The following is a 144,179-nucleotide window of genomic DNA, read 5'->3' on the forward strand; positions in this document are numbered from 1 at the left end:
AGGATGGATGATGCCAATAGAAGTCAGTGGCTCCCCTTTCCCCACCCTTGTGGGCTTCCAAATGGGCAGGGGAAACATGTATAGATACCATACCATCTGCAGTACTACTGTGTAGCGTATTACTAAATGTAATGCAACCTGCTCTTACAGAACCAGACACACAGCCAATTAATAGGTACCCTTTCCTCAGAGTAAGATACAGTACAACGCAGTACAATCCCCAAATCTTTGTTCTAGTCTATGCATCCCCATAACATAAAATCACTACTAAATCAGCAACTCAGAAATGCATTCATAATCAAATTGTACAATAGCTGCGCTTTGTTGATGACAACTGAGAAGCGAAATAACTAAAACTGCATTACTCCAATAAGCCTACCATTGGTATTATATACCGAATCCATAAAACCACAAATATTGCAGTGGAGACAGGAGGCAAAAACAAAGGTTGGAACATGTCAAGGAAAGAGAAAGCAAGAAAAAGGGGAATCTGAGGAGTTTTTTAGTGATTTATGGAAAGATGTCTGCATGCATCGTTTGCATCGGAGGACCACTCACGGGGACATACTGTACGAGCAGCAAAGTGATGTATTGCCTTTCCTGGTTATTAGATGGGAACTGTGATACACCAATTCTTGCTTTGTAGTACCTACAGATTAAACATGATATAGTCTTAAAGGAGGTCTGGGTAAGGCCAAAATGTACTTTCAGTTACAAATGTAAAATATATGTCAACAATCCTTCCTCCAAAGGACCCTTCCTTCTATGGATTACATTTTGTGAAAATGTTTTGTGTTCTAGTTTCATGAGGAACCGTGTGTATTGGGACCCACAGCTCCACTGTTGCTTTAATTTGACAGGTTAGCTTTTTAGAGAGGCGTTAATAATCCACAGCTTTTAATTTTCCCCTTAAGTCAGTGGAAACCAAAGGCGGACAGCGGGAAATGGAGGACGTGAGTCTTGTAGATAATGTTGACACAACAGAGCACAGTGGGGCCAAAACATTAATCTCATCACCAAACAATAAAGGCTCCCACGAGCATGTTCAAAGTAGTGATATGGCTCCGTCGGGGAATACAGTCAGGCACAGGTGAGTTTACTAGGTCTCAAGTATTTACTCATAAGGCTCTGGGGAGAGGAGAGGAACCAGGAAGAATAAACAGCTTCACAAGTGTTTTTGTTAGCTCAATAGAGACCTATAATACATGTACGTACAGATGGCTAATGCTTTCGCCTTGAAAATGGAGCTAAAATATACTTTTTTTTATCACAATCGTATAAAAAACCCAATTCAATGCAACCATTAGGACTTGTGAGACTACATGAGACTTATAGCTCTGCCTGAAGTGGTTGGGAGTCCATTATGTGTAGTCAGATATCCGTTTAATTTAAAGGCTCAACTCAACAGTCACAAACCAATGTAAGGTTTGTACATAACTAATATTAATTTACAAGACTCGATAAATTGCAAAAACAAACCCTTCTGACACACCAAACTCTTAATAGCTCCGTAGTCATACAACTGACAGAGAGTTTTGCTTTCTCTATAGAGGTTACTGAAATGGTCACAGGAATAGATGGAATTATTAGGATGAGGATAATAAATTCAGAGCGCGGGTCTCTATCTCCTGCAGGGGCTTCAGTATGTTGATCATATAAATGGAAAAGTCCCCTGAAAACAGGAAAAAGGTCAACCTGGCGGGGCACTGTCTGCAAAATATGAAAATATGAAAATCTGTGATTACAATCACAACGCACAACGTCTTCTTCACATCTCCCACTGCCTGTGTCCAATTATCACCTGTAGATGTAGGAAGGCCTTTGTGAGGAAAGGTTTGTAAATGCCGTCATCACAACGCATGATGCACTGTCAAAAACATTTATAATCTATGCCTTTTGCAATGCTTATGGAAGACATCATTGTGTTTGTTGTCGCTGCGTGTGGTTGAATATGTTATAAGATTTGTGATGATAGGAAATTACATTTTATTCTATTGGCATAGTGTGTTGTTGTTGTGTGTTTTAAATCTCAATGGCCTGTGACATGTCCGCATGCATACATCAACAAACTTGCTCATGGTTTTATTGTACTGATTTACTGAAATCAGTCTATTGGGCAATCAGCATCACTCTTGTCAATATCTGTGTGTGTTTTCTGCGGTGAATATGCCCACAAACACTTAAACAGCACTTTAACACAATAATGTCCATGATACAACTACAGAAGACAAAAAAAAAACAACGAACTCCCTTCCATGCATCCACCAAAGTGATCTACAAACGTAGGTTCCCTTCATTGTTTTAACCTCACTTGACTCTTTTGTTCACGAAGAGCAAAGGTCACAATGAGCAAAACTGTCAGGAAAGACTTTAGCTAATAGCAACCCGAATCTGCTCTCCCGGGGTAGATAGAGGCTATGACTTAAATATTAAACTCTTAGCTAGCTTTGCTCTTACTTAGCCCTCTGGTGTGATAGCGGGCGAGTAAGTAGTTTATACTGCTGGGTGACCCGAGCCGCCCTGGAAGTTCTGAGAACATGTCCGCTAGAGTCAAACGTTCAAAAACAGAATAGCCAATAACGGTAGTGCTACGCTTTGTGTGTTTTTCGAGATGGAACTGATGCACTTCCACTGCTATGTCCAGTGTAACCTATTGAGCAGTTTCGACCAATCAAAATTAACCTAAAATCTCAACCTGTTGAATGAGGCCAAACCCATCATAAAGCACTCACTGTTGTTTGACTGTGCAGTTATTTATTCAGAAACAGAACACTTAGCTGAGCCAATGAGGAGAACTAATGTAGGTCCTACAGAGTGTAGAGGTGAGAAGATCGGGACTGGGATGATCTGGACTGGTCTCCTGGGCAATGTTGTCTTTAGGATCGCTCCTAGACCAGTGTTATTAGACTCCAAACACGGTAATCCAGGCATTGAGAAGCAGTGGGGTGAGATGAGGTAATCACAGACCTCTGTGGGTGGAGGGGATCCATGATGATGAGGAGGAGAACCAGGAAATGCCCTGGAGATGGACCGAAATAGAGAAATACATTAGGCCCCCCCATCTCAGCTGTTCTCCAGTCAGTCTGGGCCTGCTCTCTCTTTCTCTCTACCCCCACTCTCTCTTTTCTTTCTTTCTTTCTCTCTCTCTCTTTCTCTCTATCTATACTTTATTTCTCTCTCTTTCTCTTTCTCTCTACTCTCTAACTCCCCTTGCTCTCACTCTCTTTCATTGTGAAATAAGGATAGCCTTCCTTCCTGCTTTACTGCAGCTCACCGATAACTATTTTAATATAAACTCAGGACCCTGTCTTTCAAAGATCATTCGTAAAAATCCAAATAACTTCACAGATCTTCATTGTAAACAATGTTTCCCATGCTTGTTCAATGAACCATAAACAATTAATGAACATGCACCTGTGGAACGGTCGTTAAGACACTAACAGCTTACAGATGGTAGGCAATTAAGGTCACAGTTATGAAAACTTAGGACACTAAAAAAGGCCTTGCTACTGACTCTGAAAAACACCAAAAGAAAGATGCACAGGGTCCCTGCTCATCTGCGTGAACGTGCCTTAGGCATGCTGCAAGGAGGCATGAGGACTGCAGATGTGGCCAGGGCAATAAATTGCAATGTCCGTACTGTGAGACACCTAAGACAGCAATGCAGGGAGACAGGATGGACAGCTGATTGTCCTCGCAGTGGCAGACCACGTGTAACAACACCTGCACAGGATCGGTACATCCGAACATCACACCTGTGGGACAGGTACAGGATGGCAACGACAACTGCCCGAGTTACACCAGGAACGCACAATCCCTCCATCAGTTCTCAGACTGTCTGCAATAGGCTGAGAGAGGCTGGACTGAGGGCTTGTAGGCCTGCTGTCACCGGCAACAACGTCGCTTATAGGCACAAACCCACCGTCGCTGGACCAGACAGGACTGGCAAAAAGTGTTCTTCACTGACGAGTCGTGGTTTTGTCTCATCAGGGGTGATGATCGGATTCGCGTTTGTAATGCTCATTCGAAGGAATGAGCATTACACCGAGCCCGCATCTCAATCCCATTTCCCCCCAGAAATGTCCGGGAACTTGCAGATGCCTTGGAGGAAGAGTGGGGTAACATCTCACAGCAAGAACTTTCAAATCTGGTGCAGTCCATGAGGATGAGATGCACTGCAGTACTTAATGCAGCCGGTGGCCACACCAGATACTGACTGTTACTTTTGATTTTGACCCAGATACTGACTGTTACTTTTGATTTTGACAGTCAGTGTACTGTACATATCAATAATCACTAACATCATGTTTGATAAGGAGAAATGATGCCTTGGTCCCTAGTGCAGATAGGGTGTGATAAAACTATAGTGATAAAACTATTTTAACACTGGACCAGTTTCGAGTTTTACTACTGCATCCGTTCTGCATCTATGAATGTTCTCCTGTATACTGCAAAATAAGCTTGGAAGCCCTATTTGAAGGAGATGGAATCAGTTAACAAAGGGAAGAAAATGCAGAGAATCCTACACGTCCAAATGGACTAACAGATGTACTGTATATCTTACCATGCTATACTGAAATATAGCAAATTATTCATAAATGTTTGACCAATATTGTGAGAGCACATTCATAATACTATGTTATTCCTGGAGTCTATGTTCAGTGTTGGAGCGTATGTGGGCATCTGATCTAAGTTTGGGGATTTCAAGCTCTTGAGAAGCAGCATTGCAACCAAAGCATTTGCCACTGAAAAGGTCATTCAGAGAGAGAGAGAGGGAGAGAGAGAGAGAGGCGCGTATACCTACACAACACGGTAGTAGCAGTTATTTCACAGTGTTGTCCATGGCACTTAGTAAAGTCCTGTACTTGCATGATATTAATGCTGCTCTTTTGTTTGCACAAAAAGAGAAGACAGTTCATGCCAACATTATACAGTTTAGGACCAAGAGGTTTCAAAAACCCATAATGACTTCTCTTAGTATTATTATGTCAATAGTGAGTCATTTGTTCACATGATGACTTCTCTTAGTATTATTATGTCAATAGTGAGTCATTTGTTCACATAATGACTTCTCTTAGTATTATTATGTCAATAGTGAGTCATTTGTTCATATGATGACTTCTCTTAGTATTATTATGTCAATAGTGAGTAATTTGTTCACATAATGACTTCTCTTAGTATTATTATGTCAATAGTGAGTCATTTGTTCACATGATGACTTCTCTTAGTATTATTATGTCAATAGTGAGTCATTTGTTCACATGATGACTTCTCTTAGTATTACTATATCAATAGTGAGTCATTTGTTCACACAATGACTTCTCTTAGTATTATTATGTCAATTGTGAGTAATTTGTTCACATGATGACTTCTCTTAGTATTATTATGTCAATAGTGAGTCATTTGTTCACATGATGACTTCTCTTAGTATTATTATATCAATTGTGAGTCATTTGTTCACATGTAACTTGTTCTAATTGGACTGTAATCCTTAACAATGAATCGTAAGGTTTAGGTGTGAAAAGGAGTCTTTAACATGCCTAGTTATGAGCTATATATATCTACAGTACAGGACAAAATGCATATTTGTATTTTTCAAAAGGTAGTACAATGTATCCTTTAACTTTGACACAGTACACAGATGTGCTCAGTGGTTCCAATGCAGAACATGGGAATATGGGAAACTTAATCCTCAGCCTGAGGAATCCCCATTTGCGCCTGCTATTAACTAGCTTTTTGGGTGCCACAGACTGGTAGGACACTTCAAGAGGGCAGTCATGTGTGCTAGCAAGGCAGAGTTCCTGGGTTCAAGCCTGGGTGTGAGCCAAATCAGTAGCAAGTGGTACTCGCTAAGCAACAGTGTGACATTCTTAACACCAGAAGCTATGGTTGGTGATGTGTAACCTGCCCGGCTTGGCCCTATAGTATGAATCAAGCTTGAAATTGGCAAATTATTTGCTTAACCTGACATTATTGCTTAAACTGAAAAGGCCATGGCGGTGCACCTCATCGTCGCTCTCGTTCTCCCTCGGACCCCACGGCATCTCACAGCTCTCCCCGGTGACAGACGTCCATTAGTCAATCGCTCCAAAATGTTTTGTCACTTGCAGATTGGACTGTAAATAATTGAAGACAGCAATCTGTCGAAATACATCAGTGTTGACTCAAATGGCTTGATAGAAGCAATAAACCATATTCTCTTGTGACAGTCCTTTGTGGATTAGCTAGCTAGTTTAGGGCTGTTTGATCCATATAGCCTAGATTAGAAACCAAGTGGCTCTGCACTCAATCACATGCAAACGTAGGGCTAAGAAATATATTAATTGGAGTGAAGACTCAGGTTTCTATTCAATCACAACTTTCCCCTGATTTACATTGAGTTTCACTTTGCTTGACACTTTAAATATTATTTTGCCGATTTTGATGATTCTAATTGTGTGTACTCTTGATGAGACATGACAAATATTGTTATTGACTTATTCTAGAAACCCAGGAGTCATTTGTATCGAGAGCAACATACAGTAATGAGTGCATACATGTTCATACTTTTTAAAATCTCCATACTGGGTCCCCGTAGGAATCAAACCCACAACCCTGGAATTGAAAGCACCATGCACTACCAACTGAGCCACATGGGACTGAGCCATAGCCATAACTTTGTTTATACAGGTCAATGACCACATATTCTTTGATATTCACGGATTGAGGCTAGGCCTAAACCAGTCTCAGTCATCCCTGCACCTTTCCCATGCAGGGTTTGAGCTTTGAGCAACAGGGGATTCTCACCATGCACAACAGAACCCTGGCCATCATAGCCAACAGTCAAAAGTGGACAGAGTATACACCGAGACAAGCTGCAAACTAATCAACTCTGACTGGAGTGTCTGGGCTGGCAGTGGAACCTCCTTTGACGGGCACAGGTTGCAGCGGGTGCTTTATCTTGCCGCACTAAAGCATCTCGCTGGCAGCTGTTGGCATGTGCTATCCACCTCATTGATCCAAGTGTCTGTGTGGGGCTGCATAATTCTGTTTAATGTATGAGGAGCGAGGGGCTCAGAGATTGTCAGAGGGAGTAGAAACTGATCTGCCCTGCCTCATACTAATGCCGTGTGGCAGCCCTCCCTGAGGGGACCGGGGGGAGAGGAAACCAGGGCAGGCAGCGGGAGGACTCACTCTGCCCATGCACATTCATCAAAGAGGGGCTGGAGAGAGGGATTACGCCCTGGTGGTGGAAGACCATGTCTCCAGGTGATACCCAATTTACAAAGGCCTTTTTAAATATGAAAGTAAAGTCAGACCTTTGTGTGTGTCAGGTGAGCAGTTGAAGTGGTTGACTGTTTGGTCAATCCAGAATCCAGAATAATATTAAAAGTATGAATGAAATGGAAATGTTGTTTGCACAACCAGTAGCACACTTAATTTTCTTAAAACAAACATGGGTAGAGCCAAGCTAGTATTAACTGTACTATTAACAGCTGACTGCTTTAGCAGTTTTTTTGTTTAAAGGCAGAGAAAAAGCAAATTATATTTGTGTCTATCACATTCTCTTAGAGGGATACTTCGGGATTTTGGCAATGATGCCCTTTATCTACTTCCCTAGAGTCAGATGAACTCGTGGAAATTTTATTGTATTTAAAAAATGTTGTGTCCAGTATGAAGGAAGTTAGAGGTACAGTAGGTTTGTGACCCAATGCTAACTAGCATTAGCACAATGACTGGAAGTCTATGGGTATCTACTAGCATGCTACCAGATACCCATAGACTTCCAGACATTGCGCTAACGCTAGTTAGCATTTGCGTTAGCGGTAGTTACCAACTTCCTTCAAACTGCACGCAGAAACATGGTATCCACTAATTCATCTGACTCTGGGGATGTACTGAAGATAAAGAGCTTCATTGCCAAAATCCTGATGTATCCCTTTAACCCATAAACTACTGTTTATTGATTATTAAGGCATTCTGTACTCAGGGAATACTTTAATAAAATGTGAAAGTACTGTAAATAAACTGATAATACAGGTAAAAACCCTAACGTAAAAACAACAGTCTAATATTAATGATTTACTGTTTTCCGGGCACTACATTTAAGCAATAAGGCCAGAGGGGGTGTGATATATGGCCAATAGCCCTTAGCCGTGGTATATTGGCCATATATCACAAACCCCAGAGGTGCCTTATTGCTATTATAAACTATTTACCAACGTAATTAGAGCAGTAAAAATACATGTGGTATACGGTCTGATATACCACGGCTTTCAGCCAATCAGCATTCAGGTCTCGAACCACCCAGTTTATAATATCCAATAAGTCATTTTACATTAGGGATGTTGAATATATTTCATATGTAGAGTTATAGAAATAATCTGATCAGTTATACTGTATGTACGTGTGATTGAATTAGACAGACAGACAGATGCAGGCAGGCAGGCAGGCAGGAAGAGCAAACTTCAGGGTAAGTTGGTAGACTGACAACCCCCCTGGGTGCTTTACATAGACGGGTTTGGTTTGAGAGAGATCTGGGAGGAAATTAGCTTATGAGGTTTATGAGGCAATGAGGCTCTTTATCTACAGTACCTCTCCACAGTGGGTACTACTCCCCAGCTAGCACAGTGGATCTGGGCCGATTCCGACTGAGAGTTGGGGCACTCGGCTGAGAGTCAGACTCGGCCAACGTCATGTGGGCCGGCTTCAGCAGTATTACTTATGGCTAGGATGTTGGGATTGAGCTCGGGCTGATTCCGGTGTGAGTTATCTGCCCCAAATGTATTACTTGAGGCTCGGACCGATTGGGGCTACTCTCTGACATATTATATACACTACCGTTCAGAAGTTTGGGGTCACTTAGAAATGTCCTTGTTTTTGAAAGAACTCATTTTATGTCCATTAAAATAACATACAATTTATCAGAAATACAGTGTAGACATTGTTAATGTTGTAAATGACTATTGTAGCTGGAAACAGCTAATTTTTTAATGGAATATATACATAGACTGATGAGTTTCAGAAGAAGGTTCATTGTTTCTGGCCATTTTGAGCCCATAATCAAACCCACAAATGCTGATGCTTCAGATACTCAAATAGTCTAAAGGCCAGTTTTATTGCTTCTTTAATTAGAACACCAGTTTTCAGCTGTGCTAACATAATTGCAAAAGGGTTTTCCCTTTTTTTTTTCAATTAGCCATTAAAATGAAAAACTTGGATTAGCTAACACAACGTGCCATTGGAACACAGGCTTGATGGTTCCTGATATTGCGCCTCTGTATGCCTACTGTATGTAGATATTCCATAAAAAAATCTGCCGTTTCCAGCTACAATAGTCACTTACAACATTAACAATGTCTACACTGTATTTCTGATTAATTTGATGTCATTTTAATGGACCAAAACTTTGTTTTTGAACGGTAGTGTAATTAACATTTCATTATTTATTTTTCCATATTTTCTCATTGTTTCTGTGATAAAAATTTTAAAAAATTACATTTAAATTAAATTCTTTAAGAATTCTGCGTAGTATTTTAGTGCTTTCATACTTGTGCAAAGCAATTGATGAGCATTAAAAACGTTGTGGATGAAGCCTCCTGAGTGGCACAGTGGTCTAAGACACTGCGTCACAGTGCAAACTGCATTGCTACAGATGCTGGTTTGAGACCCGTGCCGGCCGCCACCGGGAGACCCACGAGGCGACGCACAATTGGCCTGAGTTAGGGGAAGGTTTGGCCGGCCGGGGCTGGCTTTATCCCATCGTGCTGTGGCGGGCCAGGCGCATGCATGCTGACACGGTCACCAGGTGTATAGTGTTTCCTCTGACACAAGATGTTTTTTTTGTGGATGGCTATAATTTGTATAAAATTTTAATATTTAAAATGACTAAATCGGGTAATTTTGTATACATTTATTTTATTTGCATCGGGCAGCTTCTTGGGGGATTCTGGTAAAATGCCAGCAATGTCGGCTGAATTCCGGTAGACCCGACGGAAATGGCCGATGTACTTGGACCGATTCTGGGCAGTTTTGATTCCGGGCCGAGTGACAACCGATTCCGGGCCGATTCAATCCGTTCCGGCCCCCCGGAAGAGGGACGCTTCTGGGCGGATTCCTCATTGTTAGCTGGGTCATATTCAAATTGTTAATTTGTTAATTTGTGTTGTTTCCCTAAATCCACACCTATAATTATTAGACAAACTCCCCAGCATGACTTTAGGCAGACAGTCTGTTGTGTTTGAAATTTTATTAATAGCAACATCAGAGTACTAAATGTACAGAGGACGAATCCAATGAGAATCGCATTTACAGTGCTTGCAAATACAGAGCTTAGAAGTACAAGAGTAACCAAATCAAGATCACCTGGAAATTCAAACGTTACCAATACCTACAAAAAGAAGAGAGATGTGATCCATAAGACACAAAATAAAAGTATACAACATTTAGCTGACACAGAAACTTACTGTTTATAGTACAGTCCTTCTGTGTGCGTATGTGTGTATGTGTGTAGTATATTCATAGATCTTATACAAAATTAACATAGGTACTCATTGATATATTAAACACAAATATAAAAGTTTAAGAGTCACAAAGTACAAATTTTCAGTTGTTATGGCAACAAGACTTCAGTCAGTTCTGTGTAGTTGTAGTAGTAGTATGGATTCTTGTGATTGTTTCTCTGAACAAATTGTTGTTGTGTGGCGCCGTGTGAAAAAAAAACACCAGAAAGAAAAATATGTCGTCTCGGTCAGGTGTATGTGTGTGTGTCTATCGTTTAGCTTTGTGAATGATTTCAATACCTGAAGAAACCTCTTCCCAATATCTCCCAGACATATATCGGCTTGGCTTCGTCTTCTCTGAGAGAGTGGCAAGGCAATGCTGAGGCAATGCCTCACTGTCAGGGCTGACTCTGTTCCATTCTGACGACCTGTCCAGTGATAACCATGTATCGATTGAGTCGTGCTATCTCAAATATCAACGTTAAACCAGTTCAGATCAATATACACTCCATTTTCAAGGCGTCATACTGAATGTCAGTCCGAGGCCCTTTTTTGTGCAGTGGCATATAGCTATGCTCATAGGCAGATGCGTTTCATGTAACCAGACTCCGCTTGACCCAAAATGGCCGTATAGGAAACGGTGACGTCATTAAATGATAGTTCAAGTCATTGACACTATTGATAAGCACTGGTGATCATGTCAGTAGAATAGCTCTTATGAATAGAAAAATAAAAACATGATCTGGGAGGAGAATCGGAGCCCTCCGCTTTAGATACAGTTTAAGCGCACAATACGTGAAGTCATAATAACATGACGAGGGAAGCAGTGTGTGAACGAATGACCCTATGTAATGCAAAAATATGCACCCAAAAACAACCCAGACACCGTATTTATTCCCTTTCTTTCAGAACAACTAGGGGTGTCCGTAACATCCCTGTGCCGAAACTAGCCTGTGGCCAGAAGAATTCTAATGATATCAATCAGTCACAATGTTCATTATCATAACATGTCCTCCCCCATCAGTATAGTGCCATATTGAAATACTTTAAGTCTGAACCCCCTGGCCTGTGATTAGACTGAGAAACAAGACAGATTGATTATTTTAGTTCTGGAGTGTTCATCATATCTCATAGATAGAAAAGGCCTCATGGGCCATTGAGACGTCAGGCATACGTCAGGCATACAACTAATATTCAATACGATATTGACATGAAGCGAAATACTGCCCAATATGTGTGTGACATCTGCTTTCCTCTTGCTGATGGCACTGACTGACTGCATCCTTTTGTTAATTGACAGTTTGTTTGTCATAGGTGACACATTGGGGACATTCTGTACCGTTAGTGTCAGGGATCACTGAAGAGACAGCTAGAGCAGATATGTCTCTTATGTAGACATTTGTTTGTTCACAAAAGGTGTTCAGTCTTTGGTGTCGACTTCATATTTCTCTGATCTTACTCCCCCTCCCATTCAGAGTATACACAAGTCATCTTCACAGTCAAGTGGGCTAACTGTGAAATCAACAATGACATAAAATAGTCATGTTAATGTATGTCCAAGTTGCCTAAAATGATAACTTAGTGTTACACATTGTGAAAAATAAATAGGTTTTGCATGAGCTAGGTATGTTCTTTCGTGTTTCCTGATTTTGACCTGCCACAAGAATTGATAACCTCAAACAACTTTCTTGAAACACCGATACAAGGTATCAGGTCAAATGTGGAGGAAGGATGAGTGTACCGTGAACACGTTAGTGAACTACAGCACAGGTCTGGTTCAGTGCATCATATTCTTCATAACAGATTGAGCAGAGAATCATGGTTATTGTAGTTGGCATTGATATTTCACACTGAGGGAAGAACTGAAATCCTGTAAGTGGCTTATGTCAAGTTACATTTTCTTTGCCATTCCAGTGCTAGTTTAGGTACTCAAGTGACGACCCTAAAGAAAGGTATGTACACACTACATTTTGAAGTCCTATGGGCGTATTACCATTCATATTTCAAGACACTTGAGAGAGTTATGATATTAATGTTGCAAGGTGCAAGGCTTTCACATGTAACAATTTCACAGTATATCAGGAATTTAAGAAATGTGCATTCAGGACAATGTAATATCACGTTTTGATAATTGATTGAGAGCATATACGAACATCTGAGGCTCGTAGACAGCACTCGAGGAACCTTTCACATGAAAGGAATTGTGCCACTGATATTCCTATGATGTCTCAAACTTCCTTTAGAATATTGAGGCAAAAATATCCAAAGGTGTTCATGAGAGGGGAGAATTTTGTGGAAAACAATTAGCGGTATTTCAGTCATCATCATATGAAAGATAGACATAATTACATACCCAATACATTTCAGTACAAGCATAAAATAATGTACTTGTTCTCTGCATATGCATCGGCAGGTGTCCTTTTTTTCAATCTTGCCAGTGTTACCATTGCATCAATGAGTGGTTTACCATGAAAGGGGAGTGAAATATTTACACTAAAAACCCATTGAACCCTTAATCTTTTGTTTTCTTTACTACTCTATTTCTTTCTGATAATGTACCTAGAACTTCAACTCATGCTTAATAATATTGGGGTCATAGGTCTAATAGTTTCCCCTGCCTTTAAAGAGAAAAATAACACGTCTAGATCTCTAGAGTAGTTACATGTAGTAAATATTACAACGCAAATTCTTTAAAAAGAAACTCAGTTTCAGTGTCTGACTTTCTCTCATTCCAATTATTATTGGGTTAACATTACTTCCCTTTTCACCATGACTAATCATATTTCCAGAAGCAAATAGAATTCCTATGAAAATGGTGTGTCAGCATTTGATAATTGCACATTGTTTACCAACCAAACCCAAGGCAGCAGCATTCTGATCTCTGCCTAGTATACAATCAAAATAACTTCTCACGTCTGTGTAGATTCTCATGGACGGTAGCTCTGTAACCTTTCACAACCCAAATCCTTGATCAGTATTTAAAATATTGCAGCTTCTATTTAAGTATTGTATTAGTTAGCTAAATATATAATACAAGTACTGCTTGAAAGTGCAGGTAGGAAGCTTGGCACAATGTTAGTTTGTGTTGTGAAAGAAATACTGTAGTTACACATGTAAACAAAGACACTATCCCCGACCTAGCTGAACCTTACCCAAAAAGGGACAGGTCTTTAAAAATAGAACACACCTGTACACAAATAGAAGCAAATATATATAAAATACATTTACACATGTATAATATACAGTAATTTAGTAACCCTCTGACTATCAGGATAACACTCTTCATTCCAAAAATATATGTTGACGTAACTCAACCTCAACGTACATGTTGGGCCAAATTGGCATTGTCATTCATGGTGTTTTGGTGTGTGAGGGGAGAGAATAGTGTACATGGAGTCAATATTGCACCGCAGCCTCTGATCCAAGGTCAGTTCTTTACCCCTCCAGGTGCATAAACATATGATTTAGTGATTTAGGCTAACTCATCTCGGACCTATACTAAAGGTCTACTTCTGCCTTGAGCTCAGGGAACAGAATAGCAGAAGCCTGAATCTTGTTTGTCTCCTTGAGTAAGTGCAGATCTCAACCCAGGACAGAATCCAGTCCATCTTTACATCTGTACATATTGCGTTCCACACAAAATAATTGCAATCGAGTGTTGTTGTTTTTTGTGCTTTCTACCAACCCACTAGTGTAATGAAAGATTTTTTGCATTGTCCAAGTGTCCTGACTTACCAAATATGGAATTGAATTAACTGATCAATTAATTAATGTATTACATGTGGCCCAGACTTATTGTTTTTGATTGGCTGCTCCCAATCCCCCTGGTTCTGCATCTCATTGATGATGCTGGAGGTTTTGACGAGGCAAACACACTGATATTCCACAAGCACACATCCATGAGCAACCCCCACGCACCAGGAAAGTACATTCCTGTACAGCACTTGGCATGAAAGAGCTGAGATTGTATTCCTTCATACAGTAGAGGTGAGCTTTAGGGAGGAACATTATTATACATGGTTGTGACTGCATTCACAGTGCAAGATATACAGCTAATTTGGACCTAATTTGAAGGGATACCTTTTTTTTTTTAATTGCTGGAGGGGGATGTGCAGATATCAATTTCTTGATTGCATGCATTTCTGACATTATGGTATAGAAAAGACTACTTCCAATTGTAAATACGTCACACACCTTTATAAATCTCCTGTGTGAGGAGATGTTAATATGATCATTCCAATTATAATTTCAATTAGCATGTGCTTGATAAATACAACACAAAAAAAGTATTACAATTCCCCAAAAATACACACAATAGTGGCCTTAGAAGCACTGTTTGAAGAATCTGAACCTTAGTTATTTTAATATATAATCCCTGAATAATTAGGTACAGCACATTCACTTTTTCTACATTTTGTTACTTTACAGCCTTATTCTAAAATTAATTTAAAAAATCTCAAATCTAAACATAATACCCTATAATGACAAGAGAAAGTTTTTTAAATACATTTTTGCAAATGTATTAAGTATTCAGACCCTTTGCTAAAATACTCAAAATTGAGCTCAGGTGCATCCTGTTAACATTGATCATCCTTGAGATGTTTCTACAACTTGAGCACCAGTGGAGATGGGAGAGCCTTATAGAAGGACAACCATCTCTGCAGCACTCCACAGTCAGGCCTTTATGGTAGAGTGGCCAGACGGATGCCACTCCTCAGTAAAAGGCACATGACAGCCCGCTTGGAGTTTGCCAAAAGGCACCTAAAGGACTCTCAGACCATGAGAAACAAGATTCTCTGGTCTGATGAAACCAAGATTGAACTCTTTGGCCTGAATCCCAAGCATCACTTCTGGAGTAGATCTGGCACAATTCCTACGGTGAAGCATGGTGGTGGCAGCATTATGCTGTGGGGATGTTTTTCAGAGGCAGGGACTGGGAGACTAGCCAGGATCGAGGGAAAGATGAATGGAGCAAAGTACAGAGAGATCAATGTTGAAAACCTGCTCCAGAGCGCTCAGAACCTCAGACTGGGGTGAAGGTTCACCTTCCAACAGGACAACGACCCTAAGCTCACAGCCAAGACAGCACTGGAGTGGCTTTGGGACAAGTCTCTGAATGTCCTTGAGTGGCCTAGCCAGAGCCCGGACTTGAACCCAAACATCTCTGGAGAGACCTAAATATAGGTGTGCAGCAACACTCCCCATCCAACCTGACAGAGCTTGAGAGGATCTGCAGAGAAGAATCTGAGAAACTCCCCAATACAGGTGTGCCAAGCTTGTAGCGTCATACCCAAGAAGACTTGAGACTGTAATCGCTGTCAAAGGTGCTTCAACAAAGTACTGAGTAAAGGGTCTGAATACTTATGGAAATGTCATTTCAGTTGTTTATTTTAATACATTTGCGAAAATGTCCAAAAACCTGTTTTTGCTTTGTCATAATGGGGTCTTGTGTGTAGATTGAGGAGGGGGAAAAAATATCAATTTTAGAATAAGGCTGTAACATAACAAAATGTGGAAAAAGTGAAGGGGTCTGAATACTTTCCGAATGCACTGTAGTTGAGAGGAGATATTCAATATTTCTCACTAACCGTAATTGTAGAGTTAGAATAATTATATTCTTACAAGTTAATTCTAAATTGACACCCTTGTGCAGTACTGCTCATATCCTACCACCACTCATATAGTAACTTATCATGTCTTATCACTTGTGAATAATGCTTGGGATGGAAGATGAAATGAAGACTTATATATTAGACATGACCTGAGTCAGTACATATGTAAACATACTGCTAATTCTCTCTATTTGCCTTAGCTATCTGGATAACCATTCAGATTGAACTGACCACAACAGGATATAGGGTATGTACTGTTCGACAGCCATCGAGACAGAAGTTTTGAAGAAATGTAGTAAGCACAATCAAAAACCACTGGGAAATAGGTCATACCGAATGGGGAATTAATCTGGGCTTGGATTCGATACGTGTTTTGAAATCGTCCCCTTTGCTTTAATATCTGATTGGACAGCGGGACGTCATTAACAGTCCAAACATTGTGTGGCATGGGAACTGCACTGCTTGGGTTGTGACTGACCTCTTTTTTATGTATAAAAATAGACAGACTATTCTGGTTTTAAAATGGGACCTTAAACAATGCCTTAAATGTAAGTGTTGGATAAAGCATTTAACATTATTCTTTTTTTTCTTCTTGGCCTCAATGAATAGTGCTTCATATAATAAACATTTTTGGGACTTTGCAACACAATTCTTAAAACTACATCAGAAAAGATATTCAAATACTTATAACATTTTTTTTCTTCACTTTTCTTTAAAAAAAGATGGAGTTGGGTTGATACAGAGTTAATATAGCAATATTTTAGTTGTCCATAAATTGTTGTCGAAAGTTCCTTCTGTACAGATTGTGGCACATAGTGGCATTATTGGCACATTGTTCAGTAATACAGCTCAGTTTCTTCCACTGTGAGCAGCGTCTCAGAGTCTCCTAGCTCTCCAAGGCAGCTAGTCTTCTTCAAGGTGTCGCTGACGTCAATGGTCTTCCCCTACACATCCAGTAATATAGCTACACATTAACTCTAACTACATATCTAAACTACCACAGGTCTCTGGATAATAATATGAAGTGGCAGCGGTATGGCTGCTCGGTTTGTCATCATTTTTAGAAAAATAAATATCTTCATCAGTGTCCAGAGAGAGAGAGTTCCCACTATCTTACAAAATTGGCCATTGTTTGAGTCACTTCTTTCTCATGGTTGGAAAAGTTTACCAAAGTGTCCTGTGGAGAAAAATCATGACATACTTCATTAAAATTGTCAAAATATCTGTAGAAAATCAATAGGTTTGAAGCAGTAGTTGGAGCAAAATAAGCATTTATGTGTCAAACTCATCATAGATCACATCAAATAGCCTACAGCATGTGCCATAACTCCCAGTTGTAAGTACCATGTCACAATGCACCCACACTGCAATACATAGTATATGCTCATCGAACTACCATGGCGCTCCACGTCTTTTAAGACTGCCGTGCTGGAAGGAAGAACTGGGGCGTTTGGGTTCTCTCTCTAAGATCAATGTTTGTATAGATACAATGGTTTTGGGCCTCTTCCTTATTCTATGGTACCTGCAGGCTTTCTATTCCTTTCTGAATCTGGGTCAATAACAGACGTGTGGCCCCCTGGTATTTCAGCCACACTCTGGGCCGGAGCATGTGTTTAACTTTCCCGCTTTGAATTTCAAATGGAGGCAGTCCAGCCTATCGTGATGCATAAAAAAATGCAGGAAAGTCAAGTGAAAGTGCCCCTTTCCCATAACAAAACATTCAAACAATATTGCACTGACCACATGAATGAGGGCTGCAACTTCATAAATGCTTAATATGTTTCATAAAGGCAAATAAAGACACACTAGGTTGTCGAAGGGAATGAAGCAAACATAATCAAGCCTAAACTTCTAATAAACATTTTGAATTATAATAGCTAATGAATGACCTTTGGTGATCTTGCCATTTAAATTGCATTTAGCAAGGCAGTTTATGAAAAATCATCAACGAAATAACAACCATATGCCAAGTTCCCTTCTATTCCCAAACTGGGACAAAAATCACCCAGGGACCAAGGGGGAAAAGTGGTACTCACCAGAGCATAAATACAGGAAGTCTATTCCACCCACGTGACGTAAAAAAGACTTCAACTGGTCAGCAGGAGATCTCAAACCACTTCTCTGACACAAAGGCCACAGGAATCAGCTGCCTTTCAGTGGGAGAAGGTCTGTAGGACAAAGGATTGAGACAAAAAGACAGTGAGAACCTGATAGTTACTCATCAACTAAGTCCAGGACACACTCTTATAGAGGTACTTTGGAAAGGAAACCATACCAGTTACATTTGACCCTCTCACCAGGCTCGAATTTGACTCTCACGATATTACCTTACTTAGAATATCTCAACAGCATGGGATATTAGGTGAGAAGGACATGTCCAATAAGAATCCCTATTGTAAAATATCTAGGGTGATGACAACTAGGGTATTAACTTCAGATAGAATGATTATAGATTTTTGTTATTATATAAGGACATGCTTACCCATGCATTACATGAAACCGAAACAGTAAATGACTCCACCAATGCAACAGACATACATTTCAAGATCTGTATTATCACATTTTCAATGTAGCACATCAAAATAAATAAAAAATAATAAACCCCAATGAGTCGTGCACAACCCATGTCCAAATTACTTGCAAGCTTGCTTAAACCCGTTGGCACGCGTTGGAGCTCAACAGAAATGAAGACAGACAAAGTCCCGAAGCACCCCACCGTTGTGGTTACTCACTACTCCTAGATATTTCCTCAGTGAAGTATGGCAGTATGGCACCGAACAGGTGTCCTCACAATATCCCCAGCAAGCACAGCTATCAATGCACACAGTGCTCCTTAGCAGCAACAGATATCCCATGGAAACATGAACTCGTTAATCTTCCACAAGCAATTCTCTCCAGGTCTCGCACGTTGCTAGGCTAACCACGAGGCTGTCAAATACCTCCACGATGAGACGGTAGCTTCAGTCTCTACTAAGTTTTTCTTAACAAAATAATAATACTCTTATAAAATAAAAATTTCCCTTCAAAACTCAGTAGGTATGGGGTTTGTTCTATTTTATCGTCTTCTTTCTAGTTTTTCTTCACCAGCACTGATAATGTCTCTCCATCTTTCTTTCTTTCCAACCCCTCTCTTTCTTCCCCAGGCCTCCTGTTAACCAGGTCAACTCTCCCATTGGCTCCCTTAGTGGTCAAAACTTAAACCTTAAAGTAAACCAACCTATTCACTTGTACATTAAATAAATATTTATTCAAAAGAAATGCATTAACAGCATTGCAATTCAATCCCCTTTTAAATGTAATACCAATTATTTATAACACTATACTTGGTTTTAACAAGGGTATTACATACAAGAGGGATTTACACCACTTCCCAAAGATAGGGCCAGGACTTTTTCCCAAATATGTGATTTTACCAGGAAAAACTCAACAGTGAGAGGGAAGCACTTAAACTGACCCAGAAACCTAAAGCCAAGAGCAATTTAAAGCCGACATACCTATTTCCATTGTAGGTGGTCTTGTATATAGGGGTCTGTTGGATCATCTCGTCCGTGTAGACGGGCACGGCGGTGCGCACACACTCGTGCGAGCACTGCAGGCTGTCGTTGTAGGCGGTGAAGATGTCCACCTTGCTGGGCACGCGGGCAGGGGTGAAGTCGGTCAGGTTCTGACAGCTCTCCTCCTGCTGATGGATCTTCCGCTGATGGCTACTGTGACGGCCATTCCCCGACTGTGCACAGCTACAAAAACACGTACCAAAGACAAAAAACAAACATAAAATCATACCTTGTACCACTGGATGAGTGGCTCTGGTAAGAGCTTCATTGGCATTTCAAAAGTGGTGTATTGTGTGTCGGGAAGTAGTTGCAAAGTAAAGGAATCTTTCCTACCAGTTTTTAAGGACAAGTGTAGTTATCAAGGCTGCGATGACCATAATGAGAGACACAGTGATTGTAATAATCTGGTGAACTGCCAGACCTGCAAAGAGACAAAGACACAAAACACACAGAAACGCTTAGTTCCGAAGGGAACTGTTTTAAAGGCAGGTGGTGATTTGCAATGTTATAGAAAACTATATAGTGATATTTTAAAGATGTTTTTGAATGAGGATATGTGCTCCACATTGCACCTAGGGTGACCACATGTCCCGGATTGTGTGGGACAGTTACGCATTTTGTCCCGCGTCCTGCAACCAAACCATCATGTCCCCCATTTTATCAACAAATTCAAACACCACTCATTTAGAAAAAAAGGTTGATTTGTCCTCTATTTCAGTCAAAATTTCCAACCTGTCTCTTGAAGTCATGTTGCGCTTATGAAAAGATACACACTTAGTATACCAAACATTAAGAACACCTGTTCTTTCCATGATTTAGACTGATCAGGTGAATCCAGGTGAAAGCTATGATCCCTTATTGATGTCACTTGTTAAATCCACTTCAATCAGTGGAGATGAAGGGGAGGCGACAGGTTAAAGAAGTATTTTCAAGTCTTGAAATAATTGAGATATGGATTGTGTTTGTGTGCCATTCAGAGGGTGAATGGTCAAGCCAAAAGGATTTGAACGGGGTATGGTAGTAGGTGCCAGGTACAACGGTTTGTGTCACGAACTGCAACGCTGCTGCTGCGTTTTTCAAGCATAACCATTTTCCGTGTATCAAGAATGGTCCACCACTCAAAGAACATCCAGCCATCTTGACAACTGTGTGAAGCATTGGAGTCAACACGGGCCAGCATCCCTGTGGGACACTTTGGAAACCTTGTAGAGTTCATACCTCGATGAATTGAGGATGTGCTGAGGGAAAAAAGGGGGGTGGGGGGTTCAACTCAATATTAGGAAGGTGTTCCTAATGTTTGGTATACTCAGTGTCAGGGGTGCAACTTTGGTTTTAGAAGTGGGGGGGCATATTATTATTATTTGTATTTATTTTTATCAGCCGGATAAACACTCCAAACATCCTACCCGGCCGCTCGGAGGCGTCAGCAGGGTCCTAAAGCACACCGTTGCCTCGTTTTGTATCACATTCCAATTATTCAACTGGGGGGATTTCAGAATGTGGACATGTGGACATGTCCCCCCGTACCCAGTGAAAGTTGCGCACCTTCTCAGTGTATGGATGTGGTAGCCTAAATCTACTGATAATGTTAAACACTCGTTGTTGACTTCTAAAATTCTGCACCGTGCTAAGATGAGACGTAGGCCTACCTTCAACTAATCGTATTTATAAAATACTTTCGAGCTAAATTCCACCTAAACTTGGAAAGTACAGTTAGGCTTAACACAAAAAGTAAGTAAATAGCCATATTAGACTGACTGATATGAGGTAATTTAGTCAAACTTGTGAGGCTCTCCATGCTCATTAGTTGCTCTCCATGCTCATTAGTTGCTCATTCAACATATTTTCTGCAACCTTTTCATAAAACACTCACGTGGTCTCTCATTTCTGCATCCCCAACTTTTCCGGGAGGTAAAAGAGTAGGCTAGGTGCGCTTCATTTGCTCATTCCGTGCAACAGACTGCAGGGGTGTAGTGCTGCCAAAGCATTGGTGACTCTACCACTTCTCCAAATGGTGCTTGTTTAGTAAAGTTACATCAAAGCTGAATCAATGTCTCGGAAGTTCACACAATGATTCATTAGTATTCTACATAATATAACCAAATGTAATAGCATAGTATAACATTACTGGCTAGGTTTCCATCCAATTTGCGACAGATTTTCATGCGAATATTCTAAAATCTGCATAAAACAATATGCAAATATTTCCACCAGAGATGTGTTTCCATCACACTGAAATGTTGCAGTTAGTGATGACATAGTTCACATAATAACTTTTGCCATTAAATTAAATTCTCATGTACCAAATGAAAAATACAAGTTAAGTGATTTCCAGAGCATTTTCAACTCTACTGATGGTTTCCTCACAAAAACTGTTGCATTATACAGCAAACATGCCCACTCTGGTCTTGGCACAGGTGCTCTAGCCAACAGCTGGCAGATACAGTGCAGGTAGGCTACTTACATTATGAGATTATTATGGAGAAGAGCCATATTATTTATATTTGTCAAGCATCGTTATCCATGTCACCAGAATAAGACTCTCATTATTTATTGGTAAGGAGCATCAAATCAAATTAAATCACATCAAATTTTATTAGTCAAATGCACCGAACACAACAGGTGTAGATCTTACTGAAATTCTTACTTACGAGCCCCTAACCAACAGCGCAGTTTTAAAAAATACGGATAAGAATAAGAAATAAAAGTAACAAGTAATTAAAGAGCAGCAGTAAAATAACAATAGCGAGACTATATACAGGGGTGTACCGGTACAGAGTCAATGTGCAGGGGCACCGGTTAGTCGAGGTAAAATGTACATATTGCACATTCACCACCCTGTGAAGTTCATCATAACTTATTTCATCTGTAGATAAATTAGTATTCTTTTTATTTAACTAGGCAAGTCAGTTAAGAATAAATTCTTATTTACAATGACGGCCTAGGAACAGTGGGTTAACTGCCTTGTTCAGGGACAGAACAACAGCTTTTTACCTTGTCAGCTCGGAGATTCAATTTAGCAACCTTTCGCTTACTGGCCCAACACTCTAACCACTAGGCTACCTGCCGCCCCTAGGCTACCTGCCGCCCCTAGTCTACCTGCCGCCCCTAGACTACCTGCCTCCCCAATAAAAAACTGCATGCTTTCCCGAATCATAGGGGGAGGACCACACAACATATCATTGCATGACTCCAAGTTTACTTCAATATGATGGTTATTATTTCAATATTTGCGCATAAAGGAGTTTCGAACGACATTTCTCGCATAATTAATTTTACAGATACAAAAATATCCAACTATGTCGTAGAAACAAATTGTCTGTCTGCATTTATAAAATTGCAGTGGCATTTCATGTTTCCATTAGTCCGGTCGTGACTTTTTTCATGACTCAGGTAATTCATCTGCATGGAATGCTTGGATGGAAACGTGGTTACTGTTACAAAAAAAAACACATTTCGTATGAGATTTTAGGATGGTTAGCTAGTCAGAACAAATTATCCTGTGGCCAAAACTCAACAGGGAGTGCAACTAGGCAGAATGTGCTTTGGTGCTGCCAAATGTGTTTATTAATGTAGGCTACACTGTCCCGCAAATGTCCCGCAAAATCAACCTGTTGTCCTGCATTTGCGTATTTTATATGTGGTCACCCTAATTGCACCAAGGGCAATCAACTCAAAGTCAGAGGAAGATATCTGTGGTGAGTTTTACTTTAGGTATTGATAAAGATATGATTATTCTCTTTATTAAATAACAGAACATTAAAATATTCAAATGAAGCCACGCACCCACATGTTCGATTAGAGTTATTTTATAACTTTTACAACTTCTCTTGAACTGGTGGACACCTTTAAACTTCCTTTGAGTTTCTTAACACTTTCCTGATTCCCTATTAGTGAATTCAAAGCCCTAATGCTTGTCACTTGTCAAGGTTTGTCAGTTTACCTCAAAAATACCTCTAATTCAGTTGAAATACAAATATACATGTTTTTTTATCTTTGCCCAAGCTTTTTTTGATGGACCCATACAGTTTTTAAGTTCATATTTCGAGTTAGCTATGTTTCAACAGCCTCTGGCATGGCTTGCATTAGCCTCATTGGACCAAAATTAATTAAACCAATGGGGAATGTTACATTTTGTTTTCCTCACCACACATCTAAATTATAATGTTTTGAATATTGAAGTCTGTGTACTTTGAATCAATTCAATTTGTGTGTAACAACCAATTATTTATATATACACTAGATGACTGATAAGTGTCGCTGTGTTGAAGCAACCGTGCCTCCATCTTGGCACTGCCCCACCATTGGCAGCAGCATACCACCCTGCATCCTACTACTGGCTTGTCTCTGAAGCCAAGTAGGGTTGGTCCTGGTCGGTCCCTGAATGGGAAGCCAGAAGCTACTGGAAGTGGTGTAGAGGGCCAGTAGGGGGCTCTCTGGTCTAAGGAGATATTACCCTGCGTAGGGTGCCGTCAGTCCACATTTTGTAATGTTACAGACAGAATTCAAAATGAATTGAACGTCAGTTACAACCCCAAAAATCTAATAAACACAGAAACTGATTGGATTTACAAAAAGTCATTAAAAGGAAGGTAATTTATATCTTTAAATCCAATAACATGGTGAAATGTTTTGTTGATTTCATGTTCAATTCACATTAGTTGACAACTCAACCAAATGCAAATCAAAACTAGATGTTTAACTGACATCTGTGCCCAGTGGGAAGACTGTAATGAGAACAAAAAATAAACATTTGCACATTTCTACAGGGCAAATTACATTGTCCAGTGTTGCCCCCTTTCTGAGTTTTGGGTCACAACCCTCCATCCCTAAATCTCCCTCCACCAATCGCAGCCTTGCTGTTGCACAACGGCAATTCACAATAATTCACCAGTAGTGGGCCACATGCAGCAGAACGCAAAGCCCTTCATGATGAAAATGTCCTCATGGGCCCATACATCCAGACCCTCTCATCAGCCAATTGTCTGCTGATCCAGGCCAATTTGTCTTAGGAATATCTCAAAAGGAGCTGCCACTCCTCACGGACCTGCCAACGCTCCTGGTGTCTGCTAGCTGGCTCGTGGTACTCTAGCTCCCTCATTGTGCTGCATATGCACTTGGATAGCAAACTTCTGTGGGCAGGGCACAAAGCAGCCAGGTCAACCTTGGACGACTGATATCTCTGGCTGGCTCAGGAAAGCCTCCTTTCCTTCGCTGCAATCACAGTCCCTCTGCAGCAAAGGCACTTTCACTTATCTGGCATTTGCATTTCTCGCTCTCGCTCTGCTCGCTCCTCTCCCTCCCGTCCTGTCTGACATCAAGGCTGAAGTTGAAAGTGTGGAGTAATAAATGAACAGCTGTCCAAGTTCATGGATAATATAGCTTGCCCTTGAACTTCATCAATAGTCTACGTCTCCATAGAGAATTGTTTCGTTTTACATTTGTGTCAGCGTGAAAGGCTTTTCTGGCAGAGATTTCCGGCTTAATAATCAATATCAGGCTGAAGCCCTGGCCATACAAACCCAGTCTTAGGTCTCATTTTGACCTAATTTCAGGGCAGTGCATTAAGCAGAAAAGATTAAGTCAGATAATGACTCCACTGACACAACCGAGAGTCAGTCCAGACTATTCTCTATTCCCGTCCAGACCTGCCAGCTGAAGGGAGAAATATTTGGCCCTGCTAGCTCAAACTCATTGTGCTCTGGCAGCGAGGCTTAAAAATCACCTTTGGCAGTCACCTTGCTTTAGAGGTGCTGGGTTAGGTTTTATTTGGATGAATCAGTGCCAGACAAGAGAGGGGGAGAAAAGAGAGAGAGGAATAGAGAGAGCTACACCAATGCTCTCAGAGAGAACAAAATGAGGTTTTCACCTTTGTGGTCTTGACAGTTTGATGAACATGCCATTGACAAGCACTGTGTTTTAATCAAATCGCCCCCACTACCTGGCTTTATTAAAAGAATAGCTGGTGCAGCCCACGTTTGTTGCTGATATCATATTCTATCAAACACATTCAGCTTAACATAAATATATACCTATGTCTATGCACATCCAGTTCATTAAATAGTAGTGGATACAAGCCAAGGCCAGCATCCCAGAGTCGCCTCTTCACTGTTGACATTGAGACTGGTGTTTTGCGGGTACTATTTAATGAAGCTGCCAGTTGAGGAATTGTGAGGCGTCTGTTTCTCAAACTAGACAATCTACTGTACTTGTCCTCTTGCTCAGTTGTGCACCGGGGCCTCCCACTCCTCTTTCTATTCTGGTTAGAATCAGTTTGTGCTGTTCTGGGAAGGGAGTAGTACACAGCGTTGTATGAGATCTCCAGTTTATTGGCAATTTCTCACATGGAATAGCCTTCATTTCTCAGAAGAAGAATAGACTGAAGAGTTTCGGAAGAAAGTTAATTATTTCTGGCCATTTTGAGCCTGTAATCAAACCCACAAACGCTGATGCTCCAGATACTCAACTAGTCTAAAGAAAGCCAGTTGTATTGCTTCTTTAATCTGAACAAAAGTTTTCAGATGTACTAACATAGATCAATTAGCCTTTTAAAATGAAAAACGTGCCATTGGCTAACAAAGCTAACAAAACGTGCCATTGGAACACAGGAGTGATGGTTGCTGATAATGGGCCTCTGTACGCCTATGTAGATATTCCATAAAAAATAATCTAAAATAGTTTCCAGCTAGAATAGTCATTTACAACATTATCAATGTCTACACTGTGTTTCTGATAAATTGTATGTTATTTTAATGGACAAAAAATTAGTTTTTCTTTCAAAAACAAGGACCTTTCTAGGTGACCCCAAACTTTTGAACGGAGTGTATATCTGTGGCAAAATACCACAGCCAGTTGATAAAAAGCTAGCAACACTATAGTTCTTAACTCAGCCTGGTCTCTTGACATAGCATAGACTAGACGTAGCATAGTAAATGTAAATCTGAATATGATATGTTATGTTTGGTATGGTTACATAAGACAGAAGGTTACTTAAGGCAAAAAATAAAAGTAAGGTGTTTGGTTGGGTTGGATGGATGGATGGATGGATATATGATATGACTGTCTAGCAACCCAAAGGTTTGGTGTTCAAATCTCATCATGGACAACTTTAGCAACTACTTATTACTTTTGAGCTACTTTGCAACTACTTAGTATTGTAGGAAACACTTACCCTAACCCTAACCTTAACCTTTTAACCTAACTCCTAACCCTAACCTTAACCCTGACCTTAATCCTAACCTAGCTAACGTTAGTGTTAGCCACCTAGCCAATGGTAGCCACAACAAATTGCAATTAGTAACATATTATACCATTTGTTATTCATAACATATCATACAAAACGGATGATGGACATCCACAAAGTAAACTATACTATGCGAAACGTAACATATACTGATGGAAGTGGGCTGGATTTACATTTACTATGTTACATCTACCCCTGAGTCCAGGCTGCTTAACTGGCCAAAATAAGAACCATATTCTAGCCAACCTCGATAACGAAACGGGACACTGATATTGAGCTGAAAACTCTTACCTGTTAAGTCAATGGTACCAGAAGCAAACAGTGTATTTAGTAAAGAAACCATCCACTCTGTGCTCTCCATAGAGATAGAGAGGACTCATCTTCGTCTCTGTGCCATTTTAGTGTCTGTGACAGCATACAGTAGGCAGTCCCATTCAGGCAATTTCCATTTGAAGTAGTCAATTTTCTTCTTCATGATTGGCTGATCCCTCCTGATGACCCAGTTGACTACATTAAAATAGTGGAAGCACTCATTGACGCTGCTCATGTTACAATGGCTTTTTGGCCACTAAAGGTCTCTATCATTCTCTATGATGCTCCTCAATAACTGAACATTGGCTTTGCTTCACATTACAGCGGTTTACCCTCTCTAACATCTGTGTTCCCGATAGCAGAGCCTGTCAATTTTACAGCCTGGCTATTTGAATTGCTTGTGGGCAGCGATTTGGTACTCTTATAATACCATTTGTACACAGACCGCCTTCGAGCGGTTTGTCCTCCCAAAATTGCCTCAATAACGAATGCATAGTTAAGGCATAGTTAAGTACTAATGCCACCGTACGGCTGCATCCGCTAGCAGCTTAAAAGCTCATGAAAAATGTAAATGGAGCCGTTGTGCAGATCGAGCCAGCCAACGCACTCCCTCCCACCCACCCACTGCAAATGTCCGGAATCTGCCTCTCATTTATAATGCATTAAACTTCCTGGAGAGTGTGAGGGGTGACATGTAGTAGAACCCACCTATCCCGTCCGTTCTCCTCCGTGGCCCCTCTCCAATCCATCCTCCCATGCGTGGTACTTGAGGGAAGGGAGGGATGGGGCGGGGGAAACCTTCTATCGAAGCCTGCTGATGGCTCGCAATGGCCAATTAACACTGATGTCAAATTGTCAATCTGGCCTGATTTCCACTGAGTCACCGAGCAATCTAAAATACTTACAGAAGAAGAGAGGATGCTTTTGAAGAGAGAAAGTGGAGAGAAAGAGAGCGACAGAGAGAGAGAGAGAGAAGAGAGAGAAAGATCAGAGCCAATTATTCCAAACTCCTTTTCTCCCAATGTCAAAGGCAACACTGCATAATTCAATCACTCCGGATAGCAAACTTTGACAGGAGAGGAGAGGTGGTCGGATTCGTGCTCATGTTCCGCTCATTTTATTACTGACCAGGAAATGCAGTTGTCCTTCATGCTTGTACTTTATTTGGGGAAATGTAGCTATAAAAGACTGGCCTGCTCATCTTCTAGTTAACTACACTGAGGCTGTCACCACCGATAAATCCACGATCATTGAGAATTTCAAAAAACATTTTTCTACGGCTGGCCATGCTTTCCACCTGGCTACCCCTACCCCGGTCAACAGCCCTGCACCCCCCACAGCAACTTGCCCAAGCCTCCCCCATTTCTCCTTCACCCAAATCCAGATAGTTGATGTTCTGAAAGAGTTGCAAAATCTGGACCCCTACAAATCAGCTGGGCTAGACAATCTGGACCCTCTCTTTCTAAAATGATCCGCCGCAATTGTTGCAACCCCTATTACTAGGCTGTTCAACTTCTCTTTCGTATAGTCTGAGATCCCCAAAGATCGGAAAGCTGCCGCGGTAATCCCCCTCTTCAAAGGGGGAGACACTCTAGACCCAAACTGTTACAGACCTATATCTATCCTACCATGCCTTTCTAAGGTCTTCGAAAGCCAAGTTAACAAACAGATCACCGACCATTTCGAATCCCGCCGTACCTTCTTCGCTACGCAATCCGGTTTCCGAGCTGGTCATGGGTGCACCTCAGCCACGCTCAAGGTCCTAAACGATATCATAACTGCCATCAATAAGAGACAATACTGTGCAGCTGTCTTCATCGACCTGGCCAAGGCTTTCGACTCTGTCAATCACCACATTCTTATCGGCAGACTCAACAGCCTTGGTTTCTCAAATGACTGCCTCGCCTGGTTCACCAACTACTTCTCAGACAGAGTTCAGTGTGTCAAATCGGAGGGCCTGTTGTCCGGACTTCTGGCAGTCTCTATGGGGGTGCCACAGGGTTCAATTCTTGGGCCGACTCTTTTCTCTGTATACATCAATGATGTCGCTCTTGCTGCTGGTGATTCTCTGATCCACCTCTACGCAAACGACACCATTCTGTATACCTCTCGCCCTTCTTTGGACACTGTGTTAACTAACCTGGAGAAGAGCTTCAATGCCATACAACTCTCCTTCTGTGGCCTCCAACTGCTCTTAAATGCAAGTCAAACTAAATGCATGTTCTTCAACCGATCGCTGCCCGCACCTGCCCACCCGTCAAGCATCTCTACTCTGGACGGTTCTGACTTAGAATATGTGGACAACTACAAATACCTAGGTGTCTGGTTAGACTGTAAACTCTCCTTCCAGACTCACATTAAGCATCTCCAATCCAAAATTAAATCTAAAATCGGCTTCCTATTTCACAACAAAGCATCCTTCACTCATGCTGCCAAACATACCCTCGTAAAACTGACAATCCTACCGATCCTTGACTTCAGCGATGTCATTTACAAAATAGCCTCCAACACTCTACTCAGCAAATTTGATGCAGTCTATCACAGTGCCATCCGTTTTGTCACCAAAGCCCCATATACTACCCACCACTGCGACCTGTATGCTCTCGTTGGCAGGCCCTCGCTTGATATTCGTTGCCAAACACACTGGCTCCATGTCATCTATAAGTCTTTGCTAGGTAAAGCCCCGCCTTATCTCAGCTCACTGGTCACCATAACAGCACCCACCCATAGCACACGCTCAAGCAGGTATATATCACTGGTCACCCCCAAAGCCAATTCCTCCGTTGGCCACCTTTCCTTACAGTTCTCTGCTGCCAATGACTGGAACGAATTGCAAAAATCACTGAAGCTGGAGACTCATATCTCCCTCACTAACTTTAAGCATCAGCTGTCAGAGCAGCTCACATATCATTGCACCTGTACATAGCCCATCTGTAAATAGCCCATCCAACTACCTCATCCACATATTGTTTTTTTGTTTGTTTTGCTCCTTTGCACCCCAGTATCTCGACTTGCACATTCATCTTCTGCACACCTATCACTCCAGTGTTAATTGCTAAATTGTAATTACTTTGCCACTACGGCCTATTTATTGCCTTACCTCCCTAATCTTACCTCATTTGTACACACTGTATATAGATTTTTTCTATTGTGTTATTGACTGTTTGTTTATTCCATGTGTAACTGTGTTGTTGTTTGTGTCGCACTGCTTTGCTTTATCTTGGCCATGTCGCAGTTGTAAATGAGAACTTGTTCTCAACTGGCCTACCTGGTTAAATAAAGGTGAAAGAAATCAAAAAAATTAACAGAAAGTGGATTGCCACCAATAAGTGGGACTTTAGAAGAGAGAGTTCTATGGGTGGATGTATTCAAACGAAATACCTCACATATCCTCCCCACTCAATTATCTGGCTTGATATTGATGTTTCTTCACACTGAAATTTGAATTTCTTATGACGGACACAGTGAATACTTGCTGTTAGAAATTACCAAAAGAAATAAAAAATATTTATTGTCAACAGTGGGTAAAGGAACAATTTGCTAGCTTTTTAAATGGTTGCTTGCCAGTAGTGCACCTTTTCTTCCCAGAGAAAATGTCAGACATGAAAGAGCTGAGCATTAGAAACATAAAGTAAAGCAGCATCTGTTCATTCTGGCTACTCTTCATCTCCTCTTGGCTGAGTTTCTGTAAATCAGGAGGATTGACTGTGCATGGCTGTCACCAGGCATCAGCACTTAAGTCCATATTTAACACTCGGGAAGAAGATTCATTTTTACCCAGTTTATTGAGAGTCAATATAGAGTAATGGCGAGATAATTAGATTGCCATGGTAACCAGTGGGGAAAGTGTTTCTCTCTTTTCTCTCTCATTTTCTCTCTCTCTTTTCTCTCGCTCTTTCTATCTGTGCCTGAAGGGCCTCTCTCTCTACAGAAGCCTACGCCTCTACAAGTCCCACCGAGGTCACAATGTAGCATTAGTGGCGTGGCATTTGCCACATTTGCACACCTCTTTAAATATAGATACAAAACTGAAGCACTCGAGCACTTAACATACATTTTTATATGTGTTCACTTTGCTTTGGCTGGATTCTACCCTTACTTATTTACTGTTTGTTTAACCTCGTCTCTTCAGAATGTAATAACAAAACATAGCAGCAGGTTCTATACATTTCTGTTGCGTCCATCACATTTTTGGCAGGATTTCACATTTACTTATTGACTCCATTGCCTTGTTTAACCTATGCAATAACAAGAGCTGAGCGATCAGCCAGCAAGATGGACGGTAGTTTTAATCATCTCATATCCATAATGAAGCTGACAGCTCCATCTGTGCGGCTTTGAGAGAGCAGAGTGGAGTTAGCACAATATCATCGGGAACAATCAGCCAGCATCTGGAGGCTCCACAGCTGTACATCTGCTTCACATGGTGGGCCACAGGACCACTAAAGCATAATGATCTACAGCACACCCTGTCCTCCATCATCCTAACTGTACTGTATGGTATTGTCTTCCACGTCATGCTATGTGCGTGCTAGCCACCCCCGATGGCTCTGTCTTAACTCTCTGAGTCACAATGAAGTATGACCACAGTGTGGATGTGAATTTACATAGCGGCACACTTATCTGAAATCTTCAGTCTTTATTGAAGATGACATATTGATTTGTGATGCATGTGCAGTGCATTCAAAATAACTTGTATAAGGATGGGATTATGCCTCTTCCTCCACATATTTTTCCCCATTCTTTTGAATGCACTGATAGCTGATATCAACTGTTTCCACTTTCACTGCTAAATGCTCAAAATTATGCTAGCAACATAACCAGCTAACAAACTTTAAAAATTGTTTACAAACATCGGCATAAAACAAGCTTAGATTTTGGGTTGTGATGGGGTACGACAGTTGAAGTAAGCTCTTAAGGCATTTCTAATTTATATTCTTCAAAAAGCAATGGGTACACACTTAGTTTATTAGGTACACCCATCTAGTACCGGATCAAACCTCGCTTTGCCCCCAGAATAGCCTGAATTCTTTGTGCATGGAAACGTTGCTTAATTGGTATCAAGAGACCTAACATGTGCCATTAAAAAATTCCGCACACCCTTACAACACCCCCATCAGCCTGTACCGTTGACACCAGGCAGGATGGGCTCATGGACTCATGCTGCTTACACCAAATCCTGACTCTGTCATCAGCATGACACAAAAGGAACCGGGATTCATCATCCCAGGCAATGTTTTTCCACTCCTCAATTGTCCAGTGTTGGTGATTGCGCCCACTGGAGTTGCTTTCATCTTGTTTTAGCTGATAGGAGTGGAAACTGGTATGGTCGTCTGTTGCAATAGCCAATCCGTAACAAGGACCGACAAGTTGTGCATTCCGAGATGCCGTTTTGCACACTACTGTTGTACTAAGCCATGTTTGTGGCCTGCCTGCTAACTTGCACAATTATTGTCATTCTCCATCAACCTCTCATCAACAAGTTGTTTTTGCACACAGGATTGCCGCTGACTGGATGTTTTTTGTTTGTCACACTATTCTCGGTCCTGGACTTCCTGATGGGCCAACCCCAGGGGGTAAAGGTAGGCAACACCTCCACTACGATGATCCTCAACACGGGGGTCCCACAAGGCTGCGTGCTCAGCCCCTTCCTGTACTCCCTGTTTACCCATGGCTGAGTGGCCACGTACGTCTCTAACTCAATCATCAAATTTGCAGATGTCACAACAGTGGTAGGCCTGATTACCAAAAATGATGAGACAGCCTACAGGGAGGAGATGAGGGCCCTAGGGGAGTGGTGTCAGGAAAATAACCTCTCCCTCAACAAAATGAAGGAGCTAATCATGGACTTCAGGAGACAGCAGAAGGAGCATGCCCCCATCCACATCGTCGGGCCGCAATGGAGAGGGTGAAAAGCTTCAAATTCCTGCCAGGCAGTGTGCCTACAGTGATGCTTTAACCTGACCACACCACACTCTGGATAGCCTTGCGGTTGCGGACAGTGCAGTTGCCGTACCAGGTGGTGATATGGCCAAACAGGATGCTTCATTGGTGCATCTGTAGAAGTTTCAGGGGGTTTTAGGGTCCAAGTCGAATTTCTTCAGCCTCCTGAGGTTGAAGACATTGTCAGTGATGTGCACGCGGAACTTGAAGCTTTTCACACATTCTACTGAGGTCCTGTCGATGTGGATGGGGGCATGCTCTCTCTGCTGTCTCCTGTAGTCCACGATCAACTTCTTCATTTTGTTGACGTTGAGGGAGAGGTTATTATATTGGCACCTATTTGAATCATGATGGTATTCATTATTCTATGACATATCAAATCAAATATATATACATATATACTACATGACCAAAACTACATGCTCGTCGAACATCCCATTCCAAAATCATGGGCATTATTATGGAGTTGGTCCCCCCTTTGCTGCTATATCAGCCTCCACTCTTCTGGGAATGCTTTGTGCAGGCCAGTTAAGTTCTTCCACACTGATCTCAACAGACCATTTCTGTATGGACCTCACTTTGTGCATGTGGGCATTGTCAAGCTGAAACATGAAATGGCCTTCCCCAAACTGTTGCCACAAAGTTGGAAGCACACACTCATTTAGAATGTCATTGTATGCTGTAGAGTTATGATTTCCCTTCACTGGAACTAAGGAGCCTGAACCATAAAAAACAGCCTCAGACCATTATTCCTCCTCGACCAAACTCTAGAGTTGGCACTATACATTGGGGGCAAGTAGCGTTCTCTTAGCATCTGCCAAACCCAGACTCATCCGTCAGACTGCCAGATGGTGAAGTGTGATTCATCACTCCAGAGAACGCGTTTCAACTGCTCCAGAGTCCAATGGAGGTGAGCTTTACACCAATCCAGCCAATGCTTGGGATTGTGCATAGTGATCTTAGGCTTGTGTGCGGCTGCTCGGCCATGGAAACCCATTTCATGAAGCTCCTGATAAAATCAAAAATCGAATTAAATTAAATTTGTCACATGCGCCGTGTACAACAGGTGTAGACCTGAAATACTTACTCACTTATCTACAAAATAGATAAGTAAAAAATGGAAAATAAAATAAGTTATAAATATTTAAACAGCAGCAGTAAAATAACAATAGCGAGGCTATATACAAGGGGTACCGATAAAGAGTCAATGTGCGGGGGCACCGGTTAGTTGAGGTAATTGAGGTAATATGTACATGTAGGTAGAGTTAAAGTGACTATGCATAGATAATAAACAGAGAGTAGCAGCAGCGTAAAAGAGGGGTCTGGGTATCCCTTTGATTAGCTGTTCAGGAGTCTTATGGCTTGGGCGTAGAAGCTGTTAAGAAGCCTTTTGGACCTACTGTAGACTTGGCGCTCCGGTACAGCTTGCCGTGCGGTAGCAGAGAGAACAGTTTATGACTAGGGTGGCTGGAGTCTTTGACAATTTTCAGGGCAGCCTTCCTCTGACACCGCCTGATATAGAGGTCTTGGATGTACTGATGTACTGGGCCTTACGCACTACCCTCTGTAGTGCCTTACGGTCGAATGCCAAGCAGTTGCCATACCAGGCAGTGATGCAACCAGTCAGGATGTTCTTGATGGTGCAGCTGTAGAACCATCTGAGGATCTAAGGACCCATGCCAAATCTTTTCAGTCTCATGAGGGGGAATAGGCTTTGTCGTGCCCTCACTAACCCTCTTAGTGTGTTTGGACCATGATAGTTTGTTGGTGATGTGGACACCAAGGAACTTGAAGCTCTCAACCTGCTCCACTGCAGCCACGTCGATGAGAATAGGGGTGTGCTCGGTCCTCCGTTTCCTGTTGTCCACAATCATCTCTTTTGTCTTCATGTCGTTGAGAGAGGATGAACAGTTCTTGTGCTGATGTTGCTTCCATAGGCAGTTTGGAACTCGGTAGTGAGTGTTGCATCCGAGGACAGGCAATTTTTATGCACTACGCACTTCAGCACTCAGCGGTCCCATTCTGTGAGCTTGTGTCGCCTACCAGCGCTGAGCCGTTGTTGCATCTAGACGTTTCACCTTCACAATAACAGCACTTACAGTTGACCGGGCAAGGTCTAGCAGGGCAAAAATTTGCTGAACTGACTTGTTGGAAAGGTGGCACCCTATGACAGTGCCACATTGAAAGTCACTGAGCTCTTCAGTAAGGCCATTCTACTTCCAATGTTTGTCTATGGAGATTGCATGGCTGTGTGCTCAATTTAATACAGGTGTAGCTGAATCCACTCATTTTAAGGGAGTCCACATACTTTTGTATATATAGTGTATATTTCATCATACCACGGTACCACAACCATGCTGTAAGAACATTTTAACAATGCTCTACCTGCAAATCACATTGGCGTATAAACTAATGGGCCTATCTACAGAGGTACAAATATGGCAGAAGCCTATTCTGAAACCGCAAAATGTTGAATGAAACAAGACAGTTTGCTCTGAATCACAGCTCCTATCAGTTCACGGGAAAGCTTCGCTAAAATATTAATTGGCCGATGGTTAGGGAGGATGTACTTTGAATAGTTGAATAATTTTGAGGGGCACAGTCCTATCAATACCCTAGATAAGTCCAAAGGAGTAATCTTTCATCGCTGAATGATATTTCACTTTTTTTACACACATATTCACCACACTCTTACTTAGTGTCTTCAAGAACTATTCACACCCCTTGACTTTTTCCACATGTTGTTGTGTTACAAAGTGGGATTAAAATTGATTTAATTGTAATTGTTGTGCCTTAATGCTATTATAAACTGATTACCAATGTAATTAGAAGAGTACAAATCTGTTTTGTCATATCTGTGGTATACCACAGATTTCAGCTAATCAGCATTCAGGGCTCAAAACACCCAATTTATAATAGAAAATAAAATACTAATATGCAGTATGTTGATCAGATAAGTATTCAACCCCCTAAGTTAGAATCACCTTTGGCAGTGATTACAGCTGTAAGTCTTTCTGGGTAAGTCTCTAAGAGCTTTGCACACCTCGATTGTACAACATGTGCCCATTATTCTTTTAAATTATTCAAGCTCTGTCAAGTTGGTTGTTGACCATTGCTAGACAACCATTTTCATGTCTTGCCATAGATTTTCAAGCCGATTTAAATCAAAACTATAACTTGGCCACTTAGAAACATTCAATGTCATCTTGATAAGCAACTCCAGTGTGTATTTGGCATTGTGTTTTAGGTAAAAGTCCTGCTGAAAAGTGAATATGTCAGTGTCTTTTGGATGCAGACTTAACCAAGTTTTCCTCTAGGGTTTTACCTGTGCCTATCTCTATTCTGTTTATTATTATTATTATTTCTAAACTCCCTTGTCCTTGTCGATGACAAGCATACCCGTAACATGATGCAGCCACCACCATGCATGCAAATATAAATTGGTACTAAGTGATATGTCGTGTTGGATTTGCCCCAAACATTGCTTTGTATTCAGGACAAAAAGTACATTTCTTTGCCACAATTTTTGAATGTAAAAGCACCACTGGAGATACACCTCACCACTTGAACTGGGCCTCTGTTGCCTCCCTGTTGTGCAGTCTGTCTCTGCAACTTCTCTGCTGTCCCTCTGTCTGTCTCTCAATTTGTCTCTCTGTCTGTCCTGCCATTCGTCTGTCACTCTGTCTGTCTGTGATTCTCCTTTTGCTCCTCTGTTGTTGCTTTGTCTGTCTGTCCGTCTTTCTTTCTGTCTGTCTGTCATTCTGTCTATCACTCCTAAATGTTAATTGCTATAACATATAGAGCCAACATATAAAGGAACTTGCAATACATCGGTGTCTCTCGGTTTTCTTCCTACTTCTACTGCACTCACCTCTGAGCTCAAATCAAATCAAATTGTATTGGTCACATACACATGGAAAGCAGATGTTAATGTGAGTGTAGCAAAATGCTTCTAGTTTCGACTAGAACTAATCTAACTAATTCACAACAACTACCTTATACACAAAAATACACACAAATATAAAGCAATGAATAAGAATATGTACATATAAATATATGGATGAGCGATGGCCGTGCGGCATTGTCAAGATGCAATAGATGGTATAGAATACAGTATATACATATGAGATGAGTAATGTAGGATATGTAAACATTATTAAAGTGCCGTTATTTAAAGAGACTAGTGATACATTAATTAAGTCCATTTATTTAAGTGTCCAGAGATTTGAGTCTGTATGTTGGCAGAAGCCTCTCTATGTTAGTGATGGCTGTTTAACAGTCTGATGGCCTTGAGATATAGAAGCTGTTTTTCAGTCTCTCGGTCCAAGATTTGATGCACCTATACTGACCTCGCCTTCTGGATGATAGCAGGGTTGAACAGGCTCGGTGGTTGTTGTCCTTGATGATCTTTTTGGCCTTCCTGTGACAACGTGAGAGGAGAGGCTTGCGGTTGAGGGCGGTGCAATTGCCGTATCTGGCGGTGATACAGCCCGACAGGATGCTCTCGATTGTGCATCTGTAAAAGTTTGTGAGTGTTTTAGATGACAAGTCAAATTTCTTCAGCCTCTTGAGGTTGAAGAGGCACTGTTGTGCCTTCTTCACCACGCTGTCTGTGTGGGTGGACCATTTCAGTTTGTTCGTGATGTGTACGCCGAGGAACTTAAAACTTTCCACCTTCTCCACTACTGTCCAGTCGGTGTGGATGGGGGGGGTGCTCCCTCTGCTGTTTCCTGAAGTCCACGATCATCTCCTTTGTTTTGTTGACATTGTGTGAGAGGTTATTTTCCTGATACCACACTCCGAGGGCCCTCACCTCCTCCCTGTAGGCCGTCTCGTGGTTGTTGGTAATCAGGCCTACCACTGTAGTGTCGTCTCCAAACTTGATGATTGAGTTGGAGGCGTGCATGGCCACGCAGTCATGGGTGAACAAGGAGTACAGGAGAGGGCTTAGAACGCACTCTTGTGGGGCCCTAGTGTTGAGGATCAGCGGGGTGGAGATGTTGTTTCCTACCTTCACCACCTGGGGGCTGCCCGTCAGAAATTTCCAGACCCAGTTGCACAGGGCGGGGCCGAGACCCAGGGTCTCGAGCTTAATGACGAGTTTGGAGGGTAATATGGTGTTAATTGCTGAGCTTAGTCAATGAACAGCATTCTTACATAGGTATTCCTCTTGTCCAGATGGGATAGGGCAGTGTGCAGTGTGATGGCGATTGCATCGTCAGTGGACCTATTGGGGCGGTAAGCAAATTGGAGTGGGTCTAGGTTATCAGGTAGGGTGAAGGTGATATCCTTAACTAGTCTCTCAAAGCACTTCATGATGACAGAGTGCAATGGGGCGATAGTCATTTAGTTCAGTTACCTTAGCTTTCTTGGTAACAGGAACAATAGTGGCCATCTTGAAGCATGTGGGGACAACAGACTGGGATAGGGATTGGTTGAATATGTCCGTAAACACACCAGCCAGCTGGTCTGCACGTGCTCTGAGGACACGGCTAGGGATGCTGCCTGGGCCGGCAGCCTTGCGAGGGTTAACACGTTTAAATGTTTTACTCACGTTGACCACAGAGAAGGAGAGCCCACAGGCTTTGGCAGAGGGCCGTGTCAGTGGCACTGTATTGTCCTCAAAGCGAGCAAAGAAGTTGTTTAATTTATCTGGGAGCAAGACGTCGATGTCCGCGACGGGGCGGGTTTTCTTTTTGTAATCTGTGATTGACTGTAGACCCTGCCATGTGTTTGAGCCGTTGAATTGCGACTCTACTTTGTTTCTATACTGATGCTTTGCTTGTTTGTTTGCCTTGTGCAGGGAATTGCTGCACTGTTTGTATTCGGTCATGTTTCCGGTCGCCTTGCAATTTTTTTTTTTTTATTTTTTTATTTTACCTTTATTTAACCAGGCAAGTCAGTTAAGAACACATTCTTATTTTCAATGACGGCCTGGGAACAGTGGGTTAACTGCCTGTTCAGGGGCAGAACGACAGATTTGTACCTTGTCAGCTCGGGGGTTTGAACTCGCAACCTTCCGGTTACTAGTCCAACGCTCTAACCACTAGGCTACCCTGCCGCCCCTATGATTAATAGTGGTAGTTCGCACTTTCAGTTTTGTGCAAATGCTGCCATCAATCCACGGTTTCTGGTTAGGGAAGGTTTTATTAGTCACAGAGGGTAGTCACCAATGCACTTGCTAATAAACTCATTCACCGAGTCAGAGTATACATCAATGTTGTTGTCTGAGGCTATCCAGAACATATCTCAGTCCACGTGATCGAATCAATCTTGAAGCGTGGAATCCGATTAGTCAGACCAGCATTCTATTGACCTGAGCACGGGCGTTTCCTGTTTTAGTTTCTGTCTATAGGCTGGGAGCAACAAAATGGAGTCATGGTCAGACTTGCCGAAGGCAGGTCGGGGGAGGGCTTTGTATGTATCGCGGAAGTTTGAGTAGCAATTATCCAGAATACTATAATAAATGCAGCCTCAGGATGTATGGTTTCCAGTTTAAATAGAGTCCAGTGAAGTTCTTTCGGGGCTGGAAGATAATGCAGTCGACATTTGATTGTAAGGAATTCTAGGTCAGGTGAACAAAAGGACTTGAGTTCCTGTATGTTGTTGTGATTACACCATGAGTCGTTAATCATAAGGCATACACCCCCGCCCTTCTTACCAGGGAGCTGTTTGTTTCTGTCAGCGCAATGCGTGAAGAAACCGGGTGGCTGTACCGACTCTGACAACATATCCCGAGTGAGCCATGTTTCCATGAAACAGAGAACGTTACAATCTCTGACGTCTCTCTGGAAGGCAACCCGTGCCCTAATGTCAACCTTGTTATTTATAGATTGGACATTGCGAGTAATATGCTCGGAAGCGGTGGATGATGTGCTCGCCTTCTGAGTCTGACCAGTAGGCCGCACCGTCAGCCTCTCCTGCGTCGAACACATTGTTTTGGGTCGGCCTCTGGGATAAGATTGCATGTCCAGGATGGAGAAAGGATCCGCATCGGGAAAGACATATTCCTGGTCGTAATGATGGTAAGTTGACATCGCTTTTATATACAATAGTTCTTCCTGGCTGTATGTAATAACACTTGAGATTTTCTGGGCTAACAATGTAAGAAATAATACATAAAAAACAAATAACTGCATAAGGAACTGAAGCGAGGCGACCATCCTGTTGGCGCTATCTCTGTCGGCACTGTCTCTGCTAAGCTTAGCATCCTTTCCCACATCACTGGTACCAGAAGACCAGGGGACAACACTGCATTCTAGTTGTGAATGAATAAACACATGTATTAGATGAAGAAGAAAGATTACTGAATAAATGCCTAATAGATCATTGGTTCATAATACCTGAAAGCCTTATGACCCCCCCCCCCCCCCCCCCCAAGTTCCAAAGGCTGGGCCTTAAATAGTGTATATGGGGTCATACAATACGATTTGTAGTGATTCCTATGTTGAATATGTAAATAATATTTGCTGGTGTGTGGTATGTAATGAGGAGCAACAGGCTCTGCACTTGACACATTTATGAAATAGCTTATTCCAGATACTAATAAGCATGCACCCATTAAGAATATTACTGTAAAAATGGTTTAATCCCCAAGGATTGATGAGGAATTGAAAAATTGTATGGTCAAGAGGAATGAGGCGAAAGGAATGGCAAATAAGTCTAGCTGCACATGTGATTGGCAAACATACTGTTAATTAAGAAATCGCATGACTAATAAAAGTAGGAAATTGTACTATGAAACAAAGATGAATGATATAAAGAATGATAGTAAAAAGCTTTGGAGCACCTAAAATGAAATGTTGGCAAAATGGCGAACTCGGCTCCATCATTCATTGAATCAGATGGCTCATTCATCACAAAACCCACTGATATTGCCAACTTCTTTAATGATTTTTTAATTGGCAAGATTAGCAAATTTAGGCATGGCAACAAAATATTCTGAACTCTCACAGCCATGCATAACTGCACCAAATTATGAAAGACATGCATTGTAATTTTGAATTCTGTAAAGTCAGTGTGGAAGAGGTGAAACAATTATTGTTGCTTATCAACAATGACAAGGCACCTGGGTCTGACAGCTTGAATGGAAAATTACTGAGGATGATAGCAGACCATATTGGCACTCCTATTTGCCATCTATTCAATCTAAGCCTACAGGAAAGTGTGTGCCCTCAGGCCTGGAGGGAAGTAAAAGTAATTCCGTTACGCAAGAATAGCAAAGTATCCTTTTCTGGCTCAAACAGCCGACTAATCAGCCTGTTACCAAGCTTTAGTAAACTCTGGGAAAAATTGTGTTTGACCAGATACAATACTATTTCACAGTAAACAAATGAACAACAAACACACTTATAGGAAAGGGCATTCAACATGTACTGTACAGCACTTACACAAATGACTGATGATTGCCTGAGAGAATGTTCGAATAAACAGATTGTGGGAGATGTTTTGACGTCAGTGCAGCTATTGATATTATCGATGATAATCTGCTGCTTGAAAAACGTATGTGTTAAGGCTTTAAATCCCCTTCTATATTGTGGATTGAGAGTTACCTGTCTAACAGCACACAGAGGGTGGTCTTTAATGGAAGCCTCTCCAACATAATCCAGGAAGAGTCAGACATTCCCCAAGGCAGCTGTCTAGGCCCCTTACTTTTTTCAATCTTTACTAATGACCTGCCACTGGTTCTAAGTCTGTGTGTCTATCTGTGTCTATCTGTGTATGTGGATGACTCAACACTGTACACGTCAGCTACCACAGCAAGTGAAATCACTGCAACACTTACCACAGAGCTGCAGTCATTTTCAGAATGGGTGGCACAGTGTAGTCCTAAATATTTTAAAAACTAAAAGCATTGTATTTGGGACAAATTATTCACTAAACACTAAATCTCAACTCAATCCTGTAATAAATAATGTGGAAATTGAGCAACTCTCGTAGTCAAAACATATTGATGCAACAGTAGCTAAAATGGGGAGAGGTCTGTGCATAATAAAGCGCTACTCTACTTTGTCATGACGTTGGCCTGGGGGTATGTTTATGACAGTCATAAATACATCTCCCCCCTTTTTCCTCTCTCTACCCTACTGATATGACATTTAAAAATAATTTGGTTAACACAGAGATTCTGGGAACATCAGAAGGTGGGGGGAAATGAACCATATTCTGGTAATCCAACCACTTGAACCTATGCGTTTGTACTTAATGAATATGATGTCAGTTCGGTTGTCATCTGAGACATTCTCATCAATGATAGGATGACATAAACTCTACAGTGGAAAGTCTGCACATTGTAGTTATCGGATTCACATGGAATTGTTGTTCAATTTAAAAGTTTGAATATAAAATTATTGGTGAAGAGATTAAATGTAATTTTAGCTTCCAAATGAGAGATTTGGGTTTTCATAAGGTTAGGGCTCTTCTCAATCAGTGGCCCGCCCCTATGAAGAGACATGGGTTATAAAACTGTGAAAACACACCCTTCTCCCTCCACTATATAAAGCCATGATGAAAATGTAACCTCCAGTTCCGAGGATGTGAGGATGACGGTCTGATGTCAGAATGGTTCAGATAATAACTACAGAACGAAGCCAACCTCAGCGTGAGCTTTGGTTGCGAATGGTATGACCTTTGAACTCTTATTCACTACAGAAGTGATACCTCCTAGCTGTTGAGTTAGCAACAGCAGCTGCAAACGTGGGCTAGGAAAGAACAGACAGAGTATCCCGTCTACCACACAACGAAGTTACTACAACGTATCTAATTTACCAGCAGAGACATTCTTCAAAGGACAAAGGACTCTGTTGGGCAACACGGCCTTCCATCTACCACCAACCTACCGAAGCGCAGCTCAGAGTAAATATTTATTGCATTTTCCTTTTCCAAATGGGCGGTAATTTAGAATGCATAAGATACTGTATTTACGATAGAGACATCGCTTCTCCCTTTGTTCCTCAGTCTTCCCGCTCTTTCACTCAAACCAATCCCCCTTTTCTTTGTGTAACCAACTGTCATATATGTTCCTTCCGCTAGGAACGTTTTCCTTTATGATGTAATTTGTAATCAAGGTATGATTCATTCTGTGTATATGTAAATCTGTGTGATTAGTTAGGATTTTTATAAATATATAATTAAATCCAATTTTGTATTGCTGATTCAACTTGTTAGCCAGTGTTTGTGAAGATAACCAAGAATTTACAACTTTCAGATGAGACTGAAATAAGGTGACGATTAATATTGACTGCTATTGATGTAAAATATTACTAGGTCTTTAAGAGTTTATTCGGAAGATAACTGCTCTATAAATACTATTTTGTGGTGCCCGGACTTTCTAGTTAATTACATTTACATGATTAGCTCAATCAGGTAATATTAACTACAGAGAAAGGATTTTATAGAATAGCATGTCATGTCACTTAATCCGGCATAGCCAAAGACACAACAACTTTCTTAACATCGCTATCAACAAGGCAGGTCCTACAGGCCCTAGTTTTGTCACATCTGGACTACTGTCCAGTTGTGTGATCAGGTGTCACAATGAGGGACTTAGGAAAATTACAATTGGCCAAGAAAAGGGCAGCATCGCTGGGCCTTAAATGTACACAGAGAGCTAACATTAATAATATGGATGTCAATCTCTCCTGGCTCAAAGTGGAGATGAGATTGACTTCATCACTACTTGTATATGTTGAATGCACTGAGCTGTCTGTTTAAACTACTAGCACACAGCTCCGACACCCATGCATATCCCACAAGACATGTCATCAGACCCCAAGTCTAGATCAGACTTGGGAGGCGCACAGACCTACATAGAGCCATGACACAATGGAACTGTATTCCACATCAAGTAACTCATGCTAGAAGTAACGATGAAGTAAGCAATGTTAAGAAGGTTGTCGTGTCTTTGGCTATGCCGGATTAAGTGACATGACATGCTATTCTATAAAATCCTTTCTCTGTAGTTAATATTACCTGATTGAGCTAATCATGTAAATGTAATTAACTAGAAAGTCCGGGCACCACAAGGTTAAACAAACAGATAACAAAGACAACTTATGTCAGATAACAAAGACAACTTAACTTAACTTATGCGGATCCTGGCAGACTGGCGGCTCTGACGGATCCTGGCAGACTAGCGGATCCTGGCAGACTGGCGGATCTGGCGGATCCTTGCTGACTGGCGGCTCTGGCTGCTCCATGCTGACTGGCGGCTCTGGCTGCTCCATGCTGACTGGCGGCTCTCGCTGCTCCATGCTGACTGGCGGCTCTGGCTGCTCCATGCTGACTGGCGGCTCTCGCTGCTCCATGCTGACTGGCGGCTCTGACGGATCCTGGCAGACTGGCAGCTCTGGCGGATCCTGGCAGACTAGCGGATCCTGGCTGACTGGCGGCTCTGGCTGCTCCATGCTGACTGGCGGCTCTGGCTGCTCCATGCTGACTGGCAGCTCTGGCTGCTCCATGCTGACTGGCGGCTCTGGCTGCTCCATGCTGACTGGTGGCTCTGGCTGCTCCATGCTGACTGGCGGCTCTGGCTGCTCCATGCTGACTGGCGGCTCTGGCTGCTCCATGCAGACTGGCAGCTCTGGCGGCTCCTTGCAGACTGGCAGCTCTGGGAGCGCTGGACAGGCGGGAGACTCTGGCAGCGCTGAACAGGCGGGAGACTCCGGCAGCGCTGAACAGGCGGGAGACTCCGGCAGCGCTGTAGAGGAGGAAGGCTCTGACAGTGCTGGACAGGCGGGAGACTCCGGCAGCGCTGTAGAGGAGGAAGGCTCTGACAGCGCTGGACAGGCTGGAGACTCCGACAGCGCTGGAGAGGAGGAAGGCTCTGGCAGCGCTGGACAGGCGAAGCGCACTGTAGGCCTGGTGCGTGGTGCTGGCACTGGTGGTACTGGGCCGAGGACACGCAATAGGAAGCCTGGTGCGGGGAGCTGCCACTGGAGGGCTGGTGTGTGGAGGTGGCACTGGATGGACCGGACCGTGAAGGCGTACTGGAGATCTTGAGAGCAGGGCTGGCACCAACCGCCCTGGCTGGATCTTCACCCTAGCCTGGCAGATGTGAGGAGCTGAGATGTAGCGTACCGGGCTAAGCACGCGTACTGGGGACACCGTGCGTTCCACCGCATAACACGGTGCCTGACCAGTACCACGCCCGCCACAGTTGGCACTGCTAGGCGCACTGTAGCGCTGAGCTGGCACAGGACGTGCAAGGCTAGGGAGGTGCACAGGAGGCTTGGTGCGTGAGGCTTGGACAATCTTCACCAGCCGACTAGCACGCACCTCAGGACGAGTATGGAGAGCTGACCCAGGTGCCATCAAATCCCCGACACGCTCTGTCGGGCGAATTCCGTGCCTAATGCACCAACACAGCAACTCCCTCATAACTCTCTCCTCCAATTTCTCCATTAACTCCTTCACAGTCTCAGCTTCGCTCACCTCCAACACCGGCTCTGGTTCTGGTTTCCTCCGTGGCTCCTTACGATAAACAGGGGGAGTTGGCTCAGGTCTGACTCCTGACTCTGCCACACTCTCCCTGTGCCCCCCCCCAATAAATTTTGGGGGCTGACTCTCGGGCTTCCATCCGCGTCGTCGTGCTGCCACCTCATACCAGCGCCTCTCCGCCTTCGCCACCTCCAGCTCTTCTTTGGGGCGGCGATATTCTCCAGGCTGAGCCCAGGGTCCTTTACCTTCCAAGATTTCCTCCCATGTCCAGAAATCTGGATTTCGCTGCTCCTGCTGCCGCTGCCTGTCACCACGCCACTTGGTCCTGTTGTGGTGCGTGATTCTGTTAGGGATTTCCTCCTCTTCTTCCGAAGAGGAGAGGCGAAAAGGATCGGAGGACCAATATGCGGCATGGTAAGTGTCCATGGTTCTTTTAATACGAAATAGTACACATGAACAACTGAATGCAAAAAACAATAAACGTGGAAAACCTAAACAGCCTTATCTGGTGCAAACAAACACAGAGACAGGAACAATCACCCACGAAACACTCAAAGAATATGGTTGCCTAGAGTGGTTCTCAATCAGAAGCAGGTGTTTATCGTTGTCTCTGATTGGGAACCATATTTAGGCAGCCATATTCTTTGAGTGTTTTGTGGGTGATTGTTCCTGTCTCTGTGTTTGTTTGCACCAGACAAGGCTGTTTAGGTTTTCCACGTTTATTGTTTTTTGTATTCAGTTGTTCATGTGTACTATTTCGTATTAAAAGAACCATGGACACTTACCACGCCGCATATTGGTCCTCCGATCCTTTTCGCCTCTCCTCTTCGGAATCACATGACCTAAACCCAATTGAGATGGTTTGGGATGAGTTGTACAGCAGAGTGAAGGAAAAGTAGCAACTGCTCAGCATATGTGGGAACTCCTTCAAGACTTTGAGAAAATCATTCCAGGTGAAACTGGTTGAGAGAATGCCAAGAATGTGCAAAGCTGTCATCGAGGGTGGCTACTTTGAAGAATCTCAAATATAAAATATATTTTGATTTGTTTAACACTTTTTTGGTTACTACATGATTCCATATGTGTTATTTCATAGTTATGATGTCTTCAATATTAATTTACAATGTAGAAAATAGTAAAAAAATAAGAAAAATCCATGAATGAGTAGGTGTGTCCAAACGTTTGATATATATATATATATATACAGTTGTTTACATAAATCTAGGTTGGAGTCATTAAAACTTGTTTTTCAACCACTCCACAAATGTCCTGTTAACAAACTATAGTTTTGGCAAGTCGGTTGGGATATCTACTTTGAGATATCCCAATGACAAAAGTAATTTTTCCAACAATTGTTTACAGACATATTATTTCACTTATATCTCACTGTTTCACAATTCCAGTGGGTCAGAAGTTAAAATACACAAAGTTGACTGTGACTTTAAAATTCACGTAAATTATGTCATGGCTTTAGAAGATTCTGCTGGGCTAATTTACATAATTTGAGTCAATTGGAGGTGTACCTTTGGATGTATTTCAAAGCCTACCTTCAAACTCAGTGCCTCTTTGCTTGACATCATGATCAAAAGAAATCAGCCAAGACCTCCACATGTCTGGTTCATCTTTGGAGCAATTTCCAAACGCCTGAAGGTACCACGTTCATCTGTACAAACAATAGCACGCAAGTACAAACACCATGGGACCACGCAGCCGTCATACCGTCAGGAAGGATATGCATTCTGTCTCCTACAGATTGGACTTTGGTGCGAGAAGTGCAAATCAATCCCAGAAAAACAGCAAAGGACCTTGTGAAAATGCTGTAGGAAACAGGTACAAACGTATCTATATCTACAGTAAAACAAGTCCTGTATCAACATAACCTGAAAGGCCGCTCAGCAAAGAAGAAGCCACTGCTCCAAAACCACCATAAAAAAGCCAGACTACTGTTTGCAACTGCACATGGGGACAAAAATCATACATTTTGGAGAAATGTCCTCTGGTCTGGTGAGACAAAAATAGAACTGTTTGGCCATAATGACCATCGTTATGTTTGGAGGAAAAAGTGGGGGCTTGCAAGCCGAAGAACACCATCCCAACCGTGAAGCACGGGGGTGGCAGCATCATGTTGTGGGGGTGAATTGCTGCAAGAGGATCTGGTGCACTTCACAAAATAGATGGAATCCTGAGGCAGGAAAATTATGTGGATATATTGAAGCAACATCTCAAGACATCAGTCAGGAAGTTAAAGCTTGGTCTTCCAAATGGACAATGACCCCTAGCATACCTCCAAAGTTGTGGCACAATGGCTTAAGGACAACAAAATCTATGTATTGGAGTGGCCATCACAAAGCCCTGACCTCAAACCTATAGAAAGTTTGTGGGCAGAACTGAAAAAGCGTGTGTAAGCAAGGAGGCCTTCAAACCTGACTCAGTTAAAACAGTACAGTGAGGAGGAATGGGCCAAAATTCACCCAACTTATTGTGGAAATGTCGTGGAAGGCTACCCGCAACCTTTGAACCAAGTTAAACAATTTAAAGGCAATGCTACCAAATACTAATTGAGTGTATGTAAACTTCTGACCCACTGGGAATGTGATGAAAGAAATACAAGCTAAAATAAATAATTCTCTCTGCTATTATTCTGACATTTCCCACTCTTAAAATAAAATGGTGATCCTAACTGACCTAAAACAGGGAATTATTACTAGGATTAAATGTCAGAAATTGTGAGTAAATGTATTTAGCTAAGGTGTATGTAAACCTCTGACTTCAACTGTATATAAATGCACACACTACCGTTCAAAAGTTTGGGGTCACTTAGAAATGTCCTTCTTTTTGACAGAAAAGCTATTTTTTTGTCCATTAAAATAACATCAAATTGATCAGAAATACAGTGTAGACATTGTTAATTTTGTAAATGACTATTGTAGCTGGAAACGGCTGATTTGTTATGGAATATCTACATAGGCTGCAGAGGCCCATTATCAGCAACCGTCACTCCTGTGTTTCAATGTCACGTTGTGTTAGCTAATCCAAGTTTATCATTTTAAAAGGCTATTTGATCATTAGAAAACCCTTTTGCAATTATGTTAGCACAGCTGAAAACTGTTGGTCTGATTAAAGAAGCAATAAAACTGGCCTTCTTTAGCCTAGTTGTGTATCTGGAGCATCAGCATTTGTGGGTTCGATTACGGGCTCAAATTGGCCAGACACAAGAACCTTTCTTCTGAAACTCGTCAGTCTATTCTTTTTCTGAGAAATGACGGCTATTCCATGCAAGAAATTGTCAAGAAACTGAAGATCTCGTACAACGCTGGGTACTGCTCCCTTCAGAGAACAACGCAAACTGGCTCTAACTAGAATAGAAAGAGGAGTGGGATGCCCCGGTGCACAACTGAGTAAGAGGACAAGTACATTAGAGTGTCTAGTTTGAGAAACAGACGCCTCCCAAGTCCTCAACTGGCAGCTTCATTAAATGTACCTGCAAAACATCAGTCTCAATGTAAACAGTGAAGAGGCGACTCTGGGATGCTGGCCTTCTAGGCAGAGTTCCGATGTCCAGTGTCTGTGTTCTTTAGCCCATCTTAGTCTTTTATTTTTATTGGCCAGTCTGAGATATGGCTTTTTCTTTGAAACTCTGCCTAGAACGCCAGCATCCAGGATGTAGCAACTACAGATTGCCCCTTTAAATCTATCAAAGCGTGCATGTTTGGGCATGTGTCCATTAGGACTATGGATTTTTATGCAGCTGTTGCAAGAGCACTTTTTCACTGGCTGTCCACAAAAAGAATGATAGGCAGCTTAAACTTCTTGAATTCAACCATTATTGGATTCAAATACACATTTAGATTTGTGAACAGCCATTCACAACAACCACAGTCCATACGGCGCAAATAGCTAAATGAGAGAGCAGCAGTGTGATTCACATCAATGCTATGTAGATACCAATAATAAGTGAGATCTGTAACGCCGTAGACTTCACCACTGCTGTCATCCTTACCTCCAAGAGTTTATTCAAGGTGGATAATCTTTGGATGCCGACAGCAGTCGCACCATTGAATGACATAGCTTGGACTGTAGCCTACAAAACTCTATTCCTGCCCTTTTCCCTCGATCCATCAAACACATTTGGTGTGTCATCATAGTGGTCTCTGACTTGTGGTCAGACTTTCTCAGGTGGAACAAACTTAAACTTGCGCCTTTTTCATTGCTAATTTGAATGTTATTGAGAAAACAGAGAAGTGTCAAAGATTTTTTTTTTGCAAACATCCTTTCTGAATTTGAAAGTAATCGTCGAAGTAATCATCTAGTTTTTCTAAAGTATCTGTAATCTGATTACAATATTTTTGCTGGTCATGTAACGGATTACAGTTACCATTTTTTTTGTAATCCCTCTTTATAGATGACCATTGGTTTATATAATACCTTATAACAGCCTAACTACATTCCTTAATGTTTTGGCTGTAGCCAATGGCTACATTAAGGAACTGACAGTCTCACTCTCTCCCTCGCTCTCTGTTTTCTTCTATTGAATTCAATATACAAGCTTCTGTGTTTGTCAAAGAACGATGCTGGGACTAGTTTATGTGGATGCGGATAGAGTTCCAAAGTTGTGATTTGTTTGACGGTGCCACACGCATATGCGTATCTTTCTGCCAAGAAGTGACAGGGTTTTTTTGCGAATGAAATAAGCAGGACTTTCCAGCCTTCAGTGCAGTGTCTATGAAATGTAATCCGCCACCAGAGTCACTTGTTACTACAATTTATAAACTCACCCGCTGGGCTGAAGAGGTTGAGATTCAGAAGTAAATGAAACAATTACAATACACTGACAGTCCCGGATTGACATTTATTGTAATACTTGATGATGTTTAGTAAAAAGCACAGTATAAATGTCTAGAAGATGGCTATTGGCTTACCTACCGTATGTTATAAAAGATAATCTAATGACTTGTTAGGCTATATTGCAAGTAGCCTACTGTCTACAGCGCATTGGAAAGTATTCAGGCCCCTTTCCACATTTTGTTACGTTACAGTCTTATTCTAAAATTGAATAAATTGTTTTTTTCCCCTCATCAATCTACACCCAATACCCCATAATGACAAAGCAAAAATAGTTTTTTATACATTTTTGCAAATGTATTGCAAATAACATTTACACAAGTATTCAGACCCTTTATTCAGTACTTTGTTGAAGCAATTCTGGCAGCGATTACAATCTTGAGTCTTCTCGGATATGACGCAACAACCCTGGCACACCTGTATTTGGAGAGTTTCTCCCATTCTTCTCTGCAGATCCTCTTAAACTCTATCAGGCTGGATTGGGAGCGTCACTGCACAGCTATTTTCAGGTCTCTCCAGAGATGTTCAATCAGGTTCAAGTCCGGGCTCTGGCTGGGCCACTCAAGGACATTCAGAGAGTTGTCCCGAAGCCACTTCTGTGTTGTCTTGGCTGTGTGCATAGGGTCGTTGTCCTGTTGGAAGGTGAACCTTCGCCCCAGTCTGAGCTCCTAAGTGCTCTGGAGTAGGCTTTCATCAAGGATCTCTCTGTACCTTGATCTGTTCATCTTTCCCTCGATCCTGACTAGTCTCCCAGTCCCTGCCACTTAAAAACATCCCTACAGTATGATGCTGCCACCACCATGCTTCACCATAGGGATGGTGCCAGGTTTCCTCCAGACGTGACACTTGGCATTCAGGCCAAAGAGTTCAATCTTGGTTTCATCAGACCAGAGAATCTTGTTTCTCATTATCTGAGAGTCCTTAAGGTGCCTTTTGGCAAACTCCAAGTGGGCTGTCATGTGCCTTTTACTGAGGAGTGGCTTCCGTCTGGCCACTTTACCATAAAGGTCTGATTGGTGGAGTGCAGCAGAGATGGTTGTCCTTCTGGAAGGTTCTCCCATCTCTACAGAGGAACTCTGGAGCTCTGTTAGAGTGACCAATTGCTTGGGCAGCTAGCTCTAGAAAGAGCCTTGGTGGTTCCAAACTTCTTCCATTAAAGAATGATGGAGGCCACTGTGTTCTTGGACACCCTCAATGCTGCAGACATTACTTATACCCTTCACAAGATCTGTGCCTCGGAGCTCTACAGACACTTCCTTCAACCTCATGGCTTGGTTTTTGCTCTGACATGCAGTGTCAACTGTGGGACTTTATATAGACAGGTGGGTGCCTTTCCAAATCATGTACAATCAATTTATAAAAACATCTCAAGGATGATCAATGGAAACAGGATGCACCTGAGCTCAATTTCGAGTCTCATAGCAAAGGGTCTGAATACTTATGTAAATAAGATATTTCTGTTTTTATTTTTAATAAATTAGCACAAATTCTACAAACCTGTTTTTGATGTGTCATTATGGGGTATCGTGTGTAGATTGATGAGGAACAATTTTTTATAAGAAGGCTGTAACATCACAAAATGTGTTAAGAGTCAAGGGTCTGAATACTTTTCGAATGCAATGGATATATATCACTGTATATACAGTGATGCACATATATTTATTTATTTTTGTTAATTTCAACCATAAAATATGGTCTTCGTAGTGACTGGGTGTATTGGTACACCATCCAAAGGGTAATTAATAACTGCACCATGCTCGAAGTGATATCACCCCCCCCCCCCCCCCCCTCCCCCAATGAATCGATAGGTGGCTTTCCTTGCGAACCTCCCTGGTTTTTGTGGTTAAATCTGTGTTTGAAATGTACTGCTCAATTGAGTAACCTTACAGATCAGTGTATATGTTGGGTACATAGATGTGTGGGGTATAGAAATCATGTTAAACACTATTATTGCACACAGAGTGATTAATTTTTACTCCTGAACTTATTTAGACGTGCCATAACAACATCGTTGAATACTTATTGATTCACATTCAAGAAATGTCAGCTTTTCATTTTGTATTAATTTGTAAACATTTCTAAAAATCATAGTTCCACCTTGACATTATGGGATATTGTGTTTAGATCAGTGACACCAAATCTAAATGTAATCCATTTAAAATTCAGGCTGTAACACAACAAAATGTGAAACATTAAAGAGGTGTGAATACTTTCTGAAGGCACTGTATCTGTCCCAGACAACAGCACTTCATGCCATAATGTTGCTTCTCGCAGTTAGAAATAGGGTTGTTCCACAAAACGATATTGATATTTTAAGTAAAAATTGTGCACTAGTTATTTTGTTACATTGACAAAGTAATTTCTGAATATTATAATTTTTATTCATGTGATTAGTGATTAATTTACGTCTGTCCCTCATTTTAAGGTCAACCCTGTTACGGGAACTGAACTCTCATTTTATTATGGTGAAACTATTCCTTTTTAAATATTATTTTCTTTCAAAATAAACATTAAACATCTAATAGTGAAATGATAGTGTAAAAGCAGGTGAGGTTGTTCAACACTTAGAAAGAGAAGTTCCAAAACGGTTCTTTAGCTGTCCTCATAGGATAACCCTTTTTGTTTCCAGGTAGAACCCTTTTTGGTTTCAGGTAGAACCCTTCTCACAGAGGGTTGTATATGTACATTGAACTCAAAAGGGTTTTACCTGGAATCAAAAGGGTTCTACTTTGAACCCAAAAAATTGTTCTTCAAATGGTTGTCTTTTGCGGACTAATGAAAAACCTTTTTAGAGTTTAGATATCAACTTTTCTCAAAGAGTGTACTCTTATTGGCCATTTTCTGGTGTTTTGTGGTGGAAATTTGAGCATAACAAGTCACAAAGCTTGCATTCAATTGCTACCGCCTGTTGCACACAACAAGCTTCCATTCCCCCTGTTACAAGGAGATTTATGGCTGATTTAAGATGAAATTGTCAACCCTGTTACTTTATTTGGCACTGAATAGGCACTTTCTTTAGTCATTATTTTATTTAAACCTCCTGAAACAGAATGCTAGAATTCGTTTTTTTTACCAAGTTACACATCTCAAAAGGCACTGAATTGGTGGATCGACCCAATAACGTCCTACTCTCCTACTGTCTTTCTGACTATTCTAGCCTTGACAAGCCAAATCCAACTCCACTCCTTCAAGTAGGACTATTATTCACTTAACAGTGGAATGCTTAACAGGATAGGAACACAAATGAAAAAGTTTTAAAATAGCATGATCATAAACAGAGGAGAGAAGTTTTACCTGACGTATCTCCATATGGCTTTGGTGGTTTGACAGTCTCCCCTAGACTGACGCTGGCCTTGGTGGTGCTCAGCCTTCTGGGGTGAGGGGTGGTCACCACTGCGAACGTCCTCTGGGGGCTCTTGGTAGTGGTGGTGGTGGTGGTGGCCATGGCAGTGGTCAAGGCCTTGGTGGACAGCGTGGAGTTGGCCGCCGTTTTACCCTCACCGTTCTCAAAGTTGTCCTCTGTCCCCGTGGGTCCCCAGTCGATATATCCAGCCACCGTCGTGGTCCTGCCGTCCTGCGATTTGTCATCGCTGTCCCATTTCAGCTGCCTCCTCGCCCTCAGTAACAACCTCACCACGTCTGTTTTGTGCCCCATGGGAAGATCTAGCACCGCTGCTAAATCCCCCACCTCGGTGGATGTGTATTTCAACCAGCACTCCTTACATGGCTGTCCTTTATGTGCCAGTCTCCTGTGCTTTTGACCCCTGAACTTTGGCCCTGGCCCTCCCATATTGGCTGGCGGTGGGACGGGGTTGAGGAGCCGGCGCGCCAGCGGCCTCACTGTCCTCCAATGGAGCATGTTGGGAGTATCCCAGAGGGGCGCCGAGCGGGGCCGGGGACGAGGCACAGGTTTGGGGATGAGCTTGATTCCTAGGCCCTGACTGAGGGGGCTACACAGGGAAAAATCCAGGGTGAGGTGGGTCATGGCCAGGAGGATCCACACCCGAAGCCCTACACAGCTCCCCGGCCGTAAAGCCGACATCTGACTGGGGAAAAAAGGACAGAGGAAATTTTAGATTTCGCATTGGTTCACATTTAAAACCAAAAGGGAAAGTAGTAGTTTTGTAGATGAAGGGTTGGTTTCCCAAACATGGATTCAGCCTAGTCCTGGACTGAAAAGCACTTTCAATGGATTGAACATGTTTTTTAGTTCAGGACTAGACCTAATCTACATTTGAAAACCATCCCAAAGTGCTTTTTAACTGTGAGATTGACACCACTGAAGTTATGTTGATGGAAATCTAATTACCTAGACGATGAAACTGTTCTGAAATGTATGTTGATGTAACATTGTGTAGGTCTGCATCTGTATTCCGCACTGACCTGCTTCTCAGGCAACTTTCTGCTCTCTGACTAAGTCAACTCTGGCAAATTGAACTCCGATAATAATTTGTTTAGCGGAGCACCTGACATTACAAAGGTCAAACACAAAATAAATGGTGTAATTCATTTTCAAAGATTACGGCTTTAACCTCTATTGCTATGTCCTGTCAAACGCAGCAAGGATTTATCCTTGATTTTAGAGGTTTACTTTTTCAATCCCGCCATGATTAACTGTCAAAGGACAAGGTCAGCCCTATTTTAGCTGATCATAATATTCAGCATAATCATGTAGTATAGAATGTCATCTTGATTCCCAAAGGGCAATTTGATTATGCTGCGAGAGCACTGAAAGATGTCATATAATATAAAGTCAGAGTTAGACATGGCTTGATGTGAATATGATATTGAATATGAAAACGTAAAGCATACACAGCGAGGCGACTTTGTACTTATAAAATATCAACAACAGACTTCAAATCTCTTCCTTATATGGGTATGTCTCAAGGGAGGGCATGGTGGTCGTATTGGCAGATTTTAACATTTTGTTTTTGTTGTTATTGATTTCTGTAAACAGGACACCGCCTCACTACTACCTTTTACATTAAAATGAATACATTTTGTATCACTTTAGTCATCAACGTCATTAAAACTGCATTCATACTAGTATTGTCTCAACAAAAAGAGTCATTTAAAACCTTTACATTTTAACAACTGTGAAATTGTACCCTGTTCACAAACCTTCGCTTATTTCACAATCCTGACTAGAACATAAAGAAGAATTGATCTGCTGAGTGCAACCTTCTATGACCACCATGTGACAAGGCAAAACTGGATTCCAGAGGGAACAACCTCATCATGAGGTATCTCTAATCGTTATTGTCCTTGGTCAATTTATGTCAGCACCAAGGCGTTGCTGAACAAAGCGGGTATTGTAGCGAATAGGTACACTGTCGTAAGGGGACATTACATTTTCAAGACAATCAACAACTTACAACAACTCATTTCGTATCATGACTTCAAAAAAATGTTTCAGTACTTTAGGGTTAATTGCTTTAACCTTTCCATCTTTCCATGGACCACCTTTTTAAGGAGCATAAGGAAATGTACAGTTGAATTGCACAACTAAACCAGGACCACTGTAAACAAAGTCACGTTAAAAGAGGCAACCACCCACCCACTGAATCATGAGACTGTAAACATAGTGAAAGTAGAATGAGACTCTGCACACTAACCAGCAGTTGTTTTCCATGCCAGTTTTTAGAATCACAGTCATCATCAAACATCAAAAAAGCAAAAATGCACAGTGGAGGAAAAATAACTGTAATTCATTGTGTGGGGTCCTTTTGAAGTTCTGAGAGAATTCATCAAGTTTGTCATCGGAAGTCCCATATGGCGGCGCACAATGGGCCCAGCATCATCCGGATTAGGGGAGAGTTTAGCCGTCATTGTAAATAAGAATTTGTTCTTAATTGACTTGCCTAGTTAAATAAAGGTTAAATAAAAAATAAATGGTAATGTCTGGTGACTTGGATTGGTCCTGCTCTCAAGCCAAATTGTGTTAACTTCCTAAAAAATACACTTGAAGTGAATCCATTCTCACCTAAGACTATTGACTGAGGGCTCGGGAATGAGTATAATCTCCAATAAGGGAAGCAGTTGTTTCCCGTCCAGAGTAATATCGATTCTAGCAGGGGATGGGAATGTTTAAGGACCACCTTGGTTCAGCATGTACCCCACTGCTCTACTGGGTTCCAACACAGCCACAGGGAAGAGTGTTCTGTTACAGCCCTATCTCAGTGTGAGTTAATTTGAGTATTAAAGGGAAAGGGTTGTTGTACAGATGTAGGATCTTAATTTGCAGGAATGCACGACATTTAGAACATGTTGTGTATTTGACGTTTAAAAATGATTCTGAGGTTTGTAATTTCCACTTTGACATTTTTGACAGATTTTCCTTTATGAAAAATGCATCAAACCCCTACAAAAATGTCCATGAATTATACACATAATAATTCACATTTTGTGTTGCTGCAGGATTATTTTCCTGCTGCAGCAAACTGGCTCAGATTAAGATCCTACATCTGTAGGTCTAATGGTTGCCATATCTAGCCACATTCCCTGTTACAGTCGGTCATATTGATCACCTACTGTGCCGTAATCAGGAATGTGCTGCTCTGTGAAAGCAGTAAGGTCATTGTAATTGGGGATTGTAAACAGGATGACATATGAAGCTTGATAGATACCTCTGCATCATTAGCATTAGCATCTGATTCGCCGCCATCAAGGAAAGGGAGCATGGCTATTGGCAGAAAGAACTCTGTGGGCTTAAATTACGATTTCCCAGGATTTGAATTTGTTTTATATTACAGTAATCTAAAAATATATTCTATAGGTGATGATGTTGGTGATAGCGAAAGCCATCAAAGGAGAGGATAGCCCTCTAGCTTATAAGTATCATGATCAGCTGACATTAACATTCAGCTTGACACTTGTGACCAGATTTCTCTATGGGAGTACAAACTCACAGAATGGGAAAGTTATTCTGCTTTGAAAGTTGATACATTTGTTATCCCAGGAAACAAGTAGGAGAAAGGGCCCTTTGAAAGATTTGTATGAGATTTTCACACTTTCAAGAGACACTTTCTTGTCTTTGTTTATGCCCATTCAGAAGGTAACAGGTTGCCTAGAGAGTAGAGGTCGACCAATTAATCAGAATGGCCGATTAATTAGGGCCGATTTCAAATCGGAAATCGATAATTTTGGCCACCGATTTTGCAGATTTTTTTTTTTACACCTTTATTTCATCTTTATTTAACTAGGCAAGTCAGTTAAGAACACATTCTTATTTTCAATGACACCCTAGGAACGGTAGGTTAACTGCCTCATTCAGGGGCAGAATGACAGATTTTCACCTTGTCAGCTCGGGGGACCTAATCTTGCAACCTTACAGTTAACTTGTCCAACGCTATAACAACCTGCCCCTCTCTCGTTGCACTCCACAAGGAGACTACCTGTTACGCAAATGCAGTAAGCTAAGGTAAGTTGCTAGCTAGCATTAAACTTATCTTACAAAAAACAATCACAATCACTAGTTAACTACACATGGTCGATGATATTACTAGATATTATCTAGCGTGTCCTGTGTTGCATATAATCTGACTGAGCATACAAGCATACAAGTATCTAAGTATCTGACTGAGCGGTGGAAGGCAGAAGCAGGCGCGTAAACATTCATTCAAACAGCACTTTCGTGCGTTTTGGCAGCAGCTCTTCGTTGTGCCTCAAGCATTGCGCTGTTTATGACTTCAAGCCTATCAACTCCCAAGATGAGGCTGGTGTAACCGATGTGAAATGGCCGGCTAGTTAGCGTGCGCTAATAGCGTTTCAAAAATCACTCGCTCTGAGCCTTGGAGTGGTTGTTTCCCTTGCTCTGCATGGGTAACGCTGCTGCTTCGAGGGTGGCTGTTGTCGTTGTGTTCCTGGTTCGAGGCCAGGGAGGAGCGAGGAGAGGGACGGAAGCTATACTGTTACACTGGCAATACTAAAGTGCCTATAAGAACAACAGTCAAAGTTTAATGAAATACAAATGGTATAGAGGGAACTAGTCCTATAATTCCTATAATAACTACAACCTAAAACGTACTACCTGGGAATATTGAAGACTCATGTTAAAAGGAACCACCAGCTTTCATATGTTCTCCTGTTCTGAGCAAGGAACTTAACTTAATGTTAGCTTTCTTACATAGCACATATTGCACTTTTACTTTCTTCTCCAATACTTTGTTTTTGCATTATTTAAACCAAATTGAACGTTTCATTATTTTTTTGAGGCTAAATTGATTTTATTGATGTATTATATTAAGTTAAAATAAGTGTTCATTCAGTATTGTTGTAATTGTCATTATTACAAATAAATAAAAGTAAAAAAATAGTCTGATTAATCGGTATCGGCTTTTTTGGTCGTCCAATAATCGGTATCGGTATCGGCATTGAAAAATCATAATCGGTCGACCTCTACTAGAGAGGGCTTAAGAGGGTTGGGCCAGTAACCAGAAGTCGCTGGTCCGAATCGCGAGCCGCCTAGGTAGAAAAATCTGCCGTTCTGCTTTTGAGAAAGGCAGTTAACCCCCAACAACTGCTGACGTGGATGTCGACTAAGGCAGCCCCCCACCTCTCTGATTCAGAGGGGTTGGGTTAAATGCAGAAGACACATTTCGGTTGAATGCATTCAGTTGCAACTGATTTGGTATCCCCCTCCCCACCCCCTTCCTTAAATCTAGATGTGCCGAAAGTGTCATTTTAAACCAAAATGAATTTACATTTTTAATTACTCTGCCATTTTTAAAATCATATCCCCGTCCTTGACTTTTCCTAAATAAGTATACAGTATATAACACACTGTTGTTGTTAGAATCTTAATATTATAAGCATAAATTGTGTTATAAGCTGTTATAAGAGGACATAGAACGCCAGTCATCGAAACTACACCTAAACTATATTGAAACTAATTTCAGACACATAATAATAGAGTTATCTTAAAGACAAGATTAAATTGACAATAGTCTAATGGGTGACAACATTATAAATTGTTACATTTTATAAGAAAAATCTGATTAACAGCGCAGCTTGGAATTGACACAGAGGCAGGGAAACAGAGTTTCCAAAAATGTACTTTTTCAAGTCCTCCTACAGAGTTACAAGCAGGTAAGACGTTTTGATGTCTATATAGTTTCAGAAAGAGCAGATTTAGCAGTTTCCAAATCACCTATCCTTGCCAAACAACTCTTAAAAATGCTGTGATTCCATGCGCTCCACACGTGCACTCGGAACACTCAAAACATAGTAGTCTTTGTGACTAGTTTCAGGAAACTAGGTGTATGTAGCACTTCACTACTTTAGAGGAGGCATTTGAAAGTAAACATACATTTTCGATAAAAATGAGTTTTTTTGGCAGAAATACCTTCTGGAGCATGTGAACTGCCATGTGCCTTAATAATAAATGTGAATGCCATCTGTAAATATGAATAAAAAAAATAAAAATAAAAGTTTTGAAATCAGTGGAATGCCCGGTGGAAGCTGAGTATGATAGCTAAGGAGATGCCGAAAATTCTGCTGTTTGATTGCAAATATGTGGATGGAGTTGAAAAGAGAACCCACAGAAGGCTGTTGTATAAATCAAATCAAATCAAAAAGTATTTGTCACATCCGCCGAATACAACAATACAAGCCCTTAACCAACAATGAGATTTTAAGAAAGATACATGTTAAAGTATTTACCAAAATGAACTGAAGTAAAAAAGAAATACATTAAAAATCTAAATAAATTAAAGAGCAACAATAAAATAACAGTAGCGAGGCTACGGTTGAAGTCGGAAGTTTACATACACTTAGGTTGGAGTCATTGAAATTCGTTTTTCAACCACTCCACAAATTTCTAGTTAACAAACTATAGTTTTGGCAAGTCGGTTAGAACAGTTAGAACAGTTATTTTTCCAACAATTGTTTACAGACATATTATTTCACTTATCACTGTATCACAATTCCAGTGGGTCAGGAGTTTACATACACTAAGTTGACTGTGCCTTTAAACAGCTTTGAAAATTCCAGAAAATTATGTCATGGCTTTAGAAGTTTCTGATAGGCTAATTGACATCATTTGAGTCCATTTGAGGCCTGCCTTCAAACCCAGTGCCTCTTTGCTTGACATCATGGAAAAAATCTAAAGAAATCAGCCAAGAAAAACAATTGTAGACCTCCACAAGTCTGGTTGATCCTTGGGAGCAATCTGTACAAACAATAGCACTCAAATATAAACACCATGGGACAACGCAGCCATCATACCGCTCAGGAAGGAGATGCATTCTGTCTCCTAGAGATGACCGTACTTTGGTGCGAAAAGTGCAAATCAATCCCAGAAAAACAGCAAAGGACCTTGTGAAGACGCTGGAGGAAACAGATGCAAAAGTATCTACATCCACTGTAAAATGAGTCCTACGTATATCGACAACCTGAAAGAACGCTCAGCAAGGAAGAAGCCACTGCTCCAAAACCACCATAAAAAATCAGTTTGCAACTGCACATGGGGACAAAGATCGCACTTTTTGGAGAAATGTCCTCTGGTCTGATGAAACAGATAGAACTGTTTGAACACAATGACCATCGTTATGTTTAGAGGAAAAAGGAGGATGCTTGCAAGTTGAAGAACACCATCACCATCATGTTGTGGGGGTGTTTTGCTACAGGAGGGACTGGTGCACTTCACAAAATAGATGGCATCATGAGGAAGGAAAATGATGTGGATATATTGAAGCAACATCTCAAGACATCAGTTAAAGCTTGGTCGCAAATGGGTCTTCCAAATGGACAATGACCCCAAGCATACTTCCAATGCTGTGGCAAAATTGCTTAAGGATAAGGTATTGGAGTGGCCATCACAAAGCCCATACCTTAATCCCATAGAAAATGTGTGGGCAGAACTGAAAAAGCATGTGTGAGCAAGGAGGCCTACAAACCTGACTTGGTTACACCAGCTCTGTCAGGAGGAATGGATCAAAATTCACCCAACTTATTGTGGGAAGCTTGTGGAAGGCTACCCAAATGTTTGACCCAAGTTAAACAGTTTGAAGGTAATGCTACCAAATACTAATTGAGTGTGTGTAAACTTCAGACCCACTGGGAATGTGATGAAAGAAATAAAAACTGAAATAAATCATTCTCTCTACTATTATTCTGACATTTCACATTCTTAAAATAAAGTGGTGATCTTAACTGACCTAAGACAGGGAATTTTTACCGGGATTAAATGTCAAGAATTGTGAAAAACTGAGTTTAAATGCATTTGGCTAAGGTGTTACGGTGCGTGAATGAGGACCCAAAAGCGAATTAACTTAGACAGAGCTTCTTTAATTACCAAACATAGGTAGGCTCAGACGGACCGGCAGATTCCGACAGGACAAGACAAGGTTACAGCAAACATGACGACAGTCTGGTTCAGGCATGAAACACAACAAACAAGAATCCGACAAGGACAGGAACAAAAACAGAGAGAGATATAGGGGACTAATCAGAGGGAAAAAGGGAACAGGTGGGAAAAGGGGTGACGAGGTGGTTAGGAGGAGACAAGGCACAGCTGGGGGAAAGAGGGGGAGAAAAGGTAACCTAACAACGACCAGCAGAGGGAGACAGGGTGAAGGGAAAGGACAGAGACAAGACACAACATGACAGTACATGACATAAGGTGTATGTAAACGTCCGACTTCAACTATATATATAGGGGGTACAGGTACAGAGTCAATGTGCGGGGGCACAGGTTAGTCAAGGTAATTAAGGTAATATGTACATGTAGTTAGAGGTAAAGTGACTATGCATAGATAATAAACAGATAGTAGCAGCAGCGTAAAAACGGGGATGGGGGGGGGGGAAATGCAAATAGCCCGGTGTAGCCATTTGACAAGCTGTTCAGGAGTCTTACGGCTTAGGGGAAGAAGCTGTTAAGAAGCCTTTTGGACCTAGACTTGGCGCTCTGGTACCACTTTCTGTGCAGTAGCAGAGAGAAAGGTCTATGACTAGGGTGGCTGAAGTCTTTGGTAATTTTTAAGGCTTTCCTTTGACACCGCCTGGTATAGAGGTCCTGGATGACAGTAAGCTTGGCCCCAGAGATGTACTGTGCCGTACGCAATACCCTCTGTAGTGCCTGGCGGTTGGAGGCAGAGCAGTTGCCAACCCAGGCGGTGATGGTGCAGCTGTAGAACTTTTTGGGGATCTGAGGACCCACGTCAATTCTTTTCAGTCTCCGAGGGGGAATATGCATTGTCGTCTCTCTTCACGACTGTCTTGGTGTGTTTGGACCATGATAGTTTGGTTGGTGATGTGGATACCAAGGAACTTGAAGCTCTCATCCTGCTCCACTACAGCGCTGTCGATGAGAATGGGGGTGTGCTCAGTCCCCCTTTTTCTGTAGTCCACAATCATCTCCTTTGTCTTGATCACGTTGAGGTAGAGGTTGTATATCCTAGCCCCACACGGCCAGGTCTCTGTCCTCCTCCCTATAGTTTGTCTCATTGTTGTCGTTGATCAAACCTACTAGCCTGTGTCGTTGGCAAACTTAATGATGGTGTTGGAGTCGTGCTTGGCCATGCAGTCATGGGTGAATAGGGAGTACAGGAGGGGACTAAGCATGCACCCCTGAGGGGCCACTGTGGTGAGTATCGGCGCGGCAGATGTATACATCCATGTATACTGGTAAGAGCCTAGCTAGCTACATTATCAGATATTATACGTTTCAAATTTTGTCAGAAAGTTGTTTTCATTGCAAGTTAAAGCGTACTGTTAGCTAGCTAGCTAATATTAGCTGGCTGGCTCACTAGCTAAAGTTATGTGCATGATCTGTGTAGTAAGATTATTAATTTCTCAGAAAACCATTTGCATTGCTAGTTATAGCCTAATAATGTTAGATAGCTGGCTAATATTGAACCTAGTTGGTAAACTTTAGCTACCTGCAGATTCATGCATGGTGGCTAGCTATGACAATCAGTTTGTATTGCTAATAGTATCAATTGGGATTATTGCCGTATTCAAAACAACTGGAAACTGGGAACTCGGAAAGGTCTGACTTCCGACTTCAGTGCGTTCAAGACAACTGGGAACTCAGAAAAAAAATTACTACAACTGGGAAAAATCATTTTCAACGGTCATCCAACTCTGAATTCTCTCTTGGAAACTCGGCTTCCTTCTAGAGCGCTGCATTTCCTACCTGAAGCTCACTGATGTTAGAATTTGACCTCATATTTTTGCAAGTTCCCAGTTGTCTTGAAAGCACCATTACGTTCATTGTTTATCCAGCTAGCTAACTAGCTACATGTCTAAACAATGATGATTACATGACCAAGTTAGCCAGGTTTGTCTATTGAATTTACATTTTGATATTGCTACTATGCAAATAACCATTTCACTGTACCGTTTACAACTTCTGTATCCTGTACATGTTATAAATAAACTTTTATTTTATTTGATATAGACTAATGTGAAGAACAACATGCCCTGCACCAAAGTCAGATTAGGATGTAGGCCAAGGACTAGATAAAGTGCATTTTTGCTAATACTTTCACCACTTTTAGTCTTGAAACATTTGGTTGTTTACTACACTACCTTACTCTGTTTAGCACATGGCCTCACATGTGAATCCTTAAAGAGATGAGTGGGGCTAAGGCTTAAGACGGTGTGAACAATGCTGATTGGGTGTAGACAAAGAAAAGCTCTCCAGTAGGTGTACCAAAAATATTCAAGGGCCATTTTTTTGAAGCAGAATTACTTTCCCACTGTTCCTCAACTGCAGTGGATGAATAACCATTTTCTAGCTCCGAGTCTCTACGTTTATCCAACGTAAAAAACACAATTTCAAAGTTTGCTACATTGTGCCAAATTGAGCCAGTTAGTCATTTAAACTCAAAATATAGTATTCTGTTCTTTTGAAATGCATTTTCTTAGACCTGCGTATAAATAATTAAAAATGAATGATCTTTGCGATGGTGTTCATAGACAGAGCTATGGATGCAAGGACTAACCATCCATGATATCAACAGGGAGGATATATATATATATATAGTGTTTGCTTACATTTACTTTGTTTACAAACATTGGAGTAAAACAAGCTTATATTTTGTGTTCGGGTGGGGTACAAAAGTTTAACTAAGCTCATGAGGCATTTATAAGTTATATTCTTCAAGAATCAGTGCGTGCAGCAACTCCTGATTGCCCCTTTAAGTGTTAAGCCTTAGCCCCACCCATCTCTTTAAGAATTCACATGTAAATGCATGGACAACTGTCAGCATGGTCAACCCCTATTATCTCAGCCAATTACATCATGGCTATATAAAGTGCATTCGGAAAGTATTCAGACCCCTTTCACTTTTTCCACATTTTGTTACGTTACAGCCCTATTCTAAAAGTGATTACATTTTTATTTTTCCCTCATCAATCGACACACAATACCCCATAATGACAAAGCAAAAACCGTTTTAGACATTTTTGCAAATTAATTACAATAAAAACTGAAATATCACTTTTACATACATATTCAGACCTACTCAGTACTTTGTTGAAGCACCTTTGGCAGCGATTACAGCCTCAAGTCTTCTTGGGTATGACTCTACAAGCTTGGCACACCTGTATTTTGGGAGTTTCTCCCATTTTTCTCAGCAGATCCTCTCAAACTCTGTCAGGTTGGATGGGGAGCGTCGCTGCACAGCTATTTTCAAGTTCGGGCTCTGGCTGGGCCACTCAAGGACATTCAGAGACCTGTCAAGAAGCCACTTCTGCGTTGTCTTGGCTGTGTGCTTAGGGTTGTTGTCCTGTTGGAAGGTGAACCCTCACCCCAGTCTGAGCTCCTGAGCACTCTGGAGTAGGCTTTTATCAAGGATCGCTCTGTACTTTGCTCCGTTCATCTTTCCCTCGATCCTGACTAGTCTCCCAGTCCCTGCCTCTGAAAAACATTCCCACAGCATGACGCTGCCACCACCATGCTTAACCGTAGGGATGGTATTGGCCAAGTGATGGCATTCAGGCCAAAGCATTTAATCTTGGTTTCATCAGACCAGAGAATTTGTTTCTCCTTTAGGTGCCTTTTGGCAAACTTCATGTGGGCTGTCATGTGCCTTTTACTGAGGAGTGGCTTCCGTTTGGCCACTCTACCATAAAGGCTTGATTGGTGGAGGACTGCAGAGATGGTTGTCCTTCTGGAAGGTTCTCCCATCTCCACAGAGTAACTCTGGAGCTCTGTCAGAGTGACCATTGGGTTCTTGGTCACCTCCGCCTTTCTGCCCCCTTTGCTCAGTTTGGCCGGGCGGCCAGCTCTATGATGAGTCTTGGTGGTTTCAAACGTTTTCCATTTAAGAATGATGGTGGCGACTGTGTTCTTGGGGACCTTCAATGCTGCAGACATTTTTTTGGTACACTTCCCCAGATCTGTGTCTCGACACAATTCTGTCTCAGAGGAGACAGGATTAGCAAAAATGTGTAGATTGATCAGGGAAAACAATTATTTAATCCATTTTAGCTGTAACATACAGTGCCTTGCGAAAGTATTCGGCCCCCTTGAACTTTGCGACCTTTTGCCACATTTCAGGCTTCAAACATAAAGATATAAAACTGTATTTTTTTGTGAAGAATCAACAACAAGTGGGACACAATCATGAAGTGGAACGACATTTATTGGATATTTCAAACTTTTTTAACAAATCAAAAACTGAAAAATTGGGCGTGCAAAATTATTCAGCCCCCTTAAGTTAATACTTTGTAGCGCCACCTTTTGCTGCGATTACAGCTGTAAGTCGCTTGGGGTATGTCTCTATCAGTTTTGCACATCGCGAGACTGACATTTTTTCCCATTCCTCCTTGCAAAACAGCTCGAGCTCAGTGAGGTTGGATGGAGAGCATTTGTGAACAGCAGTTTTCAGTTCTTTCCACAGATTCTCGATTGGATTCAGGTCTGGACTTTGACTTGGCCATTCTAACACCTGGATATGTTTATTTTTGAACCATTCCATTGTAGATTTTGCTTTATGTTTTGGATCATTGTCTTGTTGGAAGACAAATCTCCGTCCCAGTCTCAGGTCTTTTGCAGACTCCATCAGGTTTTCTTCCAGAATGGTCCTGTATTTGGCTCCATCCATCTTCCCATCAATTTTAACCATCTTCCCTGTCCCTGCTGAAGAAAAGCAGGCCCAAACCATGATGCTGCCACCACCATGTTTGACAGTGGGGATGGTGTGTTCAGCTGTGTTGCTTTTACGCCAAACATAACGTTTTGCATTGTTGCCAAAAAGTTCAATTTTGGTTTCATCTGACCAGAGCACCTTCTTCCACATGTTTGGTGTGTCTCCCAGGTGGCTTGTGGCAAACTTTAAACGACACTTTTTATGGATATCTTTAAGAAATGGCTTTCTTCTTGCCACTCTTCCATAAAGGCCAGATTTGTGCAATATACGACTTGATTGTTGTCCTATGGACAGAGTCTCCCACCTTAGCTGTAGATCTCTGCAGTTCATCTAGAGTGATCATGGGCCTCTTGGCTGCATCTCTGATCAGTCTTCTCCTTGTATGAGCTGAAAGTTTAGAGGGACGGCCAGGTCTTGGTAGATTTGCAGTGGTCTGATACTCCTTCCATTTCAATATTATCGCTTGCACAGTGCTCCTTGGGATGTTTAAAGCTTGGGAAATCTTTTTGTATCCAAATCCGGCTTTAAACTTCTTCACAACAGTATCTCGGACCTGCCTGGTGTGTTCCTTGTTCTTCATGATGCTCTCTGCGCTATTAACGGACCTCTGAGACTATCACAGTGCAGCTGCATTTATACGGAGACTTGATTACACACAGGTGGATTGTATTTATCATCATTAGTCATTTAGGTCAATATTGGATCATTCAGAGATCCTCACTGAACTTCTGGAGAGAGTTTGCTGCACTGAAAGTAAAGGGGCTGAATAATTTTGCACGTCCAATTTTTCAGTTTTTGATTTGTTAAAAAAGTTTGAAATATCCAATAAATGTCGTTCCACTTCATGATTGTGTCCCACTTGTTGTTGATTGTTCACAAAAAAATACAGTTTTATATCTTTATGTTTGAAGCCTGAAATGTGGCAAAAGGTCGTAAAGTTCAAGGGGGCCGAATACTTTCGCAAGGCTCTGTAACAAAATGTGGAAAAAGTGAAGGGGTCTGAATACTTTCCTAATGCACTGTATACTGTGGATATATTGCCTCCTAATATTGTACAATCTGTGTTGCTTCATTGGCCTGGGCCAGTGTTTGTTTGAATTCAAGACCAGATTGATCTCAGTGTCAGAGTAGCCACTGATTTTGGTCAATTGTGTGGTATTAAAAAAAATTCAGCTAATGTTTTCTGCCATGTAAATGATGAACTGCATGAAATTAGTTTTTAAAAGGCCAATTTTTTTCCTCAGACCCTGCTAAAAACGCCTCTGCTCAACTGTAGCGTATGCCACATGGCAAACGTTATTATGGCTTTATTATAAAGGGGCTTTTTCTTCAACAGTAAAGGTAGCACGTATCGAATTGCATCTTGATGCACAGATTTGTTTACAGAAAATGATGGCGTGCCGGGAAGGGGGGCCTATTTTTGTATTTTTTTTAAACAAAGCTCCGGGGCCTTTGATTTCTGAATCCGGAACTGGATCCCATACAAGTTTCTAATTAAGGCGCATGAAAGTTCACATGTTCAAGAAGGCATTTCTGCAACCCCCCCAAAAATATTGAAAGGACCTACTGTGAAGTTGGAACTAGCATCAAACGCCCCCGATCCTGTAACCAGTCACATTTAACCCAACCACCACAACTCCCACCCCCTACCACCGCTCTTGCAATTACCATAATACACTCAGATGGTACTGTGGGATCATGGTAGTGGGAGTCATTGTGGATGGTACAGCCTCATTGATCTTCATACCCAGTAAAACAGCAGGAAGAACAATTACTCAGAGAGAGAGCCCACATATCCACATTCATATGCACTTCTTAGTGCCGAGAGACTGGCAAAGGGCAAGTTGATTGTAAACAATATGCATTATTCAGGCTCTCTTTAGACATCCGGCAGATAGCATGCACACACAGGCACACACACAAGCGAAGGTACACACACACACACACACACACACACACACACACACACACACACACACACACACACACACACACACACACACACACACACACACTATTTTTATCCACAACAAAGATTAATTTAGTTTTCTTTCAAGACGAAAACATTGTCTAATTTAATGTTAATTACCGGTTAGTACTTCAAATGTGTTTTTGTATGAGGCAGGGACAATATTATTTGTGTGGGTGTAAGAGAATAAAAACACAGCGGAGATGAATGGCTCAAAGCAGCGGGTGGCCGCAGTGTGTTAGCGATTACCTGCAAGGTGGTGATGAACAGTGGTGATTCAACATGTAGAATTGTCTGGAAATTAACAGAAATTGGTGGCAGATATTCTGATCAAAGGTGAAAGGAAGGCAACCCACTCGGCCGACGTACGTTGCTCTGGTGTGCTTTCCTCTCTAAAGCACTGAGGTTATCATTGAATTCTAGCCTTTTGAATTCAACAGTTTTGATTGCCAATAACATTGGCCATTTGTTTTTTTTTGCATTTTGGATAAAACAACACTTGAATCTGCTGAAGGAATGTTCTCAGTTAATATTCCACCTACAGAGCCAGCCTTAGCCTGTCAGTATAGAGTAAATCCACTGTAACATTATTTTGCAGCTCTATATAAATTCCATTGTCAAGGGGGTTAGGATTAGGCCTAGACAGGCATTCTAAATTAAGCACATGAGCCTCATGCTAGATGAACGTCAATCTGCAACACATTCATAGGTTTTCATTTTAGTAAAAAATATAATTGGCATATGACTCAAAACATGGATTATACTGTTAGGGTAAGTTATAAATAAGTTATAAATAATACTCTGTGACTATGTTTAAAACATGCCTGTGGAAAAAAAAAAACGCTTTCTCTTGAACCGACTCTTGAATATCAGGCCGTGTTAACAAACTGGCACCTTGGAGATTTGACAAACAAGATTCAAGTATATACTCTGAAAATGCATTCAACTGAAAATGTATAATAAATGATGTAGGACATGCTATGAGCAAGAATTACCCCCTTATAATGTCTTCTATCATCTAATAATGATCTATTTTGAGTCCGTTGAAATGTTAATAGATAAAGAAACAACATTTTATACGCCTGATTGTAAGACATTATAAAGGCTCGGGCAGCGTTATACCTGCAGGCTTTATGTAAAGTGTTACCAAACTTTAAATTCCAGCGTACAAGAAACTGTGACCCATAGAAAAGAAATGCATATTCTACTTAATTACCTGCACTTGAAACTTGAGTGTTCCATCAGTCAACACAAAACTATCCAAAAGCTAAATGAGCATAGAGTATCATGACCTTCTTTGATGTCAGTTCGCAAAAAGATTTGGGAAATAATCCTTATTCGAATGTTTGGAGGATAAAAAAAAGGATTCATTCAATGTGTTTATGGAATTACAGCTCAGAGCATACTGTGCAAAGAGGATGTGGCCTATATTATGATATTATCAACTCATTGACATTGTGAAGTAGTGAACTGGGCTGCATGTTTGCTGCGATTTAAGCCTGAGCTCTCTGTGATCTATGGATTCTGAGAGAGCGCAAAGAGGGTTCAATGGTCCTCATGCTCAATGGCAGGATGACTAAGACACTTGTGACAGAGAACCAGTGACATTTGACTCCCCCTTCTTCACTGTTTGTAGTTCAGACTGTCTCAGTCTTGGCCTTCAGGGCTTTACTCAGGAGCCACTGACGAACGCACAATGGACTACTTTAGTTTAGAGTAATCAAACGTGGCTGGCTAAAAGAGCTGGTTAACATTTCCTGAAAGGTTGAGAGGAACGCAACTGGAAGACAGGGAGAGACATACATCACTGGTGTAATCAGAGAGTAATTGAATGGATGGTTAGGTAGCAATTCCCTGTTTGGGAATGGATTTATGAGAGCTTGTGCCTGGGGTTCAGATCTCAGGTGTGTAATGAGGTCAGGCTGGATAACGTTCTGTGGTTATGAAAAAACAAAGGGCAGAGACAAGGCACACCATCCAGGACAAGGCACACAGGTACACGCAGTTTCGTGAAATTCCATCACAGCTGAGATGTATTAGTTTCAAGGTAAATAATGCCACGTAACTGGTTGTGCACATCACTCCAGCAACTAAGGGAAAAAACAATTTAAGCCATGCAAGATACAGACAACACAAAGGATCAAGGGCAGTTGCTTGCAATATGCACGTTACTATACACAAGGTCTGAACATAGTGCTCTCCTGTCAGTTCGCTCTCCTGTCAGTTTGCAAGTGATTGAATGTGGTCTAGAAAATAATTATGCAGTACTAAAGGTTTGTTCTTTAGAGGCATTGTATCTCCAGCATACTCTAAGTCGCCGACCCAGTGATGTAGAAAAATATGCAGTCAGCAGTCACCTACTCAGTGACGTAGAAAAATATTCCATTGGCAGTCACCTACCCAGTGTCGTAGAAACACACAATATGCACAATATGCATAAAAACTAAATACACCATTTTTCTTTTTTTTCCCATCTTTATTTAACCAGGTAGGCAAGTGGAGAACACGTTTCTCATTTACAACTGCGACCTGGCCAAGATAAAGCCAAGCGGTGCGACAAAAACAACAACACAGAGTTACACATGGGATAAACAAACATAAAGCCAATAACACAATAGAAAATCTGTATACAGTGTGCAAATGAAGTAAGGAGGTAAGGCAATAAATAGGCCATAGTGGCGAAGTAATTACAATTTAGCAATTAACACTGGAGTTATAGATGTGCAGATGAGGCTCTGCAAGTATAAATACTGGTGTGCAAAAGAGCAGAACAAAAATAAAAATAAATATGGGGATGAGGTAGGTAGTTGGTTGGATGGGCTATTTATAGATGGGCTGTGTACAGTTGCAGAGATCGGTAAGCTGCTCTGACAGCCGATGCTTGAAGTTAATAAGGGAGATATAAGTCTTCAATTTCAGTGATTTTTGCAATTTGTTCCAGTCATTGGCAGCAGAGAACTGGAAGGGAGGGTGGCCAAATGAGGTATTGACTTTGAGGATGACCAGTGAAATATACCTGCTGGGTATGGGCGGGTGTTGCTATGGTGACCAGTGAGCTGAGATAAGGCGGAGCTTTACCTAGCAAAGACTTATAGATGACCTGGAGCCAGTGGGTTTGGTGACTAATATGTAGCGAGGACCAGCCAACAAGAGCATACATGTCACACTGGTGGGTAGTATATGGGGCTTTGGTGACAAAATGGATGGCACTGTGATAGAATCCATCCAATTTGCTGAGTAGAGTGTTGAGGCTATTTTGTAACTGACATCGCCGAAGTCAAGGATCGGCAGGATAATCCGTTTTACGAAGGGTATGTTTGGCAGCATGAGTGAAGGAGGCTTTGTTGCAAAATAGGAAGCTGATTCAAGATTTAACTTTGGATTGGAGATGCTTAATGTGAGTCTGGAAGGAGAGATAGCAGTCTAGCCAGACACCTAGGTATTTATAGTTGTCCACATATAGTTGTCCACACAAGTCAGAACTGTCCAGAGTAGTGACGCTAGGCGGGCGGGCGCGGGCACACATCGGTTGGAGAGCATGCATTTAGTTTTACTAGCGTTTAAGAGAAGTTGGAGGCCACGGAAGGAGAGTTGTATGGCATTGAAGCTTTTTTGGAGGTTTGTTAACACAGTGTCCAAAGAAGGGCCAGAAGAATACAGAATGGTGTCGTCTGCATAGAGGTGGATCAAAGAATCACCCGCAGCAAGAGCGACATCATTGATGTTTACAGAGAAAAGAGTCGGCACGACAATTGAACTCTGTGGCACCCCCATAGAGACTGCCAGAGGTCCGGACAACAGGCCCTCCGATTTGACACACTGAACTCTGTCTGAGAAGTAGTTAATGAACCAGGCGAAGCAGTCATTAGAGAAACCAAGGGTCTAGGGTGTCTCCCCCTTTAATTAAAGATGGGGATGACCGCGGCCGCTTTCCAATCTTTAGGAATCTCAGACAATACAAAAGAGAGGTTGAACAGACTAGTAATAGTGGTTGTGACAATAGCGGTGGATAATTTTAGGAAGAGAGGGCCTAGATTGTCTGGCAAAGCTGATTTGAAGGGATTCAGATTCTGCAGCTCTTTCAGGACATCAGCTGTCTGGATTTGGGCGAAGGAGGGGGAGGCTTGGGCCAGTTGCTGCAGGGGGTGCAGAGTTGTTGGCCGGGGTTGGGGTAGAAAGCGTGGCCAGCCGTAGAGAAATGCTTATTGAAATGATCGATTATCGTGGATTTATCGGTGGTGACAGTGTTTCCTGGCCTCAGTGCAGTGTGCAGCTGAGAGGAGGTGCTCTTATTCTCCATGGACTTTAGAGTGTCCCAAAACTTTTTGGAGTTAGTGCTGCAGGATGCACATTTCTGTTTGAAAAAGCTAGCCTTTGCTTTCCTAACTGACTGTGTATATTGGTTCCTGACATCTCTGAAAAGTTGCATATCGCGAGGACTATTCGAAGCTAGTGCAGTGCGCCACAGGATGTTTTTGTGCTGGTCAAGGGCAGTCAAGTTTGGAGTGAGCCAAGGGCTATATCTGTTCTTAGTTCAAAAATTTTTGAAAGGGGCATGCTTATTTAAGATGGTGAGGAAGGCACTTTTGACGGGATAAGGTCAATATCCTTCCAGGATACCCGGGCCAGGTCGATTAGAAAGGCCTGCTCACAGAAGTGTTTTAGGGAGCGTTTGACAGTGATAAGGGGTGGTCGTTTGACCGCGGACCCATAACGGACGTGGGTGTATTTAGAGGGCAAGTTGGTCAGGATGATATAAATGAGGGTGCCCATGTTTACCGATTTGGGGTTGTACCTGGTAGGTTCCTTGATAATTTGTGTGAGATTGAGGACATCTAGCTTAGAATGTTGGACGGACGGGGGGTTAAGGCTATCCCAGTTTAGGTCACTTAACATTACAAACTCTGAAGATAAATTGGGGGCAATCAATTCACATATGGTATCTAGGGCACAGCTGGGAGCTGAGGGGGGTCTATAACAAGCGGAAACAGTGAGAGACTTATTTCTGGAGAGATGGATTTTTAAAAGTAGAAGCTTGAACTGTTTGGGCATAGACGTGGGTAGTAGGACAGAACTCTGCAGGCTATCTCTACAGTAGATTACAACTACTTTTAGCATTTCTATCTAGGCGGAAAATTTTGTGTTTGTTTTCCGGTTACAGAAGTCAACAAATGAGAGCGCCTGGGGACACACAGGGCCTGGGTTAACATCTACATCACCAGAGGAACAGAGGAGTAGGATAAGGATACGGCCAAAGGCTATCAGAACTGGTCGTCTAGTGCGTTCGGAACAGAGAGTAAAAGGAGCAGACTTCTGGGCGTGGTAGGATATATTCAGGGCATAATGCACAGACAATTGCATGGTAGGGTGCGAGTACAGTGGAGTACAGTGGAGGTAAACCTAGGCATTGAGTGACGATGAGAGAGGCTGCATCTCTGGAAGCGATAGTTAAGCTAGGTGCAGTCTCTGCATGTGTGGGGGGTTGGGCAAGGGAGCTAACCAAGTCATGTAGAGCAGGACTAGGGGCACCGCAGTAAAACAAAACAATGAGAGCTACCCTAAACAACAGTATACAAGGCATATTGACATTAGAGGGAGGCATAAAGCAATCACAGGTGTTGATTGGTAGGGCTAAGACAACAACGGGTAAACAGTTAAGACAACAACAACGGGTAAATGGCATTGAATGGGCAGAGAGGGTCAGTTAGCTACACACAGGGCCTGAGTTCGAGGCTGGGGCTGACAGATAAACAAAATGAAGTACCGTGTTAATGAACAGTCCAGTAGGCATCAGCTGTGTAGCCAATTGATCATAGGGTCCAATAAGCAGAAATGGATGAAACAGGGAGCCGCTCAGCAGTTGTCACAACACTAGACGAGCGAGAGACACGGCGCTCAGAGAGTTAGCGGGCCGGGGCTGGTAGCTGGGTCCAAAACCGATATCAACAAAGCAGAGGCCGGTTGAGAGAACATCGGCCGAAATACGTCAGTAGACCAGTCGTGATGGATCGGCGGGGCTTCGTGTCGACAAAGGAGTCCAGGCCAATTGGCAAGAGAGGTATTGTAGTTGGTGTACTTAATTTGCTAGCCGGGGGAATGGGCCTAGCTCGGGGATAACTGGTGCTTGCTTCTGGACAAGGGCGTTAGCGACAATAGTAACTCGGTAGCAGATAGCTAGCTGCGATGATCCAGTGTAATGATCCAGAGCTTTCGGCAGGAATCCGGTGATGTAGTGGGGGAAAAAAGCAGTCCGATATGCTCAGGGCTGATATCGCGCTGTGCAGACTGGCAGATATTATCTGGGCTATCCGAGCTAAAGCGGATGGTGTCTGTGCTAAAGGTAAAGACTGCTAGCAGTGGCTAACAATGACCAAATAGCTAGTAGCTAATTAGCTGGGTATCTTCTGAAGGCTAGCTTCTGATGGATGTTCCAGTTATAAAGTCTAAAAAAAATTGCAGATCCGTACCATGTTGGGTGAGGCGGGTTGCAGGAAGGTATATTTAAATGGAAAAAGAGAAAAAAAGAAAAAAAAGGAAAAAGCTGAAAATTTACACGGGACAAAAACAAACACATCTTGCTGCTACTCCATCTTGGGTGTGAATGCTGTACTATACAAAGTGCTAAAGAAAAACATTGCCTATGAAGCTAATCAGTTATTCCACTATAATTTTTGTCTTCTGGCTGGGAAAGTGGAGGTCTGCCATGCTCACAGTATAGTAATGCTGTGTGTAATATAGGTTGTAATTAGAACTCTTCCTGGGAGTCAGGTAGCAGCAGAAACAAGGCCTTTGGCAGATCCAGGTTCTTCACCAGAGGGAGGTGAGAAAGGCAGGCCTTTAAATAATCTAGTTCACCCCCCCCCCACCAGCCCCTCCACTCAGCTCCCCACCACTCAGCTCCCCATTGCTCGACATCGCCATCAATAGACATTATATCAGCATTGCCCTCGACAACCCTTGCACTGAGTACACATAATTTCCCTTCCCAACACAGCCATTGAAAGGTGCTTTGGTGAAAGCACCTTCCCTCTGCTTGGCTGAAAGAGCTACAGTAGGTGCGATGGCAGGTAGGCGGGTTCCCACTGAATCAGTGTTTCGTATTTTCTACGTGATTTATAGCCCTAGAGGCATTGTCTCGTGGTTTAAGCTGTTGACATTTTCAGAGCCTATACAGTAACTGAGGCTTTTTGTTAGGAGGTGTGTAGCAATTGATGGTGTATTTATGCCAGCTATTGTTGTATCATGCTCTCTCTCCCACACAAAGTAAAAAAAAATGGCCTTGAGGTCAAATCAATGGGCAACGATATGCAAGCTTCAGAGAGCATGGGGATGAAACTCAAAATCAGTTTTCCTGTCATTTTCAACAGAAATCCATTCCGTTTCCCACCCTAAGATGGTGGTGGTGCCCTGTTGCAGTCCCTAATCTCACCTCTGCTTCCAACATCATGTCATAGGAGCAGGGGCATTGGTGCAACTCGTTGTCAATAATATTTCAATAACCTTGAGATTGTTATACAAGACCAAAGGACATTACAGCTGCCAAAATGGAAAAATTGTCTCAAGTCTTCATCAATCATGTCAGCTGCAACACTGTAAAAATAGTTTAATATCGTCCAGAGTGCACCACTAGGTGGAAGGGTTTAAATTGAGTTTCTAATTCACCCTTCCTTAAGCTCCACCCCCTTGGTTACTGTTGCTACCTATTTATTCAACCTGGACTCAGGGTTAGATGTAACATAGTAAATATAAATCCGCGACACTCCATTTAGCATATTGTATGCATTAGTATGTGGATTTCCATCATCCATGTATGATATGTTATGAAATACAATTTGTACAATATGTTACGAATGGCAATTTGTGCAATATGTTACGAATTTCAATCCGTATAATATGTTACGAATTCTGATTTGTTGTGGCTAATGTTAGCTAGGAGGTTTTGCTTCTAACGCTAAGGTTATCTAGGTGGCAAACGTTAGCTAGGCTAGGGGTTAGGGTTTAAGGTTAGGGTTAAGGTTAGGGTTAGAGGAAGTGTTAGCTAACATGCTAAGTAGTTGCAAAGTTGCTAATTAGCTAAAATGCTATAGTTGTCCGTGATGATTCGAAAACGCAACCTTTGGATCGCTAGATGGGTGGGTGTATATAACGTTCACTTTATGCACCCACCCATCCACACTGACCACTCTGCTTTTGCTTTTGGCTTAAGTAACGTTCTATCCTATGTAACCATACAAAATGTAAAATATCATACTCAATTCAGTGTCACAGATTTGTGTTTACTATAGTACGTCTAGTGTATGAGGCGAGGTAGATTCAGGTTTTGCTATTGCCTTCATTGGATTCCGCACATTTAAAATGGGAGCCTGTCCAAGGCATCAGACTCGAGCTAGGTTGCTATCCACAAGAGTGCAGCGGCCATTTAATCATCTAGGTGTAAGACCCTTGACAGGAAAACATCTACAGTTACGTTTTTTTTCAGTCTCAGCAGCTACTCCAAAAGTGCTGTGCAAAGTCAGTACAACATTTAACTGGTGACATGTATTTTGGAGACCTTACACTTAAGGACCACACACACCAAACTGAATGTTGATCTGCTGTTCATCTGCGATTTGACGGTGTGCTGGCAAATTGTTCACCATTTTCATAAATGCCTGCATTCATAAAGCCATTATAACACCTACATAAGATATTATAACATCATACACAGTGATAAACTGTAAGTATCTCTTTGTGTCACGCCTGCTCCCACTGTCCCTCATTACGCACACCTGTCACACCTAATGCACTACAGAGTGTAGTGTGTATGGCCCAGTACATGGGGCCAAGCTTCCTGACATCCAGGACCTACAGTATATCCAAGGCGGTGTCAGAGGAAGGCAAGCAGTACAGGAGAGCCAAGTCTAGGACTAAAAGGCTCCTTAACAGCTTCTACCCCCAAGCCATAAGTCTGCTGAACAATTAATAAAATGGCCACCCGGACTTTTTACGTTACACCCCCCCCTTTGTTTTTACACTGCTGCTACTCACTGTTTATTATCTATGCATAGTGACTTTACAAATTACCTTGACTAACCTGTACCCCTGCACATTGACTCAGTACTGTTACCCCCTCTATATAGCCTCGTTATTGTTATGTAATTTAATTGTGTTACTTGTTTATTTTTTTAAAAATCACTTTCGTTTATTTAATAAATATTTTCTTACCTCTATTTCTTGAACTGCAATGTTGGTTAAGGACTTGTAAATAAGCATTTCAAGGTCTACACATGTTGTATTTGGCGCATGTGACAAATTATTTGATTTGATTCGAGCGGCCAGACGGAAGTCAATTCTCAGTTAAGGGCACATGACAGCACAATTGTACCTGAAGATTCTCAGACCATAAGAAACAAGATTCTCTGGTCTGATGTAGCCAAGATTGAACTCTTTGGCCAAGCGTCACGTCTGGAGGAAACCTGGCACCCTCTCTACGGTGAAGCATGGTGGTGCATGTTTTTCAGCGGCAGGGACTGGAAGACTAGTCAGGATCGAGGCAAAGATGAACGGAGCAAAGTACAGACAGATCCTTGATGGAAATCTGCTCCAGAGCGCTCAGGACTTCAGACTGGGGCGATGGTTCACCTTCCAACAGGACAACGACCCTAAGCACACAGCCAAGACAACGCAGGAGTGGCTTCAGGACAAGTCTCTGGATGTCCTTGAGTGGCCCAGCTAGAGCCCTGGCTTGAACCTGATCGAACATCTCTGGAGACCTTGAAAATAGCTATGCAGCAAAGCTCCCCATCCAACCTGACAGAGTTGGAGAGGATCTGCAAAGAAAAATGGGAGAAACTCCACAAATACAGGTGTGCCAAGCTTGTAGTGGCATACCCAAGAAGACTCAAGGCTGTAATCGCTGCCAAAGGTGCTTCAACAAAGTACTGAGTAAGGATCTGAATACGTATGTAAATGTGATATTTCCGTTTTTAGATTTTTTTTAATAAAGTTTTTGCTAGCAAAAAAAAACTTTCAAACTGTTTTTTGCTTTGTCATTATGGGGTATTGTGTGTAGATTGATCAATGTGGAAAAAGTCAAGGGGTCTGAATACTTTCCGAAGGCACTGTATATATATTTCCTTAGTTTTCTTATATCTCCTAGATTTAGGACAGACACTTCAGAACCTTGTTTTTTATTATAGATTTTTGCCTTTTTTCCATTTTTTCCGTTTATGAATGTGTTATTCAATTACGTTCTATGGGCTACAGTAGTACAGTTCAAAATCAATTATTGATCAAATAATTTTGTAATATTTTTGGGTATACCTCAAGGGGTCCTAAAATTCCAAATCAAATAGCTAAATTATCCATAGTATCCATCTTAAAACAATTCCATTTGTCATCTTAGCGTCGCCCATCCCCACAAGGTTTTAGACTCTAAAGAATTAACAGGTGGCATCAATAAGGGATCATAGCTTTCACCTGGTCAATCTGTCATGGAAAGAGCAGGTGTTCCTAATGTTTTGTACACTCCGTGTATATTACAAAGCTTGTTGTAATTACATATTTCACAACTCTGGAAGAGTATAGTGATTTACGTAACAGGATCAATTTCCAGTTGACTGTGAGAGAACGGCCTCTGTCATTTTATGCCTGTGTGTATTCTGACATAAGACCAAGTTAGCCAAGTTGTCTGAAAAGGCTGCTTTTCATTCCTTATTTTTCATTGCAAAGACACAGCATTGCCAAGGCCTTCCATCACCTTTAGGGTACGCGGGGGTAAGGAACGACATTCTGAAAACCACACAGTTTTAGTCGTGGCACTAAGAACCAGGTTCATCTCTGCATGAAGAGCATTGAAAGGGCATTGAAAGGCATCTGACACTCAAGCAAAATATCAGCAGTAGCTAATACAATGGGAATCCATTCATTCTACCTCTCCTCTCCTGAAACTGGCAGCCTCGAGCACCTGCCCACATGAGGGTTATGATACTTAAAATAGAAGAGTGGGGGAAATGGGAGGGGGGGGGGGGGTAGCATTTGCTTTACCTTGAGAGGAACTCCTGAACAGTTGCAGAGTAGTGTAACGGGGGGAAACTGTGTGATCACATACAGCATATGGAACAAGGAAGGATCCCTTTCATCTGACTCACGGGGGCAGTGCAGGCAGAAACAGCATTTGGGAGCCCACTGGCAGCAGGACAGATTTGACTGCTTCATCAAATTACAACAATGGCCCCACGAGTGTAGTTAAGAGGAGAGCAGAAGAGAACCGAGGCCCTGGGTTCTATGAATAGCTTCAAGCATGCAAGGAGAGGGACCGGGGCTCTGCTATTGTTTTTGGTGCAGCAGCAGATTGTGGTATTACAAGCTGACATCATGTTGATGCATTCCCCAAACAACCATGTGTCAATGCACCATCGACAGTGAGTCTGGATGGAAAATAGCACAGTAATCTTGTTCCAATGAATGATGCTATAGCTACATCTTAAAAGGATTCGTCGACAGAAACGAATGAACATTATTAGGATTAGGACAATGTAGTTGACCTTGATTGGAATTGGAAAACATGTTTTTCATATTGGCAGATTAGACTGAGCATTTCACATTACTATCATGGTTAACATCAGAAGTGTGTGCGCACCAACATGGGTTTGGAAATTACAGTAAACCCCCCAAAGTCTAAATTGGCACACAAAACACACACATGCACCATAGGATGGCAATTACCCCATAATTAATTACATCTGTAATTAAGTGTAAATTAACCAAAATATCCACAGTGGGTGGTTGTATCGCCGCGATTCATAAGCAGCCTTTTTTTTTTACATTACCCTAAGTAGATAAGGAAGAGAGCGGGTCATGAGGTTTCTTTCTCTCCTATTTTGAGGGGTACGGCAAAACAAGGGCAGCAAAACAGTCCTTCACTGCCTTCCCACTTCGATTAATACGAGCATTGCCGCTTTAAGGGAGTCTGACCCAGAATAATCACTGTTTTTAAGACGAGGTCAGTGGAGATGCACTTTAAAGCCCGAATAGCCTTAAGCAACCGTGCTCCAAATGACTGAAATAAACGACTGACCACTATGAAAAAAATATAGAGAAAAACAAGGAAATTACAGAGAGATTACAAAAAGTCAAATTTCTGTTCCCCTATGACGTCTTTGCACATTGCACCGACATCAACCCCCACTGCAATGTAGTGAAGTGAATGAGTCTATCAGAACCTCTATCAGAACCTTGAAACAGCCAAGTGATTAATAACTTTCTCAAAAAAGCCTGTGCTTTCATACTGTTTTGAGTTTCTTTGAAGGGCTGGTGCTCAAGATGTAGGTTTAGGAATGGAGTGGGGTGGCAGATGATGTGATCCTTCCTTGCCAAGAACTCACATCAACAAATGAGATACAATCTCCAACATCTCCACTTTAGAACACAGGTATCATTAGGAAAATGAGAGCTATATTACAGCGCTTAAGACTGGGGCTTGGAGATGGTTAGGATGGAATTATTAGAGCACTTATGAAGATCTACTGCACCATTCTCCTCTTAATTACTTTCTTATTCTCAGTCACCCTGGTCAGGGATGGTTAACATGACATTCAAGGGAAATGCTGATTCTGCAGATGATCAATGAATCACTGGTAAATTGTTATTCTACAGATAGTTAGAGTGAGACTAACAGTTAGCTCACTGGAGAGAATGATGGGGAGAACGTTAATTGGCAATGGCATCTTCTTCCCCTGAATTAAGCTTGATGGAACGACGCTATAGTACACTGTAATGCAAGTGTCTCTCAAGAGCTGAATTGATGTTAATCTCCAATGTTACTTAGAAAGGAACGCGTACAATTAAGTTAATCATCCGTGATGTTGGTAAAACACCAGCTATCATTTTCCGGAGATATATAGACATTTACAATAGCCGGACTTCACAGAAAATGTTGTTATTGAAATGAAAAATATGGCAGCCCTTCTTTCAGTCCAAGAAACTCAATGAATTACTAACGATAAGGCAAATTGAATATGTCAGGGTGTATACAAAATACTGACAGGGATTTGGAGGGACCCTGATGAATGCTGCCGCATTGGGAATTCATGAATGATGAGGATACATGGCTGCTTCTTTTATTACATTAACCACTCCCCCAGTTTATCTAGCTACAGCACTACAGTCCTCCAGACAAAATCTCTTCCTTCATTGAATGTGCCATATTCTGACACGAGTAGAAGAGAAAAAACGTGTTATTCTTTCATACAGTCATCACAAAAAAAGGTTAGGCCTATTTTATCACACTGTCAGATATTGCACAGTCACAGACAATAAGTAAATGCGGTGCCAGTAGTCTCGGGATACAGAATTAGGAAATACAAGATATAAAGTGCCTCATTCCATATTAGCTTGCATTCTATCCAATACTACCATTGGCACTGAATCTATTATCAAAGCCTGGAAAACATTAGTGTTCTTTTGAGACATCAATGCATTACTTATCTCCTACATATAATCCCCTGAATAAATGTCACATTGTGGCAGTGCTTCAAATTAGGGCCATTAGCAAATTTGTCTATAGTTATTTTAATACTTTATTGCCTATGTTGTTTCCCTTTTTTCCAATAACTGTCTTAGCGTCTGGACCAGAGATAGAACGGGCTCAGCCTTGGCCCCCGTTAAGAGTAGCAGTGTTGTGGAGGGGGGATTCAGGGGGAAGGTGGGCGATTGGGGGTGTTCTGGAGAAGAGAAAAGCATCATCTTCTGTCAGGCTTTAGATAAGTGGCTAAATGGTTGCGATAATCATAAGATAATTGTTGAAAATGTTTGGAAGTGTGTGTAGAATTTTTAGAATTTTAGAATTGATAGTATTCTCTAAGCTTCTGTTTAAAACATTTAAGAGTTTATATGCAAAACTTAAACCATGGAGATTAGATTGAGCATACTGGTGATATTGACATACAGGAGATATTGTTCATTTAAGTCTAATATTTAAGTCTTGTCTGTTTTTGTTCTCCCTTACATTGTTTTTTTGTGTTTTTATTTTACCCCTTTTTCTCCCAATTTCGTGGTATCCAAATGTCTATCTTGTCTCATCGCTACAACTCCCGTACGGGCTCGGGAGAGACAAAGGTCAAGTCATGCGTCTTCCGATACACAAACCAACCAAGCCGCACTGCTTCTTAACACAGCACCATCCAACCCGGAAGCCAGCCGCACCAATGTGTCGGAGGAAACACCATGCACCTGGCAACCTTGGTTAGTGCGCTCTGTGCCCGGCCCGCCACAGGAGTCGCTGGTGCGCGATGAGACAAGGATTTCCCTACTGGCCAAACCCTCCCTAACCCGGACAACGTTAGGCCAATTGTGCGTCACCCCATGCACCTCCCGGTCGCGGCCGGTTACGACAGAGCCTGGGCGCGAACCCAGAGTCTCTGGTGGCACAGCTGGAGCTGCAGTACAGCGCACTTAACCACTACGCCACCCAGGAGGCCAGTACTACATTGTTATTGATTACTGCATTGTTGGGTTTAGAGCTTGCAAAAAAGGAATGTCACTGTACTTGTGCATGTGACATTAAAGAACTTGTCTGAGGATGGTCCTCTACCATCTGACATGAAAAGAAAAGGGGACAGTTTGATAAAAAGCTTTAAATAAAGGTTAACTAAAACACAGGGCCCTAGTTCATGACACTTGGAACACTTTTGTGACACTTTTGTCACTTGTTCATCAACAGAAAAGTAATAGCAAAATACTGTTTTTTGGTAGGCCTAGTGGCTTATACTTGCTCAAGAAATCCAATTTTGTGAATATTGTTAGCTGTCTGTGTGGTTTTGATAAGTCTGTTTAAAACGGCAAGTCTTAGGAAAGGCTGAGAGCCCATTGAGCCTCCATTTGGAGCCTGTTGGGAGGCCTGTGTGCTCAACCTCTTAGAGTAAGCGTTAGAGCAAACACCATCCAGCATGTTCTCGCATACACACACACTACAGTATACAATGAGTTAGCGTGACTAACAAAATCAATGGGGGACCCCTGAACGTCAGAACACTTGGAGGTCAGGACCCCTGGAGGTCAGGGCCCCTGGGCACGTGCCCCAAGTGCCCTGGTCGGTAATTTTGCCATGATTACTACAACTTTACTGTAAATAGCTGACTAGACTAACTAGACTAAGGGCACTTTCACATATCCTCTTATGATCCGGATCCTGGAGAGCTTGGCACCCTGATCCACGTTATAAAGCATGTGTGAAACGCAAACAAACCCTGGCTGAAACTAATCCTGGACCTGCGTGAGTAGTGGGTCCAAGATCTAGGACCATAGTACCAGGTATTGTGACGCAGCAACGTGAGTCGTGTGGAACTTTTTTTGCCCATTGTAAAAAAGATAGCTCGCTAACGTCATGTAAAATGTGTCTTGCTAATCATACCCTGAAACTGTTATTTTCAGATCTTGCAAAACGTATTTTGTAGAATTATCACAAACACTACCGGATGACACTGTGATAGACTGCATACAATTTGCTGAGTAGAGTGTTGGAGGCTATTTTGTAAATGACATCACCGAAGTCAAGGATCGGTAGGATAGTCAGTTTTACGAGGGTATGTTTGGCAGCATGAGTGAAGGATGCTTTGTTGCGAAATAGGAAGCCGATTCTAGATTTAATTTTGGATTGGAGATGCTTGATGTGAGTCTGGAAGGAGAGTTTACAGTCTAAACAGACACCTAGGTATTTGTAGTTGTCCACATATTCTAAGTGAGAACCGTCCAGAGTAGTGATGCTAGACAGGCAGGTGGGTGCAGGCATCAATCAGATGAAGAGCATGCATTTAGTTTGACTTGCATTTAAGAACAGTTGGAGGCCACAGAAAGAGAGTTATATGCTCGCCTGTAGGTTTGTTAACACAGTGTCCAAAGAAGGGCCAGAAGAATACAGAATGGTGTCGTCTGCGTAGAGGTGGATCAAAGAATCACCAGCAGCAAGGGCGACATCATTGATGTATACAGAGAAAAGAGTCGGCCTTAGAATTGAACCCTGTGGCACCCCCATAGAGATTGCCAGAAGTCCGGACAACAGGCCCTCCGATTTGACACACTGAACTCTGTCTGAGAAGTAGTTGGTGAACCAGGCGAGGTAGTCATTTGAGAAACCAAGGCTGTTGAGTCTGCCAATGAGAATGCAGTGATTGACAGAGTCGAAAGCTTTGGCCAGGTCGATGAATACGGCTGCAATGTATTGTCTTTTATCGATGGCGGATATGATATCGTTTAGGACCTTGAGCGTGGCTGTGCACCCATGACCAGCTCGGAAACCAGATTGCATAGCGGAGAAGGTACGGTGAGATTCGAAATGGTCGGTGTTCTGATTGTTAACTTGGCTGTCGAAGACTTTAGAAAGGCAGGGTAGGATATATATAGGTCTATAACAGTTTGGGTCTAGGGTGTCTCCCCCTTTGAAGAGGGGGATGATCGCGAAGCTTTCCAATCTTTTGGAACCTCAGCCGATACGAAAGAGAGGTTGAACAGGCTAGTAATAGGTGTTGCAACAATTGTGACAGATCATTTTAGAAAGAGAGGGTCCAGATTGTCTAGCCCAGCTGATTTGTAGTGGGCCAGATTTTGCAGCTCTTTTGGAACTTCAGCTATCTGGATTTGGGTGAAGGAGAAAAGGGGGAGGCTTGGGCAAGTTGCTGTGGGGGGTGCAGAGCTGTTGACTGGGGTAGGGGTAGCCAGTTGGAAAGCATGGCCAGCCGTAGAAAAATGCTTATTGAAATTCTCGATTATCGTAGATTTATCAGTGGTGACAGTGGTGATAGCCTTAGTGCAGTTGGCAGCTGGGAGGAGGAGCTCTTATTCCCCATGGATGTTACAGTGTCCCAGAACTTTTTGGAGTTTATGCTACAGGATGCAAATTTCTGCTTGAAAAAGCTGGCCTTTGCTTTCCTAACTTCACTGAAAAGTTGCATATCGTAGGGGCTATTTGATGCGAACGCAGTACTCCACAGGATTTTTTTGTGCTGGTCAAGGGCAGTCAGGTCTGGAGTCCAGAAGGCGAGGTCAGTACAGGTGCATCAAAGCTGGGACCGAGATACTGAAAAACAGCTTCTATCTCAAGGCCGTCAGACTGTTAAAACATCACTAGCCGGCTACCAACTAGTTAGTCAACCCTACACCTCAGAGGCTGCTGCCCTGTGTACATAGACATGGAATCACTGGTCACCTTAATAATGGAACACGAGTCACTTGAATAATGTGCACATACTGCTTTACTCATTTCATATTGCTCGTCCTAATATTTATATATTTCTTAATTCCATTATTTTACTTGTATATGTGTTTGCATTGTTGTGAATTGTTAGATACTACTGCACTGTTGGAACTAGGAACACAAGCATTTCTCAAAATAGATTTGAGTTACTAGTTTCATTTGCTAGCTTGCTTGCTACAGGGTCTCCTTCCACATAAAGCAGGAAAAGTGCAACATTGTATCGCTCATCTGAGCCTGCAGAGACACAGACGTGGCTGTTTTGCATTTTCTGTGCAATATATACAGTGGGGAGAACAAGTATTTGATACACTGCCGATTTTGCAGGTTTTCCTACTTACAAAGCATGTAGAGGTCTGTAATTTTTATAGACCTTACCATGAAATTCTTACTTACAAGCCCTTAACCAACAAAGCAGTTTTAAGAAAAATAAGAGTTAAGAAAAGATTTACTAAATCAACTAAAGTAAAAAATTGTAAGAGCAACAATAAAATAACGAGGCTATATACAGGGGGAACCGATACAGAGTAAATGTGTGGGTGTACAGGATAGTCAAGGTAATTTAGGTAATATGTACATGTAGGTAGGGGTAAAGTGATAATAAACAGCAAGTAGCAGCAACATCAAAAAGAGACGGGGGGGGTCAATGCAAATAGTCTGGGTAGCCATTTGATTAGCTGTTCAGCATTCTTATGGCTTGAGGGTAGAAGCTGTTAAGAATCACTTTGGACTGGGTACTGTTGCCGGACGCTCTGGACTGGGTACTGTTGCCGGACGCTCTGGACTGGGTACTGTTGCCGGACGCTCTGGACTGGGTTCTGTTGCCGGACGCTCTGGACTGGGTACTGTTGCCGGACGCTCTGGACTGGGTTCTGTTGCCGGACGCTCTGGACTGGGTACTGTTGCCGGACGCTCTGGACTGGGTACTGTTGCCGGACGCTCTGGACTGGGTACTGTTGCCGGACGCTCTGGACTGGGTACTGTTGCCGGACGCTCTGGACTGGGTTCTGTTGCCGGACGCTCTGGACTGGGTACTGTTGCCGGACGCTCTGGACTGGGTACTGTTGCCGGACGCTCTGGACTGGGTACTGTTGCCGGACGTTCTGGACTGGCGAGGACACGCACCTCACGGCGAGTGCGGGGGTGAGGAACAGGGCGTACTGGACTGCCGCGGCGCACTATAGGCCTGGTGCATGGTGCCGGCACTGGTGGTACCAGTCTGGGGACACGCACCTAGGGCGAGTCCGAGGAGCAGGAACAGGGAGTACTGGACCCTGGAGGCGCACGGGTGGCCTGGTGCGTGGTGCCGGCACTGGTGGTACTGGGCGGATGACACGCACCTCAGGGCGAGTGCGGGGAGGAGGAACAGGGCGTACTGGACTGCCGAGGCGCACTATAGGCCTGGTGCATGGTGCCGGCACTGGTGGTACCAGTCTGGGGACACGCACCTCAGGGCGAGTGCGAGGAGCAGGAACAGGGAATACTGAACCCTGGAGGCGCACTGGTGGCCTGGTGCGTGGTGCCGGCACTGGTGGTTCCGGGCTGGGGACACGCACCTCAGGGCTAGTGCAAGGAGCAGGAACAGGGAGTACTGGACCCTGGAGGCGCACTGGTGGCCTGGTGCGTGGTGTTGGCACTGGTGGTACTGGATAGACCGGACCGTGAAGATGCACTGGAAGTCTCGAGCTAATGGCCTGCACAACCTGTCCTGGCTGGATGGTGACTCTAGCCCGGCACGTGCGGGGCGCAGGCACAGGACGCACTGGGCTGTGGAGACATTCGGGAGACACAGTGCGCAACACCGGCGCAGGATATCCTGACCCGAGGAGACCCACTGGCTATCTGAAGAGCAGGGCTGGCACCATCTGCCCTGGCTGGATCCTCACCCTAGCCCGGCAGATGCGGGGAGCTGGGATGTAGCGCACCGGGCTAAGCATGCGTACTGGAGACACCATGCGTTCTACCGCATAACACGGTACCTGACCAGTACGACGCTCTCTCTCTCCACAGTAAGTACGGGGAGTTGGCTCAGGTCTCCTACCTGACTTAGCCACACTCCCCGTGTGACCCCCCCAAAAATATTTTTGGGGCTGCCTCTCGTGCTTCCAGCCGTGCTGCCATGCTGCTTCTTCATACCGCCACCTCTCCGCTTTGGCTGCCTCCAGCTCTGCCTTGGGGCGGTGATATTCCCCCGGCTGCGTCCAGGGTCCTTCTCCATCCAGTATCTCCTCCCAAGTCCAATAGTCCTGATTGCGCTGCTCCTCCTGCTGCAGCCCGTGACCACGCTGCTTGGTCTTTTGGTGGTGGGTGATTCTGTAACGATTGTCTTCGGGTGAAAGAGAGGAGGACCAAGATGGAACTAAGGTCAGGGTGTGACATGAACGCTGCGCTTTAGTCAATGACTAGAATTCCCACGTCGGTACAGTTGAAGTCAGAAGTTTACATAAACCTTAGCTAAATACATTTAAACTCAGTTTTTCACAATTCCTGACATTTAATCCTAGTAAAAATGCCCTGTCTTAGGTCAGTTAGGATCACCACTTTATTTTAAGATTGTGAAATGTCAGAATAATAGTAGAGAGAATGATTTATTTCAGCTTTTATTTATTTCATCACATTCCCAGTAGATCAGAAGTTTACATACACTCAATTAGTATTTGGTAGCATTGCCTTGAAATTGTTTAACTTGGGTCAAATGTTTCAGGTAGCCTTCCACAAGCTTCCCACAATAAATTGTGTGAATTTTGCCCATTCCACCTGACAGAGTTGGTGTAACTGAGTCAGGTTTGTAGGCCTCCTTGCTCGCATATGCTTTTTCAGTTCTACCTAAAAATGTTTTTTGAGGTCAGGGCTTTGTGATGGCCACTCCAATACCTTGACTTTTTTGTCCTTAAACCATTTTGCCACAACTTTGGAAGTATTCTTGGGGTCATTGTCCATTTGGAAGACCCATTTGCAACCACGGTTGGGATGGTGTTCTTCGGCTTGCAAGTCTCCCTCTTTTTCCTCCAAACATAACAATGGCCATTATGGCCAAACAGTTCTATTTTTGTTTCATCAGACCAGAGGACATTTCTCCAAAAAGTACGATCTTTGTCCCCATGTGCAGCTGCAAACCGTAGTCTGGCTTTTTTACGGCGTTTTTGGAGCAGTGGCTTCTTCTTTGCTGAGTGGCCTTTCAGGTTATGTTGATATAGGACTCGTTTTACTGTGGATATAGATACTTTTGTACCTGTTTCCTCCAGCATCTTCACAAGGTCCTTTGTTGTTGTTCTGGGATTGATTTGCACTTTTCGCACCAAAGTACGTTCATCTCCAGGAGACAGAATGCATCTCCTTCCTGAGCTGTATGACGGCTGAGTGGTCCCATGGTGTTTATACTTACGTACTATTGTTTGTACAGATGAACGTGGTACGTTCAGGCGTTTGGAAATTGCTCCAAAGGATGAACCAGACTTGTGGAGGTCTACACTTTTTCCTGGGGTCTTGGCTGATTTCTTATGATTTTTCCATGATGTCAAGCAAAGAGGCACTGGGTTTGAAGGTAGGCCTTGAAATACATCCACAGGCTTACCTCCAATGGACTCAAATGATGTCAATTAGCCTATCAGAAACTTCTAAAGCCATGACGTAATTTTCTGGAATTTTCCAAGCTGTTTAAAGGCACAGGAAACTCAGTGTACGTAAACGTCTGACCCACTGGAATTGTGATACAGTGAATTATAAGTGAAATTATCTGTCTGTAAACAATATTTGGAAAAATTACTTGTGTCATGCACAAAGTAGATGTCCTAACCGACTTGCCAAAACTATAGTTTGTTAACTAGAAATGTGTAAAGTGGTTGAAAAATGAGTTTTAATGACTCTAACCTAAGTGTAGGTAAATTTCCGACAACTGTAGCTACGAACCTGGGAACTAGCCCAGCGTCATGGTTTCTCAGTAGAAATCCACTATTTCAGAGTAAATTGCTCTAGCGAAGGTTCTGCTGATTTATGGATTGCCGAAATATATCAAGTGTTTCAATACAATGCTTGAGGATCTCACATGAAAAGCTGTAAAAAGTCAACCCTGCCATAGACACACACACACACACACACACACACACACACACACACACACACACACACACACACACACACACACACACACACACACACACACACACACACACACACCATGCCTGTAAGGCAGAGCAGGCAGCAGCTGCTACCACGGGCGGATGAAGTAATGTTGCTTCTCCGCTAGCTGTGGGAACCTACGCCTGGAAAGACAAAAAATGTGGAGGATCCAAGATGCAACAGCCAAGGGCGCTTTGACGTTCCATTAATTAATCCCCCAGCACAACGTCCTCCACTACTGTGTACATGACCCACATGCTGAAAAAGATAAGCGGGGGGGATGAGGCTGCATGGCGAAAGGAGAGGGATAGGGGGAGGACCACCCCAAGCTTCCTGATTGGACTTATGGGACAATGTTAGAATCAACTCAGTTCTCATACTCAAGGTTTCCGCCTCCTATCCAGCCATCTCAATTACTGTACCGTCTGACTAGATGGAACAGGGAAAAGGGAAACCATTCCCAGAAAATCCCTGTTGTTCATTTATGAAGTGTTTTCGGAAAAGCAGGCCGCTGAGAGACGACCTCCATGCCTGCATGCAGCAGGCCAGTTAGTGGAGGTGCCCTTACGGATAAATCTGATCCTTTGTAGAGGCAGTATTGATCCAACAAAAGCTCACTACATGAATCAAGTATGAGCTCCGCTGCTTCCTCTCCCAGGCTCGGTTCAGTGCGATGGATGTGCTTCAGTGAAATAATAGCGCATATCCTCCATCACATGCTCACACACTGGCAACTGTGGCAAGGCTTGGTTACAGCAGTGGTCATTAAAACCACTCACAAATTCGCTATAAACCTCTTCTCTGCAGTTAGCATATTGTGGTTGGAATAGAGTATGTTTCAGTTGCATGGAATGGAGCTAGGCCTATATTTCGGATAAGATTGAGAATATTTGTAGTTGACATGCATGGTCTGAAATATTCATTTTGATTCTAACTCTTCTTAGTAAACCTTTGTCATGCACATAACATGTGTAATTCCTGCAGATGTTAGGCATATTTTCCCATGACACAACAATTTAACAACATAACCTGACTAATGTCTCAAAGTCTTGTTCTGTTGTGGTGGTATTTCAATTCCCTTAAAGAAAGGCGAGGCAACTTCCTGCCTACAGAAACCGACAACAACAAAATTCAAATCTGCCAAGACTGCCACTATTGGCTCTTCCCAACATGGGCATGCCTCAAGGTAGGGCCAAATTAGTGTCAGTCTTGAATCCTGGTGTTGTTGTTTCTGTAGGCAGGAAGTAACCCCACTGTGAATGCTGATGTCATTATGCTGAGTCTAACTTTAACACCATTCAGGGAATCACAATTCTGACTTAGGTGCCTCACATTAACAGCCAGTGCTGTGCTACAATAAGAGGTCTGATCAACTCCACTATATGTTGTGGCAATTCTTAAGCTATACGTCAGGTGTTAATAGCATGGTCCAAGTTGGCGGTTTGTGTTTTGCTGTCACTGCTGTGTGTCACAGGGACCAGCTCTCCTCCCCCTCCTGGGTTTAGCAGACTGCTGAGTACAGGGTGTTTGTAAGCACGCACACGCACGCACGCAAGCACGCACGCACGCACGCAAGCAAGCAAGCACGCACACACACACATACACACACACACAAACACACACACACACACACACACACACACACACACTTCTCCAGAGATGGGAAGCTCAGAGACGCAACACAGCCTCACACGACTCGTCTGAAGGTCCCTGGTACCAGTTGAAAAAATATATGGAAGTATATGTAGAGACTGTCAGTGCCAAAAATAAGGGGTTAAATACATGTAAAATAAATAAATAAAGACAAATGTTTCCTGATCTTTCATATATCTCTCAGATATAGGACAGACACTTCAGAACAAACTTCCTTTTCATTTTTTGGGGGGACTAACTGTTGTTTCATGTAGTATATCTATTATTCATGTGTTTGTATGGACTAATAGCAGTAAGGCCCAAAATATTATAATATAATATAATATAATATAATAATATATTTTTCCCCTTTCTATCCTTCAAGGGGTCTTAAAATGTCAAATCAAATAGCAAAATGATCCTCAGTATGACCTTCTTAAAACGATTCACTATATCTTAGTAGAACCCCCCAAATGTTTAATGTGTAGGATCCATTTATAATTTTCAGTTTCACTTTTTATTAGTCGTATGTACGAGATACATCGTCATAAAATGCTTACTTTCAGGTTCCTTCTCGAGAATTCAACAACAATTAGAAATAAATCAAGTTGATTTTAGTTCAAATGGTTATACATTCATTAACGAAGACACACACAAAAAATACCACCCTAAAACCCTCCCGAAGGATCCGGGCAGCCCTGCCAAGTCTTCCCCTCCAGCAACAGTAGCAGAGGCTGTCTGGTCTATCTAACTACTGCCAGGGCTCACCGTCGGGGACATCACATGTGTGACATCCATGAAAGGAGCTCAAGATAAGGCCCATTGATGCCAAGGAGGAGGAGAGCGGGAGGAATCCCTATTGGTTAAGATGAGCCATGCATGCTGACTGTATTATTCTATACCATCACAATGAGAGGGAGAATGAAGATTATCTTTAAATATAACAAACCATTTGGGGCCACTTTTAAAAATATGAATATCTTGGGGCACTCCCACACACTATGCATATAGGTCCCAGGAGACACCCTGGGGGTGGGGGGGGGGGGGGGGGACAAGGGAACAATGTCTACTTTGAGTTTATCTAATTTGAAACTGTTCACGATGAGTCAATCATCTATATTCCCGAAAATAAAGCATTTTTATTCATATTTAGTAGTAACTGGCTTTGGTATAATATGTACAAATAGGTGACGTGCTGTCCTACCACATTCTCGCTAGTCTGTGAAGAGGACAGATTAGATTAGAATAATGAGCAATACATTCGTGCTTGGTTAGTCAGTACTGTGTTGATTGTTTTGTCATTTCTAGACAGCCATATTTCCAGCCCAATGGAGGAACTTGTGCAGCAGGAGGTGTAGGAATTTGGTGTTACATTTGAAGAGCTTTTTATCTAAAACCCTATAAATCAATTTTCAGAAATGTTGGTCAAATAGCTTTTATTGTTTAAGGAATTTATGAAAGAGATTGGTGTGTTTTTCACTATCTAATCATGGCATGGGGTTGTTCAATGACATCCATGTATTTGCTTGAAATCTATCACTTGATGGTTTCATTTCAGAGAGAAAAAGAATTGTGTTTTCTTGCAAAATGCTATATAACCACTTCACTCTCAGATAATGTAGTACTGCTATGTTTTACACAGTCAAATGTAGCAAATAACATTTTTTTATACAGATTTGTGATACCAAATTTTTAAAAATAAATAAATGAATCAAAACAATAATATGGGATCTGTATGGAAAACATTTACATTTTAGTAATTTAGCAGATGCTCTTATCCAGAGTGACTTGCAGTTTGTGCATTCATCTTAAGATAGCCAGGTGAGACAACCACATATCACAGTCAAATATACAGGATATGCGAACATTCCATTCCAGCTAAACAATGGATGAATAGCGTTTTGCAACAACAACAAAAAAAACATTTTAATCAACACCTAAAATCTATGAATCAAAATTCTGAGAACACTAATATTTTACACACAGATGAAAGCCCCCATAAGCCACATGTGTCAAACTCAATGCACAGAGGGCCAAGTCTCTGCGGGTTCTCACTCCTCCCTTGTACTTGATTGATGAATTAAGGTCACTAATGAATAAGGAACTCCCCTCACCTGTTTGTTTAGGTCTTAATTGACAGGAAAAATCAAAGTCCTGCAGACACTCAGCCTTCCGTGGAATGAGTTTGACACATAAGCTATAATTTCTGGTGAAAAAACACAAATGTGAAATATTGGTGTATATAGTGAATTGGAAATAAGCTCTTCATTTGTAATCATCAAAGTATTATTCAATTAAACCCTGTGCTTGTATGTTCATTTTAGCCAATTAAACTGTAATTTCATTGATAAAAAAAAATGATATATACAAAAATAAGCTTCCAGTTGATGAGGTTGTTTGAACAAGGTCCAAAATGTCTCATTTCCATTCTACAAACAACAGATGTTAGCAGACACATTACTGTAGCTACTACACTATTTATGTTGCCTGTAGTATTTGACTATTACAGCAACACAAGGTGGTATTAAATCTTCATAGGTTAACATCAACAGCTTCTTATGCACTTTACTAGCCTAAACACACACACACACACACACACACACACACACACACACGGTAACACGCATAATGATATAATCACATGTTAGAATTAGGGAGACCAAATTGTTGTGGCTTTCCTCTAGGATCATGTTTCGTAAAATAACCAGAGTGATAACACTGAACAGTAATAACACAATAATAGAATCTCAATATGGAATGCTGCGTCTGAGAATTCTCAGAATTGTTTGAATAATATTTCAGCCTGATAAAACCAACTCATATATAAAGGTCATTAATGGCATTTTAAAGCAGGCCAGGAAAATGTGGTGGGTGTGTGTTGTGGGACTCGATCTCTAGCTCTCTAGCTGTGATGTCACTGACCTGACCCATCATTTTATAGGCGTTCTGCCTTTTCATTTCTAAATCTTCCAAAGCAATGATTGCTCTGTCCACAATTATTATCGTTTGACTGTGAAGTCAACCCTCAACATTATCCATAATGTCTAACTAACGTTGTTTCAGTGGGAAATAAATAAATGTCTAGTGATTAAAACCACAATTCAGCATGAAATCATATTCCAATTAACAGAGTCCCTCCCCATTCAGCGTTCAGTGAATCACCTGAAAAGCTTGTTCACTCCCATACTATTACTTTCCTAATTAAAGATTCCTTCTGAATAAAAAACGAATAAAACGCCTCTCTTCTACCTCTCACAGGGGGAACCTGTCTCAACCAACCAGCCTCATCCTATCTGAACACCACAGAAGTCAGTATACATCACTGGTTGTGTGGCTCTAATGGTGTGATGTTGAGTTCATGTAGAGTTGATGTTAAGTTGATGTTGAGTTAATGTTGAGTGTGTGAGAAGGGGTAACTAGTTCATTAGGGGCATTTAACTAGTTGTGCGTTCTGAGTAACAAGGTGTAGATGTCACTTGGTTTTTGATACTTTCCCATGTAACTGCTGTCATAAACATTAGCATACTTGGCAAGAGGGATGTGCTTACATTAGCTCTGCTCTAATGTGGGCAGCCACAGGAACAAACTTTAGAGTATCTAGTGGTGCCGGATGATGCTATCTCATAGACATATTAGCCACCTAATTCATGCAATAAATATGACTAGGCATGTAGACATTTTAATATGTATCAAAAACACAACATTGTCATATACAAGTAATGTCACCCATTTCAAGGGTTATTATGAACTGGGTGGTTCGAGCTCTGAATGCTGATTGGCTGAAAGCTGCAGTATATCAGACTGTATAACACGGGTGGAAAGCAGGTAGCCTAGCACTTAAAAGCATTGGGCCAATAACCAAAATGGTCACAGGTTTGAATCCTGAGCCAACTAGGTGAAAAATCTGATGATGTGCTCTTGACCAAGGCACTTTAACGCTAATTGCTCCGGTAAGTTGTTCTGGATAAGAGTGTCTGCTAAATGACTCAAATGTGTTTGACAAAACATTTATTTTTACTGTTCTATTTTCGTTGGTAACCAGTTTATAATATCAATGGCACCTCGGGGGTTTGTGGTATATGGCCAATATGTATTTATTTATTTTACCTTTATTTAACTAGGCAAGTCAGTTAAGAACAAATTCTTATTTACAATGATGGCCTAGGAACAGTGGGTTAACTGCCTTGTTCAGGGGCAGAACGACAGATTTGTACCTTGTCAGCTCGGGGATTCGATCTTAGCAACCTACCATGGCTAAGGGCTGTATCCAGGCACCTCGCGTTGCGTCGTGCATAAGAACAGCCATTCGTCGTGGTATATTGGACATGTATCACACCCCCTCAGGCCTTATTGCTTAATTGTAAACTGGGTATATCAGACCATATACCACGGGTATGACAAAACATGTATTTTTACTGCTCTAATTTAGTTGGTAACCAGTTTATAATATCAATAAGGCACCTCAGGGTTTGTGGTATATGGCCAATATACCACGGCTAAGGGCTGTATCCAGGCACTCCACGATGCGTCATGCGTAAGAACAGCCCTTGGCCATGGTATATTGGCCATATACCATTCCCCCTTGTGCCTTATTGCGTAATTATAGCATAGTCTCTTTGGAACAAGGTTGGCAGTTCTGGTACAACTTATGGTTTGTAATTCATACATATTGAACTTGTGTTAGGCAATGACAAAATATAGCGTGTGTGTGTGTGTGCGTGTGTGTGTCTCGACCTATTTGCCAGCTAGGGCTTGCAGTCGTGTCGTGCAACAGCATGTACGTTTGGCGACCCCCAGCGTGCGGTAAGTGAAAGTTTTGCTCAGTTTCTTCACATAGCTGGAAACCCGATTCTTCGTACGACTGATGCCCACATTCAAAATATTGAATGCACAATCTAAAAACCATTGTGACAGTAAAGACACCATAGAAATATATAAATAATATTTATGTATTGTGTGAGCCCTACAATTGATAAAGTAATATTAAATTCCAGCAGACGCTCATAACTCTTGCCATGGCGTAGTTTATAGAGAGCATTTGTCGATAGGGGCGTATGCAAATATGAAACAATAATATACTATAAATTGAAAAACACCAACAGACATGTTCCACTTACCATAAAACGTATATAATGCAAATTATATCAGGTAGAGACTAAATTATTCTTACCTGCGTGCAATACACCGTTTTATCCACATTTTCCCGACAACAATTTCGAGTCAGTTCTTCAGGTATTCTCCCATTTAGATGGCTTCCACAAAAGTCGATAGTGGCTAATACACTCAAGTGACGAACCTTACTCCAAATGTCATTAATGCAAACATTCTAAGGCTATATCCTTCAACATTGCGCATATACAATTACTCCATATATGATGTCAAGCCTGATATTACACCACCAAAGGAGAGAATAAGCAAATATCTTGGACGTTGCTTGCTTATTCTAACTTGGCAATTATCTTCCCATTAATTTGATAAGGTTGATAAGGACGCACCGAGTCCGTGGACAGGTGGTCCACTGTGCTTTTACCAAAAGGTGTCCTCTGACCACTTGTGTCGGTCAAACTTTGTCTTTATATAAATCATCGAATTTACTCCACTAGACAGTCAAAAAGCTATGAAAAAGAACACCAGAGAGGCAAGGTGATTCGTTGGCATCCTCAGTGGATTCGGCGCTGAAAATGACCACGCACTTTTCTACATTATTGAGAAGCAGAGCATAGCAAAACATCAGGAAATATACCCAGCTTGGACGGTTATAACAGTCAATCCCGAAAATATGCGCCGAAGAATTTCGAAATGCTGATAGGTCACCGTTGGCCAAAATTCCACATTTCGCACATCTCTGAATAAATGAATGTAAGTAGTAGGTTAAAATGTTTTTAAAAAGAAACAGGAGACTAGGTGAGAGAACGGGTTATTTTGGAAGAGAGTCTGTGAGCGCGTCAGCGCGAGATGTTGCGTGTGGTAAGCGGTATAGGGAAAAATAAGCACTTGTCATTTGAAGAGAGAGAGTGCAATATTATCACACCGTGCTATATCTCCGTGCCTTTCCGTTCCTCTCGCAGACTGAATAACAACCTGCCAGTCCTACTTCGGCTGACACCCATCTGACGTCATTTTAAAGTAAAATATGTGATATTGGAGACCACACTGCAAACTCAAACCGTCACTCTGGTCTTGCCCTCGGCCATCTGCACACCTGTATTACAAGATGTTGGAGGTAGGCAACCTCCCATCACATTAGACTCAACATACTGATATGACCACAGCGAGATAAGTGAAAACATTACATATGACAAGCTCAGCTCTTGCGTGATACAGAGAGAGCACGTGGTGGTCTTCTTTTGCACCTCAGGGTCAATGTGTCAAACAGGTGCAGTCAGCTGTTGAAATCACCTGTTATAGCCTATATGATTTACACAGCAAACATTGCATTACCAATTTGTTGTGTTTGAAGGTGAGCTATTAGGAATGTGAGAGTGCATGAGAGGTTGATTTCGCTCTATCGCTCTCTTGGTGGACTAACATTGACAGATAAAGACTCAAAACATTTATTTTGGTTGCCCTTAAGTTTTGCTCTATCATATTTCATTAACATTACCACAATCCTTTCATGTTTTATGGCGAAATGTAATTGTCTCTTGTAGAACTGATTTAACTCGGTGGAACTTGATGTGCACCAGATTAATTCATGTAGAATGAACTGACCAAATTTTGTTTGGACAAAGAGTTTCTATTGTTGTGGGCCAGAGGTCATTAGACTTATACCCAGCATACTTTGCAACTGTGCATTTGGACATTTACATTTACATTTTGGTCATTACATTTTGGCAGGTTAGGCAGTGAAATTAAGGTAAATAAACAACCACAAGTAAAGATGTAAAAGTTTATGTAACTGTTACTGAGAATGTGTTGTTGTTAAATTGGTCTGTGTGTTAGCTGGCAAACGCAACTGTCTCTCCAGCAGATGGAGGTTGTCATTTCTCTCTCTCTCTCTCTCTCTCTCTCTCTCTCTCTCTCTCTCTCTCTCTCTCTGTCTCTCTGTCTCTCTGTCTCTCTGTCTTTCACCACTCTAAAAAAGCTGGGTTAAAAGCAACCCAACTTGCATTATATCACTAACCCAGCGCTGGATTACTATAGCACAGTACACACATTTAGTTATTTTGACCAATCACCGCTGGGTTATGTGACTATCTCAATGGGGCTTATTTTGGATTGTTCTACTTTCTTTCTTGGTTATTGTTGTTAAAACATCTTTTGACCCAGCAGTGTGTTATTTCTTAGTTGTTTGAGCTCTGAGTCCTAACGCTGAACTCTAATCCTATGAGTAACTGGGCTATTACGCCATCACATTTCCCCCCTCTATCTCCCCTTCTCTTTCTATCTCATTCTTTCTTTTTTATTCATTTATTTTTGTGAAGTGTATTGAGATTCTAATTGATTTTGATTTTGATTTCCTCCCCTCTCTCTTTCTTTCTCACTCTCACACATATTACACACTGTGTGCTTGCATCCTTGTGTGTGTGTGTGTGTGTGTGTGTGTGTGTGTGTGTGTGTGTGTGTGTGTGTGTGTGTGTGTGTGTGTGTGTGTGTGTGTGTGTGTGTGTGTGTGTGTGTGTGTGTGTGAATCTGTCTGAGTGTATGTGTGTGAGAAAGAGAGAGTGTGTGACAGGGAGACAGAGAGAGAAAGACAGCGTTGATGAGGAGAGTGCTGTTGTTTTACCTCAGAGATAGTCACTGGTTGCTGTGCATCAGTCAGACTGTGGGTGTTATGGTTCACATGGAGGAATCATAAGCCCAAATGCTACTGGTGAAACAGCTGTTGTATAAGTCATTAGCGCCCCGCAATGAGGACTAGAATTAAAGGGAGAGGGATTTGGGCTGTGCAGCGTGTCTGCATTGCTCTTCAGTGCCTCACATTGGCATTTCTGTGTTTCTTTTGTGTAAAGTAAAAGTACTCGCAGTATTAAACAAAAACAAAAAATAAGAAATGTTTTATTGTCACATACACAAGATAGGTGCAGTGAAATGTGTTGTTTTACAGGGTCAGCAATCGTAGTACGGTACCCCTGGAGCAAATTAGAGTTAAGTGCCTTGCTCTAGGCCACCTAGAGCTTTCCCAAACAGTAGGCTGCCTTAGACTAGTGTGGATTAGAGTGGATTCCCCTGTACTGCATGCTGTGATGGAAAACAACAACTCTGAGTAAATTCCTTTACTCACAAAGAAAATTCCTTTCTATCTCTGTGAGCTTCTCAATTTCTACAAAACAAAGTGCTAATACACATGAAGAAATCTAGGAGGAGTTATTCAGAGGAACTTTATTCACAGTGTCACAATGATGGCCTTTTTGGTGTATCTACTAATTATAGGTTTTTTTATTTTCCTTTATATGGGAAGTCGTCCTAAATAATGTCCACTTATTGATTGGTGTTTTATGCCAAGGGTTGCTCATATGAAGGGAGGACAGAGAGAGCAGCAACTCTACCCTGCTATGATGAATGGTTTGTATTGAACTTGTTTATACTATACTATGGGGAAATCCTTGCGAAATCCACTCTGCACAAAAGCAAACAATGACATCAGGGATCTTGTATCGGAATATTGTTGTGAATGTTGGATGCAATGCATCTCCATTCACTCAAAATTTGGCAAGTTTGTGCACATATCAACAGACAATGTTAAGCTAAGATTGTGGGTTCATTATATGAAAGGTGTGCTGTAGTATTACCCTTTTCATGTCAGGTTAGTGCTGTCTTGAGGTAGTCATAACTGCATGTTACTTAAAATAATTGATATAATTGTGTGTACACGCACGCACGCATGCACACACACACACACACACGCACACACACACACACACACACACACACACACGAGATAGCAAACTTGTCAGAACACACTGGACCTGCTAAATGTTAAATGTCATATATTGTCAATTCAGAGACAAACACACTTTCTTCAATAGTGTTTACTGATAGACTTTCATTCCCCTAAAAATGTATAATACAGAATGGCAGTATCATCACATGTATCAAGTATTATCCTCACAAAACCGTTGTTCAGCAGCTGGACTTCTGATGATTCAATAGAAAATGTAAATGCATTAGTAGGCTAAGCTTCATGAATCATGGCATCAGTGGGAATCAATGCCTAGTGTGGGAAGACAACTCCTACTCTTTCCAAAAACACAACCGGAATTGGGATCACTTCTCAGGAGCAAGCACCAACTCAGAAAAAAATACCACAGAAGAAGCCCTGAAAACAGAAAGGTGATGCTATAACATCCATTGTGTGTGTTGTTAAAACGAAGACGTCTTGTTTAAGTGGCATATAGCTAGTAGGTGCTAACACCTATCTACCGTGCTAAAATCACTTACCGTTTGCACAAAGTCAGCAGAACTGCAGTGTGTTTGAGATATGAGGGAACCAACCATTTCTGAAAACTTTACTTCAAAAGATGTGTTCCCTTACAATACTAGAGCACCATTCTGTAAATTTGAGACTTATAACATAGCACGCTGGCCCTCGGTCAAAGCAAATACATGTTTGTTCTAGCTATTGTCTGAGATTGTTATACAAATACACACACATAAGAGTACGTACTAACACATTTCTAAATGTTTTCTGCACTCTGCGCTTAATATGTTTTAAAAGACAAGGCCAAGCGTAAACGTTCTGTTATTAAAACATTTTAAAGAATGTCTGCTAATAGTGCCTTGGGCCCCCTCAAGGTCATACCACTTATGTATATGGGAATGTCTCACCATAGACTCTAAGGGAGGTCTTGTAGTCTAATGATCAGAGATCCACCAGTTTATGATGTCATCCTGTGAGTGCCTACCTGGGAGGAGAGTGAGCGTGGGAGCACAGAAAAAGGCATTGCTATGGAAACAAGGAAACAAGGGTAACGGTCAAGGAAAAAGGCATACATAGGCCACAGCTTAAAGAGAAACTGTGCCGAGGAAGAAATCGTACCAAATAGGTTTGTCGATGGAACTGAACAAAGTACATGAATGGCATGAACTATTTTACTTGGTCGTACATCGAGACAGATACCACAGAACAACAAGCTAGCATCCATGCCTGATGAAGACCTAAGGGTAGAAACATTGTAACAATAAAATCACCCTGAAGCATGAAGAGTAGTGTACGGCATTTTCCTTTTTATTTTTCATGAGTTCACCTATAACTCCAGCAACTGCAAAATAAAAAAAATAAAGAAATTATTTATGGGTTTCACATGACTGGGTTGGACATACAACCAAATTCTCCAAATGACATTGGGGCAGCTTATAGTAGAGAAATGAACATTCCTGCCAATTGCATGCTCAATCAAAACTTGATATATCTGTGACATTGTGTTGTGTGCACATTTTAGAGTCTCCAGCACAAGGTGCACCTGTGGAATGATCATGCTGTTTAATCAGCTTCTTGATATGCCACACCTGTCAGGTTGAAAAATACTCCATAACAGGGATGTAAACATTGAGAAAAAATAAGCTTTTTGTGCATATGAATCATTTCTGTAATTTTTTATTTAAGTTCATGAAACATGGGACCAACACTTTACATGTTGTGTTTACATTTTTGCTTTACATCTAATTGTATTATATACACTATAAACTCTGGAACCTATATGATCCTGTGTTCAGAGTCAACTAGTCTCTTTCACCATGATTCCCTTTGGTTTTCTCAACATCAACAGTGATTTGAAAAGATGGTAGCGTACAGTAGGAGCACCGTTTTGCGAGTTCCAACCCAACTTGCTATTTTGTGATTCTTTTGGCGTTTATTTTTCATTCCTTAGAACCACTATAATTTCTTAGAAACTACAATAACTTTTCAACATCAGATTGGCAGTTACTTACCTCAATTCCGGCTTTAACGTTGACTCATCTATCTGCCTTTGGCTTTTTCTATAATTCTGACCAGGGTATCCAAGAAGAAATGCCGGCATTACAGAGGCAAGACCGGGGGGTCCTGGTGAGATTAAGGCGAACGGAAAACCGGGCACCTTTTCCCTCCATTCCAGTCACCAGCCACTTGATAACAAGATGGATGACCTCCGATTACGGATTTGCTACCAATGGTACTGTTGTAACTGCAATATTCTCTGCTTTTCTGAAACATGGCTTTCAGACAAGATACCCCCCATGGCTATCTCATTCGATGGATTCTCCATTCACCGAACAGACAGGCCAGTGGGTCAGGCAAATCGAGAGAGGGAGGGGTTTGCCTCTCGATTTTCCTGACTCTAATGGCCTGTCCGTTTGGTGAACAACAAATGGTCTGCTGACTCAAGCGCAGTGGAAGTCTCTATCCATTGTTTACCCGTCTTGGAATACCGGATGGTCAAATGTCGACCTTTCTACCTCCCGAGGGAGTTTTCAGGTGTTATCGTGACTGTTGTATACATTCCACCTCAGGACAAGAAAAATAATAAGCTGCACTAAACTAACTGTACCAGGCTATAAATAAGCAGGAAAATGTGCCGTTTCAGCTTTTCTTGTTGCTGGCGATTTTAAATCATTTAAACATGTGATGTCCAACTTCCATCAACACGATAGGGTCGAAAAAGTCCTAGAGCACTGTTAGTCTACCCAGAAGCAAGCATACAAGGCACTCCCTCATCCCCATTCGGCAAATCAGATCATGCCTCCGTACTCCTGCTTTCTGTTCACAAGCAGAAGCTCAAATAGTAAGTACCTTTGACTTCCATTGAGAAATGGTAATCTGAATCAGAGATTATGCTACAGAACTTCTTCGCTAACGCTGATTGGAATATGTTCTGAGACTCCACTGATAACATCAACTAGCTAATCACCTCAGTCACTTGCTTCATTAGGAAATGTATCGGCGATGTTGTCCCCACAGTGAAGGTTTGATTCCTCCCCAATCAGAAGTCCTGGATTAACACCGAGCTAAAGGACATGGCTGCTGCACACAGTGCTATTGCAAACAACCCTGAAGACAGGAACAAGTACAAGAAGTCCTGCTACTATCTCTGCAGAGTCATCAAATGAGCAAAGGGACAATATAAGAATAAGGTGGAGTCATAGTACACAGGCTCGCACGCCTGCCGTATTTGGCAGGGGTTACAGTCCATTACGGATTACGAAGGAAGACTCAGCCGTGATCTGCCCAACAATGCCTCTCTACCAGACTAACTCAATGCATTTTATGCACGCTTAGACAATAACAACACCGTGCCGTGCGTGATGGGCCCCCACTAACCCAGAGGACTGGGTGATCTCGCTCTCTGAGGCCAACGTGAGTAAGGCCAGATGGTATTCCAGGGCGTGTTCTCAAAGCTTGCGCAGAACAGCTGGCAGGCATATTCACTGTCATTTCCAACCTCTCGTGTAACCAGTCTGTAATCCCCACGTCTCAAGAAGACCACCATCATTCCTGTCACCATCATTCCTGTTCCCAAGTGTCCAAATTACTAAAGACTTAAAATGGTCCCCACACACTCGCTCCTCAGGAGCTTGAAAAAGTTTGACATGGGCCCTCAAATCCTCAAAAGGTTATAGAGTTGCGCCATTGAGAGCATCTTGACAGGCTGCATCACTGCTTGGTATGGCAACAGCACCATCCTTGATAGCATGGCTCTACAGAGGGTGATGCAGACAGCCCAGTACATCACTGGGTCTGAGCTCCCTGTCATCCAGGACATCGATATCAGGCGGTGTGAAAGGAAAAAAAAAATTGTTAAAGACTCCAGCCACAAGTCGTAGACTGTTCTCTCTGCTTCCGCACAGCAAGCGGTACAGGTGCATCAAGTCTGACACCAACAGGCTCCTGAAAAAGTGGTGGTCCAATGTTTCATGAGCTGAGATAAGATCCCAGAAATTGTCAACACATACAAAAAGCTTATTTCTCACATTTTTGGCACAAATCTTTGGCACAAGCATTCTCCTTTGCCAAGATAATCTATCCACCTGACAGGTGTGGCCTATCAAGAAGCTGATTAAACAGCATGATCATTACACAGGTGCACTTTGTGCTGGGGACAATTAAAGGCCACTCTAAAATGTGCAGTTTTGTCAAACCATACAATACCACAGATGTTCAAGTTTTGAGGGAGCTGACTGCAGGAAGGTCCACCCTAGGTGTTGCCACATAATTTAATGTTAATTTGTCCACCTTAAGCCACCTCCAACATTGTTTTAGAGAATTTAGCAGTACGTCCAACCGGCCTCACAACCGCAAACCATGTGTAACCTCGCCAGCCCTGGACCTCCACATCCAGCTTCTTCACCTGTGGGATCATCTGAGACCAGCCTCTAGGACAGCTGATGAAACTCTGGGTTTGCACACCAAAATAATTTCTGCACAAACTGTCAGAAACCGTTTCAGGGAAGCTCATCTGCGTGCTCATCGCCCTCACAAGGGTCTTGACCGGAATGCAGTTCGGCATCGTAACCAACTTCAGTTGGCTAATGCTCACCTTAGATTGAAACTGGCACGCTTGAGAAGTGTGCTCTTCACGGATGAATCCCGGTTTTAACTGTACCTGGCAGATGACAGACAGCGTGTATGGTGTCCTGTGGGCAAGTGGTTTGCTGATGTTGTGAACAGAGTGCCCCATAGTGGCAGTGGGGTTATGGTATAAGCAGGCATGCGCTATGGACAACAAACACAATTGCATTTTGTCGATGGCAATTGAATGCCAGAGATACCGTGATAAGATCCTGAGGCCCATTGTCGTGCCATTCATCCGCAGCCATCACCTCATGTTTCAGCATGATAATGCACTGCCCCATGTCGCAGGGATCTGTACACAATTCCTGGATGCTGAAAATATCCTAGTTCTTCCATTGCCTGCATACTCAGCAGGCATGTCACCCATTCAACATGTTTAGGATGCTCTGGATTGACATGTACTACAGTGTGTTCCAGTTCCTGCTAATATCCAGCAACTTTGCACAGCCATTGAAGAGGAGTGGGACAACATTTCACAGGCCACAATCAACCAACAGCCTGATCTACTGTGAAGGAGATGTGTCGAGCTTCACACCAGATACTCTACAGGTTTTCAGATCCACGCCCTTACCATTTTTCAAGGTATCTGTGACCAAAAGATGCAAATCTGTATGCCCAGTCATGTGAAATCCATAGAATAGGGCCTAATGAATATATTTCTGTTAACTTATTCCCTTATGTGAACTGTAACTCAGTAAAATCTTTGTCACATACATGTAACATGCACACACATTTATACTGACTCTACAAACACGCACACACACACACATACAATCATCATATACTGTACACTGCTGCTACTCTGTTCATCATATATCCTGATGTCTAGTCACCTTACCCTTATACGTACTGTATATACTTCTATTGGAACTGACCCTGTATATAGCTTACTTACTTTCTTTCTTATTTTTCTTTCTTTTGTTTTTGTTCTAACTTATGTTATTGGTAAATTGGAGCAATGAAATGGCAGAATAACCATAATTCCACAACTCCAAGCCGAGGAACAAAATATAGCTGGAGTGCAGTGGGACCATCAAGCTAGCGTGGCCAATATCGCACATGGTTGGCTATGGGATTAAGTACCATGAGATATCTACAGAGAATGAGTGGACAGGACAACGTCCAGCCAAAGATAACTGCAGAAGTTAGCAGCACATATAATAATTTGTTCTAGGTTACTGTGGTGAAAGTGGTAGTCACTATAAGAAAATATATGATTATTTTTCTATAAAGATATTTAAATAGGTTGTCTGCTGTATGTAAGACGTTCATCAAATGAAGACTTGAATAGGGATAGTTCACCCCAATTACAAAATGACACATTGGTTTCCTTACCCTGTAAGCAGTTAATGTACAAGGTATGACAGCAATCCATGCTTTGGTTTTATTTCTCTGACACTGTTTCCAAACGTTTTAGCATTTGTGGCACAAATCCCAGTAAATTCATGGTACTGATATTAGCATTTTTCACACATTATGCCCAAATCATCCAAAAGTATCAAATTCAAATAGATTTTAAAGCTCAACAAAGTCACTTATAGATTATTTGAACATGATGTGTGAAAAATGCTAATATCGGTACCATGACTTCAATGGGATTTGATTACTGTTTCGCGCCCTCTTTAGCCAAATATGCAGCCCCATCCATTACCCCCCCCCCCTCCCCCCTACCCACATGTGCTAAAACGTTAGCATTTGGAGACAGTGCCAGTGAAATTAACCCAAGCGTTGATTGCTGTCATACTTTGTCCATGGACTGCTTACAGGGTAAGAAAACCAATATGTCATATTGTAATTTGGGTGAACTATCCATTTCACATGGAGTTAAGGTAATAACCATATCAATTGAAGAGATTGTGGCTAAAATGTTATACTTCTATTGTTTCATGTGGGAAATGTTGTAGCGATGCTGCTGTGAGTGACGAGAGCTGTAGCCCCTGTTGTACATTGGATTAAACTCTAATCTTGTTTTAGCCTGTGAAGAATCTGATTGAGTTTATGACCCTCATTTGACAGTGGCATCCCCTTATTGGGGGTAGGGGAGGGGCGGAATGGAGGGGGCTGCATATTTGGCTAAAGAGGGCCCGAAAGAGTAATCAAATGCAGAGTAACACCAACCTCAAATGCACTTACAATCCTCATCATTTCAATATTACAAATGTACCAAAGAGATGGAAAGTATGCATAATGGTAGCTGTGGTGGAAATTATTCAGTACATTTGTAAAATATTTTTAATAGCAGATAAAAGTTTTTTTTAACTATTAATACCTCATAATACACCCTCAGCATAAGCAGCCTTATTGGACATGCCATCCTTCAACTATAACAGATGAATGGGAAGTATGGCCCGAGATACAAAGCAAAGATGATTACGAGCATTCCTTCAAGGGCCTAGTTCTTTTTAAATGTCAACCTTGTGAAGATTGTGAAGAGAAAAGAAAAGTTAATAGCTAGTGTCTTAAATCTGTTCGTTGACATTTTTTATTGCTCGGTGCCAGAGTGATTTAAGCCATCCCAGTGACATAGCCCATGGGGTAATACCCTACATTTGCACTAATTCAGTTTCACTGACAAACATCAAGCACTGGGAGCTCCCCTCCCACCAATTGACTAGTAATGGCCAGCAGAAAGAGAACATAGCTGGCTGAGAGAACAGCCATGGTCCAAATTGTTATTAATCAGAAATTACACTGGAATGTCGACGCTAGAATGCCGCACATGTAGGTCCAAAAGAGTGGTCAACTTTATGTGTGTACATCTCAAAATGGAGCACGACATCCCGATGCAGTGCTGCAACCGTAGGCGTATTTCCTTGTAAAAATGACTTTTTTTCATAGCTGCAGGGTCTAACTATCTGTAGGCGTTGAGGCATGCACTCTAATCTCTATCAATTGAGACCACACACTGTTGTGGTGGTCGTTCAACAATGCAGGACATCATGAAGTAATAAATATGGAAGTTTGTTTGTCATGTGCAGTTTGCGCATCTCTAGGTGTGAATGAAATGAAATGAAATCAAACTGTATTTGTCACAAGCACTAAAAGCACTACAACAGGTGTAGGCCTTATGGTGAAATTATTACTTACAAGCCAACAATGCAGTTATAAGAAAAACAAGTCGTAAATGATTTACTAAAATAAACTTAAGTTAAAAAAATATATATAATTATATATAAATAAGAAATAATTAAAGAGCAACAATAAAATAACAATAGCGAGGCTATATACAAGGGGTACCGGTAAAGAGTCAATGCATAGATAATAAACAAATATTAGCAGCAGCATAAAAAATCAATGCAAATTGTCTGTGTAGCCATTTGATTAGCTGTTCAGGAGTCTTATGACTTGGGGGTATAAGCTGTTAAGAATCACTTTCGACCTAGACTTGGTGCTCCGGTACCGCTTGCCGTGCGATAGCAGAGCGAACTGTCTATGACCTGGGTGGCTGGAGTCTTTGGCAAATTTTAGGGCCTTCCTCTGACACCACCTGGTATAGAGGTCCTGGATGGCAGGAAGCTTGGCCCCAGTGATGTACTGGGACGTACGTACTACCCTCTGTACCCTCTGTACCCTCTGTACCTTGTGGTCGGAGGCCGAGCAGTTGCCAGACCAGGCAGTGATGCAACCAGTCAGGATGCTCTCGATGGGGCAGCTGTATAACTTTTTGAGGATCTGAGGACCCATGCCAAATCTTTTCAGTCTCCAGAGGGGGAATAGGCATTGTGGTGCCCTCTTCACGACTGCCTTGGTGTGTTTGAACCATGATAGTTTGTTGGTGTTGTGGACACCAAGGAACTTGAAGCTCTCAACCTGCTCCACTACAGCCCCGTCAATGAGAATGGGGGCCGTGCTCGGCCCTCCTTTTCCTGTAGTCCACGATCATTTCCTTTGTCTTGATCACGTTGAGGGAGAGGTTGTTATCCTGGTACCACACTGCCAGGTCTCTGACCTCCTCCCTATAGGTTGTCTCATCGTTGGTCGGTGATCAGGCCGATAAGCACTGTTGTGTTATCGTCAAACTTAATGATGATGTTGGAGTCATGCTTGGCCATGCAGGCATGGGTGAACAGGGAGTACAGGAGGGGACTGAGCACACACCCCTGAGGGGCCCCTGTGTTGAGGATCAGCGTGGCAGATGTGTTGTTACCTACTCTTATCACATGGGGGAGCCCATCAGGAAGTCCAATTGCAGAGGGAGGTGTTTAGTCCCAGGGTCTTTGGCTTAGTGATGAGCTTTGAGGGCACTATGGTGTTGAACACTGAGCTGTAGTCAATGAATAGCATTCTCACGTAGGTTTTCCTTTTGTCCAGGTGAGAAAGGGCAGTGTGAAGTGCAATAGAGATTGTGTCATCTGTGGATCTGTATGGACAGAATGCAAATTGGAGTGGGTCTACGATTTCTAGGATAATGTGAGCCATGATTAGCCTTTCAAAGCACTTCATGGCTATAGACATCAGTGCTACAAGTTGGTTAGCAATTTAGGTGGGTTACCTTGGTGTTCTTGGGCACAGGGACCATGGTGGTCTGCTTGAAACATTATCGGTCAGGGACAGGTTGAAAATGTCAGGGAAGACACTTGCCAGTTGGTCAGCGCAAGCTCGCAGTAAATCAAATCAAATCAAATGTATTTATTTAGCCCTTCGTACATCAGCTGATATCTCAAAGTGCTGTACAGAAACCCAGCCTAAAACCCCAAACAGCAAGCAATGCAGGTGTAGAAGCACAGGTGTAGAACACTTCCTGGTAATCCGTCTGGCCCTGTGGCCTTGTGAATGTTGACCTGTTTAAAGGTCTTACTCACATTGGATACGGAGAGCGTGATCACACAGTCGTCCGAAACAGCTGGTGCTCTCATGTATGCTTCAGTGTTGTTTGCCTTGAAGCGAGCATAGAAGTAATTTAGCTTGTCTGGTAGGCTCGTGTCAATGGGCAGCTCTTTGTAGTCTGTAACAGTTTGCAAGCCCTGCCACATCCGACAAGTGTCGGAGCCGGTGTTGTACGATTCAATCTTAGTCCTGTATTGATGCTTTGCCTGTTTGATGGTTCATTGGAGTGCATTGAGGGATTTCTTATAAGCATCCGGGTTGGAGTCCAATCCTTGAAAGCGTCAGCTGTACCCTATAGCTCAGTGCAGATGTTGCCTGTATCCATGGCTTCTGGTTGGGATATGTACGTACAGTCACTGTGGGACGACGTCATTGATGCACTTATTGATGAAGCCAGTGACTGATGAGGTGTACTCCTCAATGCCATCGGAAGAATCACGGAACATATTCCGGTTTGTGCTAGCAAAACAGTCCTGTAGCTTAGCATCTTTATCATCTGTCCACTTCCGTATTGAGCAAGTCACTGGTTCTTCCTGCTTTAGTTTTTGCTTGTAAGCAGGAATCAGGTGGATAGAGTTATGGTCAGATTTGCAAAATTTGAGGGTGGGGGAGAGTTTGTACTCATCTCTGTGTTGGGAGTAAAGGTGGTCTAGAGTTTTTTTTCCCCTCTGTTTGCACATGTAACATACTGGTAGTAATTAGGTAAAACAGATTTATGTTTCCCTGCATTAAAGTCCCCGGCGACTAGGAGCGCCGCCTCTGGATGAGTATTTTCTTGTTTGCTTATGGCGTTATACAGCTGTTTGAGTGCGGTATTAGTGCCAGCATCGGTTTGTGGTGGTAAATAGACAGTGTCGTGTCTTTACTATCATTAAATTAAGACTTTTAGTTTTTATCAAAGATTCTCTGTAATTAGTATTACGCGATCAAATTGATTAATCATGTAACTGTAATTAACTAGGAAGTCGGGGCACCAAGGAAAATATTCAGATTACAAGGTTATAATTTCCTAATATAACCTTTCAGATATTTTCATAAATGATTAATGAATTATTACCTCACATTAGTCTCATTCCAAACGTTGTAAATTGTTGGTTATCTGCACAAACCCAGTCTTCACAAAAAATGTTTTTACCTTTATTTAACTAGGCGAACAAATTCTTATTTTCAATGACAGCCTAGGAACAATAGGTTAGGGGCAGAACAACAGATTTGTACCTTGTCAGCTCAGGGGTTTGAACTTGCAACCTTTCGGTTACTAGTCCAACGCTCTAACCACTAGGCTACCCTGCCGCCCCATGAGTCATCCATACATCAATTGTCTTAAATCATTTATTTATTACTAACTAAGTAATTCACAGAAATGCATAAACAAACAGTAAATATGGTTACAAGAAATGATAGGAGAATGTGCCCTAGTGGGCTAAACCGGCATGGCGGCTTGTTAGACAAAAGGGGAAGTGGGGGTCGACTAAGAAGTCACTACAGTGTGATAATTATAACAATTGAAATGTTAATCCTTCGCACATGAACGCTCACTCATTCGGGAACAATTGCAATCAATATATATATTTACGCTCAGTGTGTCGTCTTGATCGCTGGTGAAAAGTTTGTTTCTTTTGTAGAATTGTCTGTCTCTCTCCCTCTCTTTCTTGGTTGCGGTTAGAGTGGATTGTTCAGAGTGACATTCCTTAATTCGTTATAGAATGGATGTTTCAGCGGTTGTCGTTCTTCGCGTTCAATGATACCGAATTCCTAGCTGCAGACTAGTAATTCATATCAAAGACTTGTTCTTATTCTGTCGGTATCGATAGTCTAAGAGTTTAACCACGTGGTATGGTTAAAAGATTCAGCAATGGTCTACAACCTTTGTACTCCCGTGATTGAGAGAAACATGGTCTGGTGATAATTTCTTAAAGTTGGGTTTTATTCAGAATTGCAGAAAAGGGCTGTCCCAGGATGCCTGACCCTAACTGGGATCAGGGGCGGTCCTCTGATTTAGTTCAAATCAAAAGGGAATTGGATTTTCCTTCATTAAACAGTCCTTAATCATATTACACAATTTTACAAACAGTATCATACTCACTCACTCATTCATCTTATACAACAATTAGATGTAAACCTCATATCTGAGGCTATTATATAAACAGCGTGTGGCCATGTGGCAGGGTCTTCTCCTCAGGAATTTACGACCTCTCTCTGACCACAGCAGCCTAGTTGAAGGAGGCAGGGGGAGGCAGGGAGACCGAAATGGGGCTTTCTATACCCAAGGAGGGCAACGTCATGACAACAGCTATTAAAAATATAGATGAAAACTTTTGGTAAACAGCTTATCATGAGATACTCTCCCTCAGGTGAGCAAAACCTTGAGACTTCCCTAATATTAGATTTCGGACACCAGCTGTTATTTACAAATAGACACAGAACTCCATCCCTTTTCTTACCGGAGGCAGTTATTCTATCTTGCCGATGCATGGAAAACCCATTACAGATTTTAATGTCCCTTTGGTAGGTTAGTCAGAGCTCATCCGTTTTATTATCCAATGATTGCACGTTGGCTAATGGGACTTATGGTAGAGGCAGATTACCCACTCGCCATTGGATCCTTACAAGGCACCCCGACATACGTCCCCAATATCTCTGTCTTCATACGAATGACGGGGATTTGGGCCTTGTCCTGTGTCGGAAGTAAATCCTTTGTGTCCGACTCATTAAAGAAAAAATCTTCATCATTCATTCATACGAGGTGAGAAGCTCTTTTCATTCATAAGAGACGGAGGCGGAAACATTATGTACAGAATAAGTTAGAAATAACGCAAAAAAACACACACAATAGCACAATTGGTTAGGAGCCCGTAAAATGGCAGCCCCATTAGTGAATGAGGCCCATTGCCTGTAGATATTACAGTATTGTGAAAAGGATTCAAGTGTTTCACACAGTAGCGAATATTTGCACAAATACACTGAAATACTTATCTCCTTGTGATTTTGCTGACAATAGACCACAAACATTTCGAATACTCTTTATCAGACCATTTCGCGAATACCTTAGCAAGCAGGTGGAAATCTGATCAGCCCAAAAACTTGCAGACAAATTTGAGCTAGTAAATAGGCTCCCTTGTGTCCCTTGTTTCCCCTAATACAGCACATTCTCAGGGAGTGTAGTAATTTATAGAGACATTGTTCTAATCACCTTCTAATCGCACCAAAGTCAGTTCCCCTGCTCTCCTGTTCTCCCTCGCCCCGGCATTTAATTTATTCTTGATGCATCGATTTAGGATCAGAATGCAGGCCAGCCTTAATGACGCTCTCTCTATATTATTCATATGATTATTGAGAGCCCTGTAAAGTTCTCTGAGACCTGCTATTCCCCTCTCTGTGATAAATTCACCAAGGGCTTCATAGACAGGTGATTTGAATGATTTATCCCCCTCCTTATACATTGGTTTAGTTTTCTTGTTAAAGTAAAATGCTGCAGTGTGCTCCGGCACTTTGCTGATTGCGGATCCACTTCTGCAGAATACCTTGAGGAAGATTGTCCTTTTTATTTTACAATTTGCTAATTACAAACCAAGTATACTTCATGACCAAAAGTTTATGCTCGTCGAACATCTCATTCCAAAATCATGGGCAATAATATGGAGTTGGTTCCACCTTTGCTGCTATAACAGCCTCCACTCCTCTGGAAAGGGTTTCCACTAGATGTTGGAACATTGCAGCGGGGATTGGCTTCCATTCAGCCACAAGTGCATTAGTGAGGTCGGGCACTGATGTTGGGCGATTGGGCTTGCAGTCAACATTCCAATTAATCTCAAAGGTATTCGATGGGGTTGAGGTCAGGGCTCTGTGCAGGCCAGTCAAGTTCTTCCACACCGATCTCGACAAACCTTTTCTGTATGGACTTCGCTTTGTGCCCGGGGGCATTGTCATGCTGAATCAGGAAAGGGCCTTCCCCAAACTGTTGAAAGCACGTAATCTTCTAGAATGTCATTGTATGCTGTAGAATTAAGATTTCCCTTCACTGGAACTGAGGGGCCTAGCCCGAACCATAAAAGACAGCCTCAGAATATTATTCCTCCTCCTCCAAATTTTACAGTTGGCGCTATGCATTGGGGCAGGTAGCGTTCTCTTGGCATCCATCAAACCCAGATTTGTCTGTTGGACTGCCAGATGGTGAAGCGTGATTCATCACTCCAGAGAATGCATTTCCATTGCTCCAGAGTCCAATGGCGGCGAGCTTTACACCACTCCAGCCGACGCTTTGCATTGCTCATGGTGATCTTAGGCTTGTGTCTGGCTACGCGGTCATGGAAACTCATTTCATGAAGCTCTTGACGAACAGTTATTGTGATGAGGAAGCAATAACTGTTGGAACTCAGTGTTGCAAACAATGACAGACAACTTTTACGTGCTACGCTCTTCAGCACTCAGCAGTCTCGTTCTGTGAGCTTGTGTGGCCTACCAGTTTGCGGCTGAGCCGTTGTTTCTCCCAGATGTTTCCACTTCACATTTACAGCACTTACAGTTGACCGGGGCAGCTCTAGCAGGGCAGAAATGTGACCAAATGACTTGTCGGAAAGGTGGCATCCTATGCCACGTTGAAAGTCACTGAGCTTCTCAGTAAGGCCATGCTACTACCAATGTTTGTCAATGGAGATTGCATGGCTGTGTGCTCGATTTTATACACCTGTCAGCAACAGGTGTGGCTGAAGTAACCAAATCCACTAATTTTAAGGGGTGTCCATATGCTTTTGTATATATAGTGCTTTTTCTCAAACTTGATAGGTACTGTGACTTGGCTGCTTGGCTTTTGCGTGATGGTGAAATGTTCTATTGTGATTCAAAATCGTGGTGGTTTAAAAATACTTTGACATGAGCATTTTACAAGTTTCAATCTCATTTTTATCTCGAGTATCAAGACAACCGTGGCTTACAGGCAGAGTTAGCTATGTTTTTCTTCTTGTATCCCATCGCCACACATCTAAATGACCTAGTGGGGTTGTTTGTATTTGTTTCACGTAGAGTACACTTGTTGGAAGGGCAGTGAACATGAGATAATGATACCCAGACAGGGTTTGGTAAGTGGTCAGACAGCTGCTACACTAAGCAGATGGACTGATGTACCCTTTACTGAGCTGAATGTCATTCGCTGGCATTTCCTTCATGTCTGAGGGAAAGACAGCTGAGAAATGGTCTGGAGAAAGACGATCTGTCGAAAGCCAAGAGAAAAGCAGGTCAGGTTGTGATCAGGTTCTCAACAAGCGATTGCTGTAGATTCCTATAGGTTACATCAGACATTAGAGGTATTTGCGTCTCTCTTGTTCTGAACAAGGTCAATATTTTTTAATTTGTCAGAGAAGAAACAGTTCTCATTTCACATCCGGGCCAAATAGTTGGATTTACATATCTTTATGTTTGCTTATGGTCTTTGAATGTTATTAAATATTTCTGTGAATAGATGGATTGGTGTACAGTAGTACATTTCCCCCATATGTAATATAGATATAGTAATCATGGTGGGGAAGTAATTCCCTGTGATACTACCTGTCATGTCTCATAAAAGATTGCAAGCTGTCTCCAAGGGAGTTATATGTCTAGTAATGAAGTTAGATTTAAGCAATAAGGCCAGAGGGGGTGTGTTATATGGCCAATAGGCACGATGCAACGCGGAGAGCCTGGATACAGACGTTAGCTGTGGTATATTGGCCATATACCACACAATCCCGAGGTGCCTTATTGCTATTCTAAACTGGTTACCAACATAATGAGAACAGTAAAAATACATGTTTTGTCATACTCTGGGTATATGTTCTGATATACCACGGCTGTCAGCCAAACAGCTTTCAGGGCTCGAAGCACCTATAATTTCTGTTATATCCTCCAGCCTCTTATTCTTAACCAGCCCAGTCTTATTGCCCCACTTGAACCTTCCAGGTTCTTGTCCTTAAAGTAATTATTCTGGTGAGCTAATGTTACATTCTGGGGCGGGGTTCCAAGTCATAATTTGCTGTACCAAAATCTGGTATTGACGTGTTGGGATCATTCCCACATTGTCTCTCCATATTAATAACCGTGGACCAGCATCGTATCTAAAGACAACAACGTTGTTTTTATGAGGAAGTATAATTTTTTTTGTAGCAATGAGTTCCGACAAAGTAGAGATGGGAATAGGAGCAATGATAAGGTTTAAGTGTTTTTCCCCTCCTTTAATTTGGAGACTGCCATCGGCGGTAGTAATAACTGTAGATTAGCACTAGGGGGATTTCTCATGGGAAAGGGGCTACATGGAGAAAGCCTTCCATGCCTGATACCTTTTGGCAAATGTTTTTCTTTCCAAAGGCCAGATTTCTCTTCTTCTTTGTCCTTCGCAGACCCCATATTTTCCCCTTTTACTGCTCTTCTGTGGGACAATTTGTGTGTCGGCTGTAGTTTTATTTGTTGGTGCTCGGTGGAGGGTAAGTGAGAGCATCAAATGAAAGCCATTCATCACCTCACAGGCTGTAAGAGATAATTGTGAAGGGAGAGAGGAAGAGGTAAGGGAGAAGAGCCCAGGGAGGGAAAACAAAATAAATCAGGAAGTGTAGTTTGGGGACTCTTACAAGTGCCATATAACAACCATGCCTTCAATTTTTTCCCATCTCTTTTCAGCATGAGTATGAGAGAGGTGTGATGGAGTGCTGGGAAAAGTTCAATATCTGCAAAAATAGATCACTTTTCAGGGCGTGTTGCTTCGTTGATGGCCCAATATGTTTGATTATGACATGGATGTAAACTCACAGAGGTACAGTGCCTTCATAAAGTATTCACACCCCTTTTTCCACATTTTGTTGTGTTACAGCCTAAATTTAAAATTGATTAAATTTAGATTTTTTGGCTTACTTGCCTTCACACAATACCCCATAATGTCAGTGGTATTATGTTTTACAAATTAATAAAAAATGAAAAGGTGAAATGTCTTGAGACAATAATCCCCAAATTTTGTGTTAAACGCTCTACAACAAAGCTTTCTTAGTGCCCAACAAGCTTTCTCTGCCCTTAATAACCTTGTTCTGATCACCTCCAAAACAAAGGTCATGTGGTTTGGTAAGAAGAATGCCCCTCTCCCCACAGGTGTGCTTACTACCTCTGAGGGTTTAGAGTTTGAGGTAGCCACCTCATACAAGTACTTGGGATTGTGGCTAGACGGTACACTGTCCTCTCACTACATATCAAAGCTACAGGCTAAAGTAAAATCTAGACTTGGTTTCCTCTATCGTAATCGCTCCTCTTTCACCCCAGCTGCCAAACTAACCCTGATTCAGATGACCATCCCACCCATGCTAGATTATGGAGACGTAATTTATAGATTGCCAGGTATGGGTGCTCTCGAGCGGCTAGATGTTCTTTACCATTCGGCCATCAGATTTGCCATAAATGCTCCTTATAGAACACATCACTGCACTCTATACTCTTCTGTAAACTGGTCATCTCTGTATACCTGTTGCAAGACCCACTGGTTGTTGCTTATTTATAAAACCCTCTTAGGCCTCACTCCCCCCTATCTGAGATATCTACTGCAGCCCTCATCCTCCACTTACAACACCCGTTCTACCAGTCACATTCTGTTAAAGGGCCCCAAAGCACACACATCCTGGGTTGCTCGTCTTTTCAGTTCGCTGCAGCTAGCGACTGGAACGAGCTGCAACAAACACTCAAACGCTCAAGTTTTATCTCAATTTCTTAATTCAAAGACTCAATCATGGATACTGATTGACAGTTGTGGCTGCTTCACGTGATGTATTGGAGACTTTTATCTCTCTCACCACCTTTGAACATCTGCTATCTGAGCAGCTAACCGATCGCTGCAGCTGTACATAGTCCATCGGTAAATAGCCCACCCAATTTACCTACCTCACCCCCATACTGTTTTTATTTATATTTACTTTTCTGCTCTTTTGCACACCAGTATCTCTACCTGCACATGACCATCTGATCATTAATCACTCCGGTGTTAATCTGCAAAATTGTAATTATTCGCCTACCTCTTCATGCCTTTTGCACACAATGTATATAGACTCTTTTTTTTATTTTTTCTACTGTGTTATTGACTTGTTAATTGTTTACTCCATGTGTAACTCTGTGTTGTTGTCTGTTCACACTGCTATGCTTTATCTTGGCCAGGTCGCAGTTGTAAATGAGAACTTGTTCTCAACTAGCCTACCTGGTTAAATAAAGGTTTAAAAAAAATGTATATAAAAAAATAAGTATTCAACCTAAGTTCAGGAGAAAAAATGTGCTTAACAAGTCACGTAATAAGTTACATGGACTCACTCTGTGTGCAATAATAGTGTTTAACATGATTTCTGAATGGCTACCTGATCTCTGTACCCCACACATACAATTATCTGCAAGGTCCCTCAGTCAAGCAGTGAATTTCACATTTCACAATTTCACATATATTCAACCACAAAGACCAGGGAGGTTTTCCAATGCCTCGCAAAGAGGGCACCTATTTGTAGATTAAAATATATATATATAAAAAAGCAGACATTGAATTTCCCTTTGAGCATGGTGAAGTTATTAATTACACTTTGGGTGGTGTATCAATACACCCAGTCTCTACAAAGATACAGGTGTCCTTCCTAACTCAGTTGCCGGAGAGGAAGGAAGCGATGGTGACTTTAAAACAGTTACAGTTTAATGGCTGTGATTGGTCGAAAACTGAGGATGGATCAACAACATTCTAGTTAGTCCACAATACTAACCTAGTTGACAGAATGAAAAGAAGGAGGCATGTACATAATATATTCCAAAACATGCATCATGTTTGCAACAAGACACTAAAGTTATATTGTTAATGTGACAAAGCAATTCACTTTTTGTCCTGAATACAAAATGTTATGTTTTGGGCAAATCCAATACAGCACATTACTGAGTACCACTCTCCATATTTTCAAGCATAGTGGTGGCTGCATCATGTTCTGGGTATGCTTGTAATTGTTATGGACTAGGTAGTTTTCAAGATAAAAAAGAAATGGATTGGAGCTAAGCACAGTCAATATCCTAGAGGAAAACCTGGTTCAGTCTGGTTTCCACCAGACACTGGAAGATGAATTAATCTTTTAGCAGGACATGAACCAAAACACAAGGCTAAATCTACACTGGAGTTGCTTGCAAAGAAGTTATTGAATGTTTCTGAGTGGCCTAGTTACAGTTTTGACATAAATCTGCTTGAAAATCTATGGCAAGACTTGAAAATGGTTGTCTAGCAGGTACAGGGAGCGAAGGTTTAATAGCTGACGGACATGAAACGGAACAGGAACAGCGTCTGGACAGGAACACTTAACAACAACTAATAGGGACACAATGAACACCACCGAGGAACAGACAGATATACAGGGGGAAACAACAACGCGAAGGTGTCCAGGTGAGTCCAATGAGCGCTGCTGCGCGTAATGATGGTGACAGGTGCGTGTAAAGAAGCGTCAGGGAGGGGGAGCGGGAGCAGGCGTGACATCTACAATCAATTTGACATAGCTTGAAGAATTTTGAAAATAATAGTGGACAGATATTGTACAATCCAGGTGTGCAAAACTCTTAGAGACTTGCCCAGAAAGACACACCTGTAATCGCTGGCAAAGGTGATTGTAACATGTATTAACTCAGAGATGTGAATACTTATGTAAATGAGATATTTCTGTAATTTATTTTCATTAAATGTGCCAACATTTCAAAAAACATGTTTTCACTTTGTCATATGGGGTATTGTGTGTAGATGGGTGGGGAAATATATACGATAATTTAATACATTTTTAATTCCGTCTCTAACAAAATGTGAAATAAGTCAAGGGGTATGTGTTATCGAGTGATAAATGATGCTGGCTCATCTAACCAATAGGCGGCCCTATCACCGGTCATAGGTTGCTAACCGTTCTGTGAGCAATAGAGTTAGTTTAGTATTGGTCTCCATGATAGATAGTGGTGTAAATCAGTTCCTAATAAATGACAAGTAAAGATTATATCCTGTGTCCTCCAATTATATGTTGGTCTATGCAAGATACTACAGTATGAATACTTTCTGAAGGCACTGTATACTGTATATCTGAAGGAGCTTTGACATTCCCCATATCACACGTCCTTGTAAAGCTCTCTACTCAAACTAAAATGAGAACAGGGAAGGAAGTCATGCTCAAAAGATGAAAACCATGATTAAAGCTGCAATATATAACTTTTTGGGCGACCCAGCAAAATTCACATAGAAATTTGCGTTATAGATCTGTCATTCTCATTGAAAGCAAGTCAAAGACACAGTAGATATGTTCTATGTGCACTATTTATATGCCTCCAGTTTTTCAGCTTCGTTTTTGCATCTTTTACTTTCGGTGGTGTACACCAGCTTCAAACAGCTGAAAATACAATGTATTTTGTTATAAAAAGTATATTTCACAGCGGTTTAGATCGTACAACGATTCTCTAAACCAGGTATTCCCAAACTGGGGTACACGTACCCCTGGGGGGTACGCCATCGGTACGCCAAATAAAAATGTCATTCACATTACATTTTCCAACGGGGCTATACATTTGGGTGAGTTTTTTTTCTCGGCTATGTAGCCTCGTTTCACCGCCAAAAATCTAATTAAACCATCTAGTGTTCAGCGAAATAACAGCACAATAACAGCATCCACCAGGAGGCTCTTTCTGCCAAGGGAATGCCAGGCTCCTGAACTCTCGTGTATTTTCTGCACTATACAATGATATGGGCAATGACCATGTAATGCTTTTACAACATACAGAAGTGCACTGGTCATCAAGGGGCAAAGTATTGACACATTTTTTTTAATTGAGAGACGAGCATAAAGTTTTCTTTACTGACCATAATTTTCACTTGTCAGACCGCTTAAATGATGACAAGTTTCTCACATGACTGGCCTATCTGGGTGATGTTTTTTCTCGCCTAAATGATCTGAATCTATGATTACAAGGACTCTCCAAAACTATATCCAATGTGCGGGCCAAAATTGAGGCTATGATTAAGAAGTTGAAGCTCTTCTCTGTCTGTATTAACAAGGACAACACAGGTATTTCCATCATTGTATGTTTTTTTGTTTGCAAATTAACTCAAGTTTATGGACAATGTCAAATGGGATATAGCGAAGCACCTACAGTAAGTGAGTTGGGTACGCAATTACACAGGTACTTTCCCAAAACGGATGATACAAACAACTGGATACATTATCCCTTTCATGCCCTGCCTCCAGTCCACTTACCGATATCTGAACAAGAGAGCCTCATAGAAATTGTAACTGTGAAAAAAAAATTATGTGAAAATTGAATTTAATCAGAAGCCACTGCCAGATTTCTGGATTGGGCTGCGCTCAGTATCCTGCCTTGGCATTTCGCACTGTTAAGACACAGATGCCCTTTGCCACCACGTACCTATGTGAGAGTGGATTCTCGTCCCTCACTAGCATGAAAACTAAATACAGGCACAGACTGTGTGTGGAAAATGATTTAAGACGGAGACTCTCTCCAATACAACCCACCATTGCAGAGTTATGTGCATCTTTTCAAGCACACCCTTCTCATTAACCTGTGGTGAGTTATTCACCCTTTTCGATTAACAAATAAGGTTTTATATGTAAGATGGTTAAATAAAGAGCAACATTATTGATTATTATTATATTATTATTTGTGCCCTGGTCCTATAAGAGCTATTTGTCACTTCCCACGAGCTGGGTTGTGAAAAAAAACTCACACATTCTTATGCTAAATAAATGTATTGTATAGCGTGTGTGTAGCAGGTGTGCAATGATGGCAAAAAAACAACATTTGAGAGTGTGCTGACCCGGGTGTTAGAGGGGGTATTCAGCTGGAGGTTGAATGTTTGAAGGGTTACAGTTTGGGAACCACTGCTCTAAACTATACTTGCTTGTTTTTTCATGTAAACTGAAATTAGGCAAACTATTAGAATTTTTCAACCAGGAAATGGTGGAGCGATTGTTGTATGTGCATCATTTACATTAGCATTAAATAACATGCTGTCATCATGTTCCAGATTTGCTCATGTAGAAAGAGTTTCTAAATGTACCATGCTGTTGGATGGTTTGTAAAATGTTCTCTCAATATTTTTTACCGATGTTGGAATTTAGGGGTGCACAGTCAGAATCCCACAATTCAATGCGGGATTAGTCTGCATGTAATATCCCTTTTACTCCATATTTCCATGATTTACATTTGATGTACCGCAAACGTGACCATGGTCATTTTAAACAATGACCTTACGTAATTTCCTAGAACGTACCAGATCATTGTGGATCAATGGGGTCAATGAGTATTTTCGGTAATTGGGACCTTCTTTAGCTCATCAATGTTAATAGTCCTCCTTTCTTGTTCTAATCAATTCTATAAATGAGGCCATAAGGACCTATTGACTTATTGCAAATCTTCTGTTTTTCAGAGAAACCACAATACTCTCTCACAGGATTTATTTCTATCCTAACTGTGGTAGGGCTGGGTATTGTTACTTTCTGTGTGCTTCAGAATGCAATGTGCTGTGACTGAATTCTTCCCTTCAAATATATCCTGAGCATGATGGGGAGTTATTATTCTGCCTGTGGTCAACGAAAAATAATAGCATCTAATTGCAAATGTAAATGTAAATGATTTGAAATCAATTAGAGAGATATAGTCCCCCTGGAAGTTGCTAGACGTCCGAACCAGACACACTTTCATTCGAATTATTTGAGTCTCAGCAGCTCAAACGGACATTTCAGAAAGAATAGGTTTAAATATGTTGTATTTGTTGTCAAAGACTTCCTTACTTCATAAAATATTCTGTAATTAATGTGAGATATGAATTGATAATTGAACTTAATTGACCATAAATACTTAATAGAGCATTCAATGATACATTCAGGCCAAATAAATCTTAACAGAATTCTCATAACATGTGGTTAAAAAATTTTTTTTTTTTAAGGAAGCTAATTATTTCCGCAGTCTTAATGTCCTCCGTTTACTGTTTACTGAACCTTGGCTGTTGACTTTTATGAAATATCAGCCCTTCAGATATGCAAAACTGCAATCCAAACCCAAGGCTTTTGATTTAATGACCAATTAGGCGAAAAGCATTCAACCTGCTAGTTCATAAATCTATATGTCAATGAGGAATTGACTTCTGAGACCTTATGACATTTGCTGATATTATCATTGATTGTAATTGAGTATGGGGGAGTTGTGTAGGTTTTGGCTATCACATTACATACCGTACAGCAAACGTTTGTTATGGCACTAACGCACCAAATCAGATGCAACGGTAAGCCTGAACATGAAGTTTCTCTACCTGTGTAACACTGTAATACCCAAGTACCCAATACCCAAATACCCAAGTAACAGCATTGCATATGTTACATACTACTTTAATGATTGCATTGCAATTGCATAGTGATGCAGTTAAGTGTGTTTTATACTACACAAGTGGAATAGTACATATTAATATGAGGTTTGTGTTAGAAATTTCCAGGTGAACAAAAAGGAGAGCAGTCGCTGATAAAGTCAATAAAGAATCGATCTGGTTTATTATAAGTTGCAACAGGGAGACACCACCCAGCACAGAAGCAGAGAAAATGTCTAACTGGCCTTCTCTGAGCAAGCCCTCTTATCCCAATGAGACAGCACCAAATGTTCTGTAAACACCAGCCTGAGGGGCTTTTAGGAAGTCAAAACAGAAGGCAGTGACTTTGTCAGCTACTACAGAATCACAACCTTCATAGAATGTCGTCAATACAACAGATAGTAATCAGTGTGTCCTCGGTCCTTGTACCTCCAGTCTGGTGTCAACCACAATCAACAGATACGAGAATAATCCACAAGTCTAGTGTCTTGTGTTAGAAATAGAACACTGGAAATGTGTGTTACACAGACTCAAAATATGCCAAACATTATGTTGTTCATTATGTTGTTCACTGTAGTCTTAAACTTCAGTCTTAAAAATTCCCATTACAAGGTTAACAGTAATTACAGATCAACTTTATAGAGCAACTTTGTCCCCCTAGGTCCCTAGGGGCCAAAAACTTTTTTATTAGACGTTATTTGATATATTCTTCGTAGATATACAGTATTGTGAACTTCATGACCTGCAGACTACCGATCTTACCTTAGATAGCAAAGGAGTCAACAAGACCGTACAATTGCAATATCCACAGCACATCATTTTTAACTCTTTGAAGAGTGAACTGTAGCATGGAAGTCTTCAAACCCCCTCCATTTTCTGAATCTTTAATTAGGGAGAATTCTTTTTGAGTGCCTACTTTTAGAAATGCCAAAAGCGTCTGTTAAATTCACTAATTACTACCACTCTCCTACTCAGTCTCATCACATTATTTTGTACAGGTCAGGGCACCTGAAAGCAAAACTCAAGAGAGGATATTTGTGGTAAGATTTGTGGTAAGCTCATTAAAAGGATGCTCACTTTTATTCTCTTTAAGTCTCTGCATTCAGAACAGGGCCAAGATCAAATGCATATTAAAAGCATACTTTTGTTAATTACAATTGTTTCTACAACTTGATTGGAGTCCACCTGTGGTAAATTCAATTGATTGGACATGATTTGGAATGTCAGACGTTTACATACACTTAGATTGGAGTCATTAAAACTCATTTTTCAACCACTCCACAAATTTCTTGTTAACAAACTGTAGTTTTGGCAAATTGGTTAGGACATCTACTTTTTGCATGACACAAGTCATTTTTACAATAATTGTTTACAGACAGATTATTTCACTTATAATTCACTGTATCACAATTCCAGTGGGTCAGAAGTTTACATACACTAAGTTGACTGTGCCTTTAAACAGCTTGGAAAATTCCAAAAAATTAAGTCATGGCTTTAGAAGCTTCTGATAGGCTAATTGACATAATTTGAGTCAATTGGAGTGGTACCTGTGGATGTATTTCAAGGCCTACCTTCAAACTCAGTGCTTCTTTGCTTGACATCATGGGAAAATCAAAAGAAATCCGCCAACACCTCAGAAAATAAATTGTAGACCTCCACAAGTCTGGTTCATCCTTGGGAGCAATTTCCAAATGCCTGAAGGTGCCACGTTCATCTGTACAAACAATAGTATGCAAGTATAAACACCATGGTACCACGCAGCCGTCATACTGCTCAGGAAGGAGACGCGTTCTGTCTCCTAGAGATGAACGTACTTTGGTGCGAAAAGTGAAAATCAATCCCAGAACAACAGCAAAGGACCTTGTGAAGATGCTGGAGGAAACAGGTACAAAAGTATCTATGTCGACAGTAAAACGAGTCCTATATCGACATAACCTGAAAGGCAGCTCAGCAAGGAAGAAGCCACTGCTCCTAAACCGCCATAAAAAAGTCAGACTACGGTTTACAACTGCACATGGGGACAAAGATCGTACTTTTTGGAGAAATGTCCTCTGGTCTGATGAAACAAAACTAGAACTGTTTGGCCATAATGACCATCGTTATGTTTGGAGGAATAAGGGGGAGGCTTGCAAGCCGAAGAACACCATCCCAACCGTGAAACACAGGGGTGGCAGCATCATGTTGTGGGGGTGCTTTGCTGCAGGAGGGACTGGTACACTTCACAAAATAGATGACATCATGAGGGAGGAAAATGATGTGGATATACTGAAGCAACATCTCAAGACATCAGTCAAGAAGTTAAATCTTGGTCGAAAAATGGGTCTTCCAAATGGACAATGACTCTAAGCATACTTCCAAAGTTGTGGCAAAATGGCTTAAGGACAACAAAGCCAATGTATTGGAGTGGCCATCACAAAGCCCTGACCTCAATCCTATAGAAGATTTGTGGGCAGAACTGAAAAAGCATGTGCGAGCAAGGAGGCCTACAAACCTGACTCAGTGACACCAGCTCTGTCAGCAGAAATGGGCCAAAATTCACCCAACTTATTGTGGGAAGCTTGTGGAAGGCTACACGAAACGTTTGACTGAAGTTACACAATTTAAAGGCAATGTTACCAAATACTAATTGAGTGTATGTAAACTTCTGACCCACTGGGAATGTGATGAAAGAAATAAAAGCTGAAATAATTCATTCTCTCTACTATTATACTGACATTTCACAATCTTAAAATAAAGCGGTGATCCTAATTGACCTAAGACAGGTAATTCTTACTACGATTAAATGTCAGGAATTGTGAAAAACTGAGTTTGAATGTATTTGGCTAAGGTGAATGTAAACTTCCGACTTCAACTTTATATGGATATTAGCTAGCAAAGCATTTGTGAATTGGGTGGTTGGTCTCAGTATGCTCTAGTCAAAACAATCTTTCCTTGACAGTTGACAACTTTTTCTCTGTAATGGTTCACTTGATATTGGTATTGGGTATTGGAATTGGAATCAGAATTGGACTCTGCATATGTATCGGAACTGATATTGGTATTGGTGTTAGTATTGGCTTGTGATACTTTTCCCACCCCCTATTATTAAGACACTAGGAAAGACTCTAGCCCGAGGGCATGCATGTGCCCACTGTAGATCCCCTTAACCATGGGGAGGGAGAAATCGGGATGATCCACACATCAACTACTGTTTGGGGTGTTCTCTAGTCTAGTTCACTAATGGGAGGGACACAAGCCACTGAGTAGTAAAAGACTAAAGCTGTCTGACAGATACATCTCCACCATGACCTTGTGGTGCAGAGAATAAATGGAGCCTGGATCTCGAGGTGATACGGACATATTTCATCATGTCAAGAGGTCCTTGGATTTATTGCCCATCGTTCCATCCTACCTAGGCCAAGGGGTGAGCGGAATCTCCACTCCCAATGATGCCACCCACACCTCTAGGCCAACAACACCACACAATTACTCAGGCTACTCCGTCCCAATAGCCCCCAACAATTCCCCCTATTTTCCTCCCTTATTTCCCATTGTCTTTGAGGTAAACCTTTGTTAATACCAGGAAATGTTCTCTCTACTGTACTGCTACGCAGGTGGTATGTGGCTGGTTCAATAATCAATCACCTATGTTAACAACATGTGTTGTATTGGAATCGGTTGGAATGTATTGGAAGCAAGGGATTGTGTGTGTGCAGTGTCGGAAATCACTACTTGTGTAGTATTTTAGGCATTTAGCAGACGCTCTTATCCAGAGTGACTTACAGTTAGTGCATTCATCAAGATAGCTAGGTGAGATAACCACATATCACAGGCATAGAAAGTACATTTTTCCTCAATAATTTAGCTTTCAGTAGAGGGGGGTCGAAGTGACCAGGAGGATTATTTAAGATACTCCTTGAAGAAGTAGAGTTTCAGATGTTTTCAGAAGATGGATAGGGACTCTGCTGTCCTAGCTTCAGGGGGAAGCTGGTTCCACCATTGGGGTGCCAGGACAGAGAAGAGCTTGGACTGGGCTGAGCTGAGCGGGACCTGCCCTCCTGTAGGGGTGGGAGGGCCAAGAGACCTGAGGAGAGAAATAATAGAAAAGTCAAACACGTGATAATAAATACACCATGCATTCATAAGCCTACTTTGTACAATGATAGACATCTTTCTGCACTGTGAGCCTATACTGGTGTTCAGTCACCAGACCCCACAGGTAGACCACATTACTCTTGGTGTCATTGTCTCTTTATTTGACACCTGAGATGTGAAATGTGAGGCCTCCACTGAATCCATAGCATACACTATTCTGGACTAATAAGATTACAAATATTTACAACAGACCTTTCTGGACTATTGAGATGACAAGTATTGAACTTTAACCCTGAGATGAGGCTCCTGTTCATTGGTGATAATAACATGGATACCATCTGGCCAGCAGTTGTTTCAAAACTGCAGTCAATTGTATTGCAATGCCAGTCTGACTCTGGTGCGACTATGTCTCATTCTCAAGAATCAGAGATCGCTGTAACAGGAGCAGTGCCAGTTCCAGCTAAAGAAGGCCATGAAGACTCTAGGGTGCTTTTTTAAGTGAGCCACTGTCCCAGACTTTTCAGATAAGGAACGCTACTGAAATGGAACTAAAAATTGGTGGTACATGTGTCTTTCGGTGGCAGACAGTGAGGCAGGCTCCCTGGCATATTGGAAAATGCATGAGATAAACTTTCCAGGAGCCCCTTTGCTTAGAAGATTTTTGTTTTCCCAACTAGTGCTTCATCCAAGAGAGAACCGAACACTGTCAGTGACAATGTTAGATGCCCTCCGACAGGTCAGTTGATGTTTTTCTTTTACCAAGAATGTGTTGATTGTGGGAATTTTCATAAAACACAAGAAAACAGGGCGGCAGGGTAGCCTAGTGGTTAGAACGTTGGACTAGTAACTGGAAGGTTGCAAGTTCAAACCCCCAAGCTGACAAATCTGTCGTTCTGCCCTTGAACAGGCAGTTAACCCAATGTTCCTAGGGCATCAGTGAAAATAAGAATTTGTTCTTAACTGACTTGCCTAGTAAAATAAATAAATACCAAGGAAGTGTTGATTTTGGGAATGTTCATAAAACACAAGAAAACAGTAGAAGAAAATAACATTCACTCAAAGCAGAGACTAAATTGTCTTCCTGCAGACTTCTGCAACAGCAGTCAAGTGTTATGCTGTGTGATCCTTGCGGAGATGCTTGGGTGCAGATAGCAGTGTTATCCTGGGTGTATGAAAAGCAGTATCATGACCCAGCTTGATGTTTAATTAATTCCTGACAAGAAAATGTCTCACGTGACAACACAGGAATACAATATCAGAATAAGCACATACTGTATGCTTATTCATCCACGACGAAGGCACAACCAAACTTTTATCAAACCTCAAAATGAACCCACATGATCTTTGAGAGTAAAGTATCCTAGTGTGTGAGTGTAGTGAGTAATGTGTGCCTTTGATGCTGACATATGGGAGGTTTAAAAGGAGGTTCAATGGCTAGACACCCATTGATATCTAAAATGCCTGATATATTTTTGATATATTTTCTCTTCCTTTTTTTAAACATTTTCAAAATTTCCCATTTGCAACTGCTCATGCAGAAACTTGTGAACAGACTGCCTAATGTTGAGAACAAAACACAGGTCCTCGATGGAAAAATGCCTATTGCCTAGGAAAAAATAAACTTGTCGCCTTCTTGTTCAGTTAAGACTGTGTCCAATCTTTGTGGAAAACGCATTAAGCTTCATTTATATTCTGCTCTTGCCACGTTTCATATCGCTGTGCAATAATAATTCTCTGGGCTTATCGACGTCCCCCATTCTTTCCACGATCATTTTGTCTCCCTTTTCACATCAGAAAGATACATTATTTGATACCAATCACAATGGGACAGACGGGACACGGGGCAGTCAAATGGATACCTCCTTCATCTTCTTCAACCACACAGCTTTGTCAATAGTCCACGTTCCACACAGGCTCACGCACCGAGGCTTAGATAGTAGCCAACAACTTTGTGTCTGTGTGTACATAACCTAACGTAGCAGGCGTAAAATAAATGCCTGATACAAGATCCCCTACATACTGATCTTGACGAGAAGGGGGAAGAAAATGTGTTCTGCACTGTTCAACCAATCCAGTAAATGTAGAGGAGGAGTTAAATGGAGTGTCGCCTTTTTAACAAAGACAGTGCCGTTCACATCCAAAAGTGGAAGTTGGGTCACAGGCTCTCTTTCCATTTCCCCTGGAAAATACTTTTGTTGGGGACTCGGCAGAGAGTAGTGTCCACACAATCTTCCTTATTGCCCCAGCATTAGGTGGGGCACAAGGTCCCGAGTTTATGATATCCTGCATTGTTGTTCGACTGATGTCACTGTAACTCGGATATATGACAATTTCCAAAATTAGTTTTTGTCAAGTTACAACAGTATTTGGGCCGCTCTTCGCTGTCACAGCCCATAAAACAGAATGTATAATAGAATGTGACTCAGTCTGCTGTATCTGTCTGGGAGAAATCTCTCAGGACATGAGGACACCCAGTGTGGGGTATAAAGGCGTTGCATTAATAAGCTCCTTGTGAAGCTAATTAGCCGCTACAAATTCACAGCCACCGTATTCGGCGCTACCTGCTTCTGAGGAAACATGGAGCATCAAACAGAGACGGCTGCTGTACTTGGGAGCCTGCATCCCTTGTTTCGTTGATTAGGAAGATGGCATTCTCTTTTCAAATACTTCAACTTATAAGATCAGTTGACACGTAATACAGAGAGGCAAGGTTCAGCCGAAGAATTGTGATACAGCAGTAATTGGGGATTTAAATGGGTTGTTACAGAGTGACAGAAGCAGTTTGCAGAAGTTGATGAACAATCTATAATGAACTGCTGACCATGATACAGAAATGTACAGAAATGTACAGAAATGTGTGGAATTTGAATGAATCACACCAGTGTATGATTTGTGTTTACCACACGTAAAAGTGTGTTCATTGTGAGTTCATTTGTTTGTTTTGATGGATTGCAGAGCGAATACAGGCATACGGTGTTTTATCACTCTAATTGGCTTCTTGTGATAGTCTTCATTGCCTTTTATGCACGGTTTTGTTATGAGATATTGAAGTTTTTCTTGTAATGTAATATGTTCACATCGTTGAGGAGGCCTTTGGAATCCAGTTTGGAGTGTTGGGAGGGTGTAGGGCACACAGAGATGTTCTGACCCAGTGAAGAACTGCTTCTGTACATTGCTAGACACACAGTGCCAACCCAGATAGTTTGAGGTACATTCCAGGTATTAATAATGAGCCCAGTTCTTCATTGTTTCACATTCAGTAATCATAGAGAGTGGAAGATTATGCTCTCTCGCTCTGCTGAGACTGACTGTCAGATGCAGGCACTATCAGCCCATCAGCCCAGTAAAACAAAAGAAGAAGAGAAAGAAAAGGTCATTATTGAAATGTATGCTCACTCAGCTGTGCTTAACAAATAATACAACAATGTATATATTACCGGTGTGATCATATAGCCTACCTCAAATTTTGAAATGTAATTATATTTTTTCATCCCGAACAGCTAATGCATTGGCAGGGCAATTCAAGCAAAGCCAATATGCAGTGATAATGTATTGGGCCTATAGCTTACTGCACTGCCAATGCATTATTGTGTGTATTCTTGTGAGGATTTAGATACTACTGCCCTGTTGGAGCTAGAAACACAAGCTTTTCGCTACACCCGCAATAACATCTACTAAATATGTGTATGTGACCAATAAAATTGTATTTGATTTGAAGAGATTTTTATGTAGACAGAACACATCGGAGTAGGATTTTATTACATTGACACGCATTACTCAGCCCGTACTCGACACAGACCAGTGTGGCATAACCAATCAGAGCTGCAGTAGGTCTATATTCAATAGACCATTGCCATATGGATGTGTGCCATTTACGTTTAACTGGACTGTGTTGACAGAATGAGCGGTTGTTTCTAAATTCAAGCAAAAGCTGCATGTAGCCACGTGTGCACATTTTGTTCACATCCTTTGTTAGATAGAGTTATTAGCCAAGTTTAAGGTCATTTGTAGTTAGCAATAGGGGGGTGATTGCTTCCTTCAAGAGCACAAAACGTATACAGTGCCTTGCGAAAGTATTCGGCCCCCTTGAACTTTGCGACCTTTTGCCACATTTCAGGCTTCAAACATAAAGATATAAAACTGTATTTTTTTGTGAAGAATCAACAACAAGTGGGACACAATCATGAAGTGGAACGACATTTATTGGATATTTCAAACTTTAACAAATCAAAAACTGAAAAATTAGGCGTGCAAAATTATTCAGCCCCCTTAAGTTAATACTTTGTAGCGCCACCTTTTGCTGCGATTACAGCTGTAAGTCGCTTGGGGTATGTGTATCAGTTTTGCACATCGAGAGACTGAAATTTTTTCCCATTCCTCCTTGCAAAACAGCTCGAGCTCAGTCAGGTTGGATGGAGAGCATTTGTGAACAGCAGTTTTCAGTTCTTTCCACAGATTCTCGATTGGATTCAGGTCTGGACTTTGACTTGGCATCAATTTTAACCATCTTCCCTGTCCCTGCTGAAGAAAAGCAGGCCCAAACCATGATGCTGCCACCACCATGTTTGACAGTGGGGATGGTGTGTTCAGCTGTGTTGCTTTTACGCCAAACATAACGTTTTGCATTGTTGCCAAAAAGTTCAATTTCGGTTTCATCTGACCAGAGCACCTTCTTCCACATGTTGGGTGTGTCTCCCAGGTGGCTTCTGGCAAACTTTAAACAACACTTTTTATGGATATCTTTAAGAAATGGCTTTCTTCTTGCCACTCTTCCATAAAGGCCAGATTTGTGCAATATACGACTGATTGTTGTCCTATGGACAGAGTCTCCCACCTCAGCTGTAGATCTCTGCAGTTCATCCAGAGTGATCATGGGCCTCTTGGCTGCATCTCTGATCAGTCTTCTCCTTGTATGAGCTGAAAGTTGAGAGGGACGGCCAGGTCTTGGTAGATTTGCAGTGGCCTGATACTCCTTCCATTTCAATATTATCGCTTGCACAGTGCTCCTTGGGATGTTTAAAGCTTGGGAAATCTTTTTGTATCCAAATCCGGCTTTAAACTTCTTCACAACAGTATCTCGGACCTGCCTGGTGTGTTCCTTGTTCTTCATGATGCTCTCTGCGCTTTTAACGGACCTCTGAGACTATCACAGTGCAGGTGCATTTATACGGAGACTTGATTACACACAGGTGGATTGTATTTATCATCATTGGTCATTTAAGTCAACATTGGATCATTCAGAGATCCTCACTGAACTTCTGGAGAGAGTTTGCTGCACTGAAAGTAAAGGGGCTGAATAATTTTGCATGCCCAATTTTTCAGTTTTTGATTTGTTAAAAAAGTTTGAAATATCCAATAAATGTCGTTCCACTTCATGATTGTGTCCCACTTGCTGTTGATTGTTCACAAAAAAATACAGTTTTATATCTTTATGTTTGAAGCCTGAAATGTGGCAAAAGGTCGCAAAGTTCAAGGGGGCCGAATACTTTCGCAAGGCACTGTACATTTCTAGACATCTTTGAAAGCGAGTCAGTTAAATGTTTTTTTAAAGGGGCAGTGTTGTATTTCGAGAAAGGCTTGAATAAGCTAAATAGCCAATAGCCTGAGGTTAGCATAATCGGGCCTACATTGAACACCACACATTGGCTGTCACTGGTGGCTGAATGATAGAACAGCTATTTCCGTGTTAAAATGTTACGGGGTGCATGCCAAAAAATTACCTTTGGCACAGGCACCAATGAGGTGATTTGGTAACCTGTGCAAATTGTTCTCTATAATTCATCAAACCACACTGACAACCCAATTTCCATTAAATATAATTTGTCAGTTTAACACTGGCCATCTAAGCCAATCAGGTAGACACAGGTATTGTGCTGTGTCTTTAATTATCTAGCCTCTTCAACAGCTGCTCTGTGTTTGTTTCTCCTCTCCCTTAGTAGTGTGTGTTTTCCCCCCCTCTCTTTTCATTATGTTTGTTTCCTTTTCGTCTCAGAAAGACAGTATGTATTCCCAAATGTTAGTTTTTCTCAAGTCTAACCATTACCACAGAACAAAGATCAGGATCCATCTTCTCATGTTCATAAACTCATTGTATCACATTGTCTGGGTCGCAGGCACGATTGAAGGAGTCGATGATACCGCATCACAGATTCTGTTGTTATAGCTTTTAATTGGTGTGAAATTACTTTTTTTGGTGGAGGCATAAGCAGCTCACTTCGCTGGGTGTAATTGAGTTTTATATGGCTGACAGACAGCTGATGGAAGTTGTGCACTGCTTGACATTGCGTCGTTCTAGTATAAACAAAGAAATGTCAATGGTTTTCCAGGCTGCACTGCTGAGCATGGGGGAATGGGGCCATCATTACACACCCAGATGCACTTGCACAGCCCACCACATCCCCATTACATGAGTGGCTAATGAGCCAGGCAGCTTTGGGACTTATAACCCTATCCTTAGTCATAAATACTGGATTACATCCTAACATGTTAGCTGGAATAGCAGGCCTACCTTTTGATATTCATTCAATTTAACTGACAATGAGAACTGCAAGCTACGGGTGGATTGCTGCTTCCACGTGTTTGCTCTTACTCTTTCACTGGATATTTGTGTGGCGCCTCGATTCATGTCCAGACAGTGTAAACATTTGCTCGGACAAGGTTTGGTCTGATGGAGTACTTCACACAGCATACAAAATAAGTCCCGTATTTAACAGTGGGCTAGCATAGAGCTATTCTACCTGTAGAATTCCTGTGGAAACCAAAATAGGGGTCCAGCTGGGGTGGTGGTGATAGAGAGGAAAGCAGGTATGTGTCAATTGTAAATCCTTGTCTGTAATGTATTTTTTGTTATGTGTCGGACACCAGTAAGACTAGTTGTTGCCACTGGCGTCGGCTAACGGGGATCCTAATAAATCAAATCAGATGAAGTGTACAGATCACGGGTAATTGGGAGAGAAGGAGAGACTGAGTTGGTAATGTAACACCTTTTCCATTTGCAAGTGTACATTTGCATTTTCTTCTGGGGACATCTTTAAAATGGTACAGACACCTGTCAGGAGAGAGTCATCAAAATATATGTTTATAGTGAGGGTCCTCTTCAATGTCTGTACATACAAATAGGTTGTGTCAAAATCGGTTGTATTCTTGTTTCTTATGGCCTTGGCTTTGACTGCTATGGAGCACAGTGTTAGATTTATTTTTCATTACACAAGCGCGGAGGCGTTATTAGATTCACAGAGCACATTAATGTCATGGATGCAGCCAAGACCTGGAGCATGTGCCTTTTCTCCAGCCACGCTACTCTACAGTCACAGATCTATCCCATTCTGACTACCTGCCAAAGCCTATTCCAATGTTTCAAAATGCTGGGTGGGTGGCATGTTTGTTACATATGAGTGTTCTGGTCTCAAAGAAAATTATGTAATTTTATGAATTTGTTACATACATTAGCCACCAGCCAGTGATCTGGCAGTTGCCCATTTAGAAAGCTTCTGAACGACCACCAATCCAACGTAATCGCCTGTTTTTTCAGGTCCATCCACCTATGCACAGCACATGAAAACACCAGGGATGAAACCCATTTCTGCAATTTAATATATCTATGTTAAATAGCTGCCAGAGAGAGGAGATGAGAAAACAAACAAACACAAAAAACACCCCCACACAACCCACTCATGTGCTGGCACATTGATTTTGTATGAAGCGCATCAGACTGCAAGGTCCTCATTTCTGTTGCTTTGTAAAGTCTCCTCGGCCCTGTCCTTGGACCAGACGCGGCTATACACCTGCAGGGGAAGAAGGGAACAAACAACCAGTCAACAACCAGCCAGTGCGAGTTATGCAAATGAACAAATGGGACGGAGCTACTGATTGACTGGGGGCAGTGTTCCTTGCTGGTAATTGGCTGAAGTTAAGATCTTAATACGTTCAACAGATGTTTGCAGTGCCCTAAGCTATGGGACAGCCAACTATGGAGAGATTTGCCCTCGTTGTGGTGGCGGCTTGTCCTTGTTTCGAGTGGCTCCAGTTCTGACTGTCTGACTTATTTCTGCTCAACATTGTGACATTGCTTTGGAGTTGAACTGAATTGTGGTTCTGAAACACAGACTGGCCTATGTTGGTCTGATACACTGTAACAGCACTACTCAGTTGTCCTTTGAGCCTGTATGGTGGAGGAAGTTGTTAATGTAGGAGACAATTCAGTTTAGAGTGTCCATAGGGTTTGATATACTACATGATCAAAAGTATGTGGACACCTGCTCGTCTAACATCTCATTCCAAAATCATGAGCATTAATATGGAGTTGGTCATCCCTTTGCTGCCATAACAACCTCCACTCTTCTGGGAAGGCTTTCCACTAGATGTTGGAACATTGCTGCGAGGACTTGCTTCAATTCAGCCACAAGAGCATTGGTGAGGTCAGGCACTGATGTTGGGTGAATAGACCTGGTTCACAGTTGGCGTTCTAATTCATCCCAAAGGGGTTCAATGGGGTTGAGGTCTGGGCTCTGTGCAGGCCAGTCAAATTCTTCCACACCGATCTCAACAAACAATTTCTGTATGGACCTCGCTTTGTGCACATGGGCATTGTCATACTGTAACAGGAAAGGGCCTTCCCCAAACTGTTGCCACAAACTTGGAAGTACAGAATCGTCTAGAATGTCATTGTATGCTGTAGCGTTAAGATTTCCCTTCACTAGAACTGATGGGCCTACCCGACCTTGAAAAACAGCCCCAGACCATTATTCTTCTTCCACCAAACTTAAAAATTTGGCACTATGCATTCGGGCAGGTAGCGTTCTCCTGGCATCCGCTAACACCCAGATTAATCCTTCGGAATGCCAGCACCCCAGAGAACACGTTCCACTGCTCCAGAGTCCAATGGCAGCAAGCTTTACACCACTCCAGCCGACACTTGGCATTGCACATGGTGATCTTAGGTTTGTGTGTGGCTGCTCAGCCATGTAAACCCATTTCATGAAGCTTCCGATGAGAAGTTCTTGTGCTGACGTGTTGAAAAGGTGGCATCAAACTGACTTGTTGAAAAGATGGCATCCTATGACGGTGACACGTTGAAAGTCACTGAGCTCTTCAGCAAGGCCATTCTACTGCCAATGTTTGTCTGTGGAGACTGTATGGCTTTGTGCTCGATTTTATACACATATCAGCAACGGATGTGGCTGAAATAGCTGAACCCACTAATTTCAAGGGTGTCCACATACTTTTGTATATATAATGTATGTAGATTTACTGTATGACAATCTGCATTTCTGTGACCAACAATGAACCATACTGAGGATGTGGCCTGCATAGTGTTTCACTATATGCCTGTCACTGACACACCATTTCACCACAGATAGCTTGTTGCTCCCGTAATCTCACTTCACTGCATTTGTCATTAGAGCGATGATTAATTCATCATAAATTGACAATACATTTTCATTAACTGCCACAAGTCGCATTATGTGGGCTCAGTGATACACAGTTCAGCTTGATGACATTTGTATTTCTTGCCCTGGCTCCGATGCAGAAGTTAATGGAGTGTGATTCATAGCGTGTTCCCACTGCAGTCACACGCTTTGATCATCTGCCACCCTTCCCTTTCAAATTCAGTGGTTAACTTCTCACTTCACACAATCAAACAACGCATTTGTTCCCCCTCTCTTTCAGAGTGTTTTCTTCTTGTAACCTTGCTAGAGTTCATCATTGGTTTCAGTATCATATCAGCTTCTCCTGCCTCTCTTTATCACGTTACAATGCTCAAGCGTGACGAAGGTGACCATGTTTAAAATACCCAATTGAGGGACAAACAACATTTACTGGACAGTGTAGCCTACATTAATATGATTTTGCCTCACGCAAATGTGGTCACGCAGAAACGAGACCAATTGTGTGTCTGTTTTAGGAAATTCTGGGAATACTTGTCCAAGGAAAGATTTCTGGTTGCTCTCAGGGAATATAAAGCAGTAAGGAAGGGAGACTTTGAAAACCAGATTTAGTGAAGTAGCAGAACATATGTTAAATGAGCAACTAATGAGCTTGAAGAGCCTCACAAGTTTGACAAAATCACTTTCTATCTTTTCAGTTTAATCACCTTATATATATATTTTCAGTCTAATAGGGCTATTTATTTACTTTTGTAGCTATTTTCTAACTGTCCTCTCCAAGTTTAGCTGGAATTTAAACTGAACGGATTTTACAAATGTGATTGGTTGACGATATATCGCCTTGCACTGCGCAGAATATCAGATCTCAATAACGATTGGAGAAGTGTTTAACATCACCAGTACCACATCCGTATGATTTATATCTTGTCAAAAGAGCAACGTGACTGCAAACAGAGAGCTCTATATAATGATGAGATGCTCATGTCTCCACCGTAATAATAGGAGTTGTTGTCCCACAGGCGAAAAGCTTATGTCCAAAATAAGCCCAAAGCAATGATTTGGTCAAATTTTAGACAGATATTGGAGAGTGAAACCTCTCGCTTCGCCTCTTCCTCTCTGCTGCAAAAGAGACAGGTTGGAATGCCTGACTGAAATACAGTAGCGGTGCGTAGGTAAATAACCGGGGAAGCCAATCCAGAAAAAAATATTACTGCCATATGTACAACCTATCAAATAAAATACATTTTGATTTGTCACATCTGCTGAATACAACAACCTTACAGTGAAATGCTTACTTACAAGCCCTTAACCAACAAAATATCTAAAGAAAAGTAAGAAATAAAAGTAACAAATAATTAAAGAGCAGCAGTAAAATAACAATAGTGAGGCTATATACAGTGCCTTGCGAAAGTATTCGGCCCCCTTGAACTTTGCGACCTTTTGCCACATTTCAGGCTTCAAACATAAAGATATTAAACTGTATTTTTTTGTGAAGAATCAACAACAAGTGGGACACAATCATGAAGTGGAACGACATTTATTGGATATTTCAAACTTTTTTAACAAATCAAAAACTGAAAAATTGGGCGTGCAAAATTATTCAGCCCCCTTAAGTTAATACTTTGTAGCGCCACCTATTGCTGCGATTACAGCTGTAAGTCGCTTGGGGTATGTCTCTATCAGTTTTGCACATCGAGAGACTGACATTTTTTCCCATTCCTCCTTGCAAAACAGCTCGAGCTCAGTGAGGTTGGATGGAGAGCATTTGTGAACAGCAGTTTTCAGTTCTTTCCACAGATTCTCGATTGGATTCAGGTCTGGACTTTGACTTGGCCATTATAACACCTGGATATGTTTATTTTTGAACCATTCCATTGTAGATTTTGCTTTATGTTTTGGATCATTGTCTTGTTGGAAGACAAATCTCCGTCCCAGTCTCAGGTCTTTTGCAGACTCCATCAGGTTTTCTTCCAGAATGGTCCTGTATTTGGCTCCATCCATCTTCCCATCAATTTTAACCATCTTCCCTGTCCCTGCTGAATAAAAGCAGGCCCAAACCATGATGCTGCCACCACCATGTTTGACAGTGGGGATGGTGTGTTCAGGGTGATGAGCTGTGTTGCTTTTACGCCAAACATAACGTTTTGCATTGTTGCCAAAAAGTTCAATTTTGGTTTCATCTGACCAGAGCACCTTTTTCCACATGTTTGGTGTGTCTCCCAGGTGGCTTGTGTCAAACTTTAAACGACACTTTTTATGGATATCTTTAAGAAATGGCTTTCTTCTTGCCACTCTTCCATAAAGGCCATATTTGTGCAATATACGACTGATTGTTGTCCTATGGACAGAGTCTCCCACCTCAGCTGTAGATCTCTGCAGTTCATCCAGAGTGATCATGGGCCTCTTGGCTGCATCTCTGATCAGTCTTCTCCTTGTATGAGCTGAAAGTTTAGAGGGACGGCCAGGTCTTGGTAGATTTGCAGTGGTCTGATACTCCTTCCATTTCAATATTATCGCTTGCACAGTGCTCCTTGGGATGTTTAAAGCTTGGGAAATCTTTTTGTATCCAAATCCGGCTTTAAACTTCTTCACAACAGTATCTCGGACCTGCCTGGTGTGTTCCTTGTTCTTCATGATGCTCTCTGCGCTTTTAACGGACCTCTGAGACTATCACAGTGCAGGTGCATTTATACGGAGACTTGATTACACACAGGTGGATTGTATTTATCATCATTAGTCATTTAGGTCAACATTGGGTCATTCAGAGATCCTCACTGAACTTCTGGAGAGAGTTTGCTGCACTGAAAGTAAAGGGGCTGAATAATTTTGCACGCCCAATTTTTCAGTTTTTGATTTGTTAAAAAAGTTTGAAATATCCAATAAATGTCGTTCCACTTCATGATTGTGTCCCACTTGTTGCTGATTCTTCACAAAAAAATACAGTTTTATATCTTTATGTTTGAAGCCTGAAATGTGGCAAAAGGTCGCAAAGTTCAAGGGGGCTGAATACTTTCGCAAGGCACTGTACAGGGGTTTCCGATACAGAGTCAATGTGCGGGGGCACCGGTTAGTCAAGGTAATTGAGGTAATATGTACATGTAAGTAGAGTTATTAAAGTGATAATGCATAGATAATAACAGAGAGTAGCAGCAGTGTAGAAGGGGGGGGCAATGCAAATAGTCTGGGTAGTCATTTGATTAGATGTTAGAAGCTGGGTAGAAGCTGTTTAGAAGCCTCTTGGACCCAGACTTGGCACTCTGGTACTGCTTGCTGTACGGTAGCAGAGAGAACCGTCTATGACTAGGGTGGCTGGAGTCTTTGACAATTTTTAGGGCCTTTCTCTGACACCGCCTGGTATAGAGGTCCTGGATGGCAGGAAGCTTGGCCCCGGTGATGTACTGGGCCATATGCACTACCCTCTGTAGTGCCTTGTGGTCGGAGGCCGAGCAGTTGCCATACCAGGCAGTGATGCAAACCGTCAGGATGCTCTCGATGGTGTAGTTGTAAAACCTTTTGAGGATCTGAGGACCCATGGTGAAACTTTTCAGTCTCTTGAGGGGTAATAGGTTTTGTCATGCCCTCTTCATGACTGTCTTGGTGTGCTTGGACCATGTTCGTTGGTTGGTGATGTGGACACCAAGGAACTTGAAGCTCTTAACCTGCTCCACTACAGCCCTGTCGATGAGAATAGGGGCGTGCTCGGTCCTCCTTTTCCTGTAGTCCACAGTAATCTCCTTTGTTTTGATCACGTTGAGGGAGAGGTTTTTGTCCTTGCACCACATTGTCAGGTCTGACCTCCTCCCTATAGGCTGTCTCGTCAATGTCGGTGATCAGACCTACCACTGTTGTGTCATCGGCAAACTTAATGTTGGTGTAGAAGTCGTGCCTGCAGGTGCAGTAATGAATGAACAGGGAGTACAGGGGGGGACTGAGCACTCACCCCTGAGGGGCCCCTGTGTTGACGATCAGTCTGGCGGATTTGTTGTTGTTACCTACCCTTACCAGAAGTCCAGGATCCAGTTGCAGAGGGAGGTGTTTAGTCCCAGGGTCCTTAGCTTAGTGATGTGCTTTGAGGGCACTATGGTGTTGAACGCTGAGCTGTAGTCAATGAATAGCATTCTCACATAGGTGTTCCTTTTGTCCAGCTGTGAAAGGGCAGTGTGGAGTGCGATTGCATCATTGAGATTGCATCATCTGTGGATCTGTTGAGGCAGTATGCAAATTGGAGTGGATCTAGTGTTTCTGGGATAATGCTGTTGTGATAATTGCATTGTTTACTCTAACCTCTTAGTTGATATGCCTTGACACTGATATATAGGTCTAAGGCCGAGACAATAAGAAAACACAGTGGCAGAATAAACTAAAATACACATTTGTTTCATTACATAACAGGAAAGCAACATCTGTCCAGTGAAGTCCACAAAACATATTGCAAATAACAAACAGTTACATGACCTACCGCTTGGTCAAGCAAGATAATTGATTTAGAACCACGGAGAGTTACCTCATGTCGTAAAGAAATGCCTCCACTGTTCCAGCACCATTTCAACTATGCTAATACGGTGACAACTAAAACATACCAAAAACGATTTAGTCCAATCAATGTACGCTAAATACGATGTGTCTGTCAATGGTACTTATTTATGTTTGTGTGTGCAAGCGTGCAAGTAGAAAAATCATGTTGACTCACCCTACTTGTAGAGAAACGCCAATGCCATCCTCCTCTTTCATGTTTCCTAAACAGTCTATGACTCTGTCATACAGTACACACTTTTAGTTTTTGTTGTCCTAGGCTACTTGGCTAAAATACTTGCTCGTTAGCCTAACTTCCTTTCATGGGCAATGATACACCAGGCCAGTTAGTTAACATTAGCATACTACATCTAGCTACATGATTGACTTTTATTTTTAAAAAATATCAAATTCTCGATGGCTTCCCTTGCATTTAATGCTATGGGTGGCAAAAAATGTCACTCTTTCTTAACCCTTGTGTAGTCTTAACATTCGGTGTACTCCCCTTCTCCTAAGGGTAAAAAATGACCCGCCTTCACTAAACCCCTAAAATAAAGCAGCTGAATTTTAAACCACAAATCTATTTTGCATGAAGAAACAACCTGTCATTCATCACAAACTTTGTGAATATCTGAGTTTTCCTTCTTCACAATGCAGAAAGACTGCATTTAATCAGTGGACACCACTCGTTTTTATTACAAAACACCTATCATAATTGTTTTCTTTACTAAAGTAGAGGTTTATTATTATTATTATTATTGCTATAGGTACTGCATAGGTGTAAACATATTTTTATTAGCAAGAGATAGCACTTATATAGCCTAAGAAAGTAGCAGAAATGTGTAGAAAGTAGTTTTGAATGCATTTTATTGAAGGGAAACAATAACAGTCTTGTTCTTTTTTGGCAACATAGTGATATATTCTTATATACTGTACAATGAGGAATTCAACTACAAAATACTAGTCTTCTCACATTTTTTTAACCATTGCCCCCACCCAGAAGGTGTATAAACAACAATTAATACGAATAAAATAAGATAATAGATACAAAACAAAAACATGAAGAACATAAATCAATCAACTCTAATTAGCACATGTAGGACAGTATGCAAGTGTGTGTGTATGGACTTTGCAGATGTATTTCTCACATGTCCAGCACATAGTATTTGTTTTACAGTCCTTCTTTGGGGGGCAGAATTGGCATTGCCTCCTCTTGCCTGCCCCAGCTGCAGCCTCTTGTGGATCAGGACAAGATTGAGCCTCCTGAACAGCTTTCACTAGTGCTGCAGAGGCTGCTGTTGTAACGGATGTGAAATGGCTAGCTAGTTAGCGGTGTTCGCGCTAAATAGCATTTCAATCGGTGACGTCACTTGCTCTGAGACCTTGAAGTAGTAGTTCCCCTTGCTCTGCAAGGGCCGCGGCTTTTGTGGAGCGATGGGTAACGATGCTTCGAGGGTGACTGTTGTTGATGTGTGCAGAGGGTCCCGGGTATGGGCGAGGGGACGGTTTAAAGTTATACTGTTACATTGATGCTGTTGACCCGGATCACTGGTTGCTGCGGGAAAAAGGAGGAGGTAAAAAGGGGGGTGAGTGTAACGGATGTGAAACGCTAGCTTAGTTAGCGGTGGTGCGCTATATAGTGTTTCAATCAGTGACGTCACTTGCTCTGAGATCTTGAAGTAGTACTCTGCAAGGGCCGCGGCTTTTGTGGAGCGATGGGTAACGATGCTTCATGGGTGACTGTTGTTGATGTGTGCAGAGGGTCCCGGGTATGGGCGAGGGGACGGTCTAAAGTTATAGTGTTACACTGTGCAGAGGAGGCGCTCCCCATTCTTTGAATGTGTGGGGTTACAAGTGCCTTTCCCAGCTGCTCCAGGAACACCCTCCCCTTGTTCCGCTTATCAGGCATCCAGGTAGGGTTGATCGTGTTCCATATCATGAAGACATTGTATGAGGACACGTCAATGATGTTATGGAAGATGACCAGGGGCCAGCAGGCAGTCATCCTCCTGCAGCTGTAAGTTCCAATCACCTTGTCCAGGTTGTCCACGCCTACTTTGTTGTGGTTGTAGTCCAGAATGATGGCTGGCTTCCTGTCCTCATGATCACTGATCTCAGCAGCTTTGTGCTCAGGAGGACCACATTCTTGTTCCACTTTGGGAGGTAAGAAACTAGAGGGGTGGTGGGGAGGCCTCTCTCCCCCTTGTTGTGAGGAGTGCAGAGGGGAGCTCAGGCTTGTTCTTTCTAACTGTGTCAACCATGGTGATCTTCCTCTTCAGGAGCTGCTGGCTGAGTTCAATCAGTAGCACACACAATCTCAATTTCTCATTGTGTGTGCGTGTGCGTGTGCATGCGTGTCTCTGGTTTTTGTGGTGTGTAAATTATTTTATAACTGCTGGGTCAAAAATGACCCTAAGACAATCTTTGTACCCTGGTGGTGTACAGCTTTCATGGAAATATGAACAAAGGCGATGTTTCACTTTTTCTAATGTTGGGGTCACCCCAGGAAAATTAATCAAATTTCAAGTTTAAAAAGTATAATTTAGGGGGTTTTCTCTGCTGTTAAACATAGTGGCGGGTCATGGTTGAGCCTTAAGACAACAGACAGCATCAGATAGATACACTACACATACTGAGACAAAGGGACACTGTTTCATTCACTCAGATGATTTCTCTGGTAAGATACATTCAGCCTCTTGGGAATTGAAGGAAATATTTGAAACACAGAGAGTTGAAAGGTTGCTGGTTCGAATCCCTGAGCCAACTATGTGCCCTTGATGTGTCCTTGAGCCGACGTCCCCTTGAGCAAGGCACTTAACCCTAATTGCTCTTGTAAGTCACTCTGGATAAGAGCGTCTTCTAAATGAATACATTTTATTATAATAATAAGAATTAATACACACTGAAATAAGGAACAAATCTACCTTTTTTGTATATCAGTGGTGTTAGAATTTTTTTATACAATGTGGGACATGATTGTTTGGTTGCGGGACAAAGGGCCAAAATGCGGGACTGTCCCGCACAATCCGGGACATGTGGTCACCCTAATGCTG

The 144,179-nt window shown here is 41.9% G+C and overlaps 1 protein-coding gene across 1 annotated transcript; it reads right to left on the reverse strand.

Annotated features, from left to right (window-relative positions):
- Positions 1–14,656: 14,656 nt before the first annotated feature.
- ajap1 (adherens junctions associated protein 1) lies at positions 14,657–97,733 on the reverse strand. Its single transcript, XM_021566322.3, has 6 exons — positions 96,640–97,733; positions 53,720–54,471; positions 19,981–20,068; positions 19,588–19,830; positions 18,130–18,261; positions 14,657–17,270 (listed from the first exon to the last, which is right to left on the reverse strand). Exons 1-5 carry the CDS (start codon positions 96,666–96,668, stop codon positions 18,189–18,191), a joined length of 1,185 nt encoding a protein of 394 aa, XP_021421997.1. The 5' UTR covers positions 96,669–97,733; the 3' UTR covers positions 14,657–17,270; positions 18,130–18,188.
- Between the last annotated feature and the right edge of the window lie 46,446 nt (positions 97,734–144,179).

Source organism: Oncorhynchus mykiss, chromosome 16, assembly GCF_057628025.1.
Source record: "Oncorhynchus mykiss isolate SJ-2025 chromosome 16, ASM5762802v1, whole genome shotgun sequence".
Lineage (NCBI taxonomy): Eukaryota > Metazoa > Chordata > Actinopteri > Salmoniformes > Salmonidae > Oncorhynchus > Oncorhynchus mykiss.

Coding starts and splice junctions, on each gene's coding strand:
- ajap1 (XM_021566322.3), bottom strand. CDS start 96,668: ATGTGGATAAAACGGTGTATTGCACGCAG. Junction 19,831..19,980: donor ACACTTGTCCTTAAAAACTG/GTAGGAAAGATT, acceptor GTGTTTTTGTAG/CTGTGCACAGTCGGGGAATG. Junction 18,262..19,587: donor ACCACCTACAATGGAAATAG/GTATGTCGGCTT, acceptor TTTGTCCTACAG/ACCTTCTCCCACTGAAAGGC.